Source organism: Chroicocephalus ridibundus, chromosome 15, assembly GCF_963924245.1.
Source record: "Chroicocephalus ridibundus chromosome 15, bChrRid1.1, whole genome shotgun sequence".
Taxonomy (NCBI): domain Eukaryota; kingdom Metazoa; phylum Chordata; class Aves; order Charadriiformes; family Laridae; genus Chroicocephalus; species Chroicocephalus ridibundus.
In genome coordinates, this window is record NC_086298.1 from 8,336,382 (window position 1) to 8,480,560 (window position 144,179).

Sequence of the window (144,179 nt, forward strand, 5' to 3'; positions counted from 1 at the left end):
GCTGGGGCTTCTCCAGCACGGCTGGGGGTGGTTCAGCTTTGTTTTCCACGGCGGGTGTTTGCTCCTGGTTTCAAGGGGACCGTCACCAGCCGCGGCTCTGCGCGGAGCTGGTGCCTTGAGGAGCTGCAGACGCTGCGCCTGGAGCTGCGCGGTTTGTGGAAGCTTGTTAGATGCAGAAGAGCATGTTTGTCTCTGCTTTCAACATGTTTGTGCATTTTCCTCCTGAAGTCTGTGGTTCGGTTTCACCTTCTTTTTGTGAACTTAAAGAACTGGAGAAAACGGTTTGGGAGGTAAAAGACGTTTTATTTTCAGAAAATGAAAAGTGTCCTTAAGTGTCTCTCTCTCTCTCTCTCTCTCTCTGTCTCTCACATCCTTTCCTCCCTCTCATCCCTCCCTTTCCCCACTCCCCACCCTTCCTTCCCAGGCAGGAGGTTACCAACTTCCTTGTCAGGAGCAAACCACTGTAATAAATTTTGCAGTTCATTTAAAAAGGCAGACTTTGTCTTTTTTGACTGTCTTTCTAACCCTCCTTGTTGGTGCCACCCCCTCCTCCTGCTCCCCATGGCCAGGCGGGATGTCCTGCCGGCTGTCCCCGCAGGAGAGCAGTGCTTGGCCCCAGGAAGCACCGGAGCCCACGGGTGTCTCTCCCATGTGTCGCCTGCCTTCAGCGGGACCGGGACCCTGTGGCTGCGGGAGGGGGGTCACTGCTGTGGTGTGATTCAAGGCATTGGTGAGTCAGGATCCAGTTCAAGGTGCTGCTGGGAATTGCCATAGCGACTCCAACTGTGTTTTGCAAGTGAGCTCATGAATGACAACGTTTATGAGCAATTAGCTTAGACTTGGGATTTTTCATGTAGCCCGCGGTGGTCACTGTGGCTGAGAGCCCCCGGCGAGCCACGCACTGCAGCAGGGAGCAAACCCATAGCAAAGCACAGAGCTCTGCAATAGTTTGGTGACCCGTCTGTGAGTATCTCCCTGCTGGGAAGTGCCCCACGCCCCGGCTCTCCCCAACCCCAGCGCCTGGAGATGCTGCTTGGCTGACTCTGACGCCCGGAGCAATGGTCTGCACTCACACCCCGCTCTCCTGACCAGCTCGGGGCTGCTCTAGGGCTGCGGTTCCCAACCCCACGTAAATGCATGCTGGCCGGCACACGCCGTGCTGAGACCAGGGACGGCAGCGCAGCGGAGGAGACAGCACACGGGAGAGAGCAGTGCCCGGGTCCCCTGCACCGCAGCCAAACCGCCCTCCCCTGCGGTCAGCCGCGTAGAGCCCCGGCACGCTGCTGCGCCTGAACACGAGCCCATTCCCATGGATACACTGCAACAAGGAGAGGATGTTGCCTTTAAAATCAGCATTTACTGTCATCGTAATCAGCAGAAGAACCAGCTCGTTTTATGTGCTCTAAACACTAGGAGGTAACAGGAGAGCCAGTCGGATGCAAAGAACAGAGGGAGAGAAAATAACCCGTGCTGGCGAGGGGCGGCACCAGCCGGGTGGGACCCCGGGAGGAGCAGGGAGAGGATTTTTGTCCTAAAGATGCTATTGAAGTCAGCTGCCTTAGAAAAGACTGGAAGCCAGCTGCTGTCTTCCCTAGCGCATGTGCTTCCCCCGCGGCCCATCCTCAGCCTGCCCCAGCAGAGCAGCGTGCTGGGCCGGCGCAGGGACGGAGACAGCAGCCGTCCTCGCTGCCATGGGAGCCTGGGCATGGTTGCCACGGGCAAAGCTGGGCTTGCTCCCGTGCTGCCTGCTCCAGGTCCCCCAGGCTACACAAACTCTACCGGCAGCCACAGCCACCACACACAGCCAGGTGCTGCTGGCAGTGCTGTGGCAGGGGCTGCACGAGCCGCGGGGAACCCTGGGCTGGCACGCAGGCTGGGTAGGAGTCATGACGGTACCTGCCTGTTGGTTGCCCACCCCTGGAGAGGAGTGGGTCAGTCTTCAGCAGCAGACAAAGCCCCATGAGACCCCAGGCTACCCCAGCCCTGCCTTGGCTTTGTCCACACATGCTGCTAGGAAGACGCTCAGGGCTGACAACTCCGCCTGGGCTGGGACAGCCCTCCACACGGAACCCAGCTCCTCCGACCTGCCGTCCTCCCAGCTGCTGGAAGAGCCTCGGCGGTGTGGGCCCGTCACCCAGAAACTTCTCAGAAACCTAAAGCAAAAGAGAGACGGTGTGAGTTGCGCCGGCAGGGAGGGGAGGGCAGGGGTCTGGGGCAGCGGTGGGGGTCCTACAGCACGCTGGAAGAAAATGCAGCCCAAACCTGCCACAGGACAGAGCACGTAGGATGGAGAACAGCCATCCCTGCTGTTCACTGGTGCGGCTTTGCCATCCCACGGCCACCCCTGCCCCTTTAGGAGTCTCTGAAATACCGTCCTTACGGCACGGAGCCAAAGCAGCCTCCGCGCATGGGGCCGTGGCTGTAAGGAGAAACCTCTTCTTCCCCTGCTCCGTAATCAGCCCACCATGCAGAGCGCCAAGCTCTGAGAGCGCTGAAGAATGAGGTTTAAATGGGATTTAATGAAAATACCAGCGCTATCATGGCAGAGAGCACCGATGTCGCACGGGCTGCACCTCCTTCCCTCGGGGCATAAGGTACCTCTGCCCGTCGGGAAGGACGGTGGCACAGATGGCAGCGGCAATCCCACCGCAGGGCAGCCTGGCGGGGCTGGCACGGGGAGCCCACGACACTCAGGTGCTTTCCTGGCTTTGAATCCCAAAGACCCATAATTTCCTTATTGTTTTAAAACCAATCTTATTTAACGCGGTGTGGCGAGAGTTGCAGAATTACTCAATATTGATCACAGAAAGGCTGGGCCATGGAGACAAGATCCATGTTGCTATGTGTGGCTTAGCAACATATAAATGTATTCAAACAGAATAATGAAATTATCGTGGGGAAACAAAGCAGCCATCACTTGAAGAGATGGAGGATGTGGAGGCCTCTTGGAGCTCTTGTTTGCCAAGACAAGGAAGATGGTACTTATTGTTTGTGCAAATATGTGAACCCCCCCCCCCGCCGGCCATCCCCTGCTTACATAAAGGGTGTAATGAATCTGGGCAGCGCGCTCGCTGCAGCGTGCAGCTTTGTACAGCCGGGCTGGAGCTCATTACTGCCGAAATGTGCGGCCTCGAGGAGGGAATCGAGTCCTTGCGGGGGGAGCCCCAATATTGGGGGTGGGGAGGGAGCCCATGCCTGCCTCCCGGCCACAGCCGTGCTGCAGAACTCCTCATTTCTCTTGTTCTGAAACCAGCCTGGTGTTTACCTGCATTTTATCTGCCCTCATCCTCCCAGGTGTTAGGGCACCGCTGGGAGCCCGTCCCGTCTTCCCCCACGGACCCACCGGCTGCCTCTTGGAGCCAGCGCGATGCCCACAGATCCCGCGGGAGCCGGGGAGAGGTGGGTCCCACCCCAGACCCAGCACAGCTTCCCAGGGAGATGGCGAGCAGTCAGTTTAGCCCTGAGTCTCCCTCCGGTGCCCAGGGCCCAGCACTCCCCTGCCCCCCGCTCCCCCCCAGCTCTCCCTGTGGGGCAGGTGGGCAAACCCTGGCTCTGCACGAGCTCCCGCGAGCCCGCCACTGGCACCACTGCAGTTTTCATTAGAGCTGCCTGGAAATCCTCAAATAATGATACTTGGGGCAAAATATGTCCCTTCAGTGAACTATTTGGGAAGAAAACAAACAGAAGAAGGGAAGCGGAGTCTGCTGGAATGATTTGTCTCTCGTTCATCACCACGCACACAGGTTTATGGCTTGCTTCCCCTGGCAGCTGCTATTCCCAGGAGCTACACAGCATTTTGCTCTGCTGAACAAGCTGTGAAGACAGGAGCCTGTGCAACGCTGAGCTGCCCTGGGGCCTTCCAGGCATTGCTCCAGCTGGGCATTACTGACTTTTTCTTTTTTTTTTTTTTAATGGCTGGAAGCACTTGTCTTTGAGCCCGGCGCCTCGGAGCAGCGCAGCGTAGCCGGCACCAGCGCGGTGCGCACACCGGCTTGCACGTACACAAGTGTGCAGAGGAGTGCTCTTCTGGTTCAAGGAGATCTTCTCGTTCACCCCAGGCTGAAGGACTGCCCAAGCAAGGGCTCCCTCGCCCCGGGGCGCGCGAGGAGCCACTCTCGGTGCTAGCGGAGAGGGTGGCCGTGCACCGCGCTGCCCTGCACCCCCCGCTGCTCCCACCGCCCTTCGGCCTCAGCTGGCGCGTGACGCAGAGACCGTCCTCTGGGCAGACCCCAGCTTTTAAAAATATACTGAGGGCTTACCTGAGAAAACAAAACCAAACTAAACAACCCGCCTCTTTGCACAGCTGGAGTTTAATTACACATGTGGCTAGATTAATATATGCAGGAGCATGTTAGGGTGAGAGTGTGGGGGGACAGGGCACAGATGCACGTGGTGGGTGTAGGTCTCGCTGTCTCTGGGACCCCATCCTACGCCTGAAATGCCGCAGCACATTTACTCCTGGATGCCACCGTTTCTGCCTTGCTCATGTGTCCACTGTGGGGAGGCAAGCTGCGATGCTTCTGGGTGGCATCGTCTCGAAAATAGTCTAAGCATGCCCTGTTTAGACACTTGATGTGGAGCAAAATCAGAAACCTGCTAATGCACTACTTCCTTTGACAAAAGAAAATGTAACAATGCAGAAAAAATAATATCAAGCCATCCCTAGTGCTTCTTCACTGCACTGTCTGCTTGAGCGGCCCCATCCAGAGACTGCACTGAGAGTGCTGGGGGTACTCAGCAGTGCTTGGCAAAAAAAATAACGCTAAATTTTCTACACCTGTATCCGGCGGAGCTGGTGCTTGCCCAAAGTCAGGGGCAGGAGCAGGGGGCTCCTGGCCGGCCTCCCCCCAGCACTGCAGTTGAGCAGAGGTCTGGGGCTTAGGAGGGATTTCTGGTTTTAATTCTACCCACCTCCATGGTGACATTGGCCTTTCTACAACCTGAAACAGAAGCAGCTAAATGGCTGCTTTTAAGCTCATAAATCCAGCCCCGTCGGAACACCCCACCTTCCCTGTCTGCCCTCCTTGGGGAGCAAGGCACTTCCAACACCCACCAGCGCTTTCTGCGGCAGCTGCTGGTTTAAAATACCCCGCGGTGGCAAAGAGCTGCTGCCACCCCTGAAAGCAGCCCGGGTCTTGCCAAGCACCGGGGTGTGCCGGTGCCTGCTGCACCCCGCAGGGTGCAGGGCAGAGCGCTCAGCATCGGCTACCGGCAGGTACCCACTGTCCCTCTGCTGCCCACCAAGGGTGCGACCTGCAGCTGCGCGGTCACCGAGGGGCCCAGGGAGCCGGCATGCAGTGACCTGCAGACATGAACGGTGCAGAGAGATGGGGAGAAGCCAGGTGGGTGCTGAGAGATGGGCACCCTTGGCTGAGCCACCAGAGCTGCCGGGGGGAGGCAGCGCAGGCAGAGCTGCCGGGGCTTCATACCCCCCTCAATCTGTTCAGGGGGACACAGATCTCCCAACAGCCTGGCCAGGACTGCACCCACCAGGGCAGTTTGGAAGTAAAATGCTTCCTAAAGCCTGAGCAAAATTTACCTGCCCTCTGGGCAGCACTCCACCATGCAACCACAGAAACCAGTATCACCAGTAACAAAAATTAAAGAAAACAATGTAGGCAAAAGTTACCTGAGGATTTGAACGCTGTCAGCTCTACAGCCTGAAAGAGGGGAGAACATTTGTTAGGAGAAGGTACAGGTCTGACTGCTTCACTGCTGGCAACCCCCCAGCACCCTCCCTGGGGCCAGCAGGGCTCCCCCAGCACCCAGCTCCCTGCCACTGAGTCACCACACAGGCCGGGAACCGGAGCCTTCATCCCTGTCCCCGAGGGATGGCACCTCGCAGGGTGTCCCTGGACACACTGCACCTCTCAGCAGTGCCGGTGTGGTGAGCTGTGCCCAGCTCCGCACCCCACCTCCAGGACCCCTCCAGCCCCGGGGTGATCCAGCAGGCTGGACACCGTGCTGGAGACCCCAGGAAAATCCAGGAGAAGAGGAAAGAGAACTTTCTCCCCCCTCGCTGTGGTGGAAAGAGCACGCACATGCCCGCACCCTGTGCTTACGCGATGGTTAATACTCTGTGAGGTGTGAAATTCCTGCTCCCAGCCCAGCAGCAATAAATATCACCAAACAACATTTAAAAAAGCTGAAATACAAAGAACATCTCGTCTGTGTCTGTATCTTCACTCACTCAGTGTTTTGTCATTTTAAGTGTTTTCAAACGTTTTTAAGTAGCATCTTCTCTTCATCCAAACTATTGTGCAGCTGCCAGTGACATTCTTAATTCCCCGCTCCTCCGGCGAGTGCCATGACTCATTTAGCCAGGGAGCAGGAAAAACAGCACTGACTTGTGTAAGGAAGGAGCAGGGAAAGCAGCACCTCTCCAGCGGCGCTCAGCTGCGCCGACCACCTCTGCTGTGAAGATGGGGCCGGGATGGAAACTCCCCGCAGCCCTCGGCACCGATGCCGTGGGACCCCCACGCCGTCACGGCACAGCCCTGCTGAGCCCCCAGCCCCAGGCAGGCACCGGCAGCAGCCTCGCCTTTTGCTGCATCCACGTTAATTTGAAAGGAAACACGTATATTAAAAATGCAATGTTTAAGCAGCAAAGACACAGCAAAGCCCTCGGTGACCCTCACACGGAGGAAAGCGCTTTCTGTCTTTGCCTGCTAGGAAATGCCACGGCCTTGGCATTTAGGGGATCTGCCGCCTCCTAATGCTCCCTGCCTCAGGAAGCTCAGGCCCCTGGGCTAATCCCTTTGGCCCACGTCTCGTATCTGTGCCAGGGGCTTAGCCCTGGTCCCAGTTTACACAGCCAGCAGCTGGCTGGCTGAGAAAAGCATCACCTGCGACTGAATCCTGATGGGCGCTCAGCACGAGGGGAGGAACGGCATTAACCACAATATAAATCATGAGAGATGAAAATATGGATTTTATTGAGTGGCTTCAAAACGATATGCCAGCTATAGAAGTATTATCTATTGGATAAATAAGAGCTGTCTATGTGACACAGGTTTTCAAAGGATAAATATTAGAGAGGGAGAGAGAGATCCTTCAGCGAGAGACTCATATGAAAGTAGCATTGGATTTTATTCTGAGGAAATTACAGCACTTGTATGTCAAGTGCACAAGGACTGATGATCATTTCAATAGTGGGAGATGGAAGTTGGATCAGAGCAGTCAAATTTGAATTGTTCCCTGCTTTAGGCCCTACCTCGCTGAGCTCGACATCACACTCCCGAAGACAGCACAACGTGCCCTCCCGGGGGGGGACGCGGCTCGCCCTCCACGGGGACAGCAAGCCCCTGCTGCCCGCTCTCATCTGCTGTCCCTGGGGAAGTCTCCTGCCTCGATCCCTGCCTGGCCCAAGTTCACTGCTCCTTCTGTCCATGTATGCTCCTGCTACAGTCACCTCCCGGCGCAGCAGCGGCGCTGGTTCCCCATGGGCTCAGGGGTGAGCTCTCGCCTTGGAAATCGGCCATTCAGGGTCCTCCCCATCTCCTGCCCCCGGAACACGCTCTCTCCCCTGTTCTCCTCTGCTGCCTGCCCCAGCCCCAGCTCCAGCAATCGCCTCCTGAGCCAAGCCCTGCCCTTAGTGCAGCCAAGTCAGGCCACTGGCCAGGAGCTCCTGCCCACCAGCCCACCCTGCTCTCCATCCTCTGCTCCTGCAGAAGGAGCAAACACTCCATTGCATCTGGCTTGACTATGAGGAGTGGCCACTATGGGCGTGAAAACATACATCTCAAATGATTTAAATGACTTAAATCAATACGCTGCTGATAATGAGTACATATCTTAACGAACCAAAGTCTTCAGGATGTGTATGAAAACCTCCTCGGTTTTGACAGGCAGGCCGTGTGTCTGGACCAGCCCCCAGGAGGAGAGCACTGATGCTGTGCTAATGCACTGCCTGGTTCCTCACCAACACTCAGCAACCTCTGTAACACCGCGGGACAGAGGGGGTCAGCGTCACCCTCAGTCTGCGCACAGGGCAGAAGGGTCGGGCAGCTTCTGACACTTGCTCAACATGAAACACTGACTTTGTGCCACAGCTGGTAACACTACCAGGTGTCCTCCATCCCAGCCCCTCGCTGGAACCATCAGGCACCATTCCTATGTAACGACTATGCTCTGTGTATGGGTGAAGGTGGAAAAATAACAGAAGACAATTACATACCGGTCTCTCAGGTGACATAATTGATGAAATCCCCATGGGAATTTTGGCTCCAAAATTTCCTAGGGGATGAAGCATCACTATGAGTTTGGAGACTAGAGAGTAGAAATATTCATGCTTTACCAAGAACTTGGTGCTTTGTGTCTCCCCTAAGTATCTCCCACTGGAGCAAAAGGACCAAACAGGTTACCTGCATAATTGCACCCACAAACTGGCTGGAGCATGCAACACCTTTTTCCTAGAAGCTAAACCCCCTATTTTCCTATTGCCACCTTTGCCTCCCCTTCTCCAGAAAATTAATTTTAAGAAACAAACATGGATTCTTGCCTCAAGAGAATGCAATGCTGCATAACACGGTGATGAGACCCCGCATGCCCACACCCAGCCAGCCCGCAGGCATGAACCTCATCCCTCTGAGATCCACATCACGGTCCCTGCCTTCCCTGGGAATCCTTCATCCCGTGCTGCATTTGCAGCACCAGACCCCAAGTGCTCACAGAGGCACGGCAAGCAAATGAGTAATTTCACCACATTTTACTGTGGTCTCATGGCACAGCCTGGGCCAACAGCAATGGCAACCCTTTTTACCTTTGTTGGTGATGTTCTTCACTGGAGGGTCTTTCTGCACAGGGCTCGAGAAGGCACTCTCAGCTGCAGAGGGACTCGGTTTCCCTGTCTCCCAAGAGGTCGTGTTTCTTGGACTTGATAAGTAGTTGATGGGATGAGAGCAGTTCTGTGATGACAGGGAAGAGCCACAGGACAGTGAAAATTGCAACTTGAGTCTTTGCTAGATCCAGGTCCAACTTTAAAGACTGATTTCATCTGCCTTGCAGCCCCTGGGACTTTGACTCCCGTCCCAGCCGGGTACAGCAGGCTGCTGCCTGATCAGGGGAGATTATCTTTGGGTCCGTGCTGCCCGACAGGACTGCAAAGAAGGGAGACAGCCTCTGCCACACTCCCTACATAAGATGAGAAAAATAAGACTTCTTTCCAACATCATCTCCTCAAAGGAGTCTAAATGTACATCTAGGGCCCTCCTCTGGTGGATGCATGATGAACGAAGGGGGCAGCAGGGCTTCCTTGTGACTTACTGTGAATGAGAGTGCTTTCTTCTTGTCCTTCATCCTCTGGATGGCATTCCTCACCTGGAGCAGAGGAAGGACATTAGAGGAGGCCACAGCAGCTCAAGCAGAGCAAGTCATGGAGAAAACGCAACCGCTGTCCCAGAAGCACAGTCGGGGCTACGCTGCCTTTTGCACCTACTACAACCCCAGCTACCCCCTGACTGCTAACAAAGAGTCGCTGTGACGAGTGACTGAGCCCCAAGCCAGGGGCATCTCTTACCTCACTGTTATAGATTGCATAGACCAGGAATATGTACAGGCCCTGGAAAGGAGAGAGCACAGGAAGGGTTAGAGATACACGGCTGGTTTGTGCCGCTTGGCATGGGAGGAAATGAGTGTGATGGAGGAGATGAACATTACAATGGGTGAGGGCCCGGGCTAAGGGGAAGGGGCACAGATGGTGGGCACGGCACAGCCGGGGACAGCTGGGCAGGAAGGACCTTCCTTAAAATGACACTTGAGACCAGGCTCTTCACAGAGATTCCAAAGGAGAGCTGGTCCCTGCCCCAGTCCCTCCTCCTTCTCGTCTCCCCCCATGTCATTTGGGGTGCGTGGGCATCTCTCACTGGGCACTTGGCTTCCTGAGACGAAGCTCTCCCACACTCCCATTCACTCGTGCGTGCAAAATCCCCCAGGAAACACCTCCTTCAGACCTCAGAAACAGAAACCACCAGGAACGAATTTCCATGTGAACTGAAATCCGGGAAGCAGACCTCCCTTCCCACCGAGGATTGACCCTGGGCGGGGCTTTTGCCAGCCTCCCGCAGACCAAATGCAGTGTGATACCAGGAGCAGTTCCTCTGTCCCATGCAGTGACAGACGACAGCGTTAACAAGACCCTCTGACCCAAATCTAGTGGGGTATGGACCCAGAGGCTTTGCTCAGCCCCAATCTGGACAACCCTTCCCGTCGGCCTGGAGGCCACTGCCTGGGGCTAATTACAGCTCCAGACCAACGATTTTGGCCTTAAGGCAGCCCTATCTGGTCCACCAGATTTATGTTATATCTGTGGGGTGTTTGTTATCGCAGCTAGATAAATCAGCCGCAGCAAGAAAAGTAATCCGTCTTGTCTTCAATGAGCCTTGCTCTTCATCTGCGAGCTCTTGGCAGGCGTAATGGTAGCAGTACCCTGGCGCCGTGCCATGACCTGTCCTTCAGCCAGCAATGCTGGTCACTCCCCCAGACCAGATTTCTGGCCGGGCTGCCAAGGCAGGTCTTCCTTGAAATAATCATTCTGGATGAGTGCGGGGAGGGGGGTCGGCTGGGAGGAGAGCGAGGAAGGAGAGGAGGCCCAGCTGCAGCGGCGGGCGGAAGCGGGACTGCTGCTCTGGAGGAGCCCATTGCTGCCTGTGATCCTGCCTGCGCTCTCGCCTGTGCTCCTGCCCGCGTGCCATCTTCTCCCGGCAGGGCCCGCAATGCCCCGGTCCCAGCAGCTCCCCACCCACGGTAGGGTAAGCGCTGGGTGGCCACAGGCGACAGCACAGCACATGCCGGGGCCCGCAGAGCGGGATGGATGCTCCTGCCTGGTGTCCCTCTGTCCAGCAACCACGTCCCGCTGCGCTCCGCACCCCCGGGCTGGGAGCAGTGCCGTCTCCTGCTCCCCTCTCACCGGAGACCCACGAGTGGCTCTGTAAGTCCCTGCCCTGAGCCAGCCTCAGGACCATCCTTCCAGCTCTCCAAGTCCAAATGAAGCCGGCAGGTTCTACCTACACCGTTTCTTGACACCTCCACCCACCACTGGGGGCTTGGCAGGGTGTCGGTCCTGCTCCCTCTGAAATGCTGGGCTGGAGGGAAGGCGCTGCCGCCACCACAGCCACCTCCGGCACAGCATGGCTCCGCGTTGCTTCTCCATCACTCGGCTGAATTCCTGTGCTGCCTGGCTGGAGAAGGAGTTGTCATGTTTGGTGTCGACGCACAGAGTAACCTTGAAGACAGGCTTCGGTTTCCGCAGATAAACAGAAAGCAGTCAAACAAACAAACAACCACAGCAGCAAAACTTTCCTGCACAAGACTCGCGCATGAAGCAGCACGCTGGCCTTAAAGGAAATTCCAAGGCGATCCATAAGACAGTCAGCGAAGGGGCTGGAATGGCCCAGCTTTGTCCCTGCTTTCTCTCAGCTCCACAGCTCCCCACCAGCCCTCCTTCTCTGGGGCAATCTGCAAATTGACCTGAACGTGGACATGAAGGGACAGAGGCAAACAAGCACAGCACAGTCACGGGCAAACCCTCACTGTCTGTCCATGCAACAGCCACGGCTCCTGCTGAGCTTTAGGAGAAAGAATAAAAACAAAAGCAGCAATAACTCAGAAAGCAAGGGAAGGAAACAAATCCTGACCCAGCAAGCACCTCAGCTCCTATCTCACCCAAGGTGTACATTCTCGTTGTTTGTGAGAGGGAGTCTCAGGAGATGTATCATCCAGAGGACATGTTTATTAATTTCAGGAGTTATTCCTTGTCTCTCAAGAAACTTATATGCCCAGCATCCATGTTACTATGGCCAGCATCCCACAGCCCCTCTGCTGGCATCAGCGATGAATGGAGGCTGCCTGAGCCGTGGAGGACACAGGCTGGACACATTGGCCACCCACAGTCAAGGGGTACTGGCAGTCACTGAACAGGGAACTTGGCCTGGGATTTCCCTTGCCAGTGCCGGGTTGCAGAAGGAAGAGCAGCCCTGAATGCTACTGGAAAGCAGCTCTCCTGATGGCTACCCAAGCCCGAGATCCTCAGCAGGACCCCTCTGGTGTGATATGCATGCTTGTGTTTTTACAACGCTGAAGCAATGCGGGTGCTGGGATGCTGGGCTCTGATCTGCCTCTCTGCTGATGTTGACAGAGTTCACCCAAGCTGAGAAATGTTTTTTTTTTTTTCTGTGAATGAAAAGAAGCTGGTGCTGGTCTCAGCTCTGTTCACCTCATCACAGCAGTGAGCCTGGAGTTCTCTTCTGCTCAATAACTTAAGCATGGCATGAGGAGGCAAGGAGAACTGATGCTATATTTAATTACAGTTAGGACGGGCCTCCTGCCACCCTTCTGATATCCCTAATAGCAGAGATGTGGAGAGGCGTCCCTTGTCTGGCCTTGGAACATCCCCATCTGAGAGCCGACGGATGTGCGTGAGCAGCACCCGGCCGCTGGACCCGCGCCAGCCACAGCCAGAACATCCCTGGAGCAACCACCCATCGTGTGCACGTGGTGATAACGCCTGCACTTCACCCTTGGAGAGCTGGGCCAATGCTACGCTGAAACCGGCCAAGTGTGCCAGAGGGAAGCACTGTGCACTCCGCTGCTCCGTAAGCGAAAGCTACAGCAGGAGCCAATTTCTGTTGAATCCAAAGAAAAAAGGGAGATAGGGGTAGAGAACTCTTTGGACCCCAATGGTTTGGAGGGTAGTACCCAGTTGCTCTTTTGACTTGGATGCCCTGGAGTAGGATTTGTCCTCACGCACTGGGCGAGGGACTCTGAAAAATGTATCTGTGGATGGCGAGTGCAAAGGGACAGGACCGAGTGTGCGGGTGCCCGCGGGCGCTATCCTGAGTGTGTGTGTGGGTACCCGCAGGCGTCACCTGGCATAGTCTGAGTGATCCCAGGGGCTGGACTGAGCCCCTGCCTGTTCCTCCTGGCCAGGTCCCTGCTGCCAGGAGCTGCCCGCAGAGACCCCCACCGCCCGCCTTGGCTGGTCCCTGCTGCCATGACAGCACAGTGGCGTTCAGCGCTTCTCTAGCTCCATCTACAGCTGCTTTCTCTCCAGGTTTGGAAAGCTTCTGCCAACAAGGGAGCTGACGCTTTGAATCGCAGGTGGCGAGCACATGTTCTGGGACTTTTTGTCACCATGTGTCCCTGAGTTTCAGATATCCCGAGGTCCTGGGAACAGTCCTACCTCAGTGCAGAACTGAGCGCTCCTGGCTGCTGTGACTAATACAATTCGCTTTGCTGTCTTAACCACATACAGGCTGGTTAAACTCTTGATGAAGTCAGTAAACTTAGAAGCAAATATTAAGTATTGCTTTAAACACCAGGGTCACTTTCTGCCCTATAGAGATCCCTGTTCACACTAAAATATTAACAACGTGACTCTGAAGTATGGTAGTCACAGCCATGGCCCTGGAAGACACCAAGACAAGTAAACAGCCTTCAAAATGTAGCCAGATGATGCTACCTAAAGAGGCTGAAGGAGATGACAGGACTCACCCAAGGTCTCGCAAGTCAGAGCTAGGAAGAGCACACACACTTCCAGCCTCCCCGTGCGAGGCTCTGATCACCAGCCCACAATGCAATCAGTCCCACCTAACACCCCTGCATCCCACCAGATTCCAGTGCAGCTCTCACCGGGCACTGGGAGCATCCCTGGGGAGCAGCTGCATGGCTGCAGACAATATGGATTTCAGGGGTAAAGATTTTCAGTCCTTGATTCTTAATTCTTCTCCCATCTGCCTGCAATAATGCTGACTTCCAGGCAAAGGTGTGGTGGTTCTGCCTGTACAGCTCTTGGGCCACAACCTCTACGTACGTCTGAACATGAACCAGATGAACCACTCATCCTAGAACACACCATCTGAGCAGCCATCAAGCACACTATGGCTGGACGTGACCTTTGAGATGCTCTCTGTGAAGAGCCCCGTTCTGACAGTGGTGCTGGCACACGCGGCCCATCCCTACCCTGTAGGAAGGAGGCTCGCATAGCAGCTGGGATGCCTGCCCCATTAAACTGGACAGTTACCATTTTAATTACCCATTAAATGACCAAATCAGAACTCTAATGAGGTTCCCTACAAGCACGTCAGTTTGCAAGTGTCGTTTTGAAACCATGCTAATGTTAGAAAATCTAACATGAGAAACAAGATTTGAACTGGAAAGCTGTGTAAGACACTCCAGAGACTGGTGCTGAAGGGCCATTAGATGAACCAGGTCTCCAGGGCTGTATTTCATATCTTGCGAGTATGAATGAACTCCGTTTTCCCAGACAAAACAGCGCTGGGAAAGCTGGGCTGGGCTTCAGAGCTGACAAATGTCCCCAACTATTAGGACAGGTAGAGGACACTGAAGCACAAGAAACGCAGATGCCTGCTTGGCTGTGCTGTGAGGATCCACCTGGTACAGGACTCACCTGGAGGGAGTTCAGCACGATGAAGACATAGGCCCAAATGACACTGAGGTGGACGAGGACCCCGCAGACCCAGGTCAGCCCCAGCACGGGCAGCAGCACCAGGACAGGCTTGGCTGTGGCCCTGTCAGGAAGACGAGCTCAGAGTCACCTGGGCACATTTCAAAGCTGAAACACTAAGCACTGGCACCCACCCCCCAGCCCCCAGCTCCCCATGGGGGTCCCTGTCGTGTCCCATGTCCCTGAGCCCAGGGAGTCCAGGCAAAGCACCCCAGCCTGCCAAACACCCTTCCTGGCTCTGCAACCCCTGCCCAGGGTCTTGCCATGATCTGCCTGGGGCATCTGCGCTAGGTTATGGAGCACTGAGCGGAAAAGCCCTGGAAAGAGCTCCAGGGGTTTAGGAGCACCTTGGCCTGTGTCTTGCAGAAGAAACTTCCCTCACCTCCATGCTGGAGGCAGATCGCCTCCCCCAGCAAGTGCCTTTCAGACAGCGTGTCCAGCAAGAGGCACCCAAGATGGTAGCCAAGGAACAAATTCCTTTGCAAACAAAATTAGTTAAGAGGGGAAAATCCAAACATTTCACCTCCCAGCCCCCAGTGTGCCAGCCCTGCTCTTTATTTATCACTGAGAGTTAGCAAGAAGGGAGCTCTGACGTCATTAGCCATGAGAAAACAGCTATTTTCCCCCCAATTGCTGCCACAAGGAGGGCTTCTGTATTTGTTTTATTAGCATATAGATGTCACCCTGCCCTCCAGCAATGCCCTATCTTTGCGCTTCTGTAAATTTGGGAAAATTTATTTATGATACAGAGGAACAATGCGTGTCTAGCAGGGGTATCCGGCGCCAGCTAACAACAATAAAGAATCACAGAGGGTGATAAAGTAATGACTCAAGCAGCAGTTTTTTAGAGGTCTCTCTATATCGACTGATTACAGAAGTCCACACCGCCCCTCCTTCCCCATGCATGAAATCCCCACCAGCGTTACTGTCAATCCACCAAGTTCCAAACTCGTACTTTTTATAATGGCAAACAGCCCAAACCCCAGTACTCTCTACAGCCGGCATCCCGCCGAGGGGCACATGCAAGTGCTAAGGATGGGACGGGTGGGAGACAAATTCAGTTATGAGCCCTTCAAACTGCGAATAAGAGAGGAGCCTCTTCTGCTTTGATTTCAGCAGACGTTGCCAAGGGTCTCCTGTCCCAAAGTGGTGAGAATTAGGAGCGAGAGTGCAGATGTGGGAGTCCAGCACCGGGTTGCCCAGGCTGAAAGTGCTGGCTGGGCTTCTCAGCGGTACAGATGTCAGAGCAGACAGGCTGCCTTTGGGTGATACACCGTTACCCTGCAGGAGAAAATCCTTTCTGCCCTGACACTCTCCCAACTCACGGTCTTTCACTTCGCCAACGCAAAGACTCTCGGCTCAACAGTAATTCCACCATTTCATACTCAGAGCACGGCTGGGGAAACCCTTCCCTGCTCACCATATCTGAACTCCAATCTGGTTCTCCAGGCTGCTGTTGGGCGTCAGCATCTTTGATCTCCTGCGAGCACTGGACACAGTCACCATCACCACGCGGAAGAGCACAAAGGTGTTCACCTGTCAGAGAAGAGCCATTGGACCCAGTCACCTTCTGTAACCTCAGCTCCACTGGCATGAGGCTCTTCTGCTCTACAAAATTCTCCTCTAAACAAAAATTCTCCTCTAAAAGCAGCAGGAACTCAGTAACTGCCAGGACTTGGGGAGAAAGATATCATTCCTGAGAAAGCAGTGAATAAAGTACCCCATAGAGCTATCCACACAAGTATGACATCTATAAAACTTATCTCAAAACTTCTCCTACAGAATGTATTCTCTGCTAAGTGTCTACTCTATATCCCTTAAACATTGCACCTTTTCCTGCTACCGTGTTGTCTAATGACACTGATACTACGTCAAGGACATAGATGTTCCCGTATTACAATCAGACCTTTAGCTAAGGCAACGTCACGGTCAATCTACACATTTATCTACATTCCCAATTTGACAGCCAACACAAGAACTGGTCAGCAAAATTTTCTTAAAGCACTTTTTTCTCTAAAAAAGCTGCTTTGGTTAAAGACATTATTTGCGTTGTGAAAGTCTGCACAAAGCATAACAAAATCCTCTAAAAGCAGCAGGCACAACGAGCCCTGCGAGCAAGTCCCTGAGCTAGAGAAGTGCTGACCCCCCCGACTCTGCATCGCCTTCCTAAAACCGGGCACGAAGGAATCGCGCTTTCCTGGCAGGTTTTGGCACTTACTGCCAGGATGAAGAGAACGGGCCCAACAAAGGCCCAGATGACGTTGGTCTGAATGTTCAGCCAGCAATGGTTGTCTGCCACATACTTGTTAAAGGAAGTTGCAAGGGTCACGCCCACGATAACAACGGGAAGGCCTGCAGAAGAAAAGCACAAATTAAAGCCCAGGAAAAGCAGAGATGACCCACACAGGCCAGCCGTGCTCGAGAAAATTGCTTCCAACCCCCCCTAACCACACACGCTCCAGCGTGAGCTGGCTTAGCCTCTGAAACCCCATGAGTAACATCAATTTACTGCAGCCGAAATCTCTCCCGGCTCTACAAGAGCAGATTTATACGCTGTCAGCATCACTCTCCTAGGTATAAAGCATTCCAAGTCCTGAGTCCTGACCAAAGCAATTTACTCCTCAGATTGCTTTTTTAACAAAATGGGCAATCATAGACATAAAACAATCCCAAATATTTGAACCGGTTGTCCGACGTCCAACTAGGCGTGTGTTTTGCAAGGAGCACTGACCTGAGGAGGCTCCTCTTTGATACGAAATTCAGCTTATTCAAACGAGTTCCATGTCCCTAAAGGGTTCGCTCAGAATAAAGGGTGCTTAGTCCGGATCCTGTTTATATTTTGATTACTGTCAGGCTGTAGTAACGCTCTCCAAGAACAAGAACTTACCATAAACTTTCTTCTTCATTTTTTTTGTATTGAACTCTTGGTTTTAGAAAAATAACAGAAATGCTTTTTAACTTATATTCTAAGACCGGCAATGGACACGTGAAGGTACGAAAGCCTCTGCAGAGCAGTGGTACCCGACTCACATACTGAATCAAACCAAACACTCTGGAATCTCTCCTATTGAAACTTTTGCTAGAGAAAGAAATGGACACATTTTTCTGAGCGTGTAGATACCCCAGCCTGTCACGTAGTAGAACTTCATTCTCCTGTCTTCACTCATGTTGACTGCTACCACTTTGCTCCACAGGAGAAGCCCCTCTACCAGCATCCAGGAAAAGGCTGCCATGAAGAAGAGATGAAGGCAGGCAGTGACCGTGAAACACAGCACCTGGAGAGAAGAGAAATCACACGCTGTTTCAGGAGGAGGAGTCCTCCGGGAGCTTCTGAGCGTGTGTGGTCAGGAGCGTAACCTGCAAATTATTCTGCAGAATGTGCAAAAATGTATTTAAACATCCACAAGCTCCAGGAAGAGTTCTTAAAATTGCAGCACATGACTAGCCCAACTGTTGCAGCTCACATTCATTTCATCTGTGTGACCACCTCAAACCACAGAAGAGGGAACAGATAAGCATCTTTTCCTGCCATTCTTGGACTTCCCTTGCAGCTCTCTCATCTCAGAGATGCTTGATCCAGCCCCGGGGTATGAAGAGGACACAGAAGGGGACAGAACTGTATGTTGCTGTTTTATAAATACTTACATTTCCTGAAGGATTTTTTTTGTCAGAAACATACTGTCAGAAAAAGGGTGAATTTTCCTGACAGACTGCACAATGCATATATGCATATCTCCAGACACAGAGACACGATTCCTTCCTAGATGCAAGTTACAGGTAATTAATGAAACATTAATAAAAGGGATTACACTTCTGTTGTTTGCTCTGACGATAATGCTTGAGTCAGCCTGGTCCTGCTGGCCACACAGGACACTTTGTGGTGAGACAACTTACCTGGTTGGCCTTGGCCAATTCACTGAACATGAGCAGAGCTTCTGCGGCAGCTAACGCAAAGATCAGGTTCTTGTGCACGGTCATTCGTTCACTCTTGGGCACACTGAGGACGGAGAGAGGAAGCCCTCAGCTGCAGCCAAATGAAAGGGTGCACAGGTTCTTACTAGTCCTTGCTGGGCTGTGCAGACCTGCCTGGGTGACCTGCGATCTCTCTGCTACTCACTGCAGAGACGACAGTCCGAAGAGGCAAGGGGCTGCCCTGCTGGGCAAGCACCTGGTGCTGGGGACGTGCCTGGGCACGGCTGCGCAGACCGTGGCCAGGGCTCCATGGACCAGCGAGGATGAGGCGGAGGAGCCACTGCTGTGCTCACAAGGCAGATCTCTCTGCTTGCCAAGTGACACAGGAGGGTTGGCACTTGCAGACATAGTCTTTGCTCCATTTATTTTATAAAAATTAACTCTAGCAGAGCAGCTTTTATGGTAAACATTATTAGTTTAATCATTGATAAAAGTCTTCCCAGGGACACTCATGTGTGTGCAGAGCTCACACAAACACCTGCCCAGAAACAACCAGCACGGCACCCCCTCCCAAGCCAACGGCAGCCGCTCCCCTCCCTCCCCCTGCTACCGACCACCAGTGCAGCCCCCAGCCCCTCCCCGCGCACCCGCATCACCCCGCACTGGCAAAGGAGGCCTTGTCTGGGCACTTGTTCTGAAGCAAAATATCGAACGAAAAATGCAGAGAAGGCTACAAGTGTCTGGACTTTTCTTACCCAACCACCACGAATAAAATGAAGGTAACTATCAAGGCGCAGAAGGAAACTCCACATCCAATAAAAGTCAAGGTCTGCAGCGTGAGCTCCTCCTTGGTGGTCCTCTGCTCCAACCATGAAAGAACAGAAGAGACAAACCCCCACCAATTAGCCACAGACTGCTTGCAGTCCTGGCATCCACCCCACAGAGCGGCAGAGAAAGGCTCCTCCCTGACCTGCATCTCGTACACCTGCAGCAGGACAGCAAAATTCGTGGTGTGGTTGCAAACACAGGCAGTGGAGTCCAGGAAAGACGTCACCACAGAGCAGCCGGCTGTGGACCACATCCCACCAGCATCTGGGCTAACACACAGCAAAAAAAACAGAGAAAACATATGGAAATTACCATCCACTTCAACAGAAAGCCAAGGCGTTAAGAGAATTTCATTCTCCCAGAAGCAGCAAAGTTGAAAGGAGGTAGAAGAGGATACCAGAGACAGGTCTTCACATGGGCTTCCCTTTGGCTCATCCTGCATCTCAGCAGATTTGCTGAGATTAAGGGAAGATCAAATTCAGAGCAGGGCTAGTGGAACTGTTGGTGCAATAACCAGCTGCGTCCAAAAACACCCTCTTCCCACCTTCCCCAAGCCGATCCATGCCAGTTACAAGACTGGGACTCTGGAGTTTTTTTGCACTTGAATGCACTTTTGCACTTGCACCAATCCATAATGTATCACAGTCTCAGTGTTCCCACTGCAGTGACATTCAGCAAAAACACATCTCAATGCCAAGCAGTATTTATGGGGCTGGCAGTCCTGCATGTCTGTTGGGCTATATATCTTGGACCAACCCTCCTTTGTTGCGGACAACAATCATAATTAACTAGGGCTTTCCATTTTAGTTGTATATGCCTCATTAAAGGTCATTTGCTTGTGAGTGACTTTTCCAAAGGAAATCTTCCCAGGAGAGTGCTCTATTCCAGCAGATAGAGGATGCCAGCAGGCAAGCAGGCAAAGAATTAGATCCCTAACCTTACCATTACATTTATGTTGTTATGTTTGGTTTTCCAGTGGAAGTAAAAACTCATAAATCTGGAGACCCAAATGAAAACAAGGCACCTGAGGCTGAAGTTCCAGAAGGCACAGATGGGCCCCAGCAGCTTATTGGGCAGTTCCTGCAGGCAGAGAGGGAGAAGAAGAGATTACACAGCCATGCACACACTGTATGTGGACTGATGCAGGTCACTCGGCTGCAACGAGGTCTGTCAGCACAGGACAAACACCTCCCTGGGGAAACAGGAGTCAAGGCGTGAGACCTGGGCACAGGACACCCCTAAGTCCCAGAGCTCCAGGGGCCTTGGGCCAAGGCCGGGCACAGCCTTGGGGCCAGGCTGCACGATGCTGCTGGGGCGGGCAGCTGGGGAGTACGGCCACGTCTGGGGGTACCTGGACGCGGTGCTGCAGGTGGTAGCGCACGGACGTGCTGATCTCCTGGTAGTCACTGAGCAGAGTGGATGAGATGACAGCAGTGCCCACCGTGGTGCTCAGGTACCTGCCAGGGAAAGCATGCTGCTCACAGGTGCAGGAACCACCAGAAAACAGGATCTCACATTATACAAGACAGCCGGAGAGATCCGGAGCCACTCCTGGAGTGCTTCAGTGCCACCAGCGAAGGCACAGGGCAGAAAGTACCTCAGATTACCTGGCAAATAGAAAACACCACCACTCCCACCATGACTGCAGGGGGTGACCGCACAGACCAGGCACTGGAGCATCCCGAGCGGTTGGCAGCCGAGCAGCGCCATGGCCCAGCCAAAGGCCTGGCGAAGGAAGGAGCGGCGTGTGCCGGGCTGCGCAGGCTGCCATCCCCACCTAGTGTTCACAGCTCCCCGGGAGCTGGGTGCTGCCTCCCGCCCCGCTCTGACAGCCCCATCCACATGGGCCCCGCTCTGACAGCCCCATCCACAAGCGCACCCCGGCTCCAGCAGCCCCGGCCCCAGCCGGAGGGGACCCTGCAGCTGCCCTGAGCTCTGGCCCCAGCCCGCCCCAGGTACCCTCCGGGGAAGCAGAGGCACGCAGAAGAGACACTGCGGTGCACCGCGGCACACGGGCAGCCCCACCGCACAGCTCAGGCCGAGGTGTGCCAAGAGCCTCTGCCTCCACAAAGCACTGCCCCGGGAGCACCTTTCCATTGTCCTGTCTCCACAGGCATATTGGAGAAAGCAGGGACAAGGACAAACGGGATGGGATGGAGCAGGGTGGAGGTGACCCCGAAACAGAGGCATTGAGAGACTCAACGCAGACTTGGAAACAATTTCTCCTGCGGTGCCAAGAGGGCAGCCCTGGGCTGCAGGGGTGTTTCTGTTTCACTCACTTCTGTCCTCCATCCGAGGCAGCCGCGTCCTGGAAGACAGCGCTGCTGCCAGCGCCGGACAGGCAGCGCTGCAGGGAGCTGTAGCCGAACCACATGTTTTTCACCATGACTCCGCGGAGACCTGGGCAGAGAGAGCATTGCGGGATGGGCGCCAACACACAGGGCAGCTCTGAGCAGCCCCTGCTCCAGCACCGCTGCCCCAATCTGGGGGTGGGATACTGGGGGTCCAGGGCACCCACAGCTCCAAACTGTGCCTGTAGAGAGGCTGTAGATAATCTCTCCCCCGCAGCCCATCTCCCTTTCACCACGGGCATCTCCTCCCCACGCTTCCACAGACTGCATGTGTGTGGGGTAAAGAGCTCCTGCTTGTTAAGGAAGATGCTGCAGAAGTGCCACGGGGGGACCCAGGGAAGCACAGGCGTCACAACCTACCTCTGGCTTTCAGTCTTTGCATTTCTTCTGCGGGAACTTCAATGAGGTCGTGTCTGTCTTTCTCAGGGCTCTGGACCAGGTACGCCTCGCTGCTCAGCTCCTGCCCGCTCATGTCCAGCTTCCTGACCTCCATCCCTGTGGAAGCGGTAAAATCAGGTACTGAACCAGGGTTCAGCCTTCCTCCAGAGCTACTGCTACAGCAAGGTACCACAAGGATATTAGAAGCCCAGCCAAGACCCACAGCAGCAGCAGCAGTCAGATCTCTTTCAGTGCAAACCATGTGCATCTGGGCTCAGTTTGTCTCCTGCGCCCAAAGGTTTCTTACAATCCTTCTACAGTCCACAGTGTGGGAGACGTCTGCCACACTGTGACACTTGGGCACGAAGGAAACGGGGACAAGACCATAGGGTTAGCAAGAGATGAGCCAGAGAAGGAGGGGTGCCAGCAGTGGACTTGGACTGGGAAGCAGACGGGACGACTAAGGTGGGTCCCAGTGAGATGCCCTCCCCAAGCTCTGCCAGTGCCACTCACCAACATTCCCATGCTGGATCGTGATCTTTGTCCTCCCTGCGGTCAGCAGTGGGGCTAAGTGTGACACCATTCTGTCACAGAGCTCAACAACAGCCATGGGCCCTCTGATAACCTGCAAACACAGACAGAGCAAAGGAAATCAGCACCTGCACCACCAGCTCACACTTCCCACAGCTCACAAGTTCTCTTAAATGCTTGGTCCTTGGCAGAAAAAGAGAAGTTGGGACTCAAGGCTTTTGTTTCACTTTTCTTTGATTTCTTCAATGAAGTATGTTCCCAGTTCCTCCAGCAACGGAGACAAGACTGGCAATGAGGGAAACTTGCTGGTCTCTATAAAAAGTCATTAAAACAGCATGGAAATAAACAACTAAACAAGCTTCTGGAAAGAATGGAGTTTTTTAGACCTGACTTCTGACTTTTGCAAAGCTGTAGAACAACGATCCTCTCTTCCTGGAAAGGGTTTCACCCAGAAAGAGACTCTATTGCTGGAAGGGTAGTGGTGACTGGCCCCATTACTCAAGGTCCTGCGTGTGCTGGGCACCACAAGTGCCACCCCTGCAGTACACAAACCCAAACCCTTTCTCCTGCAGCAGATACATCTGCTGCACCAGCTACACTGTGCCAGAGCTGGTTTTATGCCACTATCGAGAAGCTGTGAGTAATTGTGGCCACGGAGACCTAAGCAACTCTAAGCGATGAGGTAAACTGAACTATTCAGCATCCTTTCATCTCTGGAGGTCCCTGGCTTGGTTCCTGGAGCACTGGCCAGGCCAGACGCTGTCACACATTTCCCAGAGACAGGTGGAGAGTGCAGACCGTACAACAGACACAAAGGACCCATATGAGAAGGGAAGGAGCTAATGGAGAAAATCCTAACGGGGGTGGGATGATTGAAATCCCTCACACAAAGCCTGGCGGTGTTTTGAACAGTGTGGGGGCTGATGACAGATAGCTCCTTGGCAGCCCACCCACGGAAAATACAACAAACTATAAAGCGAAGGGCATTGCCCTGCCAGAGACAGCAGGATGTGGGAGCAAAGAATCTACAAAGCACTGGGAATCTGCAAACTGTGTGCAAGTCCTGTAAATCCAGGCTGACAAAGTGGAGAAGCTTGAAGGGAGCTGAGACAACCACTGGAAGGCACCATTTGACTGCACTTGTTTGCACCTCCAACAAATGAGGTGACGGTAAGATAGCTGGCCCTTATGCGAACTGACAAAGAGGCCCCATGCCCATGCTTGCAGCAGTTTCACAAGCTCCAGAATATGGCCAGAAAGGCTAAATGTGACCATGCAAGGACAGGTCCTCAGCCTGTGGTCATACAGCAGGACAAGGAGCTGCACACACAAGATGAACAGATGTGGCCCACAGCGGCCAGACTGCCGGTGACACTGTTACCTGGCTGACTGATGACCATGTTTCAATATTCTGCTCTTCCAAGATTAACTCCATCACTTCCACATAATACTGGCCCAACTGCTCCAACATCTCCAGATCCTCTCCCTCCTGGACTTCCACATCAGAAACTTGCTTTAGTAATTGAAGCACCGCAAGGAGGTCAGACGACTCCAGCACGGGTGTCTCTGCTTCCCTCAGAACAGTTGTCAAGACATCAAGAGCACCAAGAGCAACAGAGAGGTTCATGTCTTGGACACCACTTGTGAAGAGGTTCTCAGGAATCTGCCATGGAAAAGATGTTTTAGTTCAGTGCAGAGCCCTGATCAGCTATGCCTTGGCAATGCCCTGCACATCCTCACTGGGGTGAGGACACTTGCCTGGCCAACCAGGCATGTCTTAGGGGAGGATCTGCCTTGACATTTTGAACTCTTTTGTCCAGCCTCTCAACCTCAGTGAGCCGAGTCAACCTGAAGCAACATTTTGCTTGTTTTATCATAGTGTGAGTTACAGCTGTATTGGTCACATGTTTCAACAGCAGCTCAGAAAAGGCCACAGGTGTACCTGCTGGCAAAGTGACCTCAAACACCAGTAGGTGCCAGCAAGTCCAACCCAACAGCTCCTGCCTGCTCCCAGCGTCAGCTGCCTCTGCTGGGGCTGCAGGACTCACCACAGTCCTCTCCGCAAGTGTGTTCACTCGGCCAACAAGCGAATGGCTGGTTTCCAGCTGAGCTTTTTTCAGTTGCCAGTATGCATCTGAGAATAAAGCAAAAGCATAACCATTGCATGGTGTCTAGCAGCATGGTTAACACATGCCACGTTCAAAGCCTGGGGAACAGTCCTCAGATGGTGGGTAAGTTTGTAGGACAGTTGGGACAAGGAGACTTCACAGCTGTATTTTATTTCTAGTACAAGATCCCATCTGGAAAGACAGTCTAACACTTGTTTTCTGCCTCCTCCCCATGTTCCCCTGGCCAATGAGTCTGCAGATGCCTGGGCTGGAGGCACTCTACAGCATTGCATCCAGAAGCCATGTAACACGTACAACCACTGCTTAACTGGAGAACAGCGAAATAACCTGTCAGAGAGCATGCAACCGAAGCAAAGTCAGAGCTACAGCAGGTTTTGCATGCGATCTCTTCAGAGCGGACACGAGGCCTCCCCAACACTGGCCATCATCCTAGCTAGGACCTCCAGGAGTGAATGCCGTGGAAGTAATGAATAAATAAATAACAGATGCTGTACCCTTTCTGTAGCGACAGATAAAAGGCAAAGACTGCAAACAAGATGCGTAACTGAATCCACTGCTGCCAACTTCAAAAACTCGGCATTCCTCAACAGGCCCTGTGGAAACACACACAAACAGAAGGCCCAGGTCCCCCAGAGACACGCCATCCCCTGCAGGCACCATGTTTCCTGCAAGCAATCCACAAACCCCGATGAAGACAAAAGCTGCCGACTGCTCCTCCAGCAGCCCCAGACCGGGCTCAGAAACTGCTCCCGACCCGCCGGGTAAATCCTTTCCAGAAGGAACCCAGAGGAGGTGGCAGTGCCAGATCCTGAGTTCGTGATCTATCAGTGATGTCACACCAGTCTGGCTGAGAGACCGAACCCCCCCGCAGCACAGCGCCGAAGCACCGGGTGTGCAAACCCAGGAAGCAGCAGCGCTGACAAGTAAGCCCTTTCTCTCCGTAGAAGAGAAAGCCCGTAATTAGCTCAGGACATCTGAAGAGCTGTCTTTGCCAGGGTCATTGCAGGGGTCCCCAATGACCCAGGGTTTAGTGAAGACTGTCCTTAATCCAATGATTTGTAAACCACCCAGCCCAGCTCTGAATGTGCTTCTGCTTTCCTTCCCGGAGGCGAAGCATCATTCTACAAACTGCACCAAATTCCCTCTCTAAGGACAGGACTGGCTTCTCGGACCATCCCTGCGTTCTGACCCCCCATTGCAGGAGAGAGCGGAAGCAGAGAGGGGAATGAGACCTACCTGGGCAAAGAAACCGTGCGGTCACCTCCTGAACGGTGCTTTCAACCTCCAGAGCTTTTGAGCTCCACCCAAATACAAGGTCTTGCTCTACCACCCAGCACGACCGAACCTTCTCAATCTGCTCCGCGCCGAGGACTTTCTGCCAGATGTGCAAGTCGGTGATGTTCCCACTGAAGGACTCTTTCTCCCTGAAGGTGCCCCCCAGGGAATCTTGATCCTGCCCAATTATGAAAGTCCCCTGACCGTAGATGGCCTGTGGGGCAGATGGCCCCACAGCACACAAACCGCTGGCAGACGCCCTCCTTTTACCATCGGCATAGATGGCCCAGGTCCCATTTTCCTGCTGCCAGGTCACGCAGAAGTGATGCCACTGTCCATCAGCACGGAACACAGGCAGGTATGGGGAATGGTGCCCGTGGACTATGAGAGCAAATCGAACAAAGTCTTCCTCGTCGACAAAGCCACGGAGCTGGAACTCGTTAATAAAAGCCGGCACAGCATAGGAGAAGATGGTAGCAATCTCCTGGGTCCTGGTGTCCCACTGGAGGTGGGCGCAGGCTGTGACAGCAGGCAGCGCTGGGAAGTCAGAGAGCACCTTCACGTATTTTGTGTCTGTTTTGTCTCCAAATACCAGGACTGGTACAACGTGGTCCCCTAGAAGGAGAAATTTCAGCCAGCATAAAGGAAGAAGCATGGGCCAAAGCCTGCTCACCTTCCACTGGGACGAGACCATCGTTTTCATCTGCCTCCTACTCAAGCTAAGGACTCGTGGGCCCTGCAGGCAAGGACAGCCTGTGAGCATGCAGCAAGGCTTCTGCTTTGCCCCTCCCTGGAGGGGTCAGGAAGGCAAGCAAGCTGAGGCTGTGTCATTTCAGCAAGTGTAATTTCCAGAAACTTAGTTTTTGAGCAAATAGGATTGCAAACAATGAATATGGAAGGAACAGCATGTTCCCAAGCATCCCATGCTATAGCAACCAAGAACATAGTCAAATAAGACCTTTGAGGCATCTGCCATGCGGTGCCTTGCTGCTGGGGAACACACTTTCTCCTGGTCCTGTCTCTAACGCCATTGCTCTGCAGGACCCGCGGGTCACAAATGGCCAGGCTGGGCAAAGCCAGACCGGCTTTATGGGAGATGATACCGGAGGGCAGAGCAGAGGAGCCCCTTTGCAGCTCCTTTCTCTTGCAATGCATTAAAAAATCTTGACAGTGACCAGCTGATGTGCTGGGATCACTGTTGTTCATGCTGCCAGTCCCAGCTTGGGACTAGAGGTCCTAGGTGTTACCACAGTGACAATAGATAATGAGTGGCAACTTTTCCAGTCAGATGAATTTTTCAGGATGACAAAGATCCAGCAGTGAACCAGTCTCCAAATAGTCCAAGCCCAATTATACTCACGTCTCCATTTTGGTTTGTGCAGGACACCGTCCCTCTCGTTTAGCCAGACAGAACCTCTGATGTGGTGGGACTGCAGCAGTTTGCCGAGGGAACCTCGCTCACTGTCCTGGGGTTCAAAAAGCAACTGAGCAAAGCGTTGTTCACAGGATCTGTCTGCGTGCCACCAGTCCAAAGCAGTGGCCACATATTCGTACATGTGTCTTGAGGTCTCCATCGTGACAGGAGCAAAACCTGGAGAAAGAAAGACACACACTGTGTGGAGAAACAGAAAGCCTCTCCCACCCACTCTTGTGCCACATACACCACAGGGTCAGTCTCCTGCCGCAGCCCCAGGCACTTACAAATACTGCCTGGTGCACCCCGGAGGAGCTGATGGTAGGAAGCTTGTTTCTGTACCCAGCCCTCGGGATGCTCAGTGGGCACAGTGGGACGGAAAAGTCCAGACTCTATTGGACCAAAAATGCAGGACAGCGGTGAGTCTGCCCACAAACGGAATGGCTGGCGGAGGCTGGTGCTGAGCATGATCCTCTGGGACATGCGAAACCCAGCTCGGTCCGAAGAGAAAGCTCCCTGCGGTATGCCCAGGGATTGCCCTCAGGGTAGCTCGTTCAAAGCAGTTATTTGCAAGCAAATTTTCTCATTTCGTCCCCACTTCCCAGTTCCCACCAGCTTCTGCATTTGCCGATGCAATTTGTAAGCACAAAATAATCCGTTTTGTTCGCAGTTACAGCAGCACAACGACGAGCAGCTGAGCAGTACTCACCTGATGTCAGACAGTAATTTCATAGTTAGCCAAGCAAATACCTAGCTATGCAAATATAATTTCAAGCACAAAACAGGGTATCAGAAAAAGTTTCTTTACCTTTGTTTCTGCCACCAGACATCTTTTTACACGCTGTTTCTCTCTGCTGAATATTGCTTGTAAAAACAGATAGAAGTACTGATAAAAATACTAACCTTTAGAAGTCTGATTCTTGGCAAGGGCTGCAAAGGTAAAGAGACTCCTGGACAGACTACCGACCTGTTGGAGAGGATGTTTTGTAACATTCATATAAAGCATTAATGTTATCTCAAATACTCAGATTATAAAAATTACTGTAAAACTCACCAGAAAGCTGAAGAACCAAGAATCAGGTCTCAAGTCTCTCCTAAACATGCTGACCAGCTGGAAAGCTTTCACCCTTTGCTAGAATAAACAAAACATTACTAGAGATGCACTGCAGAGACAAAAGCATTCTGCAGAAAGCTAGTTCCCAGCCAGGGCTGCTTTCTTCAGAAAGTCTTGAATGAAAAAGGAGAAAATGACTCTCTCTGAAGTACCTGTCCTGGGTAGTACCCTATCAAAATAATTCTCAGTTCTTCTTAAAGAACTCAAGGTCTCAGTTTAACATTTGTTTCCAGGATACAGAATAATTCATCGTAAAACATATACAGATGCACAATATTAATAGAGAGGCAAGTTGGCAGAGCCTCTTTATCTGCACTAACTAAATAAAAAAGCCATCATAAATTGCATCGTTAAACAGTTAAGCAGCTTTTCACGGTTCTTTTAAAGCCCACGGGAATACAGCACCAGAACAGATCCCGCAGACCAGTAAATCCAGCTCCATGAGCAGTGCCCGAACACACAGCCCAGTACCATGGAGCCGTCCCAGAGAGTGCCCAGTGTCGGGGCACTGCCGGCGAGCACCCGCCACATTACCTCTGCTCCGCTGGAGGGGAAGCCTGAGCGCGCCGCCCTATAAAATCCAGTAAACTCGTAGAAAAGGGTATGTAAAGATACAAACATGGAAACTGGCAATGCGACCTACAGTGCAAACAAGCCCTGACGCTGTCTCTCGGCACTGACACTGCCAGCTGTGAGTAATCTCTTTGCTCTCTCTGGGCTCTCCTGTGTGCACAGCAAAAGCACACACTTCAGCACTTTGCTGCTAAGGGACTCAGGAGGTGGGTTCTGAAGCCCTGACTCTAAATATGTTCTCAAACAGTTTGCCAAAGTTCAGCAGCGACTTTATAACCAAAGAAAAATGCTCCAAGCCGTGGGGAGCGGCATGTTGGTCCCTGCGCTCATCTGATGGGCGAGCGATGGGAGCTGGGGGATCTGCCCACAGCGCCTAGCACCGTGCTGGCAGACGGGCACCGCCAACCCCCCGCTGCCCCCCGAGCTGCAGCCGCAGGTCAGCGCTTCTCCATGGAGGGCCCCGAAGATGCTGCCACAGGACACCTGGACAGGACGCGCCCCGGTCCCGGCAGAACAGACAGGGTCTCACGGCGTTGGGGGAGCCCGGGGAAGGGGGTACGTCCAGCGCAGCCGCTGCCGGGACAAGCCCGAGAGCCGGCAGCGGGAGCCGGGCGTCCCCCGACGGACAACGCGCCCCGCTCCGCGCCCCGCGCCCCCCGCAGCCCCGCCGCCGCCCGGCAGCCCCCCCAGCCGCCTCGCCTCCTCCGTGCCGGGCTCCTCGCCCCTCGCAGCCCCGCTCCGCTCGGCGGCTCCCCCGCCCCGCACACGGGCGCTGCCGTTCCCCGCACCGCGCCCGCCTGGCCGCTCCCGCGGGCGCGGAGGGGCTGGGCCGGGCTGGGCTGGGCGGTGCGGAGGGGCGGCGGCGCCGGAGCTGGCCGGGCGGTGGCTGCTCGGCGACACCGAATCCTCGGGGCGGCGCTGGGCTCGGGCACCCCCATCCCGCACTTCCATCCCACAACCCCGTCCCGCAACCCCATCCCCACCCGCACCCCCAGCCCCATCCCGCACCCCCAGCCCCATCCCGCACCCCATCCCGGGCCGGCTCCGCCGGCACACTCCGCTCCCAACGCCCTCACCCCCGCTAACAGCAAAGCACTCACGATCCTTCCCCCTCCGCAACCTGTGCTCGCAACGCGGGGGATCTTCTTCCCAGGCAATCACTTCTCCATGGAAGTCCCCGATAAAGCTTCTGGGGGGAAGGAAAGAAGGAAATCTGGCACGTGGTCTTGGCAGAAAATCAGGCAGTGGGGGAGTTACCGGGGCTCCTCACGGTAGCAAGAGTCTAATATCTGCGTGCTCCAGAGCTCAGGTGAAGGTCAGCTCTAGAGATGTCCAGGAGGGCAAACAAAAGACCCGGCTGATGGAGTGAGCAGGGGCAGGCCCAAAAGGCAGAGTCAAACCAGCCAGAGCTCTGCAGGGCACCCCAGTGTGTCCCTCGTGGGATTTCCTCACCGAGCAGCTTCAGCGTCCTGGCATTTCCTCACGCCCGGGCCCGTGGCAGCCCCGGGGAGGGTGCGAAGGCTGGAGGGTCCAGGCCGCCTCCACGGGCCAGCAGCGTTCCCCACCTCGCTGGGCAGAGCGGCCCTTCTGATTAATGCCCACTCACTTTTGCTACAGCAACAGGCATACGGTTCCCGCTCCTCCCCTCCAAGTGAATGCTTGACTCACACCATGGATTCACGGGCAACTGGCTTTTGTTCTTCAGGGTCTTCGTCTGGGAATGAAGGCAATTATCACATCCCAGTGCCTCTGCTCGCTGCAATAAATCTCTCGCAGAAGAATGGACCTTGGAGGCAGCTGCTCCAGGCTGCTTAGTCACCGCTGCCCGTTGGGAAACAGCCTGGCACTCACCGACGGCACGGCACAGAGCACCAAAGGCTTGTGAGGCAGCATGGCAGCACCGGGAGAGGGCTCTGCAACTCGCTGCCGTTTGGCCAAGACTGGATCCTACTTTCCTCAGTGACAGAAGGAGGAAAGGGTATGAGGCAAAGCCCAAATTTACACCAAAGATCCTCAGAGGAAAAGTGCAAAGTGTTTTTCAAACTTACAGCTGCATTAAGTTTAATAAGAGTTCTGAGTTCCCCAGTAGATAGTAAACTATTTTCATTATGCCTTTGTCTTGGACAGAATTAAACACCTTTTGCAACAGAACTAAATGCAGTTTTCTGTTAGCATTAGAAAAGGAATCCATCCCACAGCCTACAGCATGACTCCTCTTTTCTATAGCTGTAGAAATAAACCAACCACTGTGCACATGCAGAGAGGTGAAGAAGAGTTTCCCATGCTCATTGAGTGCTGCCTGAGTTTCTAACCTCACCTACAAGAGTTCTTTGGATTTAAATGTGAACTAACTTCCATAATCACCCACTGGACTTTCAAATAAGACTTGATGCTTTGCCTGGCATCAAGGATGGCTCTAGACACTCTGGTAAGAACCCTTCACCAGAGTTTCAAAGGAAAGGTCACAGCCGGCAAGTGGAAGCTAATAATTGGCACCTCATTGTCCTTTCGCTTAAAATCACATCTAAAAGCCCCCAAAGAGCACAGGCTCCTGCGCTGCTGAGCAAGTCCAGAAAGCGGGGTGCAGCGCCGGGCCTGCAGGACGCTTCCTTTGGACCTCCCAGCTCCTCGAGGGTTTCCCACAGCCACACGCACACCTGGGCGCTGCCATCTGTTTGCTCCTTGCCATGGCAGCAGAGTCGTCACCACCAGCGCGGGTAATTCATCGTTGTATCGGCACTAATTCCCACAAAGCAAATATTCCAGCCAGTCGGCTGTCTCCTTAAGGCAACTGCAGTTCCTGAAGTCAGCCTCTGTTCATGTAGCTCAAAATAAATTAGAAATAACAGAGTTCTTAGAGTTAAGAAGTGTCCATCAAGTGCAAGAAGACCTTGGCAAGCAGACATATGACCCTGGGATGGTTAGATGGCAAAATCTCAACGTACTTTTAATGCCTGTAAATCTTTCTAATAAGCAGCTGAGCAAAGGGCAAATCGTGTTGCGCAGTTCGGGTGATGCTGTCACTCTGGGTTAGCTTTTTTTTAAATAGGTTGCAATTTTGTTTACATGCAGTCAATTTAAAAAATCAGCTCAGGTGCATTGTAAGAAGTGTTACCCTTCCCGGTTAGTAAACCCCGATCTGCCACTCTGAAGGCACATCTTTCACACAACCCTTAGAAGAGCTTCCCAGCGCGTGGGCTAGCAACATGTTAATCTTTATAAAACAAATATTTGCCAAGTGAAGTAGAAAGCCATGTGTCTAAGGAAAACGCATTGAAAAATAGAACAAAGCGCTGTGTGTGTCAGAGATCACTAGGTCGTGTCGCAAGCCTGTCCCTTGCAGAGTTATCTTTCGAAATAACATTTCCCTCACCCAGCTGTAGATGTTATTCTACTCCAGCTTTTGCTTTTTCCCACTTTTTACCGCACAACACTGACCCTCTCCCTGACCCAGCTCCTCCTCGCGGAGTTTAATGTCACCCAAACTTTGTTTGAATTAGGTTTGGTTCTGAGCAGAGACAGGGCTTGCCAAGTGTTGACTTAGGAGGCAGTGGGAGAAGAGATGCAGACTTACCTCCCTCCCGCCAGTACCGGGGCTGTGAAAGTATGACACACGCCTCCCCTATCTCAATTATTTTACAGTTTCACACATCTGAAAATTTCACAAGCTGCTGTTTAGTGCTGATGCCTCACACCGATAACCAGCGCTGCTTCTGCAGTTCAAAGCTTCTTTGGTACCCTTATTTATCTGCATATGGATGTTTCTCTGCTTCTGCAAGGGATACTTCTGTTGTAGGAAGGAATGGAAAACACAGAGTCTCCATCCTAATAAACCATCTTCGACTGTCCAACTGCTTATTACTGAGAAAGAAGCACGAAGCAGTTGTTGCTTCTCTAATGCCAAGTACCTGAAAAGGGGCGGTTGGGCTGTTCGGGAGTGCGCGGGTAAGAATTTGAGCCTCCTGCTGCCTCTAATTCCAGCACTGCCTTGAGGAGTGCAGGCAGAGCCCAGATTTGTCTCACATGTGGAAACTAAAACTCCAAGCTGCTTCTACGGGGCCAAAACACTTCAGCTTTCCAGTTCCACCAACAAAGCCTTCCACGTACTGCCATCCGCCCCAGCACAAGGGCACTGCACATGGGCAGTTTGGAACTTCCACGGATAAAAGTCTGTGGCAGACTTAAGGCTGAGAATGGACAGTCTGCCACTGAACAGGATGGATTTCTGTGTGTGTTCTCAGCCTATATATTTAACCCATCCCTGGAACAGACACTTCTGTGCTAAAGCTCCTCTCCTTTTCTTTCCCAGGCCCCTGAGATTCCCGTGTGTGAAGAGAAACAGGAGCTTGCTGTCCCGTGAGCTCCCACGGGCTGAAAGGCTGCTGGCTTCTGCTCCTGCAGAACCTCCAGGTCAGCTCTCCCAAAAGAAGATTCATCAGTATTCAGGAAGCAATTAACACTGCATCGCAGTGATCCGGTCATGGCACAACTTCCCGCTGTTCCAGCTGACAGGGAGGTGTCAGTCCAGGACTTCCCATGTCTGTCACCCCAAGCAAGCTGTTAACTCCCGCTATCCCTCTCACATGGATTGAGCTATCAGAAGACAGCGGTCTTGGAAAAATCTGGACAACCCTTCCACCTCCCCTGGACAAAGTCCCAGCACCACCAGCCAACCTCCGCGCACACCTGTAGGCTGGTCTGCAGCTGCACGGCAACCGCTGGCCCGCCAAGCCAGTCAGCAGCAGTCATCGAGTGCACAATTTGCTCTTTGGACTTTGGATCGTGGATGTAATTTCACATTCACAGCTCTGCAGGAGAGAGACAGGAGGACATGTGTTCAAGCTAATTCTTCAGGTTTCCATTCTGCACACTAAAGGTCTACACTGATTTGCTTTTATGGTCAGACACCTGCATGTTTGGCAACCCCATTATTTGTCTAGTTCTCTCAATTTCCTCTCCCCTTCTCCTTTCAAGTCTGTCACATCAGGCTTGACCAAGTTTCCTGATGCTACAAGCTTCACATCGAGAGCCTGGTACATCAGGGATGTGTCCCCCGGGAAGCCGAGTGGAGAGGGCACAAGTTCACGGGCAGGAAGAGCAACACCTCCCCAAGGGGACGGAGTGACCCAGGCAGGTCTCGGGTGCCTGTCTGTACCAGCTCACCCCCTCGCACAGCAAAACGCACAACTCACCCCGCAGTCCTCACCCCCCGTGCCCCTGTTAGCAGCATCGTGGCCTGCCCTCGGCACACCAGTCACACCTCACACCAGTCACGCCAGTCACACCTCACACCAGTGACACCAGTCACACCTCAGCTGCTGCAAACAGGAACCTGTGCAAGTGTCTGTGTCTCCTCTCCCTGCGCTGTGCACCGCTGGAGTACAGTGCGGGATCCACCTCTGAAGACCCACTCTGTGGCATACGGCGATCTGAAGTTATATGCCTGGGGAGATGGGACTGATAGCAAGGAAAAGATTGTCCTAATTCACCTCTGCACCTTTCCTGATGCCTGTGAGTTGGAAGAACTCCTGCACCAGCAGAAAAGAAGTTTGAGCCTTGCTGACCAAAGTAGTTTATTCTAGTAGCGTGCTTCCCTCCCAGTTCAGTACTGGTCACGCAAACCAGCTGAGACTACTTGTGCTGCTGCACTGCTTTCAGGGCCCCTCTAGGGTGAGTAATTTGGGAGACTTTTAAACATTCAGAGTGCCAAGTATGGAGTATTTCCCGGAGCTTAGGGCTTGTATTAGTTGGGTAAAAAATCTATTCCATGGATGCTGGTGCTTAGTCCTCGTCCCGGTGAAGCGATGCAGGAGTCCCACTGCCGCTTCAGTGCCAGAACCCCTCTTGGGGCTTATTTCCTACGATACACCGCTGACAGCTGCAGGACATCTCACCTGAGAGGAAAGTCTTTCCTCCCCAACCCCAGGCTTATATTTCTAAGGCAAATGATCCTATTCCAGCGCTATTTTGCTTTCTAGACTGGTTAGAGTTAGATTTAACCAGGGTTTTATTTTGTTGTTTTTGTTTCTTAAATGCCCCAAAGTCTCAGTGAGGTTTGTTTCAACAATCTCTTGCGGACATGCCAGCCTTAATCTCTCTCTTCCAGGCGCTTCTTATTGTCGGGGATGAAAGCACAACACAGAGCCTCCTCTGCTAATTGCCAGCTTTATGTGTGCCAATGACAGGTGTATTGTCTGGAGGAACAGACCCAATTGTGTCCCTGCGCAGTAGGGCATCAGCTGCTGATATTAGAGAGCCTTTCAGGGGAGCTTGGGCACGGCTGGTTATTTAGTGCCATCATTTATAACAAATCTGTGTAGCCTAGAAACTTTTAATAGAAAAAAAAAGGACCTGCCTTTATTATTCATCATTGTTTGTTTGGGGTTTTTTTTCTCAAGCTACTAACTACTCCTAAATCTCCCATCCTCCTACCAGCAAGACAGGGCTTTTGGTTCTGATCCTCTTTGAAACACTAAATCTCTCTGGTATCCTTTTTCCACAGTTTTCTAATAAAGGGGTTTTGTTGGTTTAAGCAGACGCCCACTGTGGATCTACTTCAACCTGTAATCACAGCAAAAAGTTTGTGAACTGTTATTCCTGTGCGGTGCATTCTGAAGCGATGGGACTAGTCGACGTGCTCGGATTCACAAACATCACGGAGAGATGGTTTATATCCTCCTGAGATCCTGAGTAACAGCCCCGAGGCAGGCAGCTCGCTTTGGGGGACAGTGGCTCTGTGCCCGCTTTATCAGGTAAAAAGAGGGGCTCTGCTGCTCATACGGAGTGAGGAAAGGCGGCAGCAGCAAGAAAGCTCCTGAGAGAGGAGAAGATTAAGTACCAGAACAATATTAGACCCAGATTGCATCTGTCTCTCCCATTTTTCACATTAAAGGGTAAAGCTTTCCATACGTGACTGTTGCACAACAGCAGAGCCCCAGCCAGTACCGCAGCACTGGGCGACCAGAAACGCAACAGACCATTAAGCAGATGGCCAAGTCCTCGCTGCAGGAGCCTGGCAATAGAGAAACCATCTCTTCACGGGATTTATTCACGTCAGTCACAAGACAGAAGGGAGGGTCTGCAAACAACCGGCACAAGCAGTTCCACATCAGCTTACACGAATACAGATGTTGAGAAGGAGGAAGCGTGTTGTGTCTGGCTGAGCCCCGGGTGCCTCCACAGTTTTGGAGCTGTGTTTTGGTTGGATTAGCACAGGCAGCTGCAAGGAGGTTTCCCCTGTTTCTGCTTTCTCCCGCACTGTGCAACATCAGTACACGCATCCAACAGCCTGGCGTAGCTGAGCTCGACCGCAACATTTGGAAGGTGCCAAACCCACTGGAGAGAGCCGATGTTCTCGGACAGGAGCAAGCAGAGCCAGGGAAGTTGGGGGCTGTGATCCGCACACACCTGCAAGAACAGCAGCATCTCCAGCAGGCTGTTTTTCAAGAGCCAGGCATCGCGCCCGACTTCCCTGCAGTTTTCCTCATGCTGGCCTGCAGTACCCCGGCTGCCCAGCTCCCATCACCCCAGTTTAAGACCAGGTCCTCACTGCTCCGTGTTCCCACTGTGTTTTTCTTCCCACCTCACTCACATCTAGCGGTATTCCTCAGTGCAAACAGGAGATAATCTTCCTGTGACACAGCAGGTTACAACCATAATATATATACAGCCTCTACCTGCTGCTCCAAATGTGTTCTGCAAATGTGAACGCTTACAGGTTACCAACACCTATTTCGGGTGTCTTAATAACGGCTGTACCTCTGCAGCCATGTTCAGTCAACTCAAGTGCTTATTCTTGGTCCAGATGGAGACTCCCCACCCCACACCCCTTTTAATGACACGCAGCAGCATCTCAGAGAGCGGCACAGAGGCCTCTTCATACCTGAAACTCTCTTCCTCCTCTTCCAGCTCGTGTCGTTTTGCCAGCTTGTTCTGCCAGAACCTAAATAAAGCTGAAAACTTATTCCAACGCTACTAACAGAAGGACTTTTGCAATTGTCAACAGAACACCAGAAATTCGGGCACCGCTCCTCAACAGTATTGACAAGTGATAGACAGTAGCGTAATGGTTTGAGTATCAAAATGCTAGACAATACTGAAAGATCAGCACTGGACTTCCTTGAGTTTCTAGCATCCCGTAGCATTAGCTGAAGGCAAGCAAAGGGCTCCCCAGGTTCTTCATTTGTCCCCCTCCCTTGGAGGCAGACAGTCTATTTCTTACGTCTACACCCCTGCCAGCTCCTTTTCACCATTCGGAAACAGTTCTTTCAGAAACTTTTGGGAACTTGTTTCACATTTCAGCGCATCATCCCCTTGACTGCAACATTGAAGTTCCCAGCATCAACCTCTTCTTTCAGTTGTCAAAGTAATGAAGACACCCTCCTGGACTCAGGCCAGCTCTCTATTTCCTGTAATGAGTTTAAATACCTCTCCTGCTTTTGGAAGCTACAGTTGCACAGCAAAGAGGATCCCCGAGAGATCACCTTCTGTCCCGACCTGGGCAAGCACTACTCAATTAGCTTTGTTTCAGCCACAGGTTGGTAAAGTTTTAGTCTATCTAGTTCTGATCTTGTCAGAATTGTATTTAAATTCTTCTGACAGATTCTTGGCCTGCAGTGTGTTAACAGATCGTTGTTGAGGCAAGATGTTTGAAATTAGAGTGGTTTTGAACAGGAGAGACACATGGTGCATTTATTCTCCAGTTCAGTGATTATCTCGCTGCCTGGCTCCACTCCTAACACAAGTTCACCTTGGGACATTACGGGAGTTGCTGGCTAGTTTGGGAACCAGCGAGTCTGTCTGTTGGAACACGCAGAAGACAGAGCCGTGACCAGGGTTCAGGAGCCACTGCAAGATGTGCTTTCAGCTTCCGGACAATGTGCGGTGCCTCCGGCCAGCTCTAACGAAAATCAGTCCCAGGCAGGGCTGGATGGGGCAGGGCCCCAGTGCACTCTCCCAGGAGCTCTGCAGGCAGATGGCGAGCGTAAGGGCTGTCAGCCATTCACTTGTCTGGACCTGGGGCAGCAGAGATACAAGCGTGGCTACTCAGCACGAGAAAGCATTTCTTAGGTTTCTCTAATTGACTGTCATTTCACATGCACGTGCCAGGGGTGATTTGTCACCTTTCATTTTGAAGCGTTGTAGGCACCAGTCCCGTAGCCACAAGCTACCGGGCACCACACTCCCACCAGTGCTATACTGGGATCCTTGCTGACTTTACCTAACGGTGCTTCGCTGCCGTACCACAGCGTGCTCGGGACTGTCTCAGGGTGTGCGGCTCTTGTGCTGGCTGTGGCTAGCAGGGCTGTCTGGCTGTCCTTCGAAAACCTTCAACATCCAGGTGCCACGTTATTCCATCAGCGAGTGCTGGAACAACGGAAACCTTCTGTCCATCACTCCAACCCATTACGTAAACCCAGTCCTGTCTCTACAGGACCCAAAGCCTCATCTGCTAAGACTTTACTTTTTGCAACCCCCTTATCCTAGAGAGCAAAAAATTGACTGATGATTTACATTTGCTACCCTGAAGAATCAGCATGTTTGTCTTTCATACTGCAAGAGCAGGTGCAAGCTTCATAGAGTAAAACTGTACTGAAGATTTTGTTACACGTTCCAAGTTACCCAGCGTCTCTTTAAATGAGGTCCAAGAATTTAAGATGTCATTTGGCACTCACGCACAAAGCAAGCGCTGAATACAAAACTGGGAAACCAGGCAGGGTATAAATGCAGACACTAAAATACCTGGGAGTTTACACATTACATACACACACATACTGTAGAGACACAGGCTTCAGCTTGAATGCCCACCTGTTGAGAAAAACACTAACATTCCTTGTATCCCAAGTAACTTTAAAAAAATGTGCCTGGAGTGCTATTTAACTTCCCTGTCAGATGTCTTGTAGGATGATAAACCTGGATTGCAGCTTTGTTAAGGCTAGAAACAGACTTCAGGACTGCTTTAAAAAATAAAGAGAAAAGTTTGCATTCTTCAGGCTTCAGCACAGTTCATCACACCAGGTGAAGGTGAGCCCTGACAGCATGTAGCCCTAGATTCTCAAAGAGGCTATTTCAGACAGTGCGCAGATGAACTTCCTCATGCTAAACAGAAACTACTGAACAGACCATGTGCTGTCAGGAGACCATGCAAGCACTCCTTTATATATTGCCCCAGAACCTTAAAAATTCATTTAACTTGACACTCTTTCCCACAGTGTGCTTTCTTCTAAAATTTTTAGACTTACCAAGCTCTTCAGAACTAGACCATCATGTTATGTCTCTTCCAACCTAGAACAGTCTGTACCCAACGACGGTGGTTGCACCTAGCGACGCCACCCATTACCCCATCCTCTGTTCAGAGCACTGCGGGGCAGCGTCAGGGTCAGTGGCCCTGCTAATACCTGCACTTGAGGACTCTGAAGGACTGTAGAAAACATGAAGGCGACATCTGGAAGGCATATAGAGTGGAGAGCATCAACCCAGAAGCAAAGGTGTGAGATGTTCAGAAAAGATCTTATTCGTAAGACCATAAGTTATATCTACATAAATGGGACTGGAAACAGGTATCCTGTAAAGTTGAGAGGGAGAAACAAGCATTTGTCTGAATCTCAGCCGGCCATTAACCAGCAATAGATGGAGCTAGTGGTGCACTAAGGTGGCTTTGAACTAGGGAAGAGATGTACCTGCACATCTGCAAAAGAGCCAGTCGCGTACCTGGGAGGATAGGAAAAGACACTATATTACTAGAAGGTAAAACAATAATTGTAGGACATCTGCTTAGTTGTCAAGGACCAAGAGGGAAATAAAGCTGTTGTCCCCTCTAGCTAAAACCTGCTGTTTCTTTTTCCCCAGACTCCCAGCCACCAACTGCTCTACAGTTTGTATGCCAATCCAATTTTGACGCCCGTAATTCACCCCAGAGACTGTTTATTTTAACTTTATCAAGTGAAGAGAAAAACAACTGTGTTAGAATAAAAAAAGAGCATCTGGCAGCAGGATATTCTTTCTCCTAGGCAGCTTCCCAGCCTAACTGGTGTACAAGAAAATGGGATTTTAGTTACTCAAGGGTCGAAAGAAGGGGGAGAAGAAAGCATAGAACAGAGGTTCTCTGTGTGCTTGTCTTAAAGATGGTCTTTCGTGGTCTGTTGGAACAAATGCTCTCAGTACATTGGGCTCCACCTCATCTGGGCCCTCCTGGACACAGCAGCGATGAATCCACACGCAGGACATTCTGTCCTATGCCGAAAAAGGGACCTCTGGAGCTCCACCAGCTTTGTAATGGATCCCCAGGAGCCGCCAGCCTGCATGGGACAGACCAACACGACTTTCTGATGGTTAATAGGAACCAAAAGGCACTGAGGAAAACAGACACCTCGGCTCCTTCTTCCAGATTGCAAGTACCAGGCACCCTCCCCCCTCTCCAGCGGCACAGCGACTCCGAGCAGCGTCAGCACATCAGAGAGTTTACCATATGTACGGTGCCCTCCATGAGAGCTTGTAAATCACAGGGTCTCGTTTCCCTGTCCCCAGCATAAACTGATTCTTTCATATCTCATTGCAGGACGTTCCTATGCACTGGCAGGGGCCAGTGCCACGCGCGGCTGTGCAGGTTGTCCAGTCTGAAAGTTGCTGGAGGTTTTTTGCTGCAAGAATGGCACAGTCAAGAAAGAGGTTGGGTTTTGATTTTCTTCCCCGTGGCTGTTTTTTGTTCCCTCCCATTGGCAAGTACTTTTGAGCATTGGAGGAAAAAGCAGACATTGCACAATAGCTTTGCCCACCCACCCCATTTTTGTTTGCATACTTTCATCTGAGCAACACACTGATGGAGAACACTCATTTTTAACTAATTAGGAGGGACACTGCAGACATGCAGATTTGGTGAGGACACATGGGACCCTAGTTTCATTTGTAGGCCATCTGCTAATTGGGTACTGTTCAGAGGGAGTCTGCACGGTGTCTGACTCACTTCTGATGCAAGAGCCATTGCTGCTCCTGGAATGAAACGCAGGCCTGCTCCTCTGAGCAATGCCACCGACTCTAACGATGGCATGTGCCAAGCGTTAACTACCTGAAGAAGGAACACACTTAACTCGGTAAAATACTTGGAGAAAGTTTCCTGTAGGCAAGAAGCCAAAGCACTACTTACATTCATGCGTTGTTCTTGAAGAGAGAGGGCCTCGTAATTAGCATTTCATGTTTGAAACAAGTAACACTTTATTTTTTTTAATCAACAAGATTTTTAATTTCAGGCATTTATACATCTAGAAAGCAAATTAAGTATGTGACATACTGGAAAAAATCTAACTACACGTCTGCATTACTTTAAAATACATCCTTTCTTGAGAAGCTGTCACAAGTTCTTTACAGAAATGTTAGGCCATTCCATTTAACAGGTCAGTAAGCTCAAGGAATGGTTAAAATGGAGGTCAGATGTAGTTTACCTAAAAAATACTAAATTTAATTTTCCTGACCTCCTTGACATACAGCAGGACTTTCCTGATTTTGAAAAAGGCCATTTATCTTTTTTTCTTTCACCATATAACCATTATGTTAACAGCACTGCAATTTTAGGTAGGTTTACATTTTCTCATGTAATTATAGGTTCTTTGTAAGATCTAAACATAAAAGTTTGGGATTATTTTCCCCTTTTTCATCCTTCATCTCCCCTTTCATTTTCTTTGAAAGTCTCAAAGCTTTTTACAAAACCCATTAGACAAGTCCTGCAGCCCAGTAAAAGCAGCATTACTGACATTTTAAATGTGGTAAAGCAAAGGCAAAGGAAGGGATAACGAGACAACCCCAGTTTACACACAAAAAGTGCAGTCAGAGCCTGGACAAGCACCTTGGCCGTTCCCGTCCTTCCCTGCTCCAGCCAGTCCCTTCCCCAGGGACCAACGGCACCTTCCCAACCAGCGATCCCTGGAGATCATCCTGCAGTTGGATGAGCAAATGGAAGAATGGGGTAATGTGTCTCATTTAGTGGTACAGGACAAACACACACCAATAGCCCAGTATATATAAAACACCTCAGCTGCGGTTTGTCCATGCAGGCCCCTCTCCTTTGGGCAGCACCGGGCGCCCGGGCCCCACACCAGGCCGGACCCCTTCCCACCCGCACTGAACACGCCACCAGCCACAGTTTATAGTGCTAAACTCAGCGTGTTCTGCAGCCCAGTGGCGCCCGTGCCCCGCGCACGATGCCTGCTGCCCCATGTGTTTTGCAAGGTCTCCTCCTTAAGAACCAGAGATTTTGTCTAACGCTGCCTGTGACCACACCGCCAACAGGCCCCAAGCACGGAGGGCTGATACAGACACAGCCCGGGGCAGAACCGAAGCCAGGTGCATCCCCCGCTGGGATGTCCGAGACCCCAGCGCTCCCAGGCCGGTTACCCCTGAGCCCCCTGTCCAAGCCCCACAGCGATGTCCTCGACGCGTCGCTGCCGCCGCCATTTCGCGGCCTTTGGGCTGACAGAGGCGGGCCGGACGCAGGCCCCGCCCCTGCGCGCGCGCCGGCGGCTGACCCGGAAGCACTCGGCAGGTGCCGCCCGTCCCCGCCGGAGCGGTAAGATGGCGGCGGTCTCCGTGCTGCAGGCGCCGAGCGGCGGCTTCAGCTTCGACAACTGTGCTCGGTGAGGCGCGGGCGGGACGGTGGGGCTGGGCCCGGGCGGCAGCGGGACGTGGGGGGCCGCGGCTGGGGGAGGTCCCCGCCCGGCCTCACTTCTCGCCCTGTGTTGCAGGAATTCCCTCCTGGAGGCCGAGCTCGTCCAGAAGGGCCAGCGGCTGCCCGCCCCCCGCAAGACCGGCACCACCATCGCCGGTGTCGTCTACAAGGTGAGGCAGGCGCCGGTCGCGTCCCTCCGGCGCTGGGCGGCGGGCAGGAGGCTGGGCCGGGCGGCGGGCCGCTCCTCCGCCGCCGGGCCGCTTCGCCGCCGCCGGGCCGGGCCGGGCAGGTCTGGGCCGCGGCCGCCCCTCGCCCTGCAGCTGGGGCCGGGAAAGGCCGCTCGGCCCTGCCGGCGCCTTCTCGGGAAGCGGCGGCCCAGCGCCGGTCGTGGCGGAGGTTCCGCGGTGCTGAGTCACGCACGGCGGCCCGGCCAGTGCGGAGCCGGGCTCCTGCGGGCCTCCCCCGAGCCGCCCTCGGGTTGGCGCTGCAGGTGCCGCCGCTGGTGCCAGGAAGGGCCCCTTTGGACATCGAGGCTTTGGGAATAATTCTCTCTTTCTGTAGGATGGTGTGGTCCTTGGAGCAGATACGAGAGCGACTGAAGGAATGGTTGTTGCTGACAAGAACTGTTCAAAAATACACTTCATTTCCCCTAATATCTAGTAAGTATTAAAATTGCTTATGGTATAATGCTGTTGGTAATAGTATTGGGATTTTTAGCCATGTCATTTGCTAACAGCAAATATTAAGGCATACTTTAAAATGATAACTTATTAGGAAGGCTTGAGGATTTGGGGTATCTAAAAATATTGACTGTATGAGAACCTAGGCTCTGCAGTTTTACAATGAGAAAATTTCTGCTTGTTGGTTAAAGCATAGAGTTATGCCTCTTTCCTGTCCTCCCCACCTTTTCCTAACTTGCTTATAATATTTTTCAGTTGTTGTGGTGCAGGAACAGCTGCAGATACAGAAATGACCACTCAGATGATTTCTTCCAATCTGGAGCTCCATTCACTCTCTACTGGACGACTTCCAAGAGTTGTCACAGCTAATCGAATGCTAAAGCAAATGCTTTTCAGGTAGCTGAACGGGTTTCTTATTTATCAGCAATACTATTAAAACCACCAGATAGGTCTTGAGCTCCTGTGGTGGGGTGTCTTTCCTCAGCCTACTTAACCTTCATAACAAGACTTAAGGAAAGATTTAATAATTGCTCTTTGCTTCATAGGCTTTTGAGCTGAGAAATCAAGTCTATGGTGTTTTACAGAATCAATACTATAGTTGTACCGTGATGTCAGTGTTTACATAGCAAAAATAGAAGGACAATAATTTAATAAACTGTTGATCACACAGACAAAACCTGTTGTGTTATCTTTCTGGTGAGATGGCTGGAGCAGTAATAGTCTTGTAATGTGCAAGCTTGCAAAATTGAGAATTTTCTGTGACTTGTAATAGAATCACTACCTTAAAATTTATTTCATTTTCATAAGAATAAAATGTTTAACCATTTGAAGTCCATAGCTGTTAATAATAGAAGTCTATTGGTGGTATAGTGAGATAAGTGAATAAAATGGTTGGAAGTTATCCTACGGTTACCTTAAGATTTTATTTAATCGCTTGACTGATTGCAGACCATTATGGTATGGCAGTTGAACTTCCTAACTAGCAGCAGGACAAAGAACATGCCCTTAGATTGAGGGTGTGCTCTCCAACCCTTTAAGTATTTTAGTACTGTCTTTTGCAGAAGTAAAAAATGCTGTTGGAAGAGAAGGAAAGAATGAAATTTAATGTATTCAACTAAAGATATTGTTCAAGCTATTGGAAAGAGTCCAGGAAGGTGAAATAAAGCAATGAAAAAAAAATACTTTGTGCAACCAAGTGACTGAGATAAATGACGATAGTTCAGGTCAGTCACTTAATGCTGTATTGCTGGGCACTTTGCCTTTTTTTTTTAAGCATGTCACAAAACAATAGATTGAGAAGTTAAAGCAGCCAAGAACAGCTCATGGAGGAAGTGAAGGTATATGTTTTCTTTGAAGTCTCTAAATCGAAACTTAATTGCAGACACAGGAATTTCTTTTAAGGCTTGAAAAGTAATTCAGGTTCTCTCCCAGTGAGCACAAATGTGTCATCCAGCCTGCTTGCTTGGCCAGTGCCTGCTTGTTCTGCTTGACACTGAAATATACCATGTTTTAGTAAACTTCATAAACTGTTGCTCACAGATAGTAAAATTGTTTTTCTATTATGGAGATGTACCTGATGTAATCATGGAAAAACTCTCAAATGCATACATTGTATTAAGAACCATAGCTTTGTTGTGGACTTTCAGATTCATGTATAAACATTGCTCCTAGGTATCAAGGCTACATTGGCGCCTCCCTGGTTTTAGGGGGAGTGGATGTCACGGGACCTCATCTTTACAGCATATATCCCCATGGATCAACTGACAAATTGCCTTACGTTACCATGGGTAAGTGACGCTCAGTATTGTAACCCAATTGCCTGGTAAAAAGGGGGAACAGTTCAAATTATTATTTAAAGTGTTTGTACTTAAATTCCATTGTTTGCTGGGATCTGTATGGGCCTCAGACTTCAAAGATAAAGTTGCAGGTGCACTGTTTTGTTTTGGTTTTAACACTTCAAAAACTAGGGCTATTATGCTACCTAATCTAAGCTGCCAAAAAACTAGTATTAGGAGAATTGCTCTGTGTATTCCCTAGCATACCTTAAAGCAAGAAAATTGTGGGATTCCCAAAAACTTGCTGAGGGGGAAAAAAACCACCCCAAACCTTTGCGGATAGTCCTACCTTGCGGCTCATACAAAGTCTCACTTGGAGAGCTATATTCTGCCTGAAGTTTTTCTGTATTTTCATTAGGTGAAAAAAATGTACCTCGCGTCTCCTTTGGCCTGTTGTATTTCTATATTTTTTGTTAAGTAGCAGCTGTATTTTACTCAAGAAGGTGCTTTGTGGTAGTGAATTGTAGTGCACTGTATCTTTTTTTGAGATGGGAAATAATGCATGCATTGTTGAAGGGAAGGACACACACATCTTGAAATATTATAGAACTTGTCCAGTCTTTGGCAAAGCAAGTATTTTCGATAGTAGTCCAGAGCTTGTTTCATAAGTTCTGAATTCTTTTGTGATTTATAGGCAGTGATCTGGGAGTAAAGAGTAAAAAATGGTAAGAGATTAAACTAGTGCCTTCTGAGACACTAATGATGTTGTGCATTTTCATCTGTGGCTTTTAAGGTTAATGCTCTACTGAGAATATCATATATCTGGAAAAAAGTAAAATTCCAAATATAACCAGGGTTGCAAATATTTTTGCTCTCCAATTGCTCAAGAAGATACATTTCAGGCTTGCGTTTCATTTTGAAGACTTGAATGATTTCAACTGAAAGCTTGGTTTTGGTAGAGCTATGGAAGTGTAATTTAGAGTCCAAATAAATGTATCGGAAAAGAAAACTGATCTGAAATTAAATGTGTCAGATGAGTAAATCAGATTTAGACTGTCTGATGCAGCTTTTATGCTGACTTTGTGATGGGGAAAATATAACTTTGATTTTAGTTACTCGTTTTCTGTTCATCATTGGCATCTCTAGATAAAACCTCTACTTAGTATATTCTTGGCAATGTTAAAGGTTTTTCTTCTTCTTCTGGGTCTTTGCACTACTGAAACAGTGCAGCAGTTAAACTGCATCATCAGGTTAACTGTGTAAGAGGAACGGTGACCAATAGATGGTGCCATTGGCTTAGGAACTGGCAAATTACTTATTTGGCAAGTAAAACCCATGTAATGGTCATGTGATGTCATTGTTTAGTCTTTGATATATAAAAAATGTAAATGCCTGACTCTTATAATTGCCTTATATCCAATGTTGTAGTTAACTGTAAAACTATAACTGACTCTGTACTGACAGCTGCTAGTAGCTGATTGCCTGAATTAAAGTCACACAGTTTCACTTACGTAGGTGGTTACTTTCCTGCCTATGTTTTAAAAGCTTTAAAATGTGTTAATTTCAGAGAATCCTGGACACTCCTCTTTTGCTCCACAAAAATAACATAGTAGCAGAACACCTTCAAACAAGTAGGAAGTGCTGTATCAGTGGATTAAGTTCATTGTAGCTTAAACTTTGATTTGCTGTCAGCTGTACCAGGTCTGCATCTGGTGATTACATGTGACTTTTGTCTATGCTGTCAAACAAAGCCCTTCTCCGCATAAATGTCCTTTACCTTTCTACACCCAGTACACTGATGCTTTCTCCAGTGATGAGGATATATTTTAGTAAAAAGATTTGCTTATGCATATAAATGGGAGATAGAACTCAGGCGTCAGGAAAGGTATCAAGGGTCAAATTGGAGATAGCAGTTGGTATTTTATTTTGGTCTTATTTAGACTAATCTGTTGTTTGTTTTATGTTGGGTTCCGCGCCTCCCCCCACCCCCAAGTGTTCTAAGGGCAGTTTATTAAATCAGGGTATGTATTTTTGACCAGTTAATTTCTGGAAATTCAGTATTAAATAGGAAAGGTTGTTGAGATGCTGGGGTTTTGTTTGCTTTAATGTGCTGGAGTGTGTTTTTTATTTAGCTGGAGTGTGTTTGTGGATGGACAGAGTGGTATCCTCCCTTGCAAGGGAGATTTAAAAGATCCTCAGTGCTTACTCAGGAGTGAAAACATCAAATTAAACTGTTTATGCTGACAAAGGACAAAATTGGATTTCAGCAAACGAGGCAAGATTGTCTGATTGCTTGGCTTGTCTAGGAAAGCTTCTGGCCAAGACTTATAATGAAATGCATGCATAAAATTAAAGCACTTGAAGTCTGTAGTTCAGCTTTCAGAAACAGTAAGTATGTTCCAGTAGTCTCTAGTGGCTGAAGCGAGTCCCCTGGTACCAGCGTTGCTTCATATTCATAAATCAGCTCTTCATGCATTGGCAATGTCGTCCTGCACAGCAAGCAGTACCGCTGCTGAGACTCAGCCCCTCAGCCAGGAACTGGGGTGAAAAATGATCCCAATCGATGGGGCTGTGGAGATCACCAAATTTTTACCTAGAATGAACAGCAAATTGAATAACAATGAGAGTGTGTGAATAACTGCCCTGTCAGGGAACCCTGACACTGATGGATGGGGAAGTGCTAAATGTTACTCTCTCAAGGCTCTGCACATCCTCCAGTGTGGCAGGCAGAGGTAGCAAACAGGTCCTTGGGTGATGAAAATGGACTGTGCTTAGCAATAAGAAGTTGTCTTCAGTGAATGTTCTGCTAAAAAGATCCAGTTCATCTGTTTGAGAAAAGCTACTGCAGTTGCAAAGCGTGGTGGAAATTATTGTCAGCTAGATCCTTTGTTATGTATCAATAATCATCTTTCACTTTAAATCAATACTGAAGTGGTACAACTGCTCAAGTAAAGACCAAATGGGATTTTTAAAGTGAGTTTATTACAGTTGAGTCCAGAAAATTTTTGAATAACTTAACTTAGTTGTGAAAACTTACGAAATTACAATGATTCTTAAAAGAAGAAAAAAAAAATCTCTTATGGTCTCGTAACTTCCATGGTTTGTGCTAATGGTCAGACTGAGAAGTATTTGGCTCAAAGTACAGCTTTGCGTCTCAGTTTCTATAGTTCTTTATAATTTGTTTGGCAATCCATATTTTTATATATTTAGATGCTAGATTAATACTTCCTGAATATTTGTTTCTAAAGTACAGCTTACTGAAAACGTATGCAAAATAAACACTTTGTAATTGATATGGCATTTTTTCTTGATGATTGTTTCCAAGGTTATTGAAGTGTAACTGTTCATAGCAGTTAGTGGTTTTTAAAAATCTAGCGGAAAAGTTTTTTTTCTGAATGTTATGTAATACAAATATACAATGACTTTACCAGTTATACTTTGGTTTAATTATCCTTATTGCTCACACGCAGAACAGTTGTAAACTTCCAACATTTAAAAAAAAAAAATCCAACAAAGAAAACTTCCTATTTCTGCATTGGTTGTGTGCTGTTAACTTTACTTGGAAATCTTATCTAAGATGAATATCTCGTTTGGTGTTCCTTTGAATCTGAGCTCAGTTAAAAGCAGTAGTTAATGACACCTTATCTCACAGCTTTCCTGAATGTTTTAATAGATTTGAGGTTGAACTGCTGCATCTCAGCAGTGTTGAATCCTAACTGTTAGTGACTTAAATCAGTTATTGTGTGTATGAGGTGGGAACATTGATCCCTAATTAATGGATAGTGTTTTGCAATCTTTTGGATTTTTATCTTTCTCCAGACATTATGTTTCGGAGTTGTTAAGCTTGTTTCTACATAAAGGCAAAGCACGCTTGTTAAAAATGAATTATTGGTGGGCACTGAATACATGGACAAGAGAACAGCTGTTTCCCGACATACAAACAAGTTCTCCATAGACCCTTAATATCTTAAGTTTTCTGTGCTTTTATAGGTACTGCAATAAGAAAACCATACTTCCAATGTTTACTTAAGTTCACAGACTTTATTGCTGGCTCTCCTGTTACAATGCATAGCTTTCACAACTCAGTTGAACTACTTGGAACATTGTGGGGTTGTTTGGATCGTATGTGGAATTTGACAAGTAGAGGGAAGTCGGTGTAATTGGATAGTGAAGTTCGCAACTGTCCTCGTGAGCAACTGTCCGCTGCTGGTTTTCTGCATTTCTGCATGGGCGGTCAAGTGATGGGCTTTCAGTCCCGCAGCAGTGCAAATGGGGGGACTGAGGGGGTTTTCTTAGTTAATGTGCTACAGGTGAATACATGCACATCATTAGTATTTTTCAGAATAGTTCATATTGCTGTTGCCAAACAGCAGATGATTTGTTTTGATGCAGGAACTCAGAAATATATATCTATTTGTGTTTCTAAAAACGGTGTTTACAACTGGTGCTATTAGAGTAAAGAATTTTCATTGTGCTATTTAAGATTCAGGAATCTGTTCTTTCAGAGAATGCTTGGCTGTGCTGTGAGACTTTTGCTAAGGCACTTTTTAAAAATGCAAGGTTATAAAACTTACATTTAGGATTTATAACCAGTAGAGAAAAAAAGGCCCTATTTTATTAAACTTTTCCAGCTTTACTTCCTGTTCTGTTAGAACCTCCTTGGGATTGTGGTTTTTAGATGTAAATGGCTACATGAGAATCTTAATTTATTTAAACCTACAACAACTCTTTGAAAACTTATATTACAGGACTGTCTGCATTTATTTATTTGAAGTTGTAAAGTTCACATTTATTTGCACCTTGGTAATATAGTGGGATAAATAATTAACAGTACAATTCTTTATGTATAAAGGATTTCATGTAACGTAATGTAAGTGTCTCTCCCTTCCCCTCCGCCTTTTTCTTCTTTATAAGTCTACTGAGTTCTTACCCATAGGTTCTTTTGGAAACTCCTTTTAAAAAAGGAGCTGGAGGAATGAATCCAGTCTAAGCTATGTGTGATATTATTGCAATATTTGTGTTATTGAAAACTTTTATTTGTCAGTAGAAGTTTTAAGAAATTAAGACATTCCTTAGCTCAGTAGCTTTAATGCAGTAATTTCTATCAGATATTACTTCTTATACTTTCATTCTTGCACGTTTTTTAGTCTTTATACTATAATTTTTTTCGAAGAACTGTTATCCAAGGGTAAGATTGTTTTTCTAGTTTTGAGGCTTCCTGGTAGGCCTTTATTTGAGCATAGTAAGAATGTGGTCTTAGTTTGAGACCATATCTCAGATTTTTATTTTTTTTCCCCCATTAGAAATGTTCCTGTGTCATTCCACAAGAAGAATTATTTTATGGTTCAAGTCCTGTATTTGTTTTGGAACACACCTTATTTTGACCTTGTTCCCAAGGATCACTAAAATTCCTTTTATTTGTGATTTGTTCTGTGATACCAGCTGTTTGTATCAGCGGTTCATTTCTGCTATTAGTTGCTTAAAAATCTTCTTTATTCCCAGTTTCAGCATTTAAAAAATGGAGTCATGTATTGCTCCAAGGTGTAAATGAATAGTCATTGCCTGTAATACAAGTACACACTTAGAGTGTCCTACTGCTTTTAGATGTGATGTATTTGGTACTGTAAAGGTAATGATCCTCAACCACAGCAATATTCTGTAACAGGAATATCTGTCATATTCATTGGGATTACCATGTTCATTGATTTGTGTCTGTAAATCTGCTGTTTCTACCCTTTAAATTTGATCTATAATTGGACCTCCTTAAATGGTTCAGATAAGGTAGTCTGTATTTTCTCAACAGTGTCAGTGTCAGCTTCTCTTTTTTCATTATACATTCAGCAGACTTGATAAAATCAGCAGGACACCTCATTTGAAACTGTTTAATCGCTGCCTTTTTCTTTCACTAAACCATTGAGGTGGTCAAGCGATATACACAAATCATTTTAAATAGAAAATATGGCTTTCTCTGTGACCCAGCTAAACAGATAGCAGTATGCAAAACAAGTTAAAAAGTAATAAATGCCAAAAAATCTTCTAATTGGAGTAAAAAATTGCAGGTAACTTTATTCACTCCCCAAAAGTAGTGCTCTCTGAAATATGATTAGGGCCACAGACAGACATCTTCCTGAAGATTCATTCTTTCTGAACAAAGCAAGTTTACACTTTTAAATAGTATCATACTGCTTTTCGTATTAATTTATGGAAAGCACATTTATAACACCTGCAGTTACGGTGCTTTGGGTAGAGATGGCTTCTGTTCTATTACTACGCTTGCACTGCATCCTTTAAGAGAAGTAACGTTAAACTCGTGTTTTCTTATCTGTCATTTTGTCTATTCAGCTGTTATTGTTCAATGTAAAAATAATGGCACAAAGTAAATGCATAGTAAACTGTTTTAAAGTAGATATGGGAAATACCCTGATGGCAGCAGCCAGCTACCCTGTTACCAGTGCTAGTGTACTCATCCCCGTGCGTAAAGGTGACTGTGCCAGGGCAGCTCGTTAAAGCAATCGGTTCATTCTGAGTGTCTTAGTATTAAGTGACATACCCTCTAATGTGGCTAGGCACAAAAGTGGGACAGGAGAAATGGAGGAGTAGGAATTACAAACTGTGGCATCCAGTTAACTCCCTTTTTCTAACCTCATTTTCATAGCTCGGTCTTCAAAATAGTAAAAAGAAAAAGGCTGTCAGAACAGGGTCCCTGACAAGTCTTGTGTACACTAGCTATAGATTTAGGATTAAATTAGGTGCTGGACTTAAAGAGGGTAAACACTTTAGAGTGTATAGTAAGCTAAGGTAGACTTTGAGTCTGGTTTGTGCTGCTGATATTTGTTATCTTGTTGTTTAAAAAAATACTGTACTAAATACACTGGCTAAATAGGTGTCCTGATTTTGTTACCGTAGGTTCTGGATCATTAGCAGCTATGGCAGTATTCGAAGATAAATACAAACAGGACATGGAGGTAAGATTTTTTTTTTTTAAAGCTCAGTGTTTCTTCCCTCAATAATCCTCATGATTGTAAGAATTTTAGAGGTTTGAAGCTTTAAAATGTTAAACCTGCTCTAGTTTCCCTGCACTTAAAATGTACTAATGTCAGCTTACTGCAAAGCTTTAAAAAGTTGATGGGTAAAATAAATTTAAAGAAATATAGCTTCTTGCAAGTTTATATATGGAAAACCTGTGTGATTTGAATGTAGGTGAAAGCTTTAAAAACATACAACTTACTGGTTATAGTTGACTTTGGGGAATTTAACAGCCCTTGCGTAGTCACTGTTGCTGGTTTTCCCTTGGTAGTTGGTCCTTCTCTCGGTCTTGAAAAGACAATGCGTGATTGTAAAAGCAACGGAAAAATGTTCAAGTAGTGTATGAAACCAATTAAATTTCTGGTTGATTGGGTAGGTTCAGACTAGTAACTGCACTTTTCTTTTTAATATCTACTTAAAAGCTGATTATTAGAAGACTTACAGGGTTGTGGGTTGTTTGCGTTTTGCTGATGATCTTGATAAAAACGGAAAACTGGTTGGTTGCTCGTTACAGAGAATCATTCAGCAGAGCTAAAAGCTGGAGTGTCATGATTAAGATCAGAATAAGTTACTCAGTTATTTTTTTCATGAATGTGTGCCGTACACTGTTTTTATATTATCTCTAGTATTTCCTTACAGTAAGTCATGCCATGTTCAGTGCCTGCTAAACTGAACAGTGAAAAATCCAGTTATCTGCAGACAGACTATTGATGAAAACAAAACCAAAACAATTAAAGGTCTTTCTGTGACTGTATTTTGTAAAATGCCTCAGTAATGTCAAGCCCCCTTTTAAACCACATTAATCTCTTCAGACTTTCTGTGAATGCTTCTTCTCATTCCAATTGATTAATAATTTCACAGTAAAGAAAAAACTGAGTATTGAACACAAAATTGAAAGTTGAACCCATTAAAAATGACTTGTAACACTAACAGTTGCAATCATTTCAGCCTAAAATGCAGATACAACAAATCTTACAGCTATTTACTACCACTGAATAACATAGAAAAGGAAAAAGTTGATTTACTTCAGAAAAGATGTTCAGATGTTCCGCATTTTTATAATGCAGCTGCTGTGGGTCATTTCCTCCCCTTCAAATGTTGGTGTGACTGCAGTATGTTTTCAGGTGATGATCCCATAAGTCCACTGAGTTCCTCTCTAAAACCAATTAATTAAATTTAAAGTTAAGTGATGTGTCATACCCTGTTACATCTCATGAAGAAACGTGACGTGTAATACTAGTTGATTTTTAAAAAAGAACAAAATTCAAACAACTTGTTTTGGGAAGTTTTCCAGTAATTAAACTGCTTAAGAGTTAGTAGTAGTCTTCCAGTTATTCCTGGAACCGGCTCCTTTTCTGTCAGTATATATGAAATAGTTGTAGGTGTGCAAAATGATGAAAAACCAGTAAGATCAGGATTCCTGTGTTGCTGCAATATTTTGGGCAATACCTGAAGACACTGGGCTCCTGGCCTCTAGTGTATTTATAAATGCTATCAGAAACATTGGAATATTTTTAACGGGCACTCAGGTTTCTTCTGCAGGTGGCGTTACACTAGATGAGTGGTAGAAAGAACCACGAGATAGAGATAGACTCTCTGCTCTTTTTTCTCCCCTCATGCTGCTGTAAGAACGACAGTCTCTTTTTCCAGCCTCTTGTGTGACCGTGTACTGGGCCTGTGTGCTATTCATACTGAAAACGTGGACTGCAAATCCTTGGAATCAACAGCCACAACATAATAGTCTGCTTTCAAAGACACAAATGTCAGAGAGCTGTGCTGTGAAACTAAAAATTTCATCTTATTCTCAGCTAGTTTTCAAGCTTGTATTTTAAGTCGTTCTTTGTGTAAGAGCAACCGAAAAAGGCACCAGAAATTGGTAAATCTCCAACTTCTCTTATTTAGAAAGGTCATCCTAATTAAATTGTCTTCATATACAACCATAAATGGCAGCAGATACTCACTGTTATAACAAGCGTGTAAAAATGCAGCCTACCGATTTGTTGAAATAGATATTTAGATCCTTGAGACTTGCATGCACCTTAACCTTCCTTTGTTTTTACTAGATGTTCTGTTAGCTAATAACAATTTAGTAATCGTATTAACTAAACCAGCAAAGTTATAGGTGATAAAGCTCAACCGTACTCTTAAACACTTCTTCACATACTGTTATGGCTTCCAGCTTAAAATATTTACCTTTCGAGTCAGCTGTGGGGCTTTTTTCCCCGTAAAGTAACAAAATAACAAAGTACATTTCTAGTGAAATTAAAACAAATTAAATCTGAAGTACACTATGTATATTTAACATAAAATTTGCTATGAAATGGCAATGATGATAAACTCAAAATTCCTGGAGATTAATTTAATAAAATGGTAGAGGATTAATATTTTTCTGTCGGGATCAATACTGCTTTCTTTTGCGCTAATTGTCAGAATATCTTGCTACTGGAGGGTAGTGGTGTGCTTCAAGACCATCACATCACAGAAAAATGATTCAAAGGCAAACTGTCCTGCACCCTCTGGTATCGACTTGCAAATTAGCATCTGGAATGTAATTAAACAAGCTTAATGAAAGTAGCAGCTGAATACTACTGGAAAAGACAATCAGCTTTTTTGCCTCTGATATATATTCTGTACTATTGAAGCTGATCACCAAACGCATCGTGTGAGCACAGTTAAAAAAATTAGCATTTATTTGAAGAATAGGAACTGTTTTTCATTCTGTTATGCTTTTGGCATGCACTGGTGTCCCATGAGAGCCATGCCACAGCAGATAGTGCACAATATTTATAAATCCATGACAGGCAATAATAGCAACTTGAAAAATTCTTTTGCTAGAATTTCAAGTTGAGAGCTGCCAAAAGCTGAGAGGATCAAATCTGCAGTGGCAGCTGCTGTGCCCTACAGTTAGAATCGTAGACTTTGAAGATGCTCAACTTAAAAAAAACCAAAAAAAAAAATAAAATAAAAAAAGAAGACTGCAGGCTTAGCCAATTTTTGCAGGTTTCTAGAGCCCTGGCTCTCTGCCTTTTGAAGATGAGTTGCTGAAGCTTCTACCACTGCCTGAGGCATGCTAACACCAGCAGGATGTGTTTTTTTCCATAGACTTAGTGTGTCTTCAGATTTAAGTAGCACATGCTTTATCAATGCCAACTGTGATGGTCCTTTCCCTGGTTGCAATGCCGGGAGATGATCTTTACCCAACATCCTTCAGAGAAACCGCGAAGATAGATGGTGACGTACACAAGTGCCACTTCTGCAGTCTGATTTATGGAGGCATGTTTCATTATGAAGCAAGTGCTGGCCTCTAGAGGAACCATTATAGATTGCTGAAGATGTGAACACTTTCAGCCCTGAAGGCCTGTAGATGCTTCAAAAATGTAATGCCAAGCACCTAACTACTGTGGAACAATATTAATCTGTCATGTGGGCAGCTATAGATCCACTTTAAAAAAATGTAAGTGGAAGAACAGCACATCTAATAGAGTGTTTTGAGCTTAGATCTTTCATTGCAGCCAATTTTTCTTTCAATAGAGTTTCAATAGAGTAGCCACATGGTTTTTAAACCTTACAGTCGGATTCTGCAAATGCATACATGCCTTCTGGTGTTAAACAATAGTAAAGAAATACTCTGAGTCAGTGGATGTGGAAACCGTCACGATCTGGGAAAAAAAGTGTGTACAGTATTAAATGCTGGAATTCTGAGTATATCTATACTGTGGTGGTTGAATTCCTAGGGTGATTGGGGGGGTATTATATATTTTGTTCTGCTGTTTGACTTCTGTTGTTTGAAAAGTAGAAGCTTTTTGTCTGTAGAAGAATTACTTGAGGTACAGCGAGGCTATGTTGTAGCCTTCTGACAAGAGCTTCATGTTTAAGCAAGGGAATGGGCTGCTTGTAACTTCATTTCTTTTCTGTATTTCATCAAAACAGCCAGGTTTAATAAAAAGAGGATCCAGAAGAAAGAGAATCAGTAGAAGCCTCAGAAAGCAGAACTATTGCAGGGAAAGGGAAGTAAATCTTTGTGTAATGAGTTCAGGGGCACAGAATAGCTGGGGAAAAAAATGGAAGGAGGTAGTCTGGCAGATATTTAATAATTATTGCTAAAATAGATCACCCCAAAAATGTGAAATTATAGTTACAGTCACTTATTATACAATTTTTTTAAGTGTGGCAGGAAATCAAGTGGTACTGAATGAAAACAAAAATACTGGAGGAGTAGGAGCAGATTAAAAACAAAAGGGGGGGCTGTTCCGACTGCGCTCGACTTGCAGCGGAGGCACTTGCGCTCCTGCAGCCGCCGTGCCGTCCAAAGCACTGCGTCTTGCTCTCCTGCCAGACTTGCACTCCTCCATCCATTGGCCAGGTTTGCTTCTGTGGTCGTTCTGCAGTGATTGCTTTTGCTAACTTGTTTGGTTTTGACAAAGACGGGTTAGGGAGCAGTTCAGCTGGCAGGTTTGGGTAATCCTCTGTAAAAGGAGAAATGAGGGACAGACAGGAGGAGTTGGAGGTAGTAACCTTTTCCAGTTAGTAGTTGCAGCTGTCGGGGTAGATGTGTTCACAAAGAAATTATAGCAAGGCAGAGGACTGGAAGTTGCAAAATGTGTAGACTCAGGCTCTTCTGGTCCCCAGTTTTGTTTCTGGCTTCACCACTGATTTTTGAGGTGCTTTGAGCAGCCCCATGTCCCTGTAAGCGAAGAAGCTGAGGCACAAACCTCCAGGTGCTCGATGTGCACTCACGGTCTTTGCTGTGTCGAAGTGGAAAGTAGGCTAAATGCACCTTCCGCTGCGTACCTCTTCTTTCAGTAAAGAATACATCAGGCATAGTACGAAAATATTACGAAAACTTGTCACTTTCTTTCACTTTCAAGCAGCTGACATACAGATCACTCAAATGTTTCCGTGCTCGTATTTCGTACTGTCCCTCAATATGGTGGTATTATTTTTGTTTATTAACTACTGACAATAATACTGAGCTATTTTCAGAAACTGTCAAAACTCTCTAATCTTCAACAATAGTTGTCTCATCAGTCTTATTTAGCCTGCATCTGTGTGATTCGAGGCTCAAGAGCAATGACAAGCTGCATATGAATTCTGTATTCATTAGTGATGGTGATCAAAATGCCTGTGTCCCCGCCATAGGGCTCAGGTGTGGGAGGCTGCAGGCTAATCCCGCCAGCTGACACTCGGAGGTTTAATGACTCGGTAGGAAGGTGACCACTTGCTGGGAGGTTTGGCGGCTGCACTCAGGCAGCAGACAATAGAGATCAAGCCAGACTATCAGAGTTAAGCTGAAGAGCCTGCCTGAGATACTTGAACCCCTGTTGGTGTCAAACACAGAGATTAAGTAAATGGGGGGGGGGGAAACCCTGACTCCGTGAACAAAAATAAGTACTTAGTATTTATGTGCTCTGTGTATCTGTTTATTTCATTACCTGGTGACGATAACTGAGACTGTTAGTGGCATATCTTCACTGCCTTTTCTGACAGAGCTCGTGGTGATACGGATTTCATGCTTTCCTTACATACCTGTATTGCTGTCTCCTTCAGACACACGAATTTCCATGGGTAAATATCAGGTTTTAGTGCAGACGGTCATCCAGAAAATAAAGGTTTATCATGCTGTTTCTTATTTTTAGATTAGATTAAGATTATTCTGTGGTAACCTGGTTTCTGCTTGACACATTGGATGGCGAGTACTGGTCCCATCCTTCACAGATCTGTGCCTTGGATTGATTTCCTTTGCGGCACTAATGTTAAACAGGAAATATGAGGCCGATTTAAAACGTGCTAGGTAGGTGTGCTCTGGAAGGGCTAGGATTCCTGGAGAAGTGTTTTGAGGTGTGCTTTCTGAATATATCAAAGCCCAATTTCTGTGCAGAGATGAGGTGGGAAGCTGCCGACAACATCAGTCTGAGTTACCCGCGATACCGAGTAGCACCTTCTTCTACTTTTCTGTTTACGGACTGCATTGAGGGAAATCAGTTTTACCTTAGTTTAAATTGAGCCTTGCTGCATGACAAAGAGCAACAATTTTTTCACCTTTATGAAAGTAACACTTAAACTTTGTATATAATAATGTAGACAAGCTGGTCGGAAGCAGGGCTCCGTGTTAAGAGATGATTTCACTGCACAGGGTAGGTGCAGGACAGGTAATTATTTTTGATGCATTTCTCAGGAGCAGGTGTTCCAGTTTAAATTGTTTCAGTTTGTATATCTCCCGTAACTGCAGAACACAGGCAAAACATACTGGGAAATATTTCACATGGCACGAAGCCCTGTGCCGCTCCTGCGGCGAGGGCTGTGGAGGCTGAGTGCGATTCCCGTCAGAGCAGGGAGAGGGAATGGGAAGGAGCGGAGGGTGGGAGCCAGCCTGGGCTGGCGGGGAGGCTCCCTCCCAGCCAATAACCTTTATGGAGCGTTTTGGTGTATTAGGAAGGAAAAATTACCGGAGGGCCCAAGACTTCTTTTTCCAAATCAAATGTTGACCTTCATCCCCTTCCGTCCTTTTTTCAGAGGTAAAGTAACAGTCATACGAACAGGGGTTTGCTTCATATGAAGACAGACATGTTAGTGCTGGATATTCATTTTTTAATACGCAGTTATAATACATGGTAATTTTAATTGTCATCTTTTGCATGGTTTCCATATGTGACTACTTGCTGGTAGCTAAGGTTCAGTTTGTTACTGTACGGTAACGCAGCTGCACAGAAAACCGAGGATATCGCACTGTCGGAGTAGAACGTGCAGCCTGGCAGAATTTACAGCTCTTTTACTGTTGAGTGAGTTCTTCTTATTTTGAGAATCAGTTCCCTAGTAAAACATGAACTTCATCCAGACATAAGTAGTAATGGATTAAATGACTTTTCGTATTCATTCTTAGTTCAGAGTATGGGAATAGCATTAAAAGAAATCCTGTAGTTGTGAGAGGAGCTTGTAATTTAATTCTGTACCATTGGAAATATGTATTGTACTAATCCTCGTGTAAGGAATGACATATAGGAACTAATGTTATTGAATAGTAGTTCCGAATCATGTAAGTTTCTTGCCTTGGCAGGTAATTTGGCATAAATTGTTAATGTAAATCCAGGTTAGTGGGAAGACGTTATTTTACTAAAAAAGATAAACTGCTGATTAATTCAGTATAGAACTCAATTACAAATTGAAAGTGTCTCTGCGGGACGCCAGTACCCTAAAGACAGCAGATGTTGAATTGATACTCCAGCATATTTCACACTGGTATGAAATATTAACATGGTTTATTATACTTGTGTGGTGTACAATATCAGAGAGGGGGAGGTGGTGATGAGTCTGGGCTTGCAGGCATCTACCATCCGAACATGAAAAAACTGTAATCACTGGGAATAATAATTAGGGACTAAGGTGCATTTTATTTGAAAAGTTCTTAGTAGAAAACAGTTAGAAAAATAAACATTTACTAACATTTTTTCACAACAGAACTGATATCAAATGCACTAAAGAATTACCTGATCTATGATTCTATGATCTATTAATGAATGAAAGTAGGTACATCTGTGTAAAAACTCAAATTGCTGAGTTTTAACAAGACTGCTAGGTCAGTGCTGTGCTCGGATTTCTTCTTGCGTAATTTCCTGCCCGTGCCATATTTGTGCTGAAGATTGCTACTTCCTAATAAGACTGTTGGGTTTGGGTTTTTTTTATTGTGAAGGAGGCAGCACGTTGATCCTGATGTGTTCATAATCCAGGGATTTAAGCAAGTTGGGGTTTTTTCTCTTACGGCATTGCATTGGTGGTGGCACAGACGCTGCGGACTTTGCATTTGAGAAGGTGCCCAGAGATGACCGGAGCAGGAGCCCAGTGGCGCCAGGCAATACAGGGGTGTACGTAACTAAAACTGCCCTGGGCTCTGTTTTCCGTACTTTTCAATAGAAGTCCAGCTTTGAAAGCTTGCAGAAAAGTTAGAATTTAGACAAACATACTTAAAGTTACCATTCCAAACACAAGGCGTGTTCCACAGTGTTTGAACAGGATGTATTCTGCAGAGAAAATTCTAATCGGATTTAATAGTCTTTGAGTCCTCGACACTGTTTGTTGTGCAAATATTGAGTCATTCACTTGCCTTCCTGCAAGTGAATGAAAGTAATGTTTCAGAACTTGGAGCATTTCAGTTCCGTGTTAAATAAGGCTGTGGAAACAGAACTGGAAAATACCATGATACACGTTACCTTGATTTAAAATAACTTAGCTGTTTAACACACAAAGTAATAGAGTTGTTATTTCACTTCCCCCTCTCACTTTTGCTTTAGAAACTACTAAATTTCTGTTTATCTTAGTCTTTAACAGCTGTTCAGTAAAACTAAATAAAGTTGTATATAAATTTGAAGACACTTTCCTCTAAGTTTTTTCTTTAGAGCATACATGATTCCAAAATACCATACGGTTGAAATTCAGCAGAAGGGAGGCGATGCCATCTCTATACCTATACAGGGCACAGTTTCAGTCTTTCGATATCTTAGTTTCTCCATCGCGTGCTGTGAATATTCCGATAACTTCTGCACAAACCGGTGGTTGTTCCCAGGACCCATCTTTGTGTTTTATTGCTCCATGTCTCCCAGATGCTGCCAATCTTACAGACTGGGATTTTCGTAACCTCTTTGCCTTTGGTGTGACCGTTGCTTTAATTCTTTCTACTTGTACCTTCTATCTAGTAAACACTTCTTTGAGCTGTGGTCATTTGGCATATCAGTTTAATTGTGTTTTCTGTGATTTGGAGTCCTGATCCTACATATTTATCACATCTGTCTGTTTTAATAGGCTGTTTTGCATCGTTTGCGCTGTTAAATCTCAGCATTCTGCCTCTAACTTCTTTTGTGACTTTTTCGAGCACAAACAAAAGATGGTGGAGGAGGAAGGGTGAGGGGGAGCGCTATAGAAAGCCTGGCTACTTCTATATTTCATTCCCCTGATGAAAGATGAAAGAAAAACAAACTTATTTTGATTGTAGCATATGTCTATTAAAAAAAATATTAAAATTATGAAACAAGGAATGTTATTTGTCTGCTTAGAGGTACTCCGTGAAATGCATACTTTTTTTTTTGGTTAAACCTGAGTGATATAAATTACATGTGCCAGCCCCTTTCCAGCTTCAAAAGGGAGCCAAACCAAATTCATTCTCACTAATGGAGTCTTTCAACCTCCCCTTACAAGAAAAACAAAGTACTTTGCTTCTCAGTTTTGTTCTCTCTTTGGACTTAGCCAGCAGATTTCAGCGTTGCTTCCAGTTACGTATTGATCTCTACCACAGCTGCTCCCAACAGGCAGACTTACACATCCTCTCGCGTGCTGCAGTCTGCTGATTACTCTTCCAAAGTCTAATTATGCTTCTGTAGGTGCTTATGTCCTTCAAGAGGTATCACTTTCCTAGCCCCAAATCCCCAACACTCCTTTATAGATTTATTTTTTTTATTATCATTGTCTTTCCTGAAGCTTCTGACTGTGTTTTTTCCCCTCCCCTTCTCTTCCCACGTGGGTCTTGTGGATTCTCACTTTAAGTGGGATCAACTTTCACATTATATAATTTGAATAACTTTCATTCTGCTGTAAAAGACAGGTGTGATAAGTATTTGAATTTTTTTATAGTTACAGAAGTTGTTACTATCATATTGATTCTGTACTAACATTCATTGTGCACTATACTTCAAATTCTTGCTAAGACTTACTGTTGAATACTGCGGTGCCTATCGCATCTCTGACAGCATACTGGTGACCTGCAGAAGGTATTCGTTTCACTTCGGTAAGAATTTTAAAAAATGTAAACACTTTCTACAGTTTTTTAAATCTGGAAAGGGCATTTCCTGTTTAACTTGCTTGTGAAGTTACAAAATGTTAAAGAAAGAACAGTCACAAAGCCATTCCAGCTGCTGCCGTTACGGCTGGAGGCATAATGATAAACTTGTTTAAAAGCTATGAGTAAAGATAGTATTGGTACGATGTAGAAATATCCACATCTTCCGTAGGAAATATCTTTTCTCTTTGTCCTTCAGTAGCATTTGAAATCTGGAAATTGCTTAAGTGAGAAGAGAAACTTGATTCAAGTCATATACAAGAGTAATGTGTAAAAGTTCCTTATTGGTGCTGTTTGGGACTTGCACGGCAGCAGCTGCAGAGAGGTAATCTATCAGTTCCTGAGTGTCCACAAAATGCAACTCTCCAGATAACAGGTTTAAAGTAAAGATTTAATACAGGCTCTATCTACTGTGATGTTGCAGTGACAGTTTAAAACTCATTCTCTAAATCTCAGCAGACTTTATAGCTAGCAGTGGGCCCATATAAAGCTTAATGGCATTACAACACATAAATCATCTTTTAAAGATGCTACCAGTAGCGCCAATATTAAATGCAGACAATTGTCTGTGTTATAAATAATTTATCAAACACCATTTCAGATTAGCCTTCCATGCTGAGTTATTTATTTTAGCCTTTACTGTACTATTCCTAAGACACATTTTGAAAGATCCATTACTGGTCACTTTAATGAACTTGGGGGTCTGTTTTCCCCCCCTCAAGCACCAGGGTACATCTGTGGTGACCATTACACGGCTGAGCTGGACCTCTTTGCGCCTTTTACAAGTGCTGCCCATTTGTCATGTAGTGGTAAATGGAGTTGCACATTGGAGTCCTGGGACACATTGTGTGATGCGGTGATGGAGACAAACAGATAGCTCTATAAAGTGCTGCTTGTCACGACTGCCGTGTGTTACAGTACATCACTCCGGCTGTAATCTCATTTAAGAAGCAGCGTGGACCCCAGAGAATGATATTCCCAGTTAGCTTGGTCTTTGCAACCATAAAGTAGGAAGTGCTCCTCTTATATACTCGGAACTTTTAGGGTTTTTTAAGATTAATTATTACAGTGACTCACTCATGCCCCGTACTTAAAACCGTGTCAGCACTTTCCGTGCCAGCCCCCTGTTTTCTGAGTGTAAAATCGCAGCGCTTGCTAGAGCTTGGTGTGCAGGGTCTCTGCCCAGGAACGGTGTGGGGTTTTTTCTTGCGGCTATTCTGGTTATCTTTCTAAATTATGAAAAGGGGAGGAGGAATAAGCCAAGTTTTAGACTTCCTCAGGACAGTTGCAACTAAGCTTGGCTGATGTACTGGATATTTTTAGAACTATTTTGATAACCGTAAGTTGATAGAGTACTTTTTAAAAAGTCAAAAAATAAAATTGAACTTTCAATTACAGGAGTGAGATGACTCTGCAAGCTTTACATTGTTGTCTGAAAAATATTAAATTAAAAGGGAGAGTGGAACAAACTAACAGCTCACATAATAGCTTAAAATTACTCTGGTTTTACTGCTGTTTAATTTTTAAAACATATCTACGCATACTTTTTTATTTTAGTATGTTTACTTTCGTTATAGTACTAAAATACTCTTAGCATGCAGTACCTCAGTGAAGGCAGGCTTCTGTCAGTTGAATGAGGAAATAATTTGCTTATTGGAGTTCTGCTGCCAAACGCACTGAAGGAATGGCTTTTGTTCTAGTCACCTGCGTAAAAAGTGTAATTCAGTGTTTTGCATTTTATTTCTTTTTTAAATAGTAATGCTAATAAAACTGGGAGTGAAATAAGAATTTATGCAATTTCTATACTTTACAGAAAAAAAATGCCCCCCTCCTGGTCAATACCTTAATTAAGCTGTTAGAACAGGAATACCGTTATTAACAAGTTCTTTTATGGAGGACGGTGGGAGAATGCAGAGTATGCGCTGGGAGCAGACGCGGTTGTAGCTGAGCTAATTTTGGGCTCCTCTTCAGCTGCACTTGTACACTGGGGCTCGTGCAGCTGCTCCCGCTCGGACGCCGTAGGAGCTGCCGGGGCTCTTGGCATCGTTACTTTGCGGGGCAGGATACTGGCAGGGACACCGAGGGCTTTAAAGTGAAGCAACTTTTAAAAAGCCAAATTTATCAAAGTCAGCATTGAATATCTGCTCTTTCGTTCATGGTGTCTAATGGCAGGAGATTATTCAAACGTGTGACATAGCAGTAGAGCACTGACGAGGGCTAGTGGTGCAGTGGGCGCTGGGTTATGGCGGTGCTGGGCCAGCGCAGCAGCACCTGCCGTGAATGGCTCGAGGATAAAACTGAGTCCAAACTTGTGTGTGCAGAGATATCCCGCAGTCTTTGTCTTTCCTTGCTGGAACAGGCATGCTCCAGTCACGGTTTTCGAGTAAGTTCCTTTGTCAAGCCCCAGCCCATCTCCTGGGGTAGGGACAGGCGCGTGCAGGTACTGGGCACACGTCTGTGCCTGGGTGTTACAAGATTTAGAGCGATACATCAAGGAAGTTGTTTTGCCACACTTCTTCATGCTCGCCATCTTCAGTTACGGTGCAAAGCTAAGGACTGACTGGCCGGGTCGCGTTATTTCTAATAGCACGGGATGTGCTCTGCAGAGGGAGCCTGCGCCGCTCGGTGCCTTGGCGAGGGGAGGGGGGGATGGGGCAGCCCAAAACTTGCATTTCTGCCGCCGTCGCATCAGTACCATTCATGGGTTTTGTTGGGGGGGGAGTGAAGATGATTACAGAGCTGCTGTAATGTTTTAATGGAGAGTTTGATGAATATGAAATGTTTCCTTGTACGAGCCTCGTCTGAACGGGATGTGTCTCTGCGTCAGGCAGCCGCTGCCGGGCCGGGCCCTTCACTGCTGAGTTAATGCCCCGCGCCTACGGCGGCAGCAGCCGCTCTGCACTGGCCCTTTTAAAAGAAAGTAGCTTTTCAAAACCTGGAAGAAAGCAACCCTTCGAACTTTTGCAGGAGAATGCATGGTTTCGGAAGCAATAAAAATAGCAAGCTTTATTTCCTGTTCTAGTTTTCTATTCTAGTTTTGCTGCAAATAGGATTCTACTAGTTGTCTGAAGTAATTTAGAAATATACGTGTTTTTGAAATTAGCAAATACAGTATGAATGAACTGTATTAAATACATATTTTGCTTTAGCTACCTATGGGATTTCTGCAGTGTACAGCAGAAAAGAAACCGTAACAAATTTTCCATTTTTTCATTTAAATGGTATTTTGACAATGGTACCCAGTTTGACCAGTACTTTCAGCGGGTTTCTTTAAATATTCTGCACTTGTGTTCAGGACTGGAATTAAAAATGTAGCCGGCCCCAGTTCAGCACAGAGCATGCTGCTTTGCAAGGCAGTTGCTGCCAAATAAATTTTGCAAACCCAGCTACGTTACAAAATCATAGAAATCATTTTGTTACTACAGAGGATGATTAAATAGTCCCTACTCAGGGAAGTCTTGTAACTAAACTAGTGTGAATCTTTAATTTGTATGCAACTGTTACACAGAGGGCACTACAGGGAGCTTGTCATGCACATGTGCACAACAGCCTGGAAGACAAAAATTGTAAAATTTATTTTCTCCATTCATTACGACAGAAATCTTAATCTTGTTTCCCTGACGGTCTTTACCAAGTCTGCTCTGTCCTGAGGGGTGGGGGATCGTGCCCAGGATGAAAGGCTGTCCCTGCCCCTACTCCCACTGTTGAGCAGACTGTGGGTAATGCTCCGCGGTGCTGCGATGATTAAAGAGGCGCTGGGAGCTCATTTATTGTTCGGAGAGCTCACAGCTTCCACTGTCACATGGACAAACATTTCTGTGAAATGCCAACACTTGTGCAATGACAGCTTTTTTAACTTTTCCAGGAAGAGGAAGCCAAACAGCTTGTGAGAGATGCCATCGCAGCTGGCATATACAATGATCTGGGCTCCGGCAGTAACATAGATATCTGTGTTATAAGCAAGAACAAGTTGGATTTTCTCCGTCCATACGATGTGGCCAACAGGAAGGGGGAGAGGTCAGTATTGCTGAAGCCGTACACTATCCGTGCTCTTCCCAGCAGTTCCCCTTTTCTGTAATACTAGATTCTGGCAGAGTAATCAATAGATCTGTATATTGAATTTCAACTAAACAAGAAAACAAAATTAGTGATGCTGCCTGCAGTTGAATAGAGGCTGCTCGTGGCACAGATGTGTGAAGGAACCAAATGAATTTCTCACCTGCCCCCACTTTACCGCACCAGGAGACTGGTCTTGCGTTTCAGGCAGTCTGAGGCAGTAATGAAGGTTTGCATTTGTGAGCGGGCAGATACTTGGGTTTCTTTTGCTCGCAGGTGGCAGCACAGCCTTGTCCTGCTTGGTCTTGCCGAGGTCTGTGTGGGGTGGCACCGCTGTGCCCTCTGCAGGGCTGCCCAGGCTCCGCTGCGTGGGGCAGCACCGCCAGTCAGGAGTCTCTGTGTGACCCACTGCAGCACAGAACCAAAAATCAAGAGAAAACTGCACAGCTCTGGCCCGTGATTATGAGATTGTGTTTTATCCTATCTCTAGAGGCCCTCTCTAGCCAGTGGCTGGAAAACATGCCCTGTGCAAGACTTCTAAGACAATGCAGACATTGTTTTGATCACTACAGTTTCCTCAAAATTGTCCAGAAATACACTGTACTGTCTTAAAAGGACAGTTTACAGTTAAAAGCTGAATACAGTAGTGACAAGATTTTTTTATTTTTTTAGTTGGACTAAACCTGAGTCCTATTTCCTGTATAAATAAACTAAAAAATGCTTGTAAACGGGCCTCTTGGCTACCTCCGCTATGTAGAGACTTGGGCTTTTTTTTCCTTCTAGCTCTCCTCTGCCCACACCAGACAGATCTGAGTGCAGGACCCCCCCCATTTGACCCTTCTCAGTGTTCACACAGGCCAGGGTTGCACAGCACGTGAAACCATACTCTGCATCCTTCACAAAGGGGATGTTATTCTGTCTCGTTTCCTTAAGAGTGTAATTCTGAAATTTTCTGTCATAAACACTCAAGTATGGAACTCTTTGGGAACAGGGTTACATTTAAGTGTGTATCGTGGTCTTGTCACGCTGACAATGTTCAGGATCCAGAGGTGATGAATTATCTAAAGGGAGCAAAATCTGTGTGTTAGAGGAGCTGGCACCTCCCTCAGGTATGTTGCTGAGTGAACTACATCATTGCCTAATCCGGGAAATTACAGCCCAAGGCAGCTCAAGGATTTCACAATATGTACTTTTATGTTATGTTTAACAAGTTGTACAGCTTTTCCATCTGCTGCCAAAATAGTGGAATTTAAAGAAATTGCTTTTATCCTTCTTTCTAAGGCAGACAGCATGGCCAAAGCCACAAAGAATTGCACTGCTCCAGTTAAAGGGCTTTTGGATTTCTTACTGTGCAGCTCCCCAAGAGCTTCACGTGCTTCACTGCGCAGGAACGGCTAGAGCTGGTCAGCTAGGAGAGAGTTCGTATTATTACACACGTTAAGTGAGATTTTGGATTCTACTGTGTAAAAGGGTGACAGTTAAGATTTCAGAAGCACGGCTTCATTACAGGCAGTCTTTGTATTAAATGTTAGCTAATTTTAGCACAGAAAACCAAAGCAAATACACTGGTAAAATTATCCTAGAGTTGCAAAAAATAAATAAATTGCTTGTTCTTTGAGTGAGAGTACAGCGCAAGAATGTCCTATGCTATAATGAGATCCCATTTATTTCTCTTTCCAGTTACTTGGTAATTTATTTTTCAAGATGGTGTGTTTCCTAAAAAAATGCTTGTTGAGCTGACGCTTTATCAGTTAGCACAGTCAGTTTAGAGTTTGCAGTAAGTAAACTGAGTTTACTTACTTTAGAGTTTAGAGTAAGTAAAGTTCCTTTACTTACTTTGAACTTCTATAGGAAACTTCCAGAGAAAGCTGGTTAGTTCTAAAATTTTAAAGGAGAGTTTTCGTACGTGGTGCTCCGGTCCAGCTGAACTGTCACCTCTTTCTTTAACAGGTATGGGAGATACAAGTGTGAAAAAGGAACTACTGCTGTTCTCACAGAAAATGTTGCACTCCTGGAAATCGAGGTGGTGGATGAAACTGTACAAACCATGGACACGTCCTGAACCCCATCCGCAGCCCTTCTGTGGCGCCGCAGCCAGCGTTAGTTTGTTTAGGAGCCTCCACGCCAAGAGAAACACGCAACTGATCCCCAATAAAGAGGGTTATGACCATTCTTCTAATTAGTGTTTTTTCATGGTGCTGATTTCTTCTGCCGCTTTTCCCTTCTTACACTGCTGAAAACACCAGGCTCTCACAGAACACAACTGCGGCATCTTCCCCCCTGGGGTTGGTGCTGGGCTCTGGGTGCAAGCGGGGCTTTACCCTGCCAGAGCCGTGCTGCCAGCAGAAAGAGCGGGGTCTGCGCATCGCACTCACCCTGACCTGCAGCAGCCGCCTTCTACAGGGGTTAGTGCAGGGAAATAATACTGTTATCAGGACATGCTAATATTTATTCTTTCCTGGTTTTTGTAGGTAGAGACAGAATAGAGAGTCGATCCAGCCTCCACACTGATACACACCTTCTCATTTTTAAATTACATGACTGAAGACAGTGTAATTCAAAGTCTTATTACTTGCCTGAACTTTTCTACAAGCTTCCACTTGAACCTTTTTTGTCGTAATAATCCTCAGCTTGTACCATGTGAGATAAACTGTTACAAACCACATAATCAGTAGTAAAAAGAAAAACCAAGAAAAGGGAGGTGAGAATCCACCCGCAGAATTATTTTCTCATTTAGTCAAGGGGAGGTGGATCATCTCCAGGCAGCTGCAGAAGGGTAACTGACAGCAGGCCCCAGTCTCAGCATCCTGCAACAAACATTCACAGAACCAGCTTTAGACGTGCCACGATTTGGAGGGTAAAGACACTGATGCACAGTTTTCCACTGGGACAACTGATGCAGTTCACACAGTCCATTTGTCTGTTTTCTGACAGCTGTAAGGAACAGTTTCACACACATTTAGGCCTCTTTTTCAGTGGTTTGGGGTTTTTTTATGTTTTCCTTAATACAGGCCTTTTTTTTTTTTTAAACAAAGTTGTTTATTTTGTAAATAATTTTTTTATTTATCTAAAAAATGCACAATTGCAAAAAAATTACCTTTTGAAATACATTTACTTGTAAGCACTAGTAAATTTTATGTAGCAAGAAAGTGACCAGACTCCTCCAGATCCTCCAAGTTGAGCTGAGCCTCCCTGGAAGCCGGGGCTCCTCCGTGTCACACGGGGAGGCGCAGCACAACCCTCCCCGTGTGTAGCTGCCACCACCGCTTAAAGGAAACTGCAGTGCGAGGTGCCAGTCCTCAGTCTGAACCCTAAGACTTGCTAAAGAAGCTGGGTGTAAGTTACCCACGTTAGCATGGGAAGGGGGAGCAATCTGGTGCCTCCGCGACATCCTCGTGCTGCGTTGAATTTCCCGACTCTCTCACGAGCGCAGCAGCCTCCACGTTCTGCTGAGAAGACTCAATAAAATGGCACCTTGCATTAGTAATACCAACATCAGTCACAGAACTTAATAGCTTTGCTAAACTATATAAATATTTCAAATTTGATGGGAAGTCCTTGAAGATGGCACTGCAGTTTTCCTTTAAGTAGAGCAAATTAAGTTTTTAAAAAAAAAAAAATCCACTAGAAGCATATATATGTATGTAACCCTCTAACCCTAATCTTACTCCAAAAAAATTAAGGATTGTATGCTTTTCTTAAGAAAAAAGAAACACAAAACCAAAGAGGCACAGGCTGCATTTGAACTGTCAGGCACAAATCTCCATTTCGGCACGAGCCACCATTGCCCCCAGAAGCGGCGCTGGGACAGTGGGGTTCAGGTAATCCCCCGCCGTCGCCCCCGGCGCGATGTGCGGCCCTGACCAGGCACATGAAATGGAAACACTTGAACGTGAATCCACAGTTGTTCCTCTTCCTCAAGCAGTGAATATTTTCCATTGACAGTAAAGAAACAAATCATTGATTCAATGAATGAATTTAGTTGATTGAAAATTTTCATGTAGTCAAAGACAATGACTCCTTCAAATCAGGTTGAAATTTTATAAAAATTCACATTCTCTAAATTAGCTTTCACAGTTAAATAGATGGGGGCTGATCCTTATGTAGAATAAGGTACACAAAGCATTTTACTACTTTTTAAAAAAAAGTTAAATGTTTAAAACACTGCTTTGCTTGAGTTTTACCTGTAGTACCTAATGTACTACTGAACATGTAAAAGTATCTCCACCAAGATCGAATTGGCTTAGATAAACACTGGTTTTTAACAAGAACCTGTAGTCTAAAAAGAATCACGCCAAATGGGAAAACAAGTTGAAAGAGAAATCATTTGCAGACGCAGTGCGTGTTTTGGGGGGGTTGGCATGGTTTTCCCCAGGTACGTGCTCACCTCATCCCACTGGCTGTAGCCAAGTTGACCGATAAATGCATCAGCAAAATACTCACTCTACGTTTTCAATTAAAAAAAAAAAAAAAAAAAAAAGAAATCTTGAAACAAATGTGTTTCCCACCCCCCAACCCTTCCCCCTTCCTAAGTCTGAAGAGGAGGGAATTAATAAAAACACATAAATGGCTGCTTTAAAATATACGAAGTAAAAACTGAATTTGCTATTAACCATTTGCAGAAGAGGCAAAGTAGCAGTTATACAAATTACACAAAATCTACTGTAATTCTTACATTAGTATAAAGTGATTTCACTGAAGGAATTATTTCAATATTTCACATTACAGTTAAGATAGCAGGGGTGTGTCAAATGCTCCGCCACCCCCGTTACTATCATCTACCCTAGATTACACACGACAGTTTTAAGAAAGGACCCTTAAATGATCTACATCTGTAACATGTTATTGGCCTTAAAAAAAAAAAAAAATCACTTGCAATACCTCACAGAATCTTCACTTTAAAGCATGACCACCTTGTAAGAGTCCTTGTCAAATAACCTGCAGAAATAATGGAGCATCTTGCTATGAGTGCTCAACCCTCTCACTTGTGTGACTGGGCACCAGTCGGTTTCATCTGAGAAATCAAATTCAAGTAAGACTGCGCTGTGCCGGCTCCTCGCAGCGGCTGCGGCCGCTCAGGTGCTGGAGGTCCACACATGCATTTGTTTCGCTATTTGGTGCACGTAACCAATGTCAGGTCTTTGATCGGGATCGGGATATATGCACATGCTGACCAGCTCCCGCAGCTGAAAGAGAGGAAAAAGGCAGGCAAAGATGAACCAAACTGCTGAGTTCTTACTGGGAAAGGCTACAGGAGTGTCTGTCTGACCACTGGAGCCCCGGACAGGAGCTGGGAACCTCTCGTACGCAGACACTCCTGGGCAGACTGCAGGCACACGTCCCTCCCCCTGTCCCATGTCCCCCCCACCAGGGCCAGGAAGAACCTTTTCCACCAAACCTTCCACACTGAAGATCTAAATCTCCCACACAACCCAGTGGATTTTCCGTCACCATTTACCACACGCTGGCAGCATGTGCCTACCTAAGGGCTCCCTGCTCTCGACTGAGAGTGCAACCACCACCTCTGCTCTGTTACTCCTGACTCTGGGACTTTCAAGGCTTTTTCTTTTTTTAATTAAAAAAAAGTATTTTTTTCCTGGGGGATTTTTGATTCACTTCAGAGAACCAGAGCACAGATGACCCGTATCATCAGATGACCAGCAGCTCGTGGTCATGAGCAGGATGGAAAAAAGATCACCCCAGCGATCTGACTGAGCTGAGGGACAGGAGGAATGGTCAGTGAAAATGGACTCTGAGGAAAGGGGCAAGTGGAAGGAGGGGTTTAAAGCCGTGTCCTGAAGAGAGCTCTCCTGTGCAACAACCGCACTTCCCTCTCCACAGCAGCCCCGGTAATGAGCCAGTTCAAGGATTTTAGTGTAAGATCAGCACTTGTGTATCTTAAGATGCTGGAGCACAGCTGCCAGACACCAGCATTTCCTAAAAACCTTTGTGAGGAAGAGAAACTGGCCATTGATTGCGTTTAATAAATAAAATGCAGAAGGGCTGAAGTCTCCCCACCTCCCAACCCTCTTTATTGTGCACATGAAAGATTGTAGCTTTTAATTATACAGACACTGAAAGCTGCTGGTACCCCCGAGGCACCGGGAGAAACAGCCTTGAGCCTCTGATCTTCTCACATCCTCCCAGTAGCCACAGTGCCAATTATTTTAATGGTAATTAAAAGCACGGCCATAGAGCTATCGAGCACACGGCTGCAGCTGCATTACCGAATGCACCCGGTGAGGTTTCAGCTCGGGCTGGAGCAAGGTCCCAGCTTCAAGCCCTTGCTGGGCCCGACGCGCGGCCAGATGGAGGACGAGGCAGACACGAAGCACAAGCAGCAAGGACAGGGTGCGATGCTGCTACCGCTAACGCTTGTTCTGTGCGCACGCACCGAGCGCCGTACAACCCCCTGAGCCAGGCTGTCTCTGGCGTAAACCCAACTCCCCTGCCCGGCCCTCGCCGTCCTCTCCTGACTGCTGCGGGGACGTTTCCTGACCCATCGGGGGGCAGGGGGTGCTGCCTTTGTAACCCTGAGACCCCAAAGATTGAACCCACACTTCAGCCCTGACCAGAGAAGATCACCACAAAACACCCACAAACAAATTAAAATGCTTCTAAAGCTCTGAGCAGAGCCTGTGTTATCAGCACGGTTTGCCTAACGAGCAGCTGTGCTCCCACATACAGACAGCGCCTGAGCACAGCCCGGGAGTTCTGCCTTCTGTCAGCGACCAGGATGGCTCAGGCCTTTCACCATCAGCTCCACGGAACTGACGGCCAGGCCTTGACAAGCACCACCAACCACTATCTCCAATTACTAGCAAATTTGTTTCCTGATATAGAAAACTAATCCTGGCTGGAGTCCCAGCTCCTCCTCCTGCTACGAGCAGCACACCAGTTGATCACGGGAGGATTTGGACTGGTTAGCCACAAAAGGCTACAGGGAAGAGGAACATCGCTGGAAGGAAACACCATGAAAGCAGGCTTTCTTCAACAAACGCTCTGCCTTGTTCACCTGAAACAATGCTGCAACTACGACATCCATGGGATGAGCAGTCAGCCTACAGCCGACGCTCCGCTTTGAGACCGCGTTACCGAAGTGAAGGAAAGACAAGCCAAAGGCTCCGGAGCATCCACAAAGACTCTGGAAGCGTGTCAGGGCCTGATCCTCACCCCTGCCCTCAGGCGGGGGGTGTAAAGGCTTTACCACTTCCCCACATCCCTCACAAACCTGCGGCAGTGACAGCATTGGAGTGGTTGTACACTCTGCCCTTTCAATCTAAACCGGAGACATTCGCTCATTCAGGAAAGTGCCTACATCCATGTGGAGACAACCACATCGACCGCAGGAAGAACAAATTCTTTCTGGCGGAACGTGCTGCTGCAGGCAGCTGCCCCTGCTGCCGATCCTGCCGGCATGGCGTATCCAGCTTGGCTGCTGGGAGCCACCAGCACACCTTCCCCTTTGGCTATCCACTGCAAAAGCAACTGAAAATCCGATCTTTACAAGTACGTACTAAACCAGATATCGTTCGTGGTGGAGTCATGTTCTAATATGCACAAAATCGAAGCTCTTTGCAGTTTCAGAGGCAGCAGCTGATGCAGCGTGAGGAGCTGCAGCCAGGGGCAGAGCCCTGCTCGGGCTGTGTCACGCGTTCCCTTAATAGTGTATGAACACCATCTGGAGCGACTTCTCTGGGACCTGGCGCCTTTGAGCTTTAAACCATCCTTCTCACCCTGGATTGTATCACTGCACTACACACACTCTTTAGCACTGCCAGAGGGAAGCAAACAGACAGTAATTGTAAAGACAGGAAACACATCTGTCAACTTACACTAATTCTTGCTGCCAGCAGGCATATCCTGAGACGCATGCTACAACAGCGTGGAAACGTGAATGCACACAGCCAGGACGTGCTGCTACGGCAGCTCGGGGAAAAAAAAAAAATAAAAAAAAATATTCCACTTTTCCAGAACAGTTCCCAAATAATCTTTTGCATGAGTTACTTGGCAAGTAAAAAATTAAGTAGAATGTAAAATATGTGGTGCAGGGTCCCCTCTCAGGGTGGAGACCAGACCATCTGCTGTGGCCACGTACGGTTATTGCCCCTGCATCCCACCTCCTGCTCCTCAGAACTGAGGTAGAACAAAAGAAAACCCCCAAAGGATACGGTGAACATTTAATAATTACATTAGCCATTTCCTTGCAAATAGAAGGCAACTGTAACTGAATGAGGAGGTAAGGAAAAACAGACCGTTTGTCTAGGTAAGGGAAAAAAATAATTAAAAAACCAGCTCAAAAAGCCCTGAATAAAACCAACATGCATGTTTGCAGCTGAAGTGAAACATCACTTGAAGCACCTCACAAGCATGCACAGTGACAATATTTTTAATATACTCCAGTTCAGCTCCTGCTCTCCATCCCCCACCTTCGTATGCACAAAATCCAGACTTTAGAAACAACTGCTGTAGAGATGCTTATTGCATTAAACTAAATAGCCTTCCTCCCCTCCCCCTTCTTCTTCTTTTCTTGCTCCCCTTCTTACACACTGAAGATTTCATTAACAAAAATTTAAGCATCGTTTTATGGTATGTTATTTTAAGGGAAGGAAGCAAAGCAGAGGGCTTTCCCATGGTTCACTGTTTGGTTTTGCCAACGTCACAGACTTTCGGTTTCAAAATATTCCCCACATTAGGAAATCTTCTTTTCTGTCTTAATTCAGCTTGTCGATATTCAGACATCACGATGAGAGCTTCCTCAAGACAGCCCTAAAGGTACTCAGGCGCCCTGGCCATCTCCTGTTGTGCTCTGGCTACGGGGCGCTTCTCCTCCCGGGGTCCCTCTCCCCTGTGCGGGGAGGAATTCACCACACCCCATTTACCTGACAAAACGTTCCCAATTTACCTTCTCAGAATAATGTTCAGCTGGAAGAGGTGGGTAGTCACATTGCTCTATTTTTTGGCAGAGAGAAAACAGGTTCATTTTATCTCCATAGAAAGGGCTCTGAAGAGCTGCCATCTGTAGAGAAAAAACAGCAAATATTTCAGAAATGCGAGGGACTTGCTAGCCCCCAGTACTCCTTATTTACAAGAGCAAATTCTGTTCTTTGACAGCGAGCAAGTGATGATGTTGCTCTCAGACTGCCCACAGCCGAAGCTGCTCTGAGATGATGACAGTTCCGCACACCTCACAGGCGCCAGCCGTGCCGCAGCCCAAACGCCGCAGGCAGGACTGAGGGAGTGGAGCTGCGGCAGCAGCATGGAGCTGCCCCTGCCACGCAGTGTCCCGTCCCCCCCAAAGCCGCAGCCGTGCCCGCTCAGCACAGCCAGGCCCTGCTCCCGCGCTGGCCTTGGGGGCAGCCCTGCGGTGCCAGCCCCCGGCCCTGCCTCCTGCCGCCACTACCCCTGCCCACCACCCAGCCCCGCAAAGTTGCTATATTTTCCCATCTCTGTCATTCTTTCTGCCCAAAACACTTAAGATGTGGGACACTGGCAATTGTGCAGGTACACAGAAAAAAAGTACCTATTTTTCTAAACCAAGAAATAGGATGCTGGGACTGTTGGGCAGTTAGAAACCAAGTGGCTCAGAGATGACTACGGAAGCTTCTCATAAATGTGACCACCTCTTTAAAAAGTAGCAGCTCTTCTGTCTTTGATAAGATGTCATGGTTTCCATCTTCCCCAGTTATGACCATATTCAGAACAGCCAGTTCATTTGTTCTCTGCGACTAGTGAATTTTTACTAGACTGCTAGAAGGAATTGATTATTTTGGGACATTTGGCTACCTAGAATACGGAGAATCCTGTAAGCATGAGCAAAGTACTTCAGCCTTTAAAAAAAAACCAAAACAACCTCAAAACAAATATCCCCTCCTGCTCGAAATCTACTATTTAGGAAAGAGTCTCCCAGGTAGATTTGGGAACCAAACTAGCGAAACTTTTCCTAATCAGTCTGGTCTTTTTCCTCTTTTGATTTTGTTTTATGAATCCAGTATTTGCATCTCCAAAAGTGACAGATGTGCGAGACGAACAGCCTGCTCATGCAGCAAGGAGAGCGCGATGGAAGGCTCTGGGTGGGAAGAATCCCTTCCGGGCACACGGAGACTCCTCACAAAGATATGTTTGTATTATACTTAAGGAAAGAAACTGCATCTTTGTGTGCGGAAAACCATCAACACTGCAAGTTCTCAACCAGGAGGTCTAGAAGAGGACTGAACAATGAGCCTCAGAAAAATGGCCATTGCAACATGGGCATTTTTGTACTTCGAAACTGGGGCTGACGTCGCGTCTATGAAGGGCAGCCACGCTGCGCTCAGCGCCGTCCCGCTCGCCCTCCCACACCAGCACCGAGCCCAGCGCACCCACCTGTGGCCACCAGCAACACGGGGCCCATCTGTGCATTAGTCCAGGGCGTTACTCGAGCGCCGCCAGGAAGAGGTGGCCCCGCAACACCTCCTTCTAATGAAGCACCACTGGATAATTGTAGGTATTATCCCCTCTGTTTAGATCTTTATAAACCATTTTGCTACAAGCCGCATCAAATCGGCAACCCTCTCCCACTAAGGCCAGCTGAAGTTGATGCTTCTCACTGCAGCTTTAATAGGGGGTTATCTGATTACTATTAGTCTTTTCCTCATTACCATGTGCTGTGAAAGCCATCTGAAGAACGCTGTCTTGTTGCTGACACACACAGCAAGCTCCCAGCAGAATTAAAAAAAGCCAATACTAGATCCTCCACTCCATTATCCTGCAGTTAGGAATCAAGATTGATGGATTATTAGTGTTTTGGTGACAGACAAGCAGTTTTGATTAGGGCCAGGTTTGGGAACACTGCGTTTGTGCTGGATTTCCAGCAGTAGCATGGCCCAGCACTGAGCACCCCCAGCTGCCCCCCCCGTGCTCTGCAGGGGCGGGCTGCAGCCGGGGGTGTCTCACCATAACTTCATTGCCACCAACACGTGTCCCGGTGTTCAGCAATGCAGGACACATCAAGACAAACTATCCTTGGTTTAAATCATAAACCTATCTTTTAAATAATTTAAAGTTATTACATTTCTTCCTTGCTTATTTGCAAGACACATTGGTCACTCTGTGAAATCAGTGACAACGGCTCAGCTGCAGGGGGTCACCTTGCACAGACAGCCCTGCAGAGGTAAGAAACCCTCTGCAAGGAGTCCAGAGCCATTACGACAAGTAATAAAATATATTCTGGACAAATCTCCAAGGTTGTCTCCTTATGTACCACCAGACTAAAATGTTTTTCAGGAAGCTTCTCCAGAGGTATTAATCAGATATCCTGAGAGGCTTAATAAATGGCAACACAGAACACAGGAAGGTACCCAAATGACACTGAAGGACACAATGAACCCAGTACACAGCTCCTAAAAACATCTCAGAAATTTCCAGGCTTGTTCAGTTTTCTGTCTGTGATGCTTCATATAACGTAGCTTGAGCTATCAGCTGCACTGGTGACATTTGCTGCAGGCTGAGGAGAGGAATGACACATTCATCAGCTGCGCAGTACAGCGGCAGGGAACGGGCACACTCCCTCCTCGCTGCTGTTTCCCCACTCCTACCAGCAGCAACGCCCAGTTCTCCATCATCCCCCCACCGACCCGAGGATGAAGAGTCACCCAGCAGGCACACGAAGGAGCCCCGAGGCCAGGCGAGAGTCCGACAGCCCCGTCCTCATGCCCTTTCAGAAGTTTTTGAAGGCAAAAGCTGAAGTTGTATCGCTGTAACCTCATTACTGTCCTAACTGGAACAGGCATATCAGTGGGGGGAAAAAATTACAGGCTCCAATTAGAGCCTCTAATCTCCAATTAGAGATTGATAGCAAACTGCTCTCAATCAGTTAAAACAAAACTGGAGAGCCCAGCATGCAAAACTGTTCCAAGAACAACATTAATGGGCGCATTAGGGAAGGCACAGAAGGCAATCAAAGGTTAAACAAGGTCTCTGAGATTTCAATACCAACATCAATAACGGCAGGAAGGTTGAAAGGGATTTTTCAATTCCCTTAACTTTTCTCTCCAAGTCTAGTTAAGCAGTCATGTGCAAAAGAGGAGGAATGAAAAGGAAATACTGTGGAGTTTTGGGTGGTAAATGCAGGGAATTAACATGGAAAGAGATTGCACAACCATCCTGCCACAACAGGCAGGTCTGCGGGGCCGTGACTGCAGGCGCTCCAAACCTCTCCCTACCAACAGCCTGGGATGCTCCCTTGGGGCTTGCTCCTGACGGTTTGATTAGAGCAATTACTGCAGGACAGCTAGATCTCCATTTAAAGTGACCACCATGCAGCATGACTGGTTAAAAAATATATATAGGAAGCACTGTTAGTGTTTAAATTGATCGTCTTGCCAGCACAGCTAAAGTCATTGCTTGTAGCTATATTCTGGGAATTAACAACTTATTTCTATCCTCTCCAAGTTATCTTGCTGACAGATATCTACAGGAAGTGAGGGATGAAGACAGTTACTACTATATTGATAAGATTTAATAAAAATCACTGTATGATTATCAATGTCAAAGTTAAGTGGTGCTATGTGGCATCACATCCCAAACCCCTCAATGTTCCCTAAGTGGATTCCAGTGGACACGCGTGTCTCTGAAGGCAATTTGTACATTAAATCTCTCTGCAGCTTATCTACACAATCTATCTGGAGAAATATCAGAAGTGACTCATAACCAAACAAAACATTGCTTCCTTACTTTGAAGCCAAATGGAAAAACATTCTTGTTACAAGAAATTAATGAAGATAAAATACAGTTCCTTCAACGACATGTGAATTTGATTTTTTTTCATTTTCCAAATTCTAGAAAGTTTAAAAAGTCAAGTAGCTGTTTATCTACTGAACACAAAATTGGTAACTGTCCAGTCTTCCTTGCAATTTGCAAGATCTCACAGCTCCTGCTCACAAAGTTAAGGCTTACCTACGTAGGAAGTAAATTTAAAAGCGCTTCACATGCCAAATCTTTCACATGTTACTGTAGTACTGCTACTCCTACCAGAGAATTATGTTTAGTGCGCAATTAAGTCAGTCAGCTTCTTGAAATACAAGGAGTACCAAGACTACTGTGCCATAAGGGGACCATATTGCCTGCAACAAAAACATATCTTAGCACAATGCTAAATATTTCTCTCTGCATAAATCTGGAATCCCATCTCCAGCAGAGCTGAGCCTCAGGAATGAGTCAGAGCCTGACGGCGCAGCTCCACGCTGCAGCAGCAAACCAGCAGCGTGTCCAACTTGAGCCACTTTGACTGTTACCCATAGACTTGGCAAGTCCAACACACCACAGCAGGGCCAGAGCCCCGGACTCAGCAAAGCCTTAAACTGAGAATTCCTCCGTAGGCCCAATATCTGAAGCGTACCCGGAATTGTTCAGCATAACGAGCCACTGGGAGCTCAGGCTTCCGTTGCTGTTCCCACAGAAGAGCCTACAAATTCCTTTTCAAACACGACCAGCAGACCCAGATACACACAGCTATACTGTATCATTTCAGTTTTCAATTCTCATTAGAAGCATTACAAGCAAAACCATCCTTTATAAAAAAATACCAGCTTTTTAACGGTATGAAGCTGCTGCTGCAGGAATTATTAAAACTCTGAGTCCCCAGCACCAGTCTCTCAGAGAAGGCGGACACCATGCGGCACCGTCACACTCTGCCAACAGCAAAGGGGCAGCTACGGAACTGCTGGGCGCAGGGCTTGGTCCCACAGCGGGTTACCCGCTAACAAGCACTTAGTGGTATTGGCCGAGTGCTCTTCCCAGGAGTACATAACAGTGACAAGCACCAAATTCCTACTGGGAAGACTGCTGTTATGGGAAAATTTACTTTAATACCATCTTCTCTTATAAAAGGTTTGTGTAATTAACTAGCTGAAGTACATACTTAACTACAGTAGATTTCACACCTGATGTGCTCACAAAATAAACTACATTTCTGTTTATTCTCTAATTCCATGTGGTTACAAGAAGTTGTAGTGAGAAGCAAAATGCCATCAGTTCACATAACTTATTATCCAAAGAGGATGTGAGCAATATTCTTATTTCTAAAGATCCCAGGGACTCATAATTCTCTGGGCTGGGAAAAAAGCTTTCTAAATGTTGACACGTGCTTTCACGTGAGTGCAAAGATGCATACATCTAAAAAAAGATTAAGATTAGATTATAAATGAGTAAAAGACTATTCAATACCCCTTGATCCCTGCTAAAAATGAAATCACAAAACTCAAAGTACTGTTATAAAAATCATAGCACTTACTGTCAAAATATATGTAACAGCTTTTAAGAAAAAGTTGCACACTAAGTGTGTAGTTCATACAAAGTGTGCCTGCTTTGCGCCTGTGCTTTTGGCTAGAAGACAATGTAGAAACAGAAAAAATTCCATCTAGGGTCTAATAAAGTTAGACAGACTGATTTCACATTACACAAAAACTCTGTTTTTCTTCATTGAAAGCTCCCAAAATTAAAATATTCCAATCGCTCATAATTCAATTTAACAAACCAGTAGTTTACATTCAAATGAATTTGCTATTTTTGAAACAAATGCAGTGTTCAGGAGAAACTACGAACACGCTGCCCTAATAACGGCGCTGCTCACAGCAGGAAGACAGACCGCAGTGAGCTGCTTGTGTACGTCTATGTCCTCAACATCTACTGTGACCTACCGAATTAACTCTGTGCAAGTGCTGTGTGGCACAACCCCTTTGTTGTTCATGCTCAAAAAGCACATGATAAGCACAGAAAGAGTTATCTCTTCATAAGGTTTCTCAACAATTAAGCTAAAGTAATTCTGACGTACTCAATTTCTGTACCATGTTTTGTGGTTAAGACAAACCTGGGGAAAAAAAAGTTAGAAGATACTTGCCTCATACAATAAACAGCCCAAAGACCAGATATCAGATTTAAAGTTATAGCCGTTTTCATGTATTCTTTCTGGGGACATATAGTATGGAGTTCCCACTGTAAAAAACAAACAAACAAGGAGTTATCGTCTTAAAAAGTGACCGTGCAACCTGTATTAGACAGAAGTTAGGTCTAGCATGAATAGCTCATTAGAAAAGACTGGCACAAAAATTTGGAAGCAACTCATGGTTTTGAAGGTGTAGAACCAAATATATCCTCACAGATAGAGCTAGACAATGGTGAACATTACTGAAAGTAGCTTCTGTATTTTTGAGATTTGAGGCACGTTTTCTTCCCCTTCCAGTCTTCCAAGTACATTCAGAGTGTCTCGGACAGACAGAGCAATCGTAAAGGACCATCCTCCTTTGGTTCACTCAACAGCACTGAAACCGCAAGTCAGATGTCACCAATGTGCTCAGCTAAAACACGACCCCCGTGACGGTGGCTCCGCTGAATGCTCCCCCCCCACACTCCGCCCCGGCGGCGTGACAGAGCGGCTCCCACGCTGACGGGGTGCCCTGGCCCTTTTAAGGGTTCAGGAGACCGCTAACTGCAGCAGAGAAATGGGAGTAACAAGCCCAGCACCAGACAGGTATTCAAAAACTTTCTGAAAGAACCAAGATAATCATCCCGAACTTTAAAACACTGCTCCAACTTGCAGTCACGTCAGAAGCCGTGGGATTTCTATGTACTTCCAGAAGTCTGTATTTTATCAAAAGAAATTTACCCCAGCATTTTGGACAGAAGTTACAGGAAATTATTAATAAATTCCTTACCTCAAAAAGGCTCTTTTTTAAATCCTAAATAAGTTTCAGTTGTGGTACTGAAAATACAAGACATCCTGGCAGTCTCAACTACATCAAATAATCTTCAGATACATCATTTATTAAAACATCCAAGGACTTTATATGCTCTCTCTTCTCCTGCTTCCCCTGCTTGCCCATCCCCTGTCAATTTTTTATTTTTTTTTTCTTTTGGCATTCCAGTGCATCCTTCTCCTAATTAAAGACCTTTCCTCACAAGATGGCAAATGTTTAATTTGCCTGTAACATTCAGTTTACAATTTCTCTATTTGAAATGCTGCCTGCAGACAGCTGGAAGACTAATAAGCAGCTGAAGGATGGGGTTAAAGCTGGGGGGGAGAACAGCCACCACCTTCCCCCAGCATTCCTAAGGAGAGGGTCGCACACTGTAGGGACAAATGAGTTCTGGGGCAGAAAGCAACAGCCTCCAGAAAGGCGAAAACCACCCCCTGCCGAGCGCAGAGATGACCCAGCACAAAGGCGCTGCTGGCAGTGCGACACCTGAGCAAGGTCACCTTGGGGTCCCTCCAGCTCAGAGCACGCCGTGCCAAGCATCCCTGTGCATCACAGCGAGCCCTGCTCCCCTCAGCCCCCAAACCCAGACACACCGGGATCCCTTTGACACAGGCACCGGGCAAGGCCTGGCCTCACAGCACAAAGAGCTGTTTACAGCCCCAAAGAATTCACAACACGTATATAAACCAAGCCACAGAGGAACGGTTAGACGTGGGCAGCACCTGAGGAGTCAGCCCATAGTCCTCCTCTGTACATCAGCATCCTAACAGAAGCTGGAAATCAGAGACATACAAAAACCTTCTCTAGGGTCATTTAGTCAAAACAAAGAGCATTGATTTGAAATTAGTACTGTCAATGCTGGCATGCAATTAATTATCTTGGAGCTATTCAGAAATGTATCTTATGATGTGAAATTAATCCTATGGCATCGGTGTGAAAAATAAGGCATTACAGGAATACATATATAAAACGCTACTTCACAAAACAGAACAAGTAACCAAGAAAGGGGACCACTACCCTGACTGGCTCGTTTATTTGCTCCCCCGGGACTTTGCGTAATCGGCTGCCCTGAATGGTAAACTCAGCTTGTCCTCGCAAGTCATTCACATCAGAAATTACTTCACAATGTGTGTACCCTAATGAGAAATTACATTTTTGCAAATTTTACACAAACTACAACACAGGAAAAATACCACATGGAGATTATTATATTTCCATGCTCAGCAACGTCCTACCCAGCCTAAGAGCGTGCCAAACTGACGCTGTCCCAGATCTGGCTGGCTTAAATTGCCAGAGAAAGGCCTCTATGTAAGGATGAGACCAGGGTTCTGTTAATAGTTAATAATTTTTAACAGACTGCACAGAGTAACTTCACAGAGCACCAAGAGCAGGACAGGACTCATTCAAAGAGCTCACCAAGGCTTTCCGTGGATCTCTCCCATGTGCATGCAAGATGTGCACAAGGGACAGCACCGCTCTCCAAGAAATTCCCACACATTTGCCAGATTTCTGTACAAGAACCGACTTGGTTGGAATAGCACTGATTCATTTTCCTGCTTAAAGATATGCAGCTGCAGCAGAAACAGTGATTCATTACGTGAAGTTCTCTTGAAGACGGTTCGAAGTCCCCACTGAGCACCAGTGTGTAAGACACTTCCCTGCCTTCAGCTTCTCAGTGCGGCTGGTTGTCTCAGATGTGCCTGGGGAGCGCCCAGCGCAGCCCCAGCCCAAGCCCAAGCCATGCCAGTCCTTCATGGCTGGCAGGAAGAGGAGCGGGGCAGGGGCGTCCGGCAGCACCCAGCTGGCAGGAGGGAACACGACGATCATTCCCACTCCCGCTCCCCAAAGTCTTCGTGCTGCAGAGTGCTGGTGCCAGGGGCGGCCTCCGGCTGCGGCTGTTCTTGCGATCAGTTATTCCGGGTCACTGCGTGACAAGCTCAGAGCAAATAATAACGTGTGGGCTCTAAAGTTATGGCCTTGCCTTCCATGTTAGCAGGGGTCTGCTTGGTAGGCTAAAATTGTCGTTTCAGATAATGCCTTAAAACGACCTTCGATCAAAGCAGAATGACAGGGTTTATAGTACGGATGAGTGCGTTATAGTCCGTATTTGATTTTTTTGCGCAATAGTCTGTTCCATTATATTAATGGGTCTGTGGAGCCGTCCATGCCTGAGCTGATTTTATGAAGTCTACCTTGCACATTTACCTATCATTACTGTAGTGTTGTCAGCAAATGTATGAACAAGCAGGTCTCTGCGTTTCAAAACTGATGCATTAATTTTTAAATAACTGTCATGATAAAAGACTGACAAGCCCAATTCTCTTTATGGCCTGTCCAACATTATGTGGGAATCTCCTGTAATGAGCATCTTCTAGAAAACCGCACAAGGCTTCCAGTGCAATCAGTCAGAGCTCACCATTGCATTACATTAGTCAATTTGACAAGAATAGTCTAATCGGAGACTATTAATCAGAAACTTTCTTTGGCATTTGCCCTGCTGAAAATACAAAATATTGTTCAGATTCAATATTAATCACCAGCTGGTGGAGTAATGCCTTTAAAGTTATAAAGGTCGCAAAACGGTAGAGAAGATTATGACTAAGCAAGCATCTTCCCATTCTACTCCTGAAAGTTGAAGCACTTCACTCCAGTACCAGCCTCCTTCAGCGATCCCAGAACACCATCTCCTCCTGCCCCTGCAGCTCCACCGGTGTGTGCAGCCACAGCCCAGGCCGCACAGCTCTGCGACATCCGCATCGCCCCAGTTAGGGAAATGCTAGTTATTCCCAGCTAGATTAAGAGCAGCGCCTCTTGTTTCCCCAGGAAAACACACAGGCAAAGGCAGAAAAGTTATTCCAGAAATAAAATTCAAATTCCTTTCCTCTCATCTATAGTTTGAATCAAAAACCCCACCTTCTGCAGCTGCAGCATCCAGTGTGTGTACGCACTCTAAGCAAACTCCTGCATCTGCCACAGAAACACCCCGTGTTACTCCTGAACTCAGCAAGTCTTTCACTGCACAAGGAAGTTCATGCTCGCTCACTTCAAAATCGTTTTCCAGCTTGAATCAGAGGAGTTTTGTTGTTGTGAAAGTGACCGTGGCCGGGTTATCACTACAGTCACACACAGGATCGTTATTTTCTATACAGAGCCTCTCCCTGCCAGGGAGATGCCAAACTCATCCGTAGCCGCACACTGGCAGAAACAAGGGAAAATCCGATTCAGACTTTTAGGAGGCTCTATCAAGAGTCTCATTCACCAAATTTAATGCACCACAGAGGAGTCCCTGGCAGCAGCAGCCTCCCGCAGCTTCAGGCAGATCGTCATTACACTGAAATCAGTGCAGAATATTTCCAAATATTTTAATAGGCTCTGTACTTTGGGTTTTTTTAAATGCTATAAAAAACGAGCATCTCCTGAAATTAATCAAACTCCATAGCCATGTTTGGCTGCAGTACAAAAAGCGATAAGGAAAGCTTTTATTGTTCTGCCTTTGCCAGCCCCTTCCAGCTAATCTTTAATACTGAGCTGAACGGTGTTTCTGAATCTATCACTTTTCCTTCTCACAGCAGGGAACAGATTTCTGAATATGAAAGAACCTAACAAATTCTGACCTTTATTGTATCTTTACAGAGTATTCCCAGTTTCAAACCAAGAGATATCAGAGCGCAACGCGGCCCTCAAAGGGGTAATACTGATTAAAGCATTCCTTCGTTCTAGAGATGTTCCACTCCTGTCAAAACAAACTTTGCGATGTTTTGAAATACTCGTGATTTTTGAAACATGCTCATTACAAATGGAAAAGGCAAAGAACTATGTTCAAAAACCTGAGACGCCATCCATGAGTAACAAAAAAACCACCCAGTTTTAAAAATAATAATTATTTCCAGAACTATTAGCTTATCTTTAATATGTAAGACACACTATTACATATTCCGTGAAAATATATACAGTTGAGAAAAATATTTTAGTATGTTTTAATACTATTTGGTGGCGGAAATACAGCAGGGAAGCCACTCTGCTTGAAAATGAGAGTCCACAACTCTCACTGTCTCATCTCTCCAGACACACCTGTAGGTTACCAAGAAAAATTTACAGCATTATTAAAAAGGAGTTGAGTTCACAAGTGTCTGTTTGTAAACGTTTGCATTACTTGGGGTATGTTTCCAACAAAAAGGCTGAGGCCTTTTCCCAAAAGGAGAATTTGGGAAATAGCTCATCTTTGGGGAAATAGCTGAAGTGAAAGAGTGGTCAAAGGCAATAAATATACTGTAAATCCCTTCAAATCCCTGAGCTACCCCTAGTAATTGTTCCGGGGGGTGGGGGAGAAAAAAAAAGATTAAATCTACTTATTCTTACAAAAGAGAATAAGTATTTTGTGCATAACACTGCAGCTGTTTTTACAAGACTTGTTGCTCTAAGCTATTTTTTTATTAGCGTTTAATTACATATGCAACACTACCAAAGTTTTTATAGGGTTTTTTTTGTTTTGGTTTGGGGGTGATTTTGTTTGTTGGTTGTTTTTTTCCCCTGACATGTAGGTAGTACAACGTACCTGCAGTAATTCTGCAGCAATCTTTTCTTCCACAAATACTGTACTTCAGGCACAGACCAAAAGCCCAAAATTTCTCAAAACGGACAGAATATTGGCTGTTGAAATTTTAAGTGGATTTCTTCCATCCATTTTTTCTTAACAAATACTGTCTACTAGCCCCTTGAAGTACTGGGATTTTGTTTCAGATAGCAAATTGGCTTTGTCTGACAAGCAAAAAAAGAAAAAAAAAAACAAACCAAACCCACACAAATAGCCCCTTTAAGAAAGAGCTTTCCTCACGACTGCAGTCTCTCCCTGCTCACCCTCACAGCCAACAAGAAACCCAAGGAACGTGTAACGCCCCACGTACTCCAGCCCACCGCTATTTGCGTGTTCTAAACTGGGAAGCATTGACTTATACGCATTCCCCCAAAGGAAAGTCTGCTCCAAGTTTGTTCTTGTCCAAGAATAAATAATAAATCATCTGCTCCAAAACAAGACTATTTTGTGTAAAATTTTTTCTTTTTTTTTTTTTTTTAATTTCTCTTTTTTCTTCAAAATGTAAAGCCAATCAGAAGCTTTGGACGACGCCAGGTTTATCTGGCTAAGAATGAGTATTACACCAGTTCACAATAAAGTTATTCATTTTAATATTAATGGAAATTCTCTAATTTATTACAGCTCCTAGTAAAACAAAATCTACCAGCTTACTGCTAAGTTTTCCACAGTCTATACAGGTTTTAAACACACTCTGCTATTTATAATTTTCATCTTATAACTAGTTAGGTTTTATAGCAAGTTAATGACTTTAACTTTCTAACAAGCATATTCGAATAACCTTAACTGACGAGATAAATCTCTGGATGCCCACCTCAGACCAACAAAATTTATAATGGACCCAATAAAACATCAAAACCAGACAAAAAATACTCCTAGCCCTATTAAATCTTAAATGAACGAGGCGACACCTGGAAGCACATCACACACCAGTACAGTAAAATCAACCCAAACCGCGTGGCGTCACACACCCAAACTCCAGCATCCAGACGTCATTACTGAGTGCAAAGCCCTGGGTTAAGTATAGCCATCCTCTGCAGTGAAACTGCCTGTCGAACAGGTAGCATATGGCCCCTCTGGGAAAAAAAATAACCATACAAATGAAAGAATGGGAGAAAAAAAAAAAAAGTCTATGAATGTAGTAAAATGCTCGCATTATAAACTAGAATAGGCTTTAAAAGTTTTTCAAGAAAATAGTAAAAAAATTTAAAAAATTTGAAAAAAATGACAAAGCACTGCTTCTCACTTCCTGCTGAATTGCCGTGCCATTTCCTCCTACGTCCCCCAATAAAATGAAGTTTCTGTGATATTCAAGTCCATCTCCATTAAACTAAATCCTGGAGCTTCTGCTACAGGGGAGCTTAGATTAGGGAAGGAAGGACAGTAAGCCACCATGTTGCAGTGTAGCAAGATTCACCTTAGCTACACTCATTACCTTTAAACCACGGCAGTTTTCTGGAAAAGCTTGTGCATGAAGAGCTCTCCCCTATGGAAAAGTTCTCTCAAGCCATGCAGGGAGAAGGGAAAGTGGCAGAAGAGGCGCCGCCTGGGGAATTCCCCCTCCAGCCCCAGCGGGTTCCTGGTGTTCCTCACCCATCCCACCATACAGCTGCCTTTCCCAAACCAGTTTGGTTACCTAGTGAGACAGGAGGTGCCCACATTTCCCCTCTCGCAGATCTGCCCGTGGAGGCTTTCCAGGGGATGGGGCTTTGGCCGCTGCCCCGGCGATGCCCCCAACCAGCCACGCCGCCGGTCAGGCATCCCACCCTTGCTCCGAGCAAGGCGCTCGCCTGCATCTCGCGCGCTGTGTATGGGCAAATCTTTCATTTTTCTTTCATTACCCCGGCATGTACTGTCACTTAATTTTTATGTATGCAATCCTTCCTGACAAATATGATCTGCTGCCTGGTAATTCGTCTGACGTTCATTCTGTTCCTTGCTCTAATTACAGCTCCCATTCCTGACACGGCAGCGGCCACGCTGCCGCAGCCCGGTGGTACACCTGTCAGATGGGTCGTGGTACTGCCTAATGCCCTTTTATGCCAGTCTGATGCTAGCAAATACAAAGAAAGAAAAAAAAAATTAGATGAATATATTTGCATAAGCCGTGCGTTCAATTCATGGGTCAGCAGCCAGAGAAATGACGGATCAGGGTGGTTGCCGGGGCAACGCGGCTACGGGAAGTGCCCGGCATCGCAGCCTGGGTACCATGCTCCCGTTTGCAGGGTATTCATCACTCACGGCTACTTAAACAAATGTCTTAATTAAACCAAAACCAAGATCAGTAGAATTCCTGCTGCTACAAAACCTATATGTCTGGCAAATTGCCAAAAAAAAAAAAAAAAAGAAGCTTCAAGTCTGCATATTTTTTGATTGTAAAAGTGTTCTTTTTACTTGGCTACAAGAACTGCTGGACATGGTGTTGTGCCCATCCCTCCCACAACACAACACACCGTCTCCTGCATCCCTCACTGCTACTCCTTTAGTGTTTTGCGCCTTATTCACCTGTTTCCAGGATGCTGCTGATTTGAGGAAGTGCAAGGTTCACGCGGAAGAGGCTTCACGCTTCCCACACAAGCTTTCTTAATTAAGAGAGAGCAACCCCGGTAAAGGTCACAAGCTTGGCTTACATGTGCAGCCAGTTCCCGAGCCCCAATTTATTCTTATTAATATAAGTGCAGCAGTCAAACTAGATAAGATCATATAATTAGACATGATCATATTTTTGCCTGTTCAGATGATGCGATTGTAACTTTCTGGGAACAGGATTTATTTTAATCTATTAAGTACAGTGTGTATATAACCTAGGATAGCTTTTGATGCAAAGGAAAATCTCCTAGTATTTTATTACAGTAAATTGTAGAAATGCCTCATTTTTTTTAAGCACACACAAAATAAGGCATATCTCTTCCCTTTTTGTGCACTGAGAAGCCCCAGTGTTGTTGGTGAGTATTATCAATTAAGTTTGTATGCATATAAAAACAATCCAGCAAGACTCGGTGGAGGAAACTGCACAAATAGTGAAACAAACTTTGTGTGTCCAAAATCAACTGTGACAGCTAAACGTAAAAGAGCTTAAATACTGCACTAAAAGCCAAAGTTCCTTCACTGCTGTAACACAGAAGCTCCTTTGTGACTCAAAAAAATTGAGACCCATTAATAAAAATGGAAAATCAGCCACCTCTCAAGAGGTTACAGACACAATTATGAAATACTTTACACTGTAAGACTTAAAGAATACGGTATACTTTTCTATAGCACTGTAATTAATGCCAATAGTAAAAGTGAGGGAGAGAAAGTATTTAAAATACATATCATAGAAAACACCATATGCATCCACCAAATCAAGTTTCTGTCGTAGCACGAGGACAGACGCCTCTTCTTTTGAACATCCCCGCTGTCAACTGTACCAGAACCATCTTACCTAAGGAATGTGCTGCGGTGGTTTTAGAACTAAAAAAACGGCCTAATCCAAGATCTCCCAGCTTCACCACCCCCGTGGCTGTTATAAACACGTTGGCTGGTTTTATGTCTGCAAGAAGAAAAAGGTAAGAGGTCAAAGCCACAAAAGGTTATTTGGTTCTAATGCTGCAATAGAAACATAGCCTGGAGCGCTCTCTGTACAAAAGAGGTTCGAGCAGCACCGTGTTTCTTTATAGCTTTGATAGGCTGAATCTTCCAAGACTTCAAGCTCTGCACATACACAAAAATCAGAGTACACTTCCCAACGCACAAGAAATACCAATGAGGGAAAATGTAGGAAACAGCACAACAGAATAGAGGAAACCTCCTTAACGGGTGGAAATCAAAGGAATAAGTCTGCTTCTCTTTGGAAATGATCGCTTTCTGCAGGATACTGTTCTGCCCACCATGGTCCCCTCACGCCAAGGGCAAATTATTGTCCCACATATCCATAAATTCTGGGCTCTATACAGCCCAGTTTGTTCACGGAGCGTAATAATTAGCAGAAGCCCCGTTTCCTAAGGAGCCATGTCAGGATGGAGTTAGTGAGGCTTTTTCCTCACGTTAAAGCAGAGTAAATGTGCGAGGCTCCAAATTCCAGCCACCAATTACAGCCCTAATTCAGGTACAACTGATAAACTGCATCAGCAGATGTATAAAGGAGCAAAAATTATATAAATAGTGAAGCATTCACTATTTCAAAGGACGAAGGAAATAACAAGCAGCAGAGACTGGTATTGGTGCCTTTTGGGACATTTGCATTTCCTGGGTCAAGTTCTTCACAAAGCATTTCATTTACGCTGGAAGAAGCGACATAATTTTTGGATAGAGCTCAAAGTTACAAAAAGTTTTAAGACAAGAGATTCAAAAATAATTAATGAAAATGAAGAATAGGTTATGAGAGTGTGAGACTTATTTGTATTAATATTTCAGAAAAGCTCACAAGACAGAAAAACTCTTCTAAACTCTCTAAGGTCACAGCTAATGTAATGAAGACTATTTCTTAGAGTTCACTGGATCCAGTACTCTCAGCATTTTACTTCTGACACTTCTCTAATGGCAAGTTTGACACTTCTACTTAATATCAGTGTCTGGAATACAAAGCAGCTCATCTTCCTAATACCACGCTCACTTCGGACTGAATCCTTTAACAATGAGGCAGAGAGACAGAAGGAGAAATCCATCTTGCAAGCTCCAGCCTCTCTAAATGCGCATTGGCTGAACATCAGCATAATTGTTTTTGAATGTAGGCGCTTACTAATTGGAACATTATATTATTATTCAGTGAAAAGAGACTGAATTAATGTTACCTCTGTGCATCACCCTGCGGGAGTGCATGTGTTCAACTGCACTGCATAACTGCACAAAATATTTCCACACCGTCCTTTCCGGGATTAACCGTTTCTGCTTTTTAAAATACTGTGGGAGAAAATAAATAAAAGATCAGTGGAAAAGCAACGTATTTGACTCATTCCTGCACTCGTGTTACTCAGCTGCAGGTTGCTCATGTCTTCCACATCTGCAGCAGCATGACTTTTCTTCTGATTAGCTTTTAACTCCTTCTCTCTGTACGTAAACTTCAGTGCAGTTCACTAATTAACAACTATTACGAAAAATACGCTTAAATAGGTTTGACATTTTTGAATGGACACAAATTATAATCAGCATTAATCTCCTTAATTACCTTGCAAAACATATTTAATGCCTCAAAACAACAAATGTCTCAAATATTTTGCCTTAAGTAACAAAAGATAATTAAAAAAAAAAAGCTTGTAACCATTCGTTATTGTACAGTCTATTAACAACAAGGTAATCTGCTTCCCCATTTAAAAAGCTGGCCCGAGCATCGATGAAGTACCATGTTTCTTCTGTGATCAGGTAGAATAATATGTTCTATTTCATGCATACTAGGAATACTAAATTAACTGAACCATCTCCGGTGAGACAAAAAGACACTACTGATCGAGAGACGCGGATCTGGAACAAGACCATTGTGTGCGCGTTTACACAGCACCAAAGGGAGCTGAGGCTGGAGTCAATGGACTCTGGGCGCTAACGGATCTCAAATAAAGTAATTGTGAGCGTAACGTGCACAATACAAAGGAGTGCAGCATGGGGATGCTTCTCTGCAATACTGAAGTCTTCTTCCCGAGCAACTTAACTACAGGAATAAATAACCAGCTGCACAATTCAGTGAAGGCTAAACATTATGTATCTACAACCGCTCTTTTTCCATTTCAGAAATGCACAACAGGCGTGTGCATCACATGCAGAGCGTGACCGCCTCCTCCAAGGCATCCCAAAATTGCACTGCTTCTGATTATTGGTCCCTGACTTCTCATTGCTGCTTCCCGCGCTAGATACCGAGCCAGTTCTTCATCCGGAGCATTAACAAAATAAACTTGCAATACGCTTCCAGAGGTTTTAAGATTTATCCTCATCCTGGGTCACTGGGTAATGACTACCTCTGGAATGCTGCACACACTTCCAGCACGCTACAACTGCGTTTCGCTTCCATCGTACCCTCGAGAATTTCCATCAGCAGCACGCGAGAGTGAGAATAAAGGAGGGGAATTGCTTGTTGCCCCTTTCTGCATCTTGTGCGTTTTCCTCTCAGTAGAGACATCTGATGTCCGTTGTCACGTTTTATATTTTATGTGAAACGCTGTTACCGGTTCGTGTTTGACTCAAGTAATGGCAAATTTTCCTTTGCAGATCAGCTGTGAAGGGGCACGACCGTGCCAATTCCCCAGGCAGCAAATCTGACAGATTGCAACAGTTCCAAACCAAAACTTGATAGAAAGCACAGAGGAATTACAGAGGGTGAGGGATAAAGTGTTACATACACGATAAAATTATTTAATTCTCATTAAAGTGTTTAAGAGTAGATATGCAAAACCACAAGTGATAATTTTCTAAATGTCATGTCCAATAAGATTCGCCTGACATTTACAAGAGAGTCCCAGCTCTCCAGTGGGTTATCCTGCAGCACTCCCTCACAGAGCTTTACAATTCCTCATAAATAATGCAGGCACCGGGGGCGTGACAAAGACAGACCCTGTTTTTATCACTCTCGCACCTTCAGAGTGTTGTTACTGCTGTTCCTACCGCCTCGCCGAAACCGAAAATCCTCACATAAGCTCAAATTCCCAAGGGAGGGGTAAGGCCTGGGGGTGGCAGAGGGGCAGGCAGGCAAGCTCCACTTCTGCAGTTAAAGCTACATTTAGGAGACCTTTGCTCCCTCTTGGGTTTAGTTTGTGGGTTTTTTTTCCTCTATTAAAAAAAAAAAAAAAAGGAATTCCAAGATTTGCACCAATGGAAAACCATCATTTCTGTGACCTTGAAAAAAACCTACTGCATCTTCTTCATGCCTGCGATAAACACGCGGGGAAACAGACCAGAGTGGGGAACTGGCAGAAAGAATGCAAGTTACAGCACTGTTCGAGTTATCAACCTAAGAATCTGCAGATTATGTGTTGGAAAATGTAACTCCTATTTATAATGACATAAAAAGTAATTCTAAAAAATTAAATAAAAAACTCTGATAGATAAACATTTTTATCAATAGGGAATGCTTTAAACTGAAAATCGTGAACAACAAAAAAATGCAAATATTTTATACGATGATGTCTCACAATTACGTAGGTAAAACTTCTTGTAAACTAATTCAAAATCAAGCCAAACACTAGCACAGCCCAGGATGATCACAGCTCTAACTCCTGCTCTCACAGGCCTCGCTTTTTTTTTCCCCCCATCTTTAACCACAACTGCAAAAAGCCTCAGAGAAACTGCGAGTTTCCCAGGATCTGTTGGGAAAAGGGCAAAACACACAAAAAGCCACAAGAAAACAATAAGAGATAAAAATACAGCGGCACTCCCCCCGCAGAAGGACGAGCTCTGTCTCCAGAGCCCAGACCCACCGGCGGCAGCTGCGGGACGCGGCTGGTTTGGGGGGAGTCCCCATGTGCTCGCAGTGGTGGCACCAGCACATGGGGCTTCAGTCACCGCCGGCTCGTCCCCAGGGCTCAGGGCAGGCCCGGCCATCGCTCCTGCGACTGAGCGGCTGCTGAGCAAGCCCGTGTCTGGAATTTTGGGGGTCTCCCCAGGAATGGCTTTGCCAACTGCCTGTTCCCAGCGTGCTCACCCGGGGGGACTCTCCTGTGAGATGGAGCAGATTTTCACAGATACTGTAAATTTAGCCGCTGACTATGGACTAAACGGAGAACTTGTTTGACAGCCTTTGGCCTAGTGCCTCATAGCTCTGCTGGCAAAGAAAACAAATCTGTTAATAAGATATTTTAACTGTGACAACAAGGAGGAGGAGAACTTTCCAAACATTCATTTATGATAATTACAGAATAATGATGGCAAAAAAACAGGTAAAACATGGAGAGAAGGTTGAGAGTGCTAACAAACATGATATAACACATCTGTTCTCACAAGGGATGTATGTCTAAAGATTAACATGTCAAAGAAAATATAAAAGCAGGTGGTAACAGCTTAACTAAAGCTGGTTTGCAGCAATACAAGTATTCCTAAGAGCAACATAAGAGAAGAACAAGTACTTGAAACATTTTCTCAAACCTAAATCCCCACTGCAAAGAAAGTCAATACACTTTCTTGAATGTCTTCAGAGTGGCAGACAGGCGACGCGAATAGCCAGTCTAACAACAATTAAATGTCCCCATCAATCACAGACTGGATAAATCAACCTTGCAAATAACACACGTGTCCCACCAAATCACGCAGAGGCTCACTCCCTGCTGAAGCAGCAACCAGCAGCAAGTGGCATAGCCTGGCATATTTAGAATGCCACCAGACACTTCAGTTCAGGCTCTGGAAGCACCTGTGGGTGTGCCACACCGCAAGGGGAGAGCAGAAGTGCTTTACCACGGCCCGGCTTACCCCACCGCCAGCGTCTCTGCTTAACCCCGAGCGTTTGCGGCACCTCTAGAACTGACGTGTCCTTACCTTAATCATCTGAGAGAGATCACCAGCATCGGCCAGTTCCAGGACAATGTTAAGTTCATTGTCTTCAATAAAAGAATCCAAATACTTAATTATATTGGGGTGGTTCAGTTGCTGCAGAGAGAGGGAATGCAAGAGGAACATCTGTAATGCTGTAGTAATGACAACTCCAAACACATTACCCGTACCGGTTCTGTAACCATTATGCAGAACAGTTCATAATAGGTGCAACTACAAACTGTGCTCTGGGTTATTACAGACAGAAGTCCTGTAAAAAACATCATTTATCACAAGCACAGCATAATAAAATTGTCTTGAGTAAAGAGCAATACAGCCCAAAATAGGGTGAAACTGCTTCTAAACATCTTCTGAGTTTACAACAGAAAAGGCTGTCTTGAAAGAAACTTTGCTAAGCAGTAGACTGATATTTCTCCCCCCTCTGTTAAACAAAAACCCCCCCAACTATTGATTACAGTAGTCCTTGAGATCTCTTTGCCCCTTAGAATAAGAACAGAATTAAATTAAAACCCTGATGGAGGAAAAGGATGCACAAATTGCATATGCCAGTCTATTTTTCTAATTTTTTATGCTTGAATCTTCCCTAATAATTTTTTTTATTTCAATATACCTTTTTTTATATTCACAACTGGTATTTTAATATTTTATGTCTGAATTCTTAAAGTGGAAAGCTGTAATTGCTTAGAAGATAATGTAGTATCTAGATCTCTCTGTTCACTCACTCTTGCTCCTTTTGCATTGCATTATCTTTGTCTTGTGCTCTTAGAAACAAAGTAAATTTAGAAACTACTAAAGTGAGCATTTCATCTACTAAACAGCTGTGACTCAACCTGCCTATTCCAGGGGTTACAAAGCCAAAGGAAACACTGTTATGATCCATCACGCTAATCACTCCTCTCGGCACGCGCATTAGGGGACAGATTCTCCCTTGCAATGCCTGGCACTAGCGCGCATTAGCGTTAATGGGATCCATGTGTAGGCATCGGGAGAAGAACATTCCTGGCAGACCAAGCCTGAAATAAGTAAATAAATAAATATCACAGCCCACCATTTCTGTTGAAATTTCTTTTAAATGTCTGCTCTCAGGTACATCAGTCAAAGATCAACTCCCAGCTAAAAAATGCACCAAAATGAGAAGCAGAAAAGTCCCTGCAGCTGATGCACTTGGGAGCATCCTCCCGGCCACGGCCCAGCCAATGCCCGGGTACCGCACGCTGCTCCCGAAGCATCAGGAAGTTCAAGCAGCCAAACAAGCCTTTCCCTAAGCCTTGGCACCATGTGCCGATGAAACACAACATCGAACTATGACAACTGGAACAAGGTTCCTGCACACCTCTGACAAGGTGTAACAAAACCCAAGTTACTCTGAGCCAACCATTGCTTAACCGATATAAAGATCTGAAATGCATTTTTGTGAGACAGCGTGTACGTGCGTTTTACTGATGGTTTGTGTTGATTTCAAGAAACTCAATTAGATCTAAAGAAGGATGTTTCTTCTATTACAATGAAGTTGTATAAAATTAAAAGCAAACAAGCAAAATGTCCGTGCCACCATGCGAACTTCTGCAGGAGCTCTTTTGAAGAGCAGATCTCAGGGGCCTCCCATGCAGCCGCAGAGCTGAGCACAGGGTGAGCACTCCAGAAGGAGCCCTGTAGGCTCTTCTCTGCTGGAAAGCACCACAGGTGCCCGTGACCTTGCTGCAGTGTGAATGCAGATGTGTATGTTTTTCCTCCAATCTAAGTCACTGACCTTTGAACTCGGTTTTCCTGGCACAGCCAGGTAGACCACTCTGGATAAGCCAAACTTCTATTCTCCACTCTCCCTTTTGTCAATCTTATTTTAAATAAATATATTGACTCTGGAGTTATTTTTGAATGTAGCACGGAAAAGACCATCTGAAATTTCTTTTGTCAGAGGAAAGTATATTCATTCACACAAATCCTTAAATGCACAAAAGATTACAAACACTTTATCCTGGCTTAATGACATCTCCTATTTCTTTAATGCATCCTAAAAGTTTCCTGGCGGTTAATGCCTGATGTGTATGCACAGCCGCACCGTCGGCGAGAGGCACGCGGGAGGGTAAGTCACCTCTAAATGAGCGAGTGTGGGCGCTGGCAGCCCAAATGCTGATTACAGCCACATTATTGAGCTGCTTTGCCTAAACCTTTTAGCCAGAATTACACTGAAAGTAATATACAATTTTGTCCGGCTTCTGTCAGATTTTGAATAATTATAATTCATTTAGAACTCACAAAAAACCCCCTTTGTTTCCATGGTCACACAGAAGTCTGATCTGATCAAAAGACAAAGTATTATTTTGAGAGGGATGGACTACAGCAAATCTGTATAATTCCTTCACAAATTCCTCAATGGTCTACATTAAAATAAAAACAGAGAAAGAAAAGCTCCTCCAGCAAGTTGTTTTAGTAATAGTCGATAAATACTTCATACTAGACACCAGTTTAAAAGTAGCAAGAAAGTTTTAAAAATACAAATATCCCATATTACGTGGCCAGGCACTAGACTCAACTGCACGGCCGACATTTACTTCACATCACCAGTGATGAAAAAAGTTAAATTAAGCAAGATTTAAACAGACTCTGAAATACTGTGCTGAACTGGGTCCTTACACATTTCACGCTTTCTAGACAGAAGAACAATTATCTTAATTGATAAGTTTAGGAAGTGAAAGGTATTTTATCTTTTAATACGATCACACTAAAAAGGCTGAAAATTATTGAGAATAAGTCATTTGACAAAAATACACCTCTCCTACTTTCCTGATGCTGCGCATAGACTATTCTAAAGGAAACCAAAATGTGAAAAGCTCACAAAAGAAGGAGAAACCTCGTGAAATTTTGTAAGAAGCCAGGCCAGAGATGACACGCACTCTGCCGCGAGAACCAAAGTCTCACTTTTAAAACTTCTTCCTACTTCAAGCACGGAGTGTGCTGCCTGCGGGCACCTCTCCTCCCTGGCCCTAAGGAGGGATCCGAGTCCCACTCTGAGGCTGCAGCTCCGAAGTTCTGAGATACGACTTCAGGAGTGTCCCAGCACATCCACACACTGACCTTCGTTGTTTCTATGAAGCTGTGAGAACAGGCAGCACGGGAGCCATAAATTAGCAAAAGATGAGTTGCAGATTTATCGATTTGACCAGTTATTTGTCTTGGGGCAGGGAGCGATGTGCCCCCCAGCTGCGGGGGTGGACACACCAACCTCCCCGGCCCCCAGGCCAACCCCAGCAGCTGCCCACGGGGCACAGCCAGCACCAAAGCTGGCAATTTCAACTGTCATTATTTTTTACTTATTATCTGCTGATCTTCTCAGAAGCTGAGCTCACGCATCTTGGGTAAAATTCAACGGACTTTGTTGGCTCTGACTTGAAAACTTGTAGCCATTTGAAGGAAGTGAACTATAGGCAATATTGAGAAATCTATCCCCTTTGCAGCCAGGCTACAATGGGATTCATCAAACTGACTTTTTAACGTATTCAGACTTCAGATTCCTTGGATGGTGCTACACAACTGTCCAGGCAGGAAGATTTGTTGACATCCAACAATAAGTAATGATTAAACTATCAGCACAGCAGTGTTTTGCATAATAAACAGCATATTAGTATGTTTCTGTACAAACATTCAACAACTCTTCCTGCTCCTCCCTTCACCACAACAAAATGAATTTACTAGTCTGCTTCCTAGTCTTCTATAAAATATTGTGCAAAACAATCCAATTTTATCAATCCTATTTAGCTGAATGTATCATATTTGCTTTCACAACTTGGCCACCCCAGTAACCCCAGTTTGGTATCTGGTGAGCTTCACGGAAGACGACCAGTTGCCTGTAGTCACCCCCCCGCAGATGGATGGGATTATTGCCTTTGTACTCTAATAAATTTGCACATTCTGCTTTGAATAAATCCTTCCATAACCAGAGTTGAAGACAAAACTGCTCAAATTACCTAGAACCCAAAAATATCACAAATTCTCTTTCTGAATGTTGATGTTGGCGTTATTTTTCACCGTAACTGTGAAGCAACTGGATCACGTTCACACAAACTGCTATCTTCATGTTGGTCCTGTACTGCCTACACTACAGTCTACCAGAATCAAGCTTTGTCTACAACTGCATGAATATAAATCAGCAATTTATATAGAAATACCTAAAATTATACTTACAAAATGAATTATTTAATACTTTAAAAATTAAATTTGACTAGCTAAACAAAGTTTTAGCCTTCTACAATCTCTTGCATTTACTCAAAATAGATATTTGAAGTGCAATGCATATATATTTTCTACCAACATTTTGAAAGAAATTACTGAGACCACAGGCAGAAAACTCAATAAAATTAAGATTTAAGACAAAACTCTTGCACAACGTAGGCATTCTATCTTCCAAAAGAAAGCACAGTCTATTAAGATCACTGGGTGCTACAGATGCTCTAGTTGCCATAAAAGGCAAATAACTGTTGCCAGCCTGAAAACAATTTTATTTTCTCAAAACAAAAAAACAGAAAAAGTAATTGCAAAACTCCTTACCTTCAAGAGGTCAATTTCTTTAATGCAATCTTGCCTAGCCTTGGCATCCATCATTTCAAAAATCTTCAAAGACAAAAACATAGAAGATGAAAATGAAACAACAAAAAATCACTTTATATTTTAACAAGAAATTGGTCTTTCTTCCCCCAATCTGTATCTCCTCTACCGTAATGAGTATACACACAATCCCCAGATCAAAGAAAGATCAATGTTTTCTTTATTTTGAAACCACTAAAGGGCTAGCGATAGGGTAAAATTTAATTTTAGAACCTGTAGGCAATATTCTAAGCAGTATGAAAAATAAAGATACTAGTTTATGAATTTGCTGTCTTGATTTTCAAAACATAGTTAACTATTTATTTCACATGGTAAATAAAAGATAAAATGTTTACTTTTTTTTTTAACCAGAAATATAGCTTCCACTGATTTCTCTGTAATGATTAACAATAATATTGAGCATTAATATTCATCCTGTAATAATCAGAGCAAGGTGCTAAAAACAAGAGTTTAAAAGATCTGTTGAAGGATTAAAGGCAAATTTCTTCAAACAAAATGCTGTTCTGAACACTGCAGAATACTTCAAGCCCAGTTACAGATCTATACTGCTTGCATGAAAGTTTTTCAGAAATTCTTCTAAAACTCCCTCAGCAAGAGCAGGCATCTCCCCTTTCATTCATGCTCCTGTGTCCTCCCGATTCACCATGTCGAGCTGGCAGCCCCCGAGCTGTGTGACCACAGCCGCAAGGGCCTTGTTCTTTCACACACATTTAATAATAATTTAGTGAACCCTTTCTAGAAAGGAAAAAGTGAAATTAAAAATAAACTGATTTAGAAACATAAACCCACTCCAATATGACGAGGGATGAGGACCACACAGTGCAGCCCAAAACAGAAAGAGTGTCCTGTGCAGGACGTGTGGGATGCACGGGGAAGGGACGCCCTGAGGACCCCGGCCAGGGCAGGCAGGAGCGCAGCAGGGCCCGCTGGCCTCATCAGCATTTGTAAAACGGCTCTGAGATGTTCAGAAGCATTACACATTATTCCTTATCTTGAAATAACACAGTAAAAAAACCCACCTCTAAATCCCGATTGAATAAAATACAAAAGTAGAGTATTGGGGTTTTTTTAATGTAAAAATATCAAACCAGATCATCCAGCGCTCTAAACCTTAAACTCTCAATTTATAAACTATTTTATTGCATTATTACTGATGATGAACACTGGAGGAGGTATCCGAGTAAAATAATCTGTGTAGACACTTAAAACATTCCCATTTTACTTGCTAAATAGTAAGATTTTGAACTTAAATGCTCACCTGAACTTTCTTTAATGCCACAGGTTTTCTGTCCAGAAGACAAGTTGCTTTGTAAACTTCGCTGAATTGTCCTCGTCCAATCTTTTTCTCTATTTGAAAATCTGCCAGCGTGCAGCGATATGGGTACGATGTTAAATGCCTCTGTTCAAGTAAAAAGAAGTTAAATCAATGAACTAGAAAAAATGATGCAAAAACACAAACTTGCATTCCCAATCTGTCTTCTTTATGACTGCCAACAAGCGGTTTCTATGACTGATCATATTCAGGAGGATAAATTCCTCACAGTAAGGATTGCCCAGCAAGACAGACAAATAAATTTGGTGCTGGTTTGGCGTACAATGGGCAATGGCGTAGTCTGGCTTTTCTTTGTGCGCCCAGACAGTACCGTACCAGAGCAGCCACAATACAGATGCACAGTGCACGGCCGCAAGCACACACCCCCCCCAACAACTTGTGTAAAAATACTAACTAAAACCAAAGCATGTAACTAGTAATAGCTACCAAAAACATACCAAACAGAGTTAAGGTTGCCAAGTTTGCACATCCTCTTGCTCTCGTTTCTGATGGTCAAGAATTTAATCTAGGTTGATCAGTCTATTGATAATTCTGGCCATAAATGCATTAATTCCTAGTACATGTATTAGTAACATAGGCTGAATTAAGTTAAATGACTTTTTAAAAAAGGAAATAACGTCTTGCCTTCCGTGTAAGTAACTAATTAGTCCCAAGCTCCTGTCTCCCTAGTTACACACCCTCTCATCAACACCGCCTGCTCCTGTCACTTGGGAGATGCTGGTGCTGCTTCCCAGCAGTCCCAGGTAAATACCCAGCCTGGCAGGTCGACACGGCGTAACGAGGATTATGGACTCCACGGACCAGGAACTGCTCCCTAGAGCCATTCTGGTCTCTTCTGCAATTAACATGACCACTAACCAATGTTTGAAAAAGGAATTATGAAAATTAATTACTTAAAGTTGCCATGCACAGACAAGTAGGATGTTTTTAAGCTTCAGCATACCCAGGAGTTCCCATCAAAACCCACCAAACAGCAATTCGATTAGTATACAACCGTCCTTGGGAGGGAAAGGCTTCCCAGGGACGCAGCCATCGCCCACAGCCCCATCTTTAGCGGACGATCCCAGCAGAAGGTCCCAGGGGGTGCAGGCCGGGAGGGCTGGGTGTTTTACCCCGACTATTGCTACCTCTGCCCTTTCCGAACAGAGGGCTGGGGCTGGAAGTACGATTTAAAGTGCAGGTAAAGCTTCCAGCCCAGCATCTTTTGCCAGCACTACTGGCAAGAGTGCGCAAGGATCTCTTGCAGTGTATATTTATTTTGATGAGTAAATAAATTTGGACTCCTTTTCTTTGCAACAGAAATAAAAACGACTACTATTCAACAGACAATAAAAAGTATCAATGAGACATTGGAAAAAGCTTCCAGATTTCCGTGCAACTCTGAACTACAATCACAGTTATTTGACAGAGGTTTTGTAAACAAAGTTGTAAAAGTCAATGTTTTTAAGAAAACTCACCAATAAAGTGCCTAAATAGTAATTTCTGACCCACAAACTGCATCAATCAACCAAGACAAGCTATTTTGAAAACTGTCACCTTTATAGCGTCTTTATCACAACAAATGCAGGAGAAATCCCCACACGGAAAGCTACTCTACCGCAGGCATACTCAAGAAAAATGATAATGTTTTATAAATGCTGATGATACAGAGATGCAGACATAAACGGCAAACCAGACAGTGAAGACACTATCAGGTCTTTTTGCTGTCACCCTCCCCCTCGTCTCTCTGTCAGCGAGAGGCCACGTGTTGCTGGAGCTCGTCCCGTGCTTCCACACCACCGCCCTGGGCCAGCCCCAGAGAACGTCCTGAGGGTAATGCTCTGCGGCTATGAAAAGGGAGGACTGTTGCTAAACTGAAATGCTTAGATGGTTATGAACTCCAGAGAAGACAAAAATGCAATACCATAATGCCCAGCCAATGCCCACTAATTCAAGTAGGCACATAACCAGAAATTTAACTCCAGGCCATCACGATCATCAGATTTCTCAGTTTGAGTTCCCTAAAAGAGCAACCCACTCCTTTCCAGATGAAACAACACTTTGAATAATTATTTCTGAAATGCCAAGGCCACAGGTAAGTTTTTTCATCTATCACCACAAGCATTTAAATATTCTCATACCATGAGAACTGGTTTTCATTTCTCTGGGCTAAAGATGACACAATAAAAATTTTAATTCATGACCTACACAAATGAGAAGGCTGCATTAGAATTATCAGCTACTCATGAAGGCGAGTCACACAGAAAGAGGAAGCTGATTTCATCAAGTATTTCCTCTAAACAGTCCAGGGAGCGTTTCCCTTTTCGGATCCCTCTGGTCTCCCCCACACTCTGAAGAAGCCTCGTCACCCACCTGCTGGCACAGCCTCCATCGCCCACAACCAAGGCTCGGGACTTGTGCTGTGCCTAAAGTTATACTGCATTTGCAAGCGGTAACACAGCAAAATAAAAATTAAAATGAAGATTCAGGATTTGTTTCTCTAAGTTTTGCAGTGCATACTACACAATAAAACAGGAGTACCCCTTCACCAATGAGGAAAAAGGTAGCCTATGGGTCATCAGACAATAGCAGAATGTTAAGATAACACTGCTTTATTGTTTACATACATTCCCCTCTAAGTTACTAAATTATCAACAAAGTAAGACAACATGGGATGAAAGCAGACAAACAAATATTCAAAGTAACCGGCCCCTGCAGCTTTCTCAGTTTAAATTGGTTGCAATCTCTCTTTGCAGGGACTTGATAATCAGCAATACTCATCAATATACGTTACAGTAATACAGGAATACTCATGCCAGGGAGTGCTAAACATTAGTTTATGTGCATTTTGTGTGTGATGAAATCAGCAGAAGAATGTCTGAACACAAGTATTCGTTCAACTCGACGGGTAACTAACCAGGAACATCTCCACTTCCTGACTTTTTAAAATATGAGCCACTAAGCAAATCAATTGTGCTGTCCAGTCAAATCGCTTTACCCAGCCAAAACAAAGGTGTCAGTATATAAAAGTAGAGAACACTTTTTCCTAATTAAAAAATAGAATGGAATCAAAGCATTCCCTTAACTGTGAAGGTGTGTCTCCTGAGCCACGCTCTTCTTGAGTAATAAGAAAGTTTGAGCAAAAGCTTTTCTAGCTTGGAGTTAACATTCCCAATAGAGGTAGCAGTTTTAGCGAGATTTTATGATGCAACTACCACAAAACTTTCTTTTTAAGGAAGAAATCCATGCTGCAATCAAGGATGGTATCCATTTGCCCTTCATAAATTATTAAATTGTGTATTTAAACCAACAGTGTTTAAGTGTAAATTAATATTTTAAGCATGTGTCAAGAGATATCTAGCAGCTTCTTAACTTGAAAATATAAATAAATGTTAGGCAAGTGACAGGGCGTATATGTGCGTCCCAACCACTTTCCCATGGTAGCACATAAACTCTGCTTGCCGCGCTGGAGTTAATGCTGGGCAATGACTGGACACCTCAGCTGATATGTTCTGGCATTCTCCAGGACTACAGCTGCACATTTACATATGCAATGACCTAGATTTGCATTTGCTATCACAACCTATCAGACCTAATTAAAGTAATGGACCTTTCATCCAGGCTCGGAGATGTTTGGTTCGGGTATAAAGCAGAGAGCACACTCGGGTGCGACCAGCCCGTACCAGGGAGCTCCCTATTGACTACAGCAGCCCATTGCCCCCTGTGTCCATTCAAAAATAACCCTCTCATGCTTTACTGTACATAAAGTTAAGCTGGTAACTCTCCTAAATACCGTTACAAGACACATTTAGAATAGCTAAGAAATATCTACCTCCTCAGAATACCATCCTTTGCATACATTTCACTTCTGTCATGACTTTTGACAGGGGAACTCTTGTTTTTTCCAAGTCCTTCCACATTTAACCACTACAGTCTTTCATAAAGCTGTCACAGAACCAACACCTACTCATTCAAATAAACCATGATCATTATTTCTGCAAATCTCAGACTTTTCATATACAGATATAGATTATGCGTAAAATGAGATACCACCCTCATCTTCAAATCCGTTCATCAAAAATAGATGTTCTCATTTTCAGGACAGATTCAGGCTCAGTGCAGGGTTCAGGTCTGCACAAATACAGTAAAACCAAGCCACTGTCTCTGCAGAACAGGTTTCAAGGTCAATGACAGAGCTTGAATTTAAAATAAATAAATAAATAAATAAAATAAAAAATGGGGAGAAAAATGCAACCAACAAACCAAAAACGCCTCCAACCACTGGACCTCCAAAGACACACTACAAATTGGGCCATTTGCGCATTGCTGTTCCCAGGGCAGCTGTAGGAAGGGGACAGTCTGGGAAGAACTAGTTTTGAGACAAAGGCTGTTCTCGTCATCCACACAATGAAGTCTCGTTCTTCTACTACTCCGTTAATAAAAAAAACCCCCAAAGATTAAAGTCAATTAATTCCTCATTCAAATAAAGAGGCCATTCATTTTTAAGAAGAAATGCAGAGATTATTCCAAGAATAAGCTCTTCTGGACAACATCTCTGGCACGCTTTTGAGATGTAATCACTGATGCGAGAGCAAAAATTTCAAAGCTGGCAAGAGTATGCAATGACAGCCCTTGTCACAATACTTAAGGGAGAAGTTTGCCAGGACTTTCAGCCTCAAATTTTGAAGCATTATGAGATTTTCTGCAAAAAAATCCAATTAAATAAAAACTTCAGTTATATTATCTTGCACACATCTGAACAGATATGCTGCAAGGATAAGAAACTTAATTCTAGATTAACAGGAGTCTCTTTATACCAGATTATACAGCAACTCAGGCAAATATGGAGGATGCCGGTATTAGTAAAGTTCCTTGCTATACACTTGGTGATAGGATGTAGTTTCTACTTACGCGTCCACATTTTGGGGATGTTGGTTACAGAATTACCAGGGGCGCCTGACCGCAGGGGACTGAGCATGTGAGAATACAAACATGCCAAAATTTACAGCTGGAGACTTGATATAATTTCCTCCAAATCCTTCATACGCTGCTATAACCACACACAGGTAGGACAGCTACATAACCTGCACACGGTTTTTGTATTTTTTTAAATGAGTAGTTGTCCAGCTCAGAATTTGTATTTTGGGATAAGGAAGAATAAGAAAAATACCAAAACTGTTCTGTAGAAAGACTTTCAGTCTCCAGAAGAATTAATGTTTGGCCAATAAATTTACCTCTTTGTAGTTATTTAAGAGCTAGGGAAAACCTGAACAGTCCTGAGAAAAGTGTCCAAGTAGCCTTTCCTGCAGCCGCTGCCCAACGTGTCAGGCCAAGGGCAGTACTGAGAGACTGAAGACAAAAATATCAGTAAAATACTAACACTCTGCAGAGCAATGCCTGTAGATCTGCTTCTCCCAGAGGCAGGGAAAAAAATAAGCCTGAATGAGCTGAAAAAAAGGCAACATTCACTGCTAATTGCACAATATATAAACCCAGAGTGCTAATGTTAATTAATAATAAAGTCAGTTGTTTTACTGCTGTCTGATTGGCACATGGAAAACCGGTACTAGTCATCAGTCTGCACAAATGGCTACAAGGTGACGAGATGTTTAGATTATTTGTAATCAACCTAAAAATTGTTAAAGATCGGTTAACCAACAGTTAAAATGTCAGACACTATAATTTTAGATGCCAATAAAAGCATCCTTCCCGTAGAGCCATGAAATGAAATATTCGTTAGAAGAGTAAAAACATACTCGCCCAATTAATTTTCTGAAATCTCATTAAAAAATTTAGCCCGACTAAGTCATACACTTCTGACCTGAATTTTAATTATCTTTACGCTGGATATAAGGTTTTTTTCTGATATTTGCAATGCATCATTAATTTTAAAGGAATGGTTTCCTTGCTTCTAAAGTGCATACTTCATCTGAATGACATTTACTGTAAACTAATTTCACCTTTAAAAGACATCTGTGACAGTAGATGGGGAAGCTTCAGCCCCTCCAGTTGAACACATACGCATTATAAGCAATGATTTACTATCAACATCAGTGTTTCAAACCTCTTTATGATGTCCCAAATTATACACCCATCTCCATCCAATAATACCTACCTGAAAAGAATTTTGCATACTTTGAGGCTGAAATTCCAGTGTGAGTTTATGAGAACACATTAGAACAGATTGATTAAAAAAAGAACTTCTAAGTTCACAACAGATGAGAAAACTTTTAAAATATGGATTATCCTTCAAACAGGTAGTCAAGTAATTATTGAAGAATACATCAGGTTTTCCAATTTGCAGCTTCAAAACTAGACTACACAGCCATCACATAATATCCTTAACCTCACCTCTTCCCTAGAATTTAAAGTTTGCTGAAGAACTTGGCTTGAATTTCAAAGTTACATCATCCCTATCAGCAGATATCTGTACTAGCTTATGACAAGGAAAGACAGAAATACCAGCTTGAAAAATAGTAGACCAAGGTGACATTCACAAAGAAATTAATATTAACATAGAAATAATCTAAGTGGTTCAGAAAACCACAAATTGAAGAGTCTTCACTGCTAGATGACCATTTCAAATCTACCTTCAATTCGGGGACCAAAATGACACTACCACAAACAGCTCTGCTGCTGTGTGAGTATACAAAAAGGGTGTTTAAAAGTGAGTTACTGTATTTATTTAGTAAGAAAACTAAGTCAAAAATTATAGCTCCATATTTGTACATCACTGATTTACTCCTAAATACCTTTTATTGCTTACTGCTATAGACGCTAAGTAATCTGGGGACTTAAATAATTGACACTTTCACTCAGGAACATTACCAGAAGTTCTGCCTCTTGATGACGAACTTCATCAGGGTAATGCTGGGCAGGTAAGGGAGCCAGAAGCTAGATCTGTGATTTTATTGGGCCTTTTTTATATTTATATATTCACTTACTCTAGAAAATTTCTAAATATGAAGCATTACTCAAAAGTATCATCTGATTACTAAATTATAGTAGTTAAAGAAAAGTCTGATACTCATAGCTCTATACTAACTGATTATAAAACAGAAATAACACTTCTATCAGAATGAAACAAAAAACCAAAAAAGGCTTTAGGAAGCAGCGTAATTACAGGAAGAGTTTCTACTAGAGGATCACACTGTTGCGCTGGTCTCTTTGGGGGTGACACAGTAGTTTGGAACGAAAGGGCTGGACGGAAGAAAGGGCCATTCCATACAAAACCCCTCCTCATCCAAGACTCTAGAAGCTCAAGTTTTGTTTTCTTCTGCTTAAGCTTTTATCCCTGCCACTCATGGCATTTCTTGTAAGACAAGGTTGGTCAATTTTTCCTTCCCAAACCTCTCTCTCTTCCACAAGCTACTGTATAGCACGTCTGCACTACTTCTATCTTCAGAAGAAAGAAATGATGTAATTTTGGGTTCTTCCAGGTAATAGGTAGCAGAAAATTGAAAATGATATATAATTATGTTCCTGCAAAATGGCAAATCAGAAATATGTAATAAGCAATCATATCATGCCATCAAGGTAAGGTAGCCTGCCCTCTAAATAGTACCATTTTTCTTAATTTCTAAATCAAGTTTGCTAGGGAGACTCGTCTTTTTTTTCTTACTGATCATTCTCAGAACAGTTAATATACTCAGAGACCTCCATTAACACAACTTCGATATTAACAGAGTGGAGGGGAGGTTTCACTGAACAATGACCATACAGCAAAATGAGCCCACTCAGCATCAGCGTAACAGCAGAAAGCAGATTATTAGCTACTAATTACACTTAACTATGTCATTACAAATTCTAACATGTGCTCCAAGATGCCATGAATGTATCTGCTGCACAGGAACACTTCCTAATCTTGTTCATGAAATAATTACAGGGGCTCTATCCTGCCAAATGAGGCGGTAATTAACCCTAATTGCTCAAAATGCAACTGGCTAATTCTAGGAGATTAATCAAGGGGATTCAATTATTATTAAATGACTTAATATGACAAATTGCTGCATTAGGAGAGGGGGGCTTTGCTCCATACAAGGTTCCTTTCCCAGCAGTGCTGCGTAAGACACATTCATCGTTGTACCCTGTGTGGAGGCAACTTCCTACTTTCCCAAATCCTGCGCTACGTTCGGTCCATTTTCCCAACGCCCTCCTCTTCTCCAGGGAGCTGGGGCACCCCCACACTGCACATCTGGAGCGACAAATCACACCCACAGGCCCCTCCCCAAGGTAACGCTACACCACAGCTGCAATACTCCTCCTGACAGCTTTTCCATGACAATTTTTGTTTACACCTTAGAACACAAAAAAGTAAAACTTAATTGCTCTGATAACCAGACAAACAGTATAAAAAAAGGCAAGCAGCCAGAGTTCACTGAATACAAGTTCCAGGATTACAGCAAAGGTATCGACATGACTTTAAATACAGGTCTAACCCCAGTTTTAGCCCACTCCCGCAGAAAGGCAGGGAAGAGAGAGACAGGAGCCACGATAATGAAATTGATAATAGCACAGACAAAATACATTGCGGGAGAGATTCCAGAGACTCTCAGGAAATGAAGTCAGAGAGCCTGCAGTTTCATGTAGGAGGAACTTTTTCTTGTATTTGGTAATTACCTCTTCAGCATTTATTACTGAACTATAAAGGAGATAAAATACATTTATTCACTTACACAATTGACTGTTTTTCTTTGGCCTTTTCTTCAAAGAATCAAAGAGAAGAGAAAGCCAACACAGTACGTGTTTTTATAAGTTGATTTTAAAACACTTGCTTTAAGCAAAATTCAAACTATTTCCTTTTTCTCTTATCGTCAAAAAACTAGAGTCAGGAAACTCTGTCTAGCTGGCAGAATCCCAAACTGGATATACCCTAAAACTGCTATAACTGCACTATAAACAAAAGAGGGGAAAAAAACCCACAATAAGCCTAAATGCTAAGAAATCTATAGACCTTTATAAAAGGAAGGGAAGAAAACACAGAAGGAGAAAAATTAAAGAGACACATGCACTTACCTGAGGATCATGCTGGTACTCCTGCCCTGGCAGCTTGCAGAGAGGGTTGTTCTGGTCCCCTAGATGATGCGGGTGGTTGTGCTGCCCTTCCATGGTATCATACCACACTCCGCCTCTCGGTGCTGATGGGGTTAAAAGAAAGAGGGGAGAGAGAAGTCTAGTCACTGTCCATCCATCACTGACAGCAAGAAACTCTTTCCAGGGATGTGCCTATGTGTGGTTGTACATCAAGAACCAACTGCTCCCCTTTTTTCCCCTCGGTGACTCATGCATACAATTCCAGAAGGAAAAAAACACCTTTTCTCCCAGCAGCTGCCGGAGCTCGCTCAGCAGGTGACCGATGGACCAGAATGCACCCGCTGACACCCGCAAGCTGAAGGGATGCAGCAACAGGTCAAAGCTACCCTCATTCTCCCGAGATTACAAAACCAAAATACCAATGTCACAAATATTACTGGTATCGTGTCATAATAAGCAAAATAGCAGAAAATGGGTTTATTTGGTCAGTGGTATGTTAATCACAAAAGATACTGTTTTTGTCAACTGTAACAGCAGCTAGCATGACCTCCCCTAGAACTACGGATCCCAGATGATGCCCTCCGGTGTCTTATTGGACAATCCAGGAAAAGTTTCCAAGAAAGCACCTTTCCAGTTGTAAAACAAAAATGACAAAAAGTCCCACCAGACGGCTGTAGCTTTCTTTGGCCAGAGAGAACCTAGAAGTGCAGCTTTACCCACACTCTTTCTTCCTCACCCCCAAATTAAGAGTTCTTGTGCAGGCTGGTAAGCCACAGGAAGCAGTAGCTAGAAACCATATTAGATTCCAGGAGATCAAAATATTATTCTAGGAACAAACAAACAAGGGACAATTCCATGAATGAATTTGTTCCAGTTTTACCTGCAGCAATTACTAAGCACAGTTGTCCAGCAGAATTTCCTACAAAAGTTACAGAAATTAAAAGGATGCAGCACTGGAGAAGAGAATCTAGCAAGAGTTATCTGACACAGAGCTTACTGTAAGGATGCAAAAATAAGTTCACGCAATGATCCTTCATTTTCATTCCAAAATTACCCTTCACACTATTGAGGCCAATTCAGTCTCCCCTCCCTTTAAGTGCAGATTTAATTTGTGAAGTTCTGAGTCACAACAGAAAACAAAATTTAATCTTCATTTGTGCTGGTAACACAGCTGGTGAAGAGCTGTGAAATGCAGCACCTGTAACATAAAACTTCTACACATCACATCTTGAGTCTACCTTGAACCAAATTATTTCACAGTATGACGAGTTTAGTTTTGTTTTGAGCAGTATTAGAAAACCAAGCAAAAGCTTGTGGGTAACGGGAAGGAAGAAGAGACATGAGTACTTGGGTGATAGGGCTCCAGAGAGAGGTTATAATCAACCAGAACCCAAACCAATTAGAAGGAATCGGAAATGTGGTAGTCAGTTTCCATTTTTTAGAACTAAATTTAAAAAAAAAAAAAAAGAGAGAGAGAAAATTAAAAAGTGAAATTCGCACAATGGTTGAGTGAGGAAAAGGAACTTCTTTTCCTAAGTGGATGTACCAGGTTTGTCGTTATTTAAATAAGTTGCTGGACATAAGAAAATGCCATCCAAGTCCAACAGGCAGCAGTATGGGTACAACTGCTCTCGACTGCTCATCGCCACCACGCAGAAATACCACGTTCCTCCGAGTGTGTGTGCGCAACCGCCGTGCCTCGGCACCAGGACGAGCCACCATGCCCAGGAGCCCGCGGTGACGCCAGCCCACGCTGCACGGCTCCAGGCTCTCCCTCGCCCCAGCTCCCTCCCTGCTCGCCCAGCACCACGCAGTCATCTGAAATGTCAGTCTGCTCACCTTCAAACACTGTCCCGTGAAGCTGTAAAGAGCTGCCCATCAGGCAGCCGAGACATTCCCAATGCCGGAACAACACCGTGATCCCAGATTAACTAATCCTCCCTCCAACAGAGGTCTGCACGGGGCTCGGGAACGCTGTAGTAAACAGTAACGGGGCAGTCACGGGCTTTTGGCTGAAAGCCCTCCAGATACATCTTCTGTTTACACAAGCACAAGAGACCAGGCATATACATGTTTTCTAGCCCTTCTAGGAAACAAAAACCTATCAGTGTCACCATGTCTGAGCCTGACTCGGGGATAAATCCTGGTAACTTATCAGCTCTTCAGGGGACACTTTCAGAGTGGATCCCAGTGCTCCTTGCTCCATGCCAGTTCTGGGGCCAGGCTCTGGCCTCCAGTAAAGCCAGTCCTCAGAATTCATTCACAGCATATACAGAACAGGCACAATAAACACACTAACGCCCTTTCCCCACAAAGTGTGCAGGTTTTTGGGGCTTATTTAATGATGTTACCCACAGTTAGTTATTCAGTATCCACACATCTCTAGGTAATATGTCATTTAGAGTCACATTTTTGCTGTCCTTAGCCATGACTAGAAGTGTACCGGTGACAAGTAAAGATTTAGTGGCCAACACAAGCATTTCCAGAAACTTGTTTCAAGAGTTTTGGCAAGTATTCACTCAGTGAAAGAGCACAACCTGACCTCATTAGTGTATTAATAGAGCATGCCTGGCACTTGGGCAATGACTAACTCTTAATTTAAAATACAAAGGTATTTTAAATATTTGGGGGAGTGGAGAAGAAAATATGATGCAGGAGGATTTCTGTAGCAAGTTGTGCTTGGTTCTTTTAACAGTTGTCAGTGAAATAAACCTTTAGCTGTGGCAGATCTTTCCCAACACCAGCCATGGTAACACATGCACACACAGCATTGGGGAGAAAGCGGAGAAAAGGCTCTTCTTGGTGCTTAAGCAAATGAATGTTCACTCTAACAAACACTCGCTAGAAAAGAGTTGTGAGAGCTGGAGTACTGGCTGCATGTAAACAGGCTAACACATGGGTTGCTCTCAATAAAAAGGTTTTTGAAGTGGGTACTATGAAACTCCAGTGGGAGAAGGATCATCACTATTAGCGTGAAGAAGTTTAAGATTCCTTCAGCACCAGGCATCTGTAAGTTTACTAGTAACCAGGTGAATACTTAAAAAATAACAATATGGCTCTTGATATCAACATTAAAATGTCATATGAAATTTCTACATTACACTGCCAAAATTATCTTAATTATTTTATTATTCATGACGTGAAGAAAGGCTGTTTACTGGGAGGGAGAACGTAACACACATTCTTTCTCTTCTGAGCCCGGAAGCACAGAGAAAACACCGCTGGGGACTGCAGGCCACTGACAGCCTCACTTCTCACCATTTCCCTCCAGAGGCATTCAGAAATTTCACATTTACAGCCTCAAGATAAAAGGCACGTCCAGGCGGTGTCACTTGAAACATCTGTAGTCTAACATGGATCCAACATCGTATCTACCACGTCCTGTCTTTGGAAAGGACTAGAGCTCAAAAAGAGAAGAGGGAGGCATTTCTGAATACAAGAACTTGAGTCACCTGATCATACACAAATCTGGGACAATCCTAAGAGAACCGTATTTTCCAGCTGCCATAAGGAAACTCAAGGTACAATTACTTACCGCGAGGGGTTAGACAACAGGAAAGCAATGAACAGCTCAGAACAGCCCAGCTGCCACAAGCGGGGACGAGAATGTACTAGGTGGAGAATTTGGGTTTGGTCCCTGTTTGTTTAAAGCACTACAGCTGGAAGCAAAGGAAGAAGTAAGAACAAAATATCTGCTTTGAAAAGAGATATGGCCCGACTCACATGACACCAGCTCCGAGGCTGCTGACACCTATGGGACAGCGTGTCCTGCTCTGGGCCCTCAGCTCGGCTATTCTGGGCTCCTGGCAAGCACTCCTTAGAGGTAGCCTGGAAGGGGGATCCCCGGGAAGGGGCTTCACGGAGGGCCTTCAAATAGCAGCTAACACCACAAAGGCACTTTATTATGTCAGAAATTCTACGGGCTTTTTGAGATTCTCTCTTCTAAAAAGTCTAACTACAGAATCAATATTGCAATTAATTTTTCAAACATGAAAACGTTGAGCAAAGAACACAACAAGTGTCTGATACAACTGCTTAAAACCAGTGACTTTCACCCCCATTCCAGATACATGCACTCTCCTGAGGAAATGATCATGTTCTGAGCTACATTTTACTAATCCTGAAGTTAGTCTGGATATTAGCTGCAGTATGTTCAATAGGAACCTCATTTTCTTCAGGTTCGTATCTCAATAGTTTTGCAGGCAATTCAGTTAGTCTCCAAGAATTCAGAATAAGTTTAACAACATAGTGGGGAATATGACCACAGCCCATGTGGGATAAGCAGCTTGTTCTCTCAAACTACAACTTGATGAAGGTTTGTCTGTCGCCATGTGCTCTCAACTCCATAGGGGAATAATGCAAAAAGGAGAAACACAAAACTCATGTCCAACTATGCTAAAACACCTTAAAAAAAAAAAAAGGCCCCATCCACACAGTACCATAAGTGACTGGCATCATAGTCATCAGGCATCCTGCCACTTACTGTCACCCTCCTGCAGTACAGCTATTAACGCATACACTGGCAGGATTCACAGGTAACCTGGAGTTTTTACAAAGCAAGAGAAAATAAAAACCCTCTCATGCAGCTGGCTCCCCTACCACGTCCCAGGCTGCAGCTCGTCTTTGGGTACCTAACCATCTTCATGCCCCATCCCATCCCTCTGAGGCCTGAATCAGCAGAAAGCAAAACAAAACCCAAACCCCCATTGAACCCCGTGGTACCTCGCCAGTACCTGACAGGTGGGATTCTCAGGGCAGAACAGCCCAGGGCACCTGGTAGCAAAGGCCAAGATCATTAGTTACGAGACACTCATTAAGGAGCAGAACCTGATCAGCATCTTGGCGCTCAGTCTCACACAGCCTGCTGCCCCGGGTGCAGCTCCTCTCTACAGCGGCTCGGTGAAACAGCTGTGACCAGCCTAATCGGGTCTCACCATGTGTCTCCAGGTGCCTCAAACTCAACTAGAGGCCAAATTATTTGCTCCCAGATGTATAATCAACATGATAGGACCGTCCACCTCTGAAGCAGACAGCAAAGCGTCAGTCCAAGTGCTCAGTGTTAGAACCATTTTCTGTACCAACACTCTTCGCCTTCCTGCAGACACCCCACTGCTCCCTGCGCCCGATGCTGCCAGTGCTCCCCCCCAGTGCTCCCGGCACTGCCAAAGCCCTCCTCAACACCAGGGACACGGCATGGGGTGGCACTGCCACAGCAGCTCTTCCTGTGACACATACTGGAGACCTCACAGCAAACAGCTTTGTTAACACAGAACGAGCCACGGCAATTCCAGCTTTCCCTAGTACTGCCAGCAACAGTATTCTGCAGAATAAACCAGGAGGTTTTCCACTCTTGCACCACTTCCTACTGTAAAAGCCACATGACTCCATCCCGAGGAATCTCAGCCTTCCTGGCTGTGAAGTGGGGGCAGCTGTGCCCTTCCTGGAAATGTTACGGGGCTTTTTGTACCTCTGACCTGCTCCAATGCCCTCAAATATCATGCGATAAATATACACGCTTTTCCACTCCGTTACTATATCCCTCTCACATCCTCTCGCTACACGCGGACTTGGGGGGAGGCTCTGTTTGAGTACCTCGTGTAAAACAAAACAAAAAGGCAAGTCTTACACAGTTCCAGAAACCCACGAGCTGCTTAAACACAGACAAGTACGTTACTTAAACTACTGCACAAATGTCCATTTTTTAACATACACAAAGAATGGAGATTAAGGGTGAACGAGACCCCCAGTGCACAGAGTGCAGGCTCTGCTGCCCCCACGCCACCCACACACCCCCACTGCAGGCTCCCCATCCATGGCAGCAAGGCAAACTATTTTACGAAATAAACACAACCACATCAGTAACACCTTCTTCCTCTCTGCTGCCCAATAATATTCTTCCTCTTGCTTGCTCATAAAATAAATCTGTCAGGATACTATACGAGATTACCTATATATTTAAATGATGATCTTGGCTTATGATTACATTATAGCCGTGGTTCAGGGTACATGCTGTGGGGAAGGCAGTCCAATCCTAGGAGAGTATTATTTTCGAGTGACTTTTATTGTCCATTATCTTACACCATTTCTGTCACAGCTATGATGTCTGGTAGGAATAGTTCACAACAGAAATATCTTTGTCGTTAGTATTCTCATTGCAATTTAGTCAGATCAACCTTTAAATCTCATCCATCATACTGAAGAGCTTTGGCAAAGCAAGCACAGTAATATATGCTTCCATGCAAAACCTAATTACAGGCTAGGTTAAAAAGCCTACCCCATTCCTTCTGCAGTGCAAGGTGACAGGAAATCCTGAGCATCCCTTGGTTTCTCACTCTCCCTTTTTGCTGGTGAAGTGCGTAACCCGTTCATTACAGCAGACTGATTCTGTCTGGCACATGACAAACTTACTTGAACCTAACAATTAAACTTCTGACAGCGTTTCCAAAAGCAGAGAGTATTTACTGTAAATGCTTGACAATTTTTTCCTCTCTGCTCATCCCTCTCAACAGTCACCTTATGATGACTGGAAATTACCATAAGCAAATAGCAGTCTAACATCCAAAAAACCCCTCATGTTAATGTGAAATACACACCTGCCAACACTGAAAAAAAAAATATAAATGAATACTAATGTTAAAGGAAACAACATGAGGAATGCCACTGAAATGCATGAGCCGGGAGAGAAGAGCAGAGTTAAATACTACAATACAAGAGCTGGCTGGGAAGGCAGAGGTGGGGGAGCACTGGGCACCGGGCTGAACCCGGCCCCCTCTGTCCCACCAGCAGCTCCAGGCCCCAACCAGGGAACTCACGCCGGAACTGATAAACAGCATGCGGATATATCACCAGTAAAACGTTTTAGAATATGAGGCTTAGCATTAAGATGAAACTGTACCTACAGATATACACACACAAACTAACACAGAATGAGTTACGGACACCTGCAAAGCCTGAGAAAGCACTAAATATATGGAAGCGTGAACAGACTCTTAAAAACAATATATTAAGATCGCTCAGTTACCCAACTTTGTTAGATTTAGTAACGCCATCCATGACCAAAGTGCTAATATATTACCTAATATAACTTTTTCTCATCCTCATTGACATAAAATCTAAAGGACAAATGAAAACCAGCAGAAATCAACTTTCCCAGCCTTTAATCAGGAAAGCTTTGAAGGGCAGGCCCTGGATCTAGTACAGCAAGTAATAAAAGCACCAGTCACCAAATGCAGTTAAAGACAATAGCTGTGTTTCAAAGTAAACTTTTCTTTATCAGTGTTTGTAAGTACTAAGGACCCTACCTGTGTTTTTTTAAAATCAACCTTTATTTGAATTTCATTTAACAGATGGATTTTTTTTAAAACTTTCAGAAGCATATCCTCATCCCTCCTTATATAACTCATATATTAATATAAGTTACAAATATTGAAAATACGGAATTGACCTCACGATAAGAAAATAAAAAAGTGTACTTATACATTCAAAATTTTACAAGTAGCTGCTGCCCAATCAAAATGCAGAAAGCAAGTCATGGCCCTCAGTGAAAATTGTACCTGCAATTTAAAAACCCCTAACAAGGATGAGGATGTTTGTAACAAATTGAACGCTGAGCATAAAAATGTTGTTTTAATCTTAACTTCCATTTTACAAGCGTTGGAATTACCCTGAAAGCAGGTTCAGATGCGTTTGTGTTAAGAGTTTGAGCAGATCTTTTGTTAAGACTTTGTGCAAACTAGATTTTCAACAGCCAGTGCCCGAGTGCTGGCTTCTCGGAGACCCCAAATCCGCTGAGAATCTTTCAGAAAAATGGCTGAAAAGCCCTAGAGCTTTTTCATACTATGTCAACAACTGATATTCATTAAATAAATGCTGTGACAGAAACTGTAATTCACTCTTCCTTACCTAGAAGCAAAATGACATTAAGTCAACTATTTAAAGCTATTAGGAGCCATCTCACTGTAGATGTCAATAAAACAAATGCTTCCTACCAATAATTAAGTATCTGTGTCAAACGTCCCCGTCTCTTTCAAATCACATCACTCTCTACATTCAGCTCAGGTACATATTCCCATTTTAAGTAAGCTCAAATACTCTGTATTCTAGTTTGGGGACAAATCTAGTAAAATGACTTGAAAATGGCAAGGTCTGACACAGTATTCTCCCCTCCCCGACTGTATTACTATGTCTGAAGAGGCTACTTGAGTTTATACAATACTTTTGACAGGCCATTTCTTATGCCCATTGCTTGCATCAGTTCTCACCACCAACCAGGAAGGTAGTTAGCTTACTTCTGATTTTGGTTTCGAAAGGTTTAACTTGAGTTAAAGGTTGGGCTTTCCCCCCTGCTCCCCATGTTGTAGTATCAGCTCCCTAGAACTTGGTCCCAAATCAAAGGACGTAATTATTTTTAAAGTCTTCCGAATACACTTTAGATGCTATGTAGCTCAATCCATCCATTACAAGGGATGGTTGAACAGGGCTCCTATTAACCAGGCCTAGGATCAGTGCCAAGAGTACTTGGTGATTTATAGTTATGACTAAGTAATCAATGTGATAAGGTAATTGTTCCTTTTCACCAGCCTAACTGGACTATTCCTCTCTCATTTCACCACGCAGAATTTCCTAGATGCAACATCACATGTAAATATTTATGTACAACGTTTATAAGACGTACCTAAATACAAAATATACATTCACATACAAAATTGAGGATGGATAGCAGTCAGTGGCATTTAAAGTAACAATAGTTCCTTTGAAGAGAGATAACACTGTAAACACAGTAGAGCAACAGCAGGTTGCATTTTTCCCCAACAAGTTTTCACTTATGTATGTTTCAAATAAAGAAAGAAGCCAACATACCTTAATTTATATTCTTCTAGTTGCAATTTTGTGCCTTCCAAAAGTATTCACTATACTCATTTTTACAACCTTTGAAACATTAGAGAGAGACCTCTCAGGCCACTACTGGTGCTAACGAAACACATGTTAAGAATAAACACATACTAAATCTACCTGGAATTTTACTGTATTGCTTACTAAGCATGCAACAACATGCTCACCTTTTAATTTATAATGCAATAAAGCTTTCAAGCCTGAAGCCAAATTATTTAAGAACATTTGTGTTATCCTTCTCAGAATTCATTCATTTCTGATGAAGGAAAGATTAAGTATAGGTTGGAAATGTATTCATAACGTATATGTTCACAGAAACTGCCAGACATTTTCACATCATTAAATCATAACTGAAATAAGTAACATCATATACAGCTATGAAAGGCGCACTGTCTGTACCAGCAATGTCAGCTTCATTATCGCGCTGGCTGTACGCTCTCCCTTCCGCATCAAGGCAGCAATCAGCTATTTGCACATAAGTAAGCAAACTTACTGTACTACTGGCTCATTGACAATCTACATGTGAAATACAAACAGTTTCCACTCTCAATCAACATCTGAAGAGCCCTTGTAAAAAAGAAGAGCCAAAAATCAAGTATTAGAGAAGTCTGATTGTTCCCAACCTATGGCGAAAACATCCAGTTTAAGCCAATTGCTAAAATAAGTTTCTACCACATACAACTACGAATCCAAACTACTTCCACAGTTTGTTCCTATCAAGATATCTTTAGCAACCAGCCATCTCAAACGAGAGCACAAGCAAACAGATCATTGGAAGCCAGTAAGACAAAACCAGAAGTAACATCCAAAGTACAAAAAAAAAATAATTTAATTTAATTAAGCTCTGCTGCTGCAGGCCCAAACCCCCAAAGCGGGAACTGTTCAGCCTGGTCTGTTCTCAGAAAGCTTAACAAACATATGACCTTAATCCTAACAAAGTTTTCTATAAATACATATATACATATGTGATTAGAAACACCACCACTTAGCACTGATAAATACTTTTAATTAGCACATTTCCAAGCACTTGACAAATATTAAGCAAACCTCACAAAGATGCTTCTGAAATACCGCTGCAATTTCCCAAACGTTTAAGGAAAGCTTAGCCAGACCAAAGTAAAAGAGCAAGCCCATGTCAGACAGGCTCAAAATCCCTGAGGCCTGCTGTTTCATGCAGTTTCTCTCTAGAGACATGAATTTGAGTCTTCAACAGCCAACAGATCTGTCTCCAATACAGGGAAAAGGAATAGAGGAAGATATAGATATACATTCACCCAACTTCAAAAATCAGAACAGCAGCTTGAAGTATTTACATTTCTCATAATCAGAAGAAAGAGGAAATGATGGCGAGAATTACGCAGCCCAGCCAATCTACAGATTCATATGACTCAAATCCAAAGGCAACTTCAAAGCCAGCTCAGAAACCCCTATGCAAAACTTCCAAGCAGCCAGATGCCAGCATTGCAGGAAGAGCTTTCCCAGCATCTGCATCCTGCAAGTAACAGCCAAACGGAAGCAGAAACTCTCCTCCCCTTAAAAAGATTTAACATCTTTCTACTTACAAAAATAGCTACATTAGAAATACGTTTGTATTTTTTCTGCCCCAAAATATGCTAAATAAGAATGTATTGTGAATATTGCTATAAGGTGTCTTATCCATACTAAATAAAACAATCGGCTTTCCTCCGTGTTCCTGAGTATCTGGAACTAAGAGCACCAGTTTTCCAAAAGTTAATGCAGCTCTTTAGTTCATATCCACATTTCTGTATCACTGTGTCACATTTCTGTAACACATCTCCATCTCCTTTCCCACATGGGCACAGTTTTCCTTAAAGAACAAGATTCATTCACCAGTGCCCTGCAGATCAAGGCTACGAGTTAAAACAAAAAAGATCTGTTCTTTATAAAGTCTGCATAGCTACTTTTATTACTTATTTTGATGACAGACAGGGTTAATGAAGTTCTTGCAGAGAACTCTCCCTTTCCTGGGCTAAATGCCCAAATTCTTTCAGGATTCACAAGACTTGTCTATTTAAATTGGGTCCAATTTTTTTTTTCCCCTACAGAAAGGCCTGCACAGAATGTTCTGAAGAGAAACTGGAAATTAACCTTTCAAGAAAATTACAACTAAACGTGCAAGCTCTGTATAAGAGACAAATCACATTCCACACTATACTCTGCCCTCCATGTAACAATTTCCTATTATTCTAATAAACATCAGTGTTGAAACATAAACTCAGTACTACCATATTATTAAAAGCCATAAGCTTACTCACGCAAACAAAAATCTTCTCTCCTGCCCACCCTGCATTTCTTTCCCACCCTCCCCTGGCTGCCAAGATACCGCACTGATCTCAGATTAACACAACACTGTTAGAACAGAAATTCACCTATTTGAGAGAGCTAGGAAAAATACACTTTACCTTCCAAGACAACAGCTCCACAGCTTCATTTCCACTTTCTTGTCTGAAAAATCTCTGCTATAGTCCACCAGGTGCCTTTCAGGCATTCCTGGCTCCACAGCAATACACTGATCCCTGGCTGAGCAGTTTCTCCCCACACAGCTACGAGAAATGGGCAGACTAGGGAAGACTTGCCCTGCACTGGTCTTTCCATCCCCCTAAAACCGAGGTCCATCTCACAGTTGTTTTGCAGACACTACACGGTCATTTAGATAATAATAAAACAGCACTTGTGCCAGAGAGCTTGAAACCAAAGAATGAATAGACATTTGCAAAGGCCTTTACATTATGTTTCCAAAATGCAGCATCTGTTCTATCTACCACCAGATCCCTCCCAATCAGCCACAGCCATGACGAGAAGTCCCGGGGTTAAAGTGCTAATGCAATTAAAAGAAAGGAACAAAAAAGTCCAGCTGAGGCACAGAATGCAATTTAGCTTTCAGCAATCCGTGAACTCAGTAAAACATAATTTTACAACCATCTCAAATTATCCGTTTTTAAGAGTAATTATGCAGAACACAGCTCAAAATATCTACCATGGACCAGTTCATCAGCATTCAAAGACAACTGTTTACCACCAGACACTCGCACAAATACAACGGTTTGTTTCAGAAAAGAAACACAAATATTTACAGTATTTCAAAATAAGCTACAATATGCTTTACTAATATCAACGCAAATTATGCTGACACCTTAATACCTGTGAATAACATGCTACTACTCATCAATAGAAATAATTTTTCTAGTCCAGCAAAACCCACACACAGTTATCCCCAACCTTTGAGGCACCAAGCAACGCGGCAAAGCAAGTGCAAAACCAGAAAAATAAAAATAAAAGAGCAATGATAGCAAATGATCAAATTGACCTAATGTAAAATAAACCAGCTTAAAGAGCTAGTACAAAAATACAAGTGAACAGTGATGTAGCAATTTATTTGGAAATAACATGAATTGCTGTATTAAATGTCCAGACTTGATTGGAGTCAACGATGGGGCCAAAACACGCCTGTCCTGACTCCACACTCTACTTTGCTCTAACCCCTACACAGTATCACAAAATAAATGTGGATCCCCACAGTGATGTCAGCAGGATCCTGCAGGGATTTATAGATATTTGGAAAGCAAGAGGAGTGTGTGGGCAAGGTTTCTATAAAAACAACAAAGCCATTTTGGTAGCACACATTCCTGTGAGCGGACAGAGCTCCCACACTACAACCAAGAGCTGCGTAACAACTTCTTTTAAAAGAGTAAATGTGTGGAAAAGGGGAAGGCATGGAAGGAAAAAAAAAAGATATTTAAATAAATAGAACATATTTATTAATGAATTTGCAACATCTACCAGTCGGTTGACAGATGCAGACTATTTCAGATCAAACCAAGGCAAGAGAGAGGTGAATCCAAAGTCCCCGAAATGCGGACCCTCAGTGGAGGGAGGCAGAGGCAGGACTACACCGCCCAGTTTAAGAGGTCAAACCTAACCTTTAAAAGCTGGAAAGTGTCAAGGAGAGGTGCTTCGGCACAGCAGCGAGTGCCCCAGCTCCACTGCCTGATGACTCATTCCCTGATGAGTTTACAGTCTAAATCAAGCCAAAAGCATACTAGTAAAATGATAGTTAAGGCTATGGAAGAACGTAACTGCCACATGCTCTCAGCAAAAATACACAGCCACGTCCTTGCAAGCACCAGTATTTCACGTTATGGCAACAGCATGAAGGAAAAGCTACGAACAAGAGCAACTGAGTCCGGAGGGGAATTAATGCCACATATTGGATGCGTGAACAAAAGCTACCCTGGCTATCACTGCTGCCCAATGACTTAAGAGGAGATACAAATTTAAATATGGATCTCTATAACAAATTAGAGACAGTCCGCAATGGGAAACTCTATTCCCCACATCATCTAGCTGCTTTTAGCAACTCATTAGTGCCATCTATGTCACCAAAAACATGAGCAGGCTGGCACTCAGCTGTCCACAATTTCAGAGGAACAACAGGAAAGATAACACGGCAACTTCAGCAGAGCCTGACAGGACTCGTGATGAATGATTCATTTCAGACTTTACTTCCTTTGGACCACTACATGCGAACAGGTTGTATAAGACATACACAACACTCATCTCCTGCCAACCCAGGCTTCGCTTTCACTTACGCTTTTCCAGCTGACCAACTCCTCCCACAGCAGCCAAGGAAAGACACCACCACTTTCTCATGCCAGTCCCACCAACTCCAAAATAAAGCTGACAAAAGGCAGGAGGCCACGTCAGAAACCCATGCCATGGCCACGCTGTGCAGGAGAGAAAACACCAGCACAAAGCTCTCCCACAGCTGCCTTTAGGAAAATGCAAAGCCAAGTCCTCCAGAAGGTGTGCTTAGATGTGCAGAAGGAGATTAGGAGAGGGTGCTCCAAGCAGTGCTGGAATATTGTTTTTCATTGCCTTGTTATTGACGGAATGAACGATACTGAGGCAGTAAACATTTGACCTTCCTATTCTGAAAACAAAGTTCTTGTTTCCTCCATTACCCCATGACATTTTTCTAATCCGTAAGTAAACAGAATACTGAAGAGTTTTATGGGGAAAAAAAAAAACAAACAAAAAACCGAGGAACACCGCCGTGCGATGTGCTTACTAAAGAATTGTGATAGTGAATCATTGCTTACCACTGGGAAGAAAAAGTGCAATTAGAACACGGGTTCCTTTGGGCACTTCCTCAAAAAGCCATCACAGATGTCAAAACCTGCTGTTGCAGCAGAAGCCTCATCTTGAAAATATACAACAGAAAAGCATAAGAGAAGAAAAGCCAGTAGATAACACTTGAGCATTCATGGGTAACAAAAGGAGGAGATTTTGGCACTAGTCTGAAGCATCTCTTAAGCATCTCTTACCTACCTTACCTGCCCTTACCTACCTTAGACTTTCCAGAAAATTTCCTGCCATTCTACTGTTTCCAAGAGCTAGCGGCCACGTGAGCAATGCTGGATGCTCCCCAAACTCAGGGTTTCCAAGTCACCATCAGTTTTCTTAACTACAGACACCTCTCCCCCAGACTACAGCTCCAAACTTATTCCTAACAGGTAAAATGCTACAGAAAGAGCCCCTTTGCTACACAAGGATCAGCACCATCAGGTCGCAGTGCTGTGGTACTGCTGACAGTAGCAAAAGGAGCAAGGGGAAAGGCAATTTCAAGATGTAAAACTCCAGTGTTGGGTGATGACTTTATTCTTGCTTTCCATAGGCCAAGCCAAACCCCATAGAGCCAGAGCAGATTTTCACTTTAACATGGACACGAGAACATAAAATCAAGTCAGCCATCCCTCCCTGCTACAGAGCTGCATGCTCACAACACAGAAAATGTTTGACTCATAGCAATCAGTTTCATCAACAGAAAATCAAAAATATTTAAACTCCATTTGCAATTTTGACTTAAGTAGCTGCAACTTGATTAACAGCCTTTCCTTCAGAGAGAACTGCTGCAAGGTTTCCCTCTCCCTGCATTAGTGATGAAGCACAAAAGCCAACATAAGTCATCATAGTCACTTTGAAGTACAAACCAGGGAGACTAAAAGAAATCCCAATAAATAAGTCACAGAGTAAGTTATTGCATACCTTAATATACAAAGAACTAAGAGCAAACACAGGTAAAGAACTGTACCCAACAGTGTTTACCCTTGGATGGTAAAGTTCTTACAACTGACATAATGTTATAAATTGAGTAATTGACCCGCAAGGAAGTAAGGAGCTCAAGAGAGTTAAAAATTACCCTATAAATACCATAAAGATTAACAGATTTGTAATACCCACCCAAGAAGCACTTACTCTAAGTAGAATGATTATGAAAACACAGCAAGAATATTTACTACATAGTACTGAGTTCAGTATATACAGACTGCCACAAAAGGCAGCGCTGGCTCTTAATATAGTGACAGCTGAAAGTCACCACTTAGATTTACCAACTGATTAAAGGGTAGCATAGACACAGACAGTTGTGACTTATTTGCTTCTTTGGAATATATTCTTGTATTTTAAAACCCTTTTCAAGATCGTTTAGCGGGTTTTCTTGCTCCAGTTTAACATTTTTGAGATTTAGTTTTGCACAACTCTGACAGAAGAGCAAATGAAATACCGACAGCACAAAAGAAGGAAAGCAGAACTTCCATGAATGAAAGAGGAGGAAATAGTTGTGTCCATGTTTGTTGAATCTATTCCACCCTCAGTCCCTACTCTTGGAGGAAAGGAACCTTAGAATACCTACAGCTTTTCTCCCTATCCCCTCACTGTAACAACACATGTATGCCCCGAGAAGCAGAACCCACCACAAACTCTCCAAGACAGGCTGGACATTCAGAGTGTTCCTACGCAAGAAACAAAATGTTCCAACACGGAGAAAACCCACTCCTTTTCCCAACGGCAGACACAAGTGTCCACAAGGTTAAGAACAGGACAGAGACTTAAACTGAAATTCCTGAAAGGAATCGTATTGAGTGTTCCGTGAAGTTGCAATCCATCCTGTATGTCAACATTCCCCAATTATTGCACCATCTGCAGCGATTTTGATCTCCAACTCCACAGTTTAAAAATTACTAAGTTAAGAAAAAAGTTACTCTCCCACGTAAAAGAGGATAGTTGGCTCTAAGGAAAGAAGAAAAATTGGAACTTTTATTATCCTGCGCCACTTGAGCCAGCGGCTGCGTCGGCAGCAAGTGGCACCAAGCAGGGATGGAAGAGCTCAGGCTGTGTTACCTCCCAGCACACCGGCCCTCTAAGGGAGCAATGCCAACTATCCAGCACCCGTTTTTCCTGTCAGCATGGACTTAAAGCTCCGCTTCATGCACACCGTGGGTTTTCAGCAGGCCGGTGGATACTTCCCGCCTCGTAGCAAGTGAGCTTCTCAAAGACCAAACGACAAAAGTAACTGGAGAGCAGGATTTGTCACTGAGCTCTGCAAAATGAGAGACTTGCAAATCCTCCCCAGGGTGTGGAGCAGCACCTGCTCCGTCAGCGGCTGGGCGCGGGGTCACAGCCCTTATCACTTCAGCTTTTGACCCCTGAAATACCAGCGCACTAGGTGAGGCCACCATGATTCACGTGGATGTAGCGCATGGAGGAGCAGGATAGCAAAAGCGTCCCCCGAAGGGGGAGCATAACCACTCCTGGGGAATCCCACCCAGGTCAAATACCGGAGGATGTTTCAGGCCCAAAAGGTGGGATGCTGCGATGAAACGGGACACTTAGACCCCCTCAAGAAGGTCCCTCAGCTGTCTCCTGGCAAGGCTGAAATGCCTATCTGGGGACGCCCCAGTCAGGCTGTTGACAGCCACTCATTTTGTAAATAGCTGTGGCAGTGCAAGACGTTATCACCCCATTCTCAAAGAGGAATCTCTGCCCTGTTCTCCAGCATTGCCACACTCAGGTTTATTACCCTTGATTCCTTAGTTTGGTTGGTTTATAAGAGGTTTAAGATCACACAACCAGCATTGCCTGAGACGTGCCAGGGAGCACTCCCCCACGCAGCACAAGATTGGGAGCCATCTCTTCCCCTGAACCAGAAGACTCCTTCCTTTCCAAAGGGGCTTTCTGGAATAGCCTCAGCAGCGTCTCCACACTTGGAAAAAATCAACATTTCAACACAATTTCCAACTGATGTTACATATTGTATTGAGATAAATCAGTCCAGGGGTGCAGCCACATTTTAAAGACATGGTGAACGAAACACACACAGACCACTGCACCTGCACCACCCGACAGAAAAATCAGAATAGCTTCAGAATGACAACTGCTTGAAACTACAACCAAAACCAGTCAATATTTCGATAAAACAACAAAATAAACTGCCTTCCTAAACAACAAATGCATTGACGTGTCAGGGTTGGTGCCCGAGGTGTGTCCAAAGGCAGGGGATGGCTTGGCACCTACTTGGATTCATCATGTGGAGCACACACAAAGTTTGGAGTCCAGAACTGGAGACCTAAGCTACTCAAAGCAAATAAACACAAAAACTTTAAGAAGTGCCTAGGGATTGTAATATACCCGTTAATAGTCCAGAAAAAAAAAAAAGTGAGGAAACCACCATACAGGAAAAAGCTTTATGCCAGCAGCAGCAGCTTTTTAATTTAAAAAGAACAATCTTACCATCTTCTGCATTTTGCGATCAGGCATGTCATAACTATTTTAGTAAGTTTTACAATTGCCAGGATGTACTGGCTCATAGAACAATAAAACAGCGTATCCAGTTTACAATCTAAAACTAAATTTATGTAGTTCTGTGCACAAACTCCACTTCTGCCATCTTGAGATCTTTGCAGAAAACACTCAACTAACAAAAATCACTATATCTTTCTCACCTGCCCTTTTTCAGACTTCATTGCACTTGGACTCTATTAAAAATACGTATTTGCTACATGCTTCCTTGACAGTTTCTAATCTACCTGATTTTGTTGTGTGAAACACAGTACAAGAACAGGACGGAAATACCACCTCATCTTACTGAAAGACAGCTGAGTCCAAAGAAGTAATTCAGAAACTACCTGCAAGACTTTTTTTTATTTTTTAAATGTAATAAATAATGCATTCTGACTGCCAAACAAGCATTTGTGAGGTTTCAAGAATGCTTTGGAGTACAAAATTCCTAGAGTCTCATTCACTTACACCATTTGGTTTCAAATAGATACAGTCTGCTGTCAGTTCACTTAAACGTGTAACAGGAAACTCAAATTTGACTAAAAGGTTGTATTACATTACTAGTGGTTTTATATGGAAACCTTTTTAGAAGTAAGAAGCTAAGGGGAAGGTTTTTTTCCCCTCTCCCATCTGCGACAGACAGCTGTTCACTGCCTGGAATCTATGATAGCAGACACTTAAAGTAGCACCATGCTGAAGTAAACACTTCAGAAATTTAATTTCTTTAATTGTACTGACACTGTAAAATTATTTGCAATTTATTGCATCGTGCCATGTGATAAGCTGTATCATACAACTAAACACTGGAAGCTAAATATACTGTTTTAGTTGAACAAAAAAATTATATTTTTTTCTGAAATATTTTAAAATGTTAAAAAACAATCCAAAAAGCTTCTCCCACATGCACAGCAATGGTGCTTAGGGCAAGTCCAGATGTTTAAATACTTAGCACAGGTTAGAACCTGAAGTAACCTTGATCCAATCCAATATGCATATAAAAAATAGGCCAAGATAGAAGACCCATGTACCCATAAAAAGATTTGACAGCTTTACAGACTTCTGCATTCAAACCACTATTAAAAATAACTCCCTGTGGTTTTCTGTTTTTAAACAAAATTTAGTTACAGGTTCTGGAACTGCCCACTTTGTCACACACAGAACCTTGGTTCTCCCTGTCCTACATTTCGGCCAAGTGAAGACAGCAGCTTCCAATCTGGCTTTAAAAAAAAAAAAAATAATGCACACACCCCCACACAAACACCCTCAAACCTGTAAGAAATTTTTAAACGAGTATTTTATACAGCTTAATTTTCCACATAATTTAAACACGCTGCAGCAATTTCAACCTGCTGGGGAAAAACACTAAAACACTATGATTTTAAAGTCCGTTTTAAACCTAGATTTTGCATGCAAATATTTTGGCTTCTTTTTTTTTTCTCCTTCAAAATGAAAAATATTGTCTGGGCCAACGTCACCTCTCAGCTTGAACACGTTCTTCTTCTATCTTGTAGATACTACTTTTTTTAGATACTATTTTTTTTCCTCCTTTTAACTTTAGAGACTGAGGTCTACAGCGAAACATGGAATTCAGAGGTGGAAGAGACCTGTTACACCACACCTGACGTGCTCTGCAGCTGACAGACTCTGCTCCCTAAAAAGCATCAGGCCGGAAGGACCAAGCTGCACATCCCCTTCCCTCCGTGGGCCAGTCCCCTCTGGGAACAGGCAAGGACACAGTCTGGGAAAACACAAATTGCCCTTTCAGCAGCCACAAAGAGTGAGTGAAGTGGTTCAACTCTCTTATTTTGCCTCCTTCTTTTTTGGTTCCTTAGTTTTACGCCAATTTACCCAGTTGAGCCAACTCCCCGTCACTCGGGATGCCAAGGGGACACCATCTGGTTTGGGAGCCCAAGCTGTTTGACATTAGCTTGGCCGCGCAGGGGCTCTGCATGACACTGAGACATACCAAACCTTCCCCATTCTGTTACCCCCAGCTTTCAGATAAACCGTACTTATCCTCTACGGCACTCAGAGATCTACTGATGAAAAAGCACAAGGAACTTGCTGAATACTGGTATGTGCTTGTACTAAAAGCTTTACAAAGGGAAGGGTGAGTGTAATAAACACAGCATGAACAGGACTTAGTAACAGAAGAAACTATTTTCAAGGCCTCTGCCTTTACCAGGACAAAGTGTTAACTCTGTCCATTTCGCACAACCTTTAACTTCCACGTGATTTTATACTGGTAAAGGCCATTTTGCCCAATCCACAGAACGTGGCACAGCCACACATATGAGCTGCCTCTGCTGCCATGCCTGTCCTGTAACCAGGAGCAGAGTGTGTCACCGGTTTCTTGCCAAAAACCACATTTTTAGGGTCTTCAGTGACGAGTGGTATCAAGGCAATCGTGAACTACAGTTCAACCACATGAATATTTAGTGTTTCCTTCCAATATTACAAGAACGTTTTTCTTGCATGTTGCATTTATACTGGATACTAAGACATCTATCACATAATTTCCTCCAAACAATCCAGTCAAGCACCTGGATAGGTGTACACTGAATTAGTCACCATCACTCCCATAAAAGGTAAAACAGACTGGTTAAGTGAGTTTACAAGACAAATGCAGGAGTGTGTGTCACAGGTAGGATGGCTGTTACCGACTTCCTTAGTCATAATTCACAACACAACCACATAGAGCATCTGTCATGGTCACTGTCCGTCTAGATGAGTGTTGAATTGTACCAATGCTGGAGAAGTTGCAATTAAAAACATTTTCACTCAATGGTAAATATGAGCCCAACTTCTAAAATGAGGTTCCATGTACTTATCTTTCTCATTTGCTGGAGATCACCATGAGCAATCTCTTCTAACAGCAGCTTAGAACGGCAAATTAGAATGACAAAAACTAAAACACAAGTCGGGCTGTTAACCTCATTTTCTGTAAGGACTGTATCCCAACTACGCTTTCATTTAGGACACAGCAAAAGTCAGGCCCCAGAGGATTATACTGATGCCCACTTTCATCATTCCATCTTCGAAATCTTCCTCTGCTCCTCCAGCAACTACGGTCAATTTTCTTGCTTTAAATTCAGAATGAAGACATTTGATTTCTACCCCCTGCCCCACATGTGGGCTGCTCCAGTTCCCACGGTCCAGTCTGTACTGCCATGCTGTTTGGTGTGCGTACATTTTTCATAGCCTTGAGGTTAAATATATCTGCCACCACATAAAGTAGGAAAAGATGTTAAAGTACTTCTACTAATTCGTCTTCTACGCATCTCGAAACCGTGTTCTGAAGGTGCACAGGAGGTAGACTTCTTGGTAACTAGCCCCATTTTACAGCTGAGAAAAAAGAGGTAGAGGAGGAGGAAAAGCCACACAGGTATTTCTGGCTCCTATCCCCCATACAAAAAAATACTCTTTTAAAAACAATCATTAATAGATCATTCAGTTTGCAAAAAAACTCTTCCAAGCCATTGAAAGAGGCCTTCAGATCATCAGGTAGGTCTGAATAAAGCCAAAAAAAGATGCTGTAAGGTAAATCTCAGAATCTCCCACTATTTTCTCCAGTACAGCCTTAATTATTATGGGAAATGAGAAAAGCCAGTGTAGGCTCAATATTTTCAGTGTACATTTAAGTACTATATATTGACATAAAACTTTTTGGGTAGGAACACAGAAGGCAAGTACTACCAAAAAAAAAAAAAATCTGTTTCCCAGTGCGGGCTTATAGCCCATGTTACCGATCTTCACCTGCTTTTCTCAGAATGAAATGAATACTAAAGAATTTGAAAAGGCAAATTAAAACTTGTAGTCAAATTACACGTCCATCCTCTCTTGTAAAAATTTTCTTGTCAAGAAACAGAATTCCAGAGGAAGGAGGGGAAACTAAACAAGCAAAAGCGTACGTCACAGGTGTTAAGAAACCAAAAGGTTGATTTTGTTCTGACAATTCCTTTGGGGTGACAGCAGTCACTCACACTCCGTCTAGAAATCTCACTTCCCACAGAAGATGCTCTTTTTCCACCATAATAAAAGTTCCTCCCAGGCCCCATTTTTTTTTAGCTCTCTAAGGCACAGAGCCATAGGAAACGGGGGCAGCTACACTTTTATCTGAAAGAAGTTCCTTTTTTTTTTTCTGTTGTTGCTTAAAAGAATATGACTGTCACAAAAAATGTCGACAGGAAAAAAAATAACAGTGGAAAGAGCTTGACTCAATGTCAAGAGATGTCTCAAAATGCAGAAACTGTAGAAATGCTGCAGAAGTTAAACGGTTGCTTACAATGATTCACAAAAATGAACTTTTAAAGGAGACACAGGAATGACAGCAAGACAGTCATAACGTGTCAGGAACTTGCATCACTGGACTTGTAATTGCTACAATATTTCCTATCAAACTACTTATACTGCAATAATGCCACAGGCAATCACCATTGGCAGAAATACTCCGTGTGTGCGAACAGACAGACAAACAGATGGAGCTTGGAAAGCCACCATTATTCTAAACACGGAAAAATCACACTTTGGAGGGAGTAACATGTTGGGGGGAAAAAAAATGGTATTTCATAGCTCAGCTCGAACATGTGCTCTCTCAAAAGCAATGTAGCGACCCCTAAAGCGCCGGGTTTATCCCGGAGTTCCCATCGTTCGAGCACGGGCCCTGGACGGGCTGGGCCCTGTCCCAGGAGGGGCCGAGGTGGGGGCCCGGAGCCGCAGCCCCGGGAGAGCGGGAGGGCGCAGCTGGGGGCTCTCAGGCCAGCGCCAGGGGGGCCGGGGCCTCTCCGCCAGCCCCGAGCTCCCGGAGTCTCACCGAGGGAGAGGTTACGGAGGAGCCCGGGGCGGGCCGGTGGGAAGCGACCCTCGGGGGGGACACGCAGGGCGCTGCCAGGGCCCCTCACGTGCGCCTGGCGGCACTACTGTTTCTGACATAAAAACACCCAAACCCTCCAGAAAGGCTCTGCAATGACACCAAACCACACAAATACTCGTATTTTTCTAATAGTTTAAACTTTGCTCAAATCTATACGCTGCCAGACACCACCTCCCCGACAGGAGCCGATGACGACCCGCTGGCCCTCGCCGTTTCGGCGACATTCCCCTTCGTGTCCCCCTGCTGCCGGTGCACGTGCTGGCCGCGGGGCCGGGGGCGCGGCAGCTCCGCCGGACCGAAGGCCACGAGGCGCCGCGGCCCGGACCCCGCGCCGGGACGGCCGCCCACCCGCCCCCCGGCAGCCCCGCTATCGCGCCCGCCCGCCCCCCTACCCCTCGATCGACCTGCGGCCCGGACCGGCCGGGGCTGCCCGGGACGAGGGGGGGGGAAACGGCGGAGGCGCGGCAGCACCGCCCGAGGGGCCCGCGGCGGGCACATCCCCGTCGCGGGCCGTCCGCGGCCGCGGGGCCCCCGTCGTGCTCACCTGCGGCCGGCGAGGCGGCGGAGAAGCGCCGGTGCCCGTCCCGGAGGGGCCGCGGCCCCCACAGCCCCGCGGCGAACGAACGGTCGAGAGAGCGGCGGCCGCGTCCCACAGACAACTTCGCCGCGCGCGCTCGCCGCCCGCGCACGCGCTGCCCGCCGCCGCTTGGGCGCGCGCCCCGCCGGCTGCCACGCAGGCCGGGCGGGCCGGGAGCGCGCGGCGGGCGGGGCGGTGCCGCGCGGCGCTCTGCCCACCTGCCCGCGCGGCGGCGGCGCGGAGCGGGGCCGGTCCCGGGGGAGAAGGGGGGGCACCGGGGGGGGTGTTTCCGCGTCCCGCCGTGCGTCAGCGCCGGAGCCCGGCCGCCCCGGGGGAACAGCGCGAGAGCGAAGCCGTCTCCCCGCCGTTGCCTTTCCGCCCCCGGGAAACGACGGTTTCCCCGCGGCCCGGGTGTCGGGAGAAATGCCCGCCGCTCCCCTGCCCGGACAAACCGCCGCGGCGGACGCTTGCGGGGTTTCCCGTCCCGGGATTAGCCTCTTCCGCCGCCGGCGGGGCGAGCCGCGGGGCGGTTGCACAACGGCGTAGCGGCCACAGCCCCCGTCGCTCCGCTGCCGGCGGCGGCGCCGGGGCGGCCCGGGTCGGTGACCGTGTCCCGGCTCGCCCATGGAGCTGGAGCGTTTCACCGCCGCGGCCGCATGGCTACAGCGAAGCACAGACGCGGTTTCGCAGGAATTGAGGCCTAAACGGGTCCAGCCCTGAAATGCAGATGGAAAATCCCTCTTTCCCAAATCCCTGCGTTTTGCAGATGAAGACAAGCCTTAGTACTCTGTATGTTTCAGTTGAATTTGAACTTGAAATTCAACAGGATCTTTTTTACAAGTGAACAAAAGCCTGAAAGTGAATTTCACAGTAAATAAAAATGAAACTAGCAAGTCTCATCGAATTGTCTAACCTGGGCGAAAGGCGCACGGTAGCCGCATCGCTGGTGAGAGGTGCCATTGCTCATATTTTGTCAACTTTTGTACTCTGAGGCCTGGCTCCATCAGAAGGTGTTTGCTGGTTCAACTGGGAAACTCCTAGTGCTGTCATAGCAGAAAGTGCCAGTGCCAGCAGCACTTAGAGCAGTTCAGCAAATGAAACAAGCCGGGCAAGCAAAAGCACCTTTCGCCAGTATAATTTCATTTCTACTCAGCCCTTTGCCACTTAAAAATAACACTGTAAAAAAAACCAAACAATCCTGTAAGGAAGACAGGCTGAATTGCTGGGAGCAGTGGGTGTGGAGCGATGGCAGCTGCAGGTACGAGGGAGGGGGTTCAAGTCAGCCCAGCTCATCACGATGAACACCAGGCTCCTGGAGCAAAACCACGTGTTCCTTGGGACATGACTGGCGGTTTCACCTCATTTGTCCTGTGCCTTGGCTTTCACCGGTTTCCCGATTCCTTCAGGTGCCCTGCTGCTGCATGTCGCTGTCTACAGCAGCAGTTGGGCATGGTGACGCCCTTCCATCAGCAGCGAGCGTTTGTTATTTCTGTTCCCTGGGAGCAGCGGGGAAAGGCCCCGCTCTGCATTCTGTGCCTTATGTTCACGAACACACAACTTCCCGGGAAAGGCCCGCAGCCTCCAGGGAGGGCAACGCTGGGCTGCTGCATCTCCTCGCTCGACTGCCTGCGTCACCCACGCCTACACCAGCGCTGCGGGGGACCCGCCACCCAGGCAGCTGGGTTCAAACAAGTCACTTTTTCCAGCAGACTCCACTCGCATAGTTTAAACTCCAAAGTAAGTCTCTGTTTTGCAGAACCTGAAAAATCGTGGCAGGTCTTTGCTCAGATGGCGTTGTTTATCCTTCAAAACTCCTACTTTTAGGCAAACATTCTTGCTAAAGCAGTGCCACCTCTGGCACCCAGAGAGACAAGAGACTGCAGCAAATGTTTGCAGGACATTCGGGTAGTTTTGTAAGATTTTAACTGTTTCTTCTGGAAATGTCACTAGGTTTTGTTTTTGTTGTAAAGTTGTTTACACAAAGCTAATATAAATTCAGTGCGTTCAGTTTGGGTGAATATAAACATGATCCTTCCAGGGGCTCGAGTTGCTGATACGTCTCACATTTAAGATACTGTAGAACAGCTTCTCTCTCCCTGAGCATTTCTGATAGCGTAAAGAGTTTTCTCTCAAGGGTACAGATGCCTGCACAGCTATGCAATGCTTCTCACTAGAGACGGAGCAATAGACACAACAGATGGAAACTAAGAGGCCACCTGGTTTTAAAGCAAATCATATCATCAATCTATCAGTACAAAATCTGAAACATGGGAAAGTGCTTAGAGAAACAAAATGAATTCAATTTTTTTTCTCCAAACTCAATTTTCCCAAGGTCTGTTGATTTACCATTTGCAAAAATGCATTTCTTTCTCTTAAAAAGAGAGTGTCAGTGCATTGAGGTATAAGAACTTAAGTGTTTTACATCAAAATGATGAGCAAAAAAAGATCTTTTGTTACGCTGCCACAAGTTACCGTCTTTCTAATCAGAAAAGCTGGTTTTAAAAATCTGCATTCTTGTGCACAGCTTCAAGATCCAGGTTTTTCATTGCTAAATTAGACAGACCAGACAGAATTACTTTAGATTATCAACAGCAACTCAGTTAGGAAAGAAAATGAAATTTCCTCAATTAAGTCTTGACAGAAATAGACTTTCTGTCATAGTCTATGCTACCGTCCTGTGTGAAATTCTCTTTCAAACAACCCCCAAAGCGAGAACTTTGAGAAGACGGTTACTTTACTCCTTCCCTGTGGGGGTGCCTGTGGCCTGGCTCCCCCGGCGCTGTCACCTCCCCAGCGCAGCGACACCTCCCTGCGAACACGACGCTCTGTGCCCTCCGATGGCAAGGGTGGGCTTTGTGTCCCCAGAGTCTCCTGAAGTGTAATAAGTGCATTTTATACATGTCCATCTAAGTGAAGGTTGCACCATTCACAGATCTCAGCTAACCATTTTCATTTAATCAGTTTAATTGTCTTATACAGTTCAAGTAGGGGCTGATGTACATTTCAATCCCCAATATTTAAAATCCCACCTGTCAAAAGGAACTCTTGGTAGCTAGTGTAAGCCTGAAGACCAGCCTGTAAGGAATGCAGGACTACATAAATAAAAGTATTTTAAATAACCTCAGTTTTAATCTAAAATAAGAGGATACAGTCTTTTATGCCTCTAAAGCTTTTACGGCTAATACTCACATGGTTGCAGAGCAACCACCACCTCCTCATGATTTACAGCCTGAATGTTTTAGTACTGACCCATAGCTAGCGAGGCCACTTCATCTTAATTGTCCCAACAGAACGAAGCACAGTGAGTAAGTGCATAATATCAGTAGGGGCTGAGAAAATTAAACAGGAAAATTCCTGTGTTACTCGTGGGTATAAAGATTCCCGGTAACAAGTCTGTTTTGGGAAAACTAGAATGATCTTGACCCAAATCTTTAAGGATTTTAAATCAACATACAGTCAATTTGATTGATTTACTTTATTCTGAGTGCTAAATGCAACTGTCACTGTATCCTTCATCCTCAGTCCATTATCAATAAAATCCTGGCATTACTGACTTAATGTATGCCTATTGACTTATTTGTTATTTTCCATTCTTAATAGCATACACCAAGGAGACTCTGCTAGAAGTTATTTTCCGGGGAAAAAAAACAACCCCAAACCCACAAAACAGCCTTCTTAAATTACAGAGTTTAAAGAGTGTCCGTTTTCCAGCAGTAGCTGGAGAAGACGGGCTGTGAATTTCTCTTTGCACAGCCGTAGCTGCAGCGTGTCTTCTCCGCGCACACACACTACACGCGGGCTGACTTTCACAGCGTGTCTGCAGCCTGCATGCTCGCTTCTCATATTTCTGTAAGGTTCGTGTCCCAGAGGAAGCATTAATGCTAAAGGAATGCATACCAGTGTGGAACTAGTCTAAAAGTCAGTACAAAATCTCTCCAACAGATTGCTCAGAGAAACACCTCTTTTTAACCATATTTAAGATCTGTAGATTGATCTCATGAGCATTTGTGCAGCAGTTTACTCTCAAACTGATAAGAATGCTGCAAAAAGAGAGAAACAGAATCAAAGGAGATTAAAAAGCGCCGGTCTTCAGGAAGATAAGGCAACCTAGAGCCGCCACGTGACCCAGCGAACGCTCCAGCTCGGCCGCCTGCGGATCTCATCAGGGAACCAGATGTGACCAGTGGCAGAATATCCTTCGCAGCGTGAGATCTGGAGTATGTGATTGCCATCCAGGAAAGGGGAGATGGGAAAGTATGATGGAGAAAATGTCCTTTTTTTATAGAGTTTAATTGCTTAGAAGAAAGACACATTTGCTTTTAAAGAAGAAGGGATGCTAGAAAGCAGGCCCAGGAAGGTGTCTGGAGGAAGCAGCAGAGGGATTTTTCACATGGACAGAAAATTTAACATTGCCTCCTCTTTTATGGTGATTGTATATTTTAAATGATTAAGTGGCAGTGGACAGTTCTCATTCATTTCTTTGGTCAGTTGAAAACAGGGTGGGGCGGCACAGAAAAAATAGAAGAGGCCTGTTGTCCCCTACTAGCAGTGCAGGAAATTGCGAGTTTTCATTCATGAATTTTCTCATTCTCCTGTGTGGAGAGGACAGCAGGGGAGAGGTGTTTCGCCCCAGCAGAGCCCCTCCGCGTAGCTATGGGGCAGAGGGAATGCCTCAGTGTCGGCCATCGCAACACTCTCCTTGTTGCATCCCGGCTGGCTGTAGGGCCGTCCCCGTGGAACTGTCGGGTGGTACCTGCCACCACCCCAACAGCAAAGAGAGCTCATGGCACGAGCTCCACGTTGCGTAGCAGGGGCTGTGGGATGGCTGTTCCTGTTGCTTTGGTGGGAGGGCAAGCGGAAGATGGAGTTTTTCAGGCACACAGGCTTGCGGTCGCTGCTTATTTTGGGGAGAGAGGGAGGAGAAGGAAGTTTGCTGTATAGAGCAGGAGCTGGGACACCGAGTAAGCTGTGTGTCCTACACACACGGATTTCACTCACTGTGCTCTTGAGAGAGAAGGAGTTGTGGATGCCTTGTCTCAGCCTCTAGCAAAGGATTTGGAGATGAAGCCTGTGCCCTTGAATTTGTATTCAAACAAAGAACAGAGAAGTAGTGCAGGGAGCAGAGTGCCGGGGTGAGGCCCCCAGCAGCCTGTGTTGCCAAGCAGATGGGCTGCCGTGTTCTCAATCAACCGCAGTTTTTAAGGTCATGCCTAGATAATGAGCATCACAGCACTCAAGCCTACAGATCATGAATATATGGATGAATATTGACTCATGCATTTTCCTTTCTGCAGCTCCGTTCATGTAACTTCCCCTCTGCTCCAAAGCCAGCACATCCTCCCTTTTGGTGTCTCTGCAGACTCTGCACCACCCTCTGCCCACTCACAGCTCCCGAGCTTGTCTGGCAGCTCCGCTCTTGACAGCATGTGGTCACTGTGATCTCCCCTGCGGCTGGTGTCTCCCATGGTCCTCTTTTGGGAACTTCATAATATGGAAGGAGAAAGCAGATCACACAAAAAATGCCAAGCAGTAAAAGGTTTTCTTGAGTTAGATTTCAAAGTCGCACAAAAAGGTAATCCCCAGCTCCAGCACCTGCTCCTTAATGTCCTTCATCACCACTAGAAGGTTGTAGCTACTGGTGAAAACACAGGTGTGGCTGCCTTTGATGATAGAGCAGGACCTCAGCAACAGGCTGAACAACTAGGATTCACGCTGCACTATGAGACGCAGTCTGTGTGTCAGTCTAAGGACAATGCAAAAGGGGTCAAAAGAGACCTATCTAAACTTCACATCACCACACACAGGCCAGCTGGTCACTGCTGCTGCCACCACCCTGAGAGGCTCCAACAACAGGGTGGAGAGGAGGAGGACAGTGGTGGGAAGGAACCCAAAGAGGAGACCTGAACCGTGTCCTGCACCATTGATGTGGGCTGTGGCCAGACCCAGAGCGGATCCACACAATAGGGAGAAGGAGTCTCACAGACGTTTCAGGGTCACAAATCTGAAACAGGCTGTGTGGCACAGAGCAGAGGGAGACAGAGGCATGTCACTTTGGTACTTTCTGGGGTACGTCCCATGGTGTGCTATCTGTTCCACCAGTTCTCTTCTCTTAACCATCTTGTTGGCAGAAATGTCAGTCCTAAGTGAGCAGGAACCTAAGGCCTGCTTTGAGAAGCAAGACTGGCCACACCACATATGGAGCAATAAAAATCAGAAGCAGCACTATTCTGTTGCTGTCTGAGCTCTAAGCTGCATGCCACACTACTTGTGTTACAGCTTACGTTGACATTTGTGCTGGAGTTTGAAGCACCTTCATTCAAACGAGTTGCCTCCCTCTTGCTTCCCTGGGACGGGTTTGAATGTGGCTGCCTGGGCTGGAGCCGCAGAGCACACTGACACACGTAACTGGAGAGCTTGGGCTCAGGTGTGAACTCAAACCATATGTTAAGCTGATAGTAAAGGTTTACCATTCTAACTGCTCCATTACTGTGTTAGCAAAGGCACAAGCTTTACTGCTCTGTCTCCCCTATTTTCTTAATGAACTGTCTTAAGCTGGCCCCTGTTTCTATAGTGTCTCTGGTCATTAGTGAGACTCACATGCCTTCCCTTACTCAGCCATGCTGGAGTTCTCTCTTTTTTTTTTGCAGACATGTTCTTTCTTAGAGTTCCATGAGAGAAAAATAAAGAAAAGGAAAAAAGGGGAGGAGAGGGGGAAGGGAAGGGAAGGGAAGGGAAGGGAAGGGAAAGGGAAAGGGAAAGGGAAAGGGAAAGGGAAAGGGAAAGGGAAAGGGAAAGGGAAAGGGAAAGGGAAAGGGAAAGGGAAAGGGAAAGGGAAAGGGAAGGGGAAGGGAAGGGAAGGGAAAGGGAAAGGGAAAGGGAAAGGGAAGGGGAAGGGAAGGGAAAGGGAAAGGGAAGGGGAAAGGGAAGGGGAAAGGGAAGGGAAGGGGAAAGGGAAGGGGAAAGGGAAGGGAAGGGGAAAGGGAAGGGGAAGGGGAAGGGGAAGGGGAAGGGGAAGGGAAAGGGGAAGGGAAAGGGAAAGGGAAGGGAAAGGGAAGGGGAAGGGGAAGGGAAGGGAAGGGAAGGGAAGGGAAGGGAAGGGAAGGGAAGGGAAGGGAAGGGAAGGGAAGGGAAGGGAAGGGAAGGGAAGGGAAGGGAAGGGAAGGGAAGGGAAGGGAAGGGAAGGGAAGGGAAGAAGAAAAAAGGAGAAAAGCAATTGAAGCCAGACTGAGCAGCTCTGGCTTTAACAGTCCTAGGCCCTTCCCCTATTTTCCCTGACATTCCTCCTCGTGACCCCTTCCAAGTGTTCTGGGCGAGTTTCGCAGGAATGCAGTTACGCTCGGTCTCTGTGAGCACGGCCTGTTATTCAAAAGGAGCTGGCAGAGCTTTCCAGCTTTCACAGCCAGATGTTACAAGTGTGACCCTGCCAGAAGCTGCATGCATGCACCTTCCCATTCTCAGCCCCCTGTCACAGGGGATCGTTTCTGAAGAATCTGTTCTGGGTAATACTTTTCTTTTGTGATTTGTTCTCTTCTTTACTTCTAAGATCTGCGCCAATGTTGTATAATTTCACAGCTAAGGAAAGTGGGATGAATTTTGCCATAAACTTCAGTGGGAGCAGTATAGATTACTAACATGGTAGGACTTCTGGGTCCTACTCATAAGTCAGGACCCAAACTGTGCTTGGTGTTGTGCAAAAAATACAGGACAAAAGAAGGTTCCTGCCCAGAAAAAGCTTGCAGGTAAGTTTTACATTTCAGACTAACCATATGGATACACAGAGACAAAAGAATGCAAATGAAAAATGAGGCAATATTGGTTAGCGTAACACACAGGGACCATACAATATCAACAGCTCTTCTTCCATCTTTTCTTTGTCTCTTCCATATATTCCTCTACCTTATTAACAGTTATGGTGATGCATATACCGAGATGTGCAGCCAGGATCCAGTTCTTTAGAAGTGCAGCAATATATCACTACACACTGATTGACAGCATTACAATTTTATGGGTATAACTTCATGTCCCACATGACGCACACTTACAGGAGGTCTAAACAGCCACTATCGGTCTTATCCAACCTCCTGTCTCTTCTGCTGCTTTTCTTAGTTTTGAACTAAACTATAAATTCTGTGGGACAAAAACTTTGTCCATTGTAGTAGCACATGGGATTTCTGACCACTGGTACACTCTCTAAGAGCTACTGCACTACAAATACTTCACATACGTCTTAGAACTAATGACTTGTCACTTCATTTAATTTATCAAGATGTCAAATGGAGGCTATACTTTACCTCAAAATGAGCAGAGGTGGAGGTGGAAATCATGACGTTTAAATTTAATACCATTTTATGATCCCAGGAAACATGACAAATTTAACCTTTAAGATAATATTTTGAAAGGAAGTTAAAATAATTGCATAGCATAGTTCTTAATGTTAAAGTGTTTTCTGTCTCTCCAGTGAAAGGTGCTGCAGAAATGCAGAGCATTATGTTTATTTATTAATAATCTCGCAAAGAAATTTTCATGATCGCCACTGGGGACTGTCTGACAGGTGACACAGGCGACCTCCTGCCAGGAGTGACATCTCTCCCCTACAATTTACATTCTCTAAATGATTTGCGATCAAATTACTTACAGCACAGATTAGCTTATCCCCCCGCTATTCACTCTAACAGCACCATATTCAACTGTTTGTTCCATAGGGCCATAAAAATAATAATATGGAAAGTCAGTGCCTCTGCTTCCAGGGTATTCCAACATGGAAGCAGCACATTGGCCAGGAGATCGATTCCTGCACTCATTTTCTCAGGCACTGGGATTTGCATCTCGGGGAGATACAGGTCATTGGCTTGAAAAGTGCATTTTGAGTTCACATTTTGATTGCACAACCAGATAAACAAACGAAGTGTCCCAATTAGAGGGAAGAAAATAATCAGCCTGTGGTTTGGTGGTACAGGAACTGAGTGGACTAAGGAACAACCAGATCTGGAACAGTCAAAGGACAAATCCCAGACATTTATTGGACGTTAGGGAGACTGTAACCATCAGCGGCAGGGAAATGGTTAAGAGAATATATTAAAGGTGCAAAGGGTCTCCCGACCTCTGCCACTGTCAGTTCTGTCAATGGGCCTACAGATGCCAGTGGAATAATTATGGCCTATATTTAGATTATGGATGCACCGGGCAGGGTGAAGGTTGAACATGGGGAACATGGTTGTTTGCAGTTCATTAGCGATAGGAGCAGCCGAGGGTGGGAGGAGGGCACTGAACTGGATTCATCCCACCTGGAGTGCTTGTGCTGAGCTGCATAATGTCAGGGAAAGAGATCTGATTATATGTGGAAACAAAAGCAATAAACAACTGCGTTCAGACTGTCACACCCAGTGCGCCGAAGAAAGGAAGGAAGGAAAGAGAGGAGAAAGCAAGACCAGCCTCTGGCGCTCAGCCACACTGTTCCTGTATGAGAGAATGCAACGGCCGCTGAGCAACTGGCCAGGGGGAAAATGCAGAAGGGCTGATGAGGGCCCCGTGCATGTGATTGTTGGTGTGGTGTTTGCACACGTGTGTGTAAGACAGAAGAATCATGCGGTATATAAAAAGTTGTCTCTAGCTGTATCCCGTGTTCACGGTATAAACCTGTGTGTCTGGGAGTGCTGGGCAGCTGAGGTGTGTGGACAGGGGGATGCACAGCAATAAGACATAGAAGGGCTGCATAAGCAGGAGCTAGAGGTCAGGGAAATGGCATGGCTAGTGAGCTCAAAAACGTGTACTGTGCAATGCCTGGCCAGGAAAACACTGAGGCTGTCACTAAGAAATAATCTCAGGTGCCTCTTGTGCTAAGGCCCGTAGAAAAAAAAGTAATTGACACAAAGTAAAGGACATAGAAAATAAAGTGACAATGCAAAAAGGGTGGCCATGGCTCATTGCAACGTGAGCAGCCCTTCTCCACAGCCATTATTTGAGTTTGTCAATGATTAAGCAAAGGTAGGGGAGCTAATATCACAGCTACAGATCAGGTTAGGAGACTGTGAATTTTCCTTTAGCTAACTACTGAACCTCGAAACCAGAAGGAAGCTGAGCCCCAAATGAATTGAAGCCCAGAGCACTCACTGGAGAGTCCACTGTTGCTTATTTAGGGAAGAGGAACTGCGTGCTCTGTGTTCTGCATTTCCCCCGCTGTTCTTGCAGTTCCTTTTTGACTTGGAAAGCAATCCTTAAAACCTTGTGCTGAAATTTGCCCAAGTATAAACTCACCCCCATTATTCCAGGCCAGGGCATCGAGGTCTGTTATGAAACGCTGGCGTTTATTGTTCTAGTCCTTTATTCACATCACCAAATTGTTTTTGTCAAGTTCCTAGGTCTTTCCAAAAGAGCCAGCAAATAAGACCAAGGAATGCTGTGCTGCAAAGTAAAAAATTCCATCTCAAATCTAAAGCATGTTCTCTTTAGGGGAAGAAAAGAGAGAACGCATGAGATCAACATGGTTTCGTGGCATGTAACACCACTGCATATGACCATGCCAACACTGGAAGTCCTTGGTGGTGCTGCTGTGCAGGTCTTTAGCTAGTGACCTGTTGACACAGCTATTGGTAAATAGCAAGCCAGGTAAAGAGGAGGTTGTAGAGAACGTAAAATGGAAGCCAGGTGCCACAGCATCACATTGCCTCTTCAATGCAGACTAAAAATGACTGACAGTTTCCCATCACACAGACTACACGGGGCCCCAGTCAAATGGCTGGCAAAGTTTCATTACTCCAAGACACTGGGGATAATGAATTCAGAAGTTTCTGAACAGCTGCTTTTTATGGATCATTTAGAATTTGTGATGCAAATATGAAAAATCCATGTTAAATGCCCTCAACTAATTGAGTGGAGTACAGCGAATACAAAAGAACAGATCGCTGACCTTGGTAAAAACAGCACAAAAGCCTTAATCTGCCCAAAGAGACCAAGAAGGTAACTGAGGAGTAGAAGAGAGCAGAAGCCTGAATACTCTCGCTCAGGTTCCTAATTCTGCTTGCCAAGAGGTAAATACAAGACTTTGCTTTTGGGAATATGCAACAGTCCCTAAATCCCTTCCTTATAAACCACAGCAATGGAGAAAGAGGTAGGTGGGAACCGGGATTCTGCCAAATTGCCAGTGTCGAACTTGACAATTCAAGGCAGAATTTGATACTGGGAGAGAAGAAAGAAGAGTATCTTTTAGGAAAGGTGGGGAGATGTTTTTTAATAGCTTAGAAGGCACAAGATGAAAGGAGAAGAAAGGCGGGGCTGCGTGGGAGTGGGGCAGATGGAAAGCAGGACTCCTTGGACCACTGGGGTTGCAACACTGATGCTCACATGCAAGTGAGATGGAAGATGCAATACTGGCAAAACTGGAAACAAAGAATAACTGTGGCTTTCCAGGCTGACATGGCAGAGCTGTTCACCTTGTGAAAACAAGGAGTTCATGTTGTATATTGCAAATCCCTAACATTTTTCCTTAGCTAGGTATATG

The 144,179-nt window shown here is 45.6% G+C and overlaps 3 protein-coding genes across 3 annotated transcripts; 1 reads left to right on the forward strand and 2 right to left on the reverse strand.

Moving 5' to 3' along the window:
• Positions 1-2,117: 2,117 nt before the first annotated feature.
• Positions 2,118-28,401, reverse strand: ADGRD2 (adhesion G protein-coupled receptor D2). Its single transcript, XM_063353222.1, has 25 exons — positions 28,334-28,401; positions 28,183-28,246; positions 27,226-27,456; positions 25,827-26,480; positions 25,085-25,183; positions 24,510-24,595; positions 23,843-24,124; positions 22,444-22,555; positions 21,913-22,047; positions 21,481-21,601; positions 20,553-20,658; positions 20,226-20,281; positions 19,344-19,470; positions 19,129-19,232; positions 18,356-18,458; positions 17,583-17,736; positions 16,680-16,813; positions 15,882-15,997; positions 14,405-14,525; positions 9,518-9,559; positions 9,265-9,318; positions 8,762-8,906; positions 8,177-8,235; positions 5,630-5,660; positions 2,118-2,153 (listed from the first exon to the last, which is right to left on the reverse strand). The coding sequence occupies exons 1-25, from the start codon at positions 28,379-28,381 to the stop codon at positions 2,146-2,148; spliced, it is 3,192 nt and encodes a 1,063-aa protein (XP_063209292.1). The 5' UTR covers positions 28,382-28,401; the 3' UTR covers positions 2,118-2,145.
• A 14,045-nt stretch (positions 28,402-42,446) lies between these two features.
• Positions 42,447-68,162, forward strand: PSMB7 (proteasome 20S subunit beta 7). The gene is made up of 8 exons (XM_063352701.1): positions 42,447-42,591; positions 42,700-42,793; positions 43,185-43,282; positions 43,559-43,699; positions 44,975-45,090; positions 51,985-52,043; positions 65,793-65,944; positions 67,934-68,162. The coding sequence occupies exons 1-8, from the start codon at positions 42,530-42,532 to the stop codon at positions 68,043-68,045; spliced, it is 834 nt and encodes a 277-aa protein (XP_063208771.1). The 5' UTR covers positions 42,447-42,529; the 3' UTR covers positions 68,046-68,162.
• A 914-nt stretch (positions 68,163-69,076) lies between these two features.
• NEK6 (NIMA related kinase 6) lies at positions 69,077-132,845 on the reverse strand. Its single transcript, XM_063352702.1, has 10 exons — positions 132,650-132,845; positions 109,686-109,807; positions 100,617-100,757; positions 99,302-99,364; positions 94,742-94,852; positions 91,081-91,189; positions 89,733-89,840; positions 80,862-80,956; positions 74,889-75,002; positions 69,077-71,169 (listed from the first exon to the last, which is right to left on the reverse strand). The coding sequence occupies exons 2-10, from the start codon at positions 109,776-109,778 to the stop codon at positions 71,059-71,061; spliced, it is 945 nt and encodes a 314-aa protein (XP_063208772.1). The 5' UTR covers positions 109,779-109,807; positions 132,650-132,845; the 3' UTR covers positions 69,077-71,058.
• Between the last annotated feature and the right edge of the window lie 11,334 nt (positions 132,846-144,179).

Bases quoted from the DNA above. Each gene is read 5' to 3' on its own strand.
- PSMB7 (XM_063352701.1), top strand. From the start codon at position 42,530: ATGGCGGCGGTCTCCGTGCTGCAGGCGCCGAGCGGCGGCTTCAGCTTC. The intron at 43,700-44,974 runs GTAGCTGAACGG...CATTGCTCCTAG, and splicing joins CTAAAGCAAATGCTTTTCAG to GTATCAAGGCTACATTGGCG. The intron at 52,044-65,792 runs GTAAGATTTTTT...TAACTTTTCCAG, and splicing joins AATACAAACAGGACATGGAG to GAAGAGGAAGCCAAACAGCT.
- ADGRD2 (XM_063353222.1), bottom strand. From the start codon at position 28,381: ATGTTTAGGAGAGACTTGAGACCTGATTCTTGGTTCTTCAGCTTTCTG. The intron at 25,184-25,826 runs GTAGGTCTCATT...GTGTTTCCACAG, and splicing joins CGCACGGTTTCTTTGCCCAG to GGCCTGTTGAGGAATGCCGA. The intron at 21,602-21,912 runs GTAGGTTGTGAC...CTCTCTGCCCAG, and splicing joins GCAAAGACTGAAAGCCAGAG to GTCTCCGCGGAGTCATGGTG.
- NEK6 (XM_063352702.1), bottom strand. From the start codon at position 109,778: ATGGAAGGGCAGCACAACCACCCGCATCATCTAGGGGACCAGAACAAC. The intron at 91,190-94,741 runs GTAAGGACACGT...TTTCTCCCACAG, and splicing joins ATCTCTCTCAGATGATTAAG to TATTTTAAAAAGCAGAAACG. The intron at 75,003-80,861 runs GCAAGTATCTTC...TTTTCTCTACAG, and splicing joins TGGGCTGTTTATTGTATGAG to ATGGCAGCTCTTCAGAGCCC.